This window comes from Microcebus murinus, chromosome 3, assembly GCF_040939455.1.
Source record: "Microcebus murinus isolate Inina chromosome 3, M.murinus_Inina_mat1.0, whole genome shotgun sequence".
Lineage (NCBI taxonomy): Eukaryota > Metazoa > Chordata > Mammalia > Primates > Cheirogaleidae > Microcebus > Microcebus murinus.
Genome location: NC_134106.1, coordinates 115,703,303 through 115,829,440, shown reverse-complemented (window position 1 = coordinate 115,829,440; position 126,138 = coordinate 115,703,303). Strand labels below are relative to the sequence as shown.

The 126,138-nt window shown below is 62.5% G+C and overlaps 1 non-coding gene and 14 pseudogenes across 1 annotated transcript; all 15 read left to right on the top strand.

Moving 5' to 3' along the window:
- The first annotated feature begins 2,152 nt into the window (after nt 1-2,152).
- Nucleotides 2,153-2,271, top strand: LOC142870132 (uncharacterized; annotated as a pseudogene).
- A 3,824-nt stretch (nt 2,272-6,095) lies between these two features.
- Nucleotides 6,096-6,214, top strand: LOC142870131 (uncharacterized; annotated as a pseudogene).
- Nucleotides 6,215-10,047: 3,833 nt separating this feature from the next.
- Nucleotides 10,048-10,166, top strand: LOC142870157 (uncharacterized; annotated as a pseudogene).
- A 3,820-nt stretch (nt 10,167-13,986) lies between these two features.
- LOC142870182 (uncharacterized) lies at nt 13,987-14,106 on the top strand (annotated as a pseudogene).
- A 3,845-nt stretch (nt 14,107-17,951) lies between these two features.
- On the top strand, nt 17,952-18,071 carry LOC142870180 (uncharacterized; annotated as a pseudogene).
- A 3,842-nt stretch (nt 18,072-21,913) lies between these two features.
- On the top strand, nt 21,914-22,033 carry LOC142870179 (uncharacterized; annotated as a pseudogene).
- A 3,863-nt stretch (nt 22,034-25,896) lies between these two features.
- LOC142870178 (uncharacterized) lies at nt 25,897-26,016 on the top strand (annotated as a pseudogene).
- Nucleotides 26,017-29,860: 3,844 nt separating this feature from the next.
- On the top strand, nt 29,861-29,980 carry LOC142870177 (uncharacterized; annotated as a pseudogene).
- A 3,851-nt stretch (nt 29,981-33,831) lies between these two features.
- LOC142870176 (uncharacterized) lies at nt 33,832-33,951 on the top strand (annotated as a pseudogene).
- Nucleotides 33,952-37,811: 3,860 nt separating this feature from the next.
- Nucleotides 37,812-37,931, top strand: LOC142870175 (uncharacterized; annotated as a pseudogene).
- Nucleotides 37,932-41,795: 3,864 nt separating this feature from the next.
- LOC142870174 (uncharacterized) lies at nt 41,796-41,915 on the top strand (annotated as a pseudogene).
- A 3,850-nt stretch (nt 41,916-45,765) lies between these two features.
- On the top strand, nt 45,766-45,885 carry LOC142870173 (uncharacterized; annotated as a pseudogene).
- Nucleotides 45,886-49,718: 3,833 nt separating this feature from the next.
- On the top strand, nt 49,719-49,838 carry LOC142870172 (uncharacterized; annotated as a pseudogene).
- A 3,880-nt stretch (nt 49,839-53,718) lies between these two features.
- On the top strand, nt 53,719-53,837 carry LOC142870209 (5S ribosomal RNA). The gene has a single exon (XR_012918663.1). It is a non-coding gene; the product is annotated as a 5S ribosomal RNA (ribosomal RNA).
- Nucleotides 53,838-57,289: 3,452 nt separating this feature from the next.
- On the top strand, nt 57,290-57,407 carry LOC142870207 (uncharacterized; annotated as a pseudogene).
- Nucleotides 57,408-126,138: the final 68,731 nt, after the last annotated feature.

The window sequence follows — 126,138 nt, the reverse complement described above, 5'->3', positions numbered from 1 at the left end:
TCGCTAAGTGGCCTGCGGGGGACGTGCTCCCGCTGTGCCGTGGGGGCCCAGCCTGGTGTCTTCTCTGAGGCCCCGCGGCTGCCGCTCCCCGCAAGGGGATAGCCGCGGAGGTGGGGACCGCCTCCTCATGGGGACGTATACCCAGCTCTCCACGTCGGATTCCGGGGCTCTCTGTCCTGCCAGAAGGCCCAGCTGGCCTGCGGGTCCTTAGAGTGGCAAAAACATCCGAAAACTGAGATTGAGGGTCCGGTGGGTGTCTGCACTTTTGTGCTGGGCACCCCAGGGAGGCCCGGGGGCTGGCTGGACAACGTGGTCTGCTGGGCTGGGGGGGGGTTTGGAGGAGCAACTGATGCCCTTTGCACTTTGGGTAGCAAGTGTCTGAGGTGTCTCTGGGCCCTGTGCCATGTGGGGGCGGGGGCGGGGTGGGAGGAGGAGGAGGAGGAGGAGGAGGAGGAGGAGGAGGAGGTGGGAAGGGCCGTGGCCTGCAGTGGTGTTCCCCGGGGTGGCACAGCATGTGGCTTCTTCCACGGGATGCTTGGCCTGGGCTCCCTGCACCTGGGCCTTTGGAGGACTGGCCCTGTGCTTGCCAACACTTCCTGCAGGGACCCAGAGCTGGGAGGTTGCATCTCTCAGCCCTGGGTCGGGCAGAGCCCCAGCGGGCCATGCCCACAACCTCTCTCAGCAGGGGTCCCCCAGAAGGCTCCTTTGGGACCAGGATTCTCTTGCGGGTGACTCTTTAAGGTCTGGCCCCTGGATGGAGGGGCACCAGGAGTAGAGGTGCAGGAAGGGGAAGGGGGTGGCCATGCGAGGGGACACTTTCAGGCCAAGTCCCAGCTTCAGTCTGATCCTCCTGGGAACCCCGGGGTGGACATCACACCTCCTGGTTGCCCCGCTCTGAGACAAGGAGCCGGGCTTCGCATTCCCACAGCAGCCAGTCGTGGGCTGAGGACACCTGGGGCGTTGGGAACTCCCTGGCTTCTCCTTGGTTTAACATCTGGAGCTGCTTGTGAATTGTGCCGCCACACACACCCGAGTGCAGGTGTCTTCTGCACAGACTGCGGGCCTCGCTCTTCTGAGTGCCGCTAGCTCGCGACCCACCCACGGGTGAACCTGGTCAGGGTACTTTCTCTCAGGGGCAGACTCTGATCCGGGCGGGCTACCGGTGTCTCTGTTTGCTCCTTTCTTTCTTCCACTTCGGGAAAGGCTTCCTTACTGGGTGTGGAAATCTCCTATGCCTTTCCTCGCCTATTCTGTCAGCTCTAAAATTCTCTTTCGGTTGCCACCCTCACAGATGGATTAGGAAACTCTTTGCGGTGCACTCATTAGTGAAATGACCTCAATGACGCTGGAATCCAATAACTAATGGCCGATTTTTAGCGAGTCCACACGCCAGGGTGGTTGGGGTCCAGTGCAGCCCCGGCCAGGCCCAGGCCCCTTGGACTGGGCCACAGGAGGACACAGAGGAGGGTCCCGGCCCCCACGGTAGCGGTGCGGGCAGTTCTCCAAGGGCTTGGGTGTTTTCCAGAGGGAGGAGATGGAGGGGACTGATTTCTTCAGCGCCCCACAAACCACGCCACCCCACCCCACCCCACCCATGGGACACATCCCGAGAGAGAGAGAGAGACGCCCCATACACTGGCTCCCCTCCCCCGTGCGCTGTGCCCCAGCCCTGGCCCGGGGGAATAGGCGGCCGCCGGGCCACAGGGTGGGGGGCGCAGCTGAAAGGGGTTGTGGGGGAGGGCCGCCCCTGGCTGGGGTCAAAGGGCGAGCGCCCCGCCCCTCCCGCCCGTGCGCAGTCTGCGGCCCCGGCGCGCTGGGGGTGGGGGGCGGGGAGGTGAAGGAGGCCAGGCGAGGAGAGGAGGGGGGCTTGAAGGTCTCCACCTTGGCGGGTCCAGCCGTGGAGGCGCATCTTGTGTGAGTGTGAGTGAGTGAGTGAGTGTGAGTGTGAGTGTGTGTGTGTACAGAGACAGCCCCCAACCCCGGCCCGCCGCTCCCTGCCCGCCCCGCCTGTCACCCCCCGTCCCTCGGAGCCCGCGGGACCCGGCCGGCGAACTCAACAGGCCCGACCCGGCGCGGGGCCTGGGGCGGGAGGAGGCGGCGGGGAAGCGCAGAGAGGCTCGGCTTCTTGAGCGGGGCAGGGGCGCCCTCCGCCGTCCACGGCCACACCACCCCGAACGCGCCCGATCCCGTCTGGTCTCGGAAGCTAAGCAGGGTCGGGCCTGGTTAGAACTTGGATGGGAGACCGCCCGGGAATACCGGGTGCCGTAGGCTTCTTCTTTTTTTTTTTTGCCTCTGGTTCTGTCGCGTTTCTGGGAGTGCGGGGGCGGCCCGGGGTGGGGGTGACCCCCACCCTCAGCGCCCGCCGCGGTGCCTGGCGCCCCAGCCCGCGCCGTTGGGCCTCCTCTTGTCCCGAGCCGTGACACCGCCGCCACGCGGCAGCATGCGTGGCTTCTGGACAGTCAGGTCTCAGACCAAAGGTCTGCTCTGTGGGAGCCGACACGCTGGAGGAAACCTTGAGAGTCTGAGAGGGGAGGGAGTTCCAGAAGAAGGCCAGGATGTCATTTTGAGGGAGTATGTGACCAGAACTCCTCCCGTTGCTTTTGGGGTTCTATGGGCTACACGTAGGAATCTTTGGTGGTGGCACCTGATGTTCGGGGATCCGGAGTCACACCCAGACCTGCTCCACAGGCCTCCTTTTACTTTTCTCTTCGGATTCATTTTTTTTTTTTTTTTTTTTGAGACAGAGTCTCGGTTTGTTGCCCAGGCTAGAGTGAGTGCCGTGGCGTCAGCCTAGCTCACAGCAACTTCAAACTCCTGGGCTCGAGTGATCCTTCTGCCTCAGCCTCCAGGGTAGCTGGGACTGCAGGCATGCGCCACCATGCCCCGCTAATTTTTTATATATATATCAGTTGGCCAATTAATTTCTTTCTATTTATAGTAGAGACGGGGTCTCGCTCTTGCTCAGGCTGGTTTTGAACTCCTGACCTTGAGCAATCCGCCCGCCTCGGCCTCCCAAGAGCTAGGATTACAGGCGTGAGCCACAGCGCCCGGCCGGATTCATTATTTTTAAAAAGTGTCTCTTATCTCTATTATTGCATTTTCTTTTCTCTCTCTTTTCAAGCAGATGATGGGAGTCCAAGTATTAAGGTGACATGTGTTGCCCGTGCCCCCCTCCCCCCCCCCGTGTTCTTATTCATTTACCTCTCATGTTGTTCCAGCATATTGTGGGGGCACCAATGTTAAGGTCGGGTGCGTTGCCCTCTCCCAGCCTCCCCCCTCGGGTCAGAGCTTCAAGTGCGCCCATCCCCCAGTCGGTGCGTACCCACCCCATTCCTAATGGATGTGTATGCCCATCCCCTCCCCCCACCCGCCCGACACCCACCCGAAGAAGGTGATTCCTCTGTGTCCACTTAGGTGTCCATCGGTTCGTACCCATTTGCTGGTGAGCGCGAGCACGTGGTGCTCGTGTGTCCATTCTTGGGATACTTGGCTTACTGGAACGGGTTCCAGCTCTGGCCAGGAGAACCACGAGAGGTGCCCCCTCACCGCTGCTCCTCATAGCCGAATAGCACTCCGTGGTGTCCACGCGCCACATTTTATTTACCCACTCGTGGGTCGATGGGCACTCGGGTGGCTTCCAGGTCTTTGCGATTGTGACTTGTGCCCTGACACTAACCCTAACCCTTACCCAGCCCGTCTCCTCCACGGCCCCTGCCTGACTGACTCCTTCCCGCCCGGCCTATCACCTGTCACCGTCCTCTGCCCCTGCCTGACACGCTCGTCCCCGCCCGGGCCGTCACCGTCCTCGGCCCCTGCCTGACGGGGCTCCTCCGTCGCCTGGGCCTTCCAAGGGCTTGGTGTGGACGCTGGTTCCAGGACGCCCTCCCAGGAACCCGGTAGCAGGGCGGCCGCAGCGTCTCGTGCAACCCAACCGTCCGCCGGCTGGCCGCCGTCGCTAAGTGGCCTGCGGGGGACGTGCTCCCGCTGTGCCGTGGGGGCCCAGCCTGGTGTCTTCTCTGAGGCCCCGCGGCTGCCGCTCCCCGCAAGGGGATAGCCGCGGAGGTGGGGACCGCCTCCTCATGGGGACGTATACCCAGCTCTCCACGTCGGATTCCGGGGCTCTCTGTCCTGCCAGAAGGCCCAGCTGGCCTGCGGGTCCTTAGAGTGGCAAAAACATCCGAAAACTGAGATTGAGGGTCCGGTGGGTGTCTGCACTTTTGTGCTGGGCACCCCAGGGAGGCCCGGGGGCTGGCTGGACAACGTGGTCTGCTGGGCTGGGGGGGGGTTTGGAGGAGCAACTGATGCCCTTTGCACTTTGGGTAGCAAGTGTCTGAGGTGTCTCTGGGCCCTGTGCCATGTGGGGGCGGGGGCGGGGTGGGAGGAGGAGGAGGAGGAGGAGGAGGAGGAGGAGGAGGAGGTGGGAAGGGCCGTGGCCTGCAGTGGTGTTCCCCGGGGTGGCACAGCATGTGGCTTCTTCCACGGGATGCTTGGCCTGGGCTCCCTGCACCTGGGCCTTTGGAGGACTGGCCCTGTGCTTGCCAACACTTCCTGCAGGGACCCAGAGCTGGGAGGTTGCATCTCTCAGCCCTGGGTCGGGCAGAGCCCCAGCAGGCCATGCCCACAACCTCTCTCAGCAGGGGTCCCCCAGAAGGCTCCTTTGGGACCAGGATTCTCTTGCGGGTGACTCTTTAAGGTCTGGCCCCTGGATGGAGGGGCACCAGGAGTAGAGGTGCAGGAAGGGGAAGGGGGTGGCCATGCGAGGGGACACTTTCAGGCCAAGTCCCAGCTTCAGTCTGATCCTCCTGGGAACCCCGGGGTGGACATCACACCTCCTGGTTGCCCCGCTCTGAGACAAGGAGCCGGGCTTCGCATTCCCACAGCAGCCAGTCGTGGGCTGAGGACACCTGGGGCGTTGGGAACTCCCTGGCTTCTCCTTGGTTTAACATCTGGAGCTGCTTGTGAATTGTGCCGCCACACACACCCGAGTGCAGGTGTCTTCTGCACAGACTGCGGGCCTCGCTCTTCTGAATGCCGCTAGCTCGCGACCCACCCACGGGTGAACCTGGTCAGGGTACTTTCTCTCAGGGGCAGACTCTGATCCGGGCGGGCTACCGGTGTCTCTGTTTGCTCCTTTCTTTCTTCCACTTCGGGAAAGGCTTCCTTACTGGGTGTGGAAATCTCCTATGCCTTTCCTCGCCTATTCTGTCAGCTCTAAAATTCTCTTTCGGTTGCCACCCTCACAGATGGATTAGGAAACTCTTTGCGGTGCACTCATTAGTGAAATGACCTCAATGACGCTGGAATCCAATATCTAATGGCCGATTTTTAGCGAGTCCACACGCCAGGGTGGTTGGGGTCCAGTGCAGCCCCGGCCAGGCCCAGGCCCCTTGGACTGGGCCACAGGAGGACACAGAGGAGGGTCCCGGCCCCCACGGTAGCGGTGCGGGCAGTTCTCCAAGGGCTTGGGTGTTTTCCAGAGGGAGGAGATGGAGGGGACTGATTTCTTCAGCGCCCCACAAACCACGCCACCCCACCCCACCCATGGGACACATCCCGAGAGAGAGAGACGCCCCATACACTGGCTCCCCTCCCCCGTGCGCTGTGCCCCAGCCCTGGCCCGGGGGAATAGGCGGCCGCCGGGCCACAGGGTGGGGGGCGCAGCTGAAAGGGGTTGTGGGGGAGGGCCGCCCCTGGCTGGGGTCAAAGGGCGAGCGCCCCGCCCCTCCCGCCCGTGCGCAGTCTGCGGCCCCGGCGCGCTGGGGGTGGGGGGCGGGGAGGTGAAGGAGGCCAGGCGAGGAGAGGAGGGGGGCTTGAAGGTCTCCACCTTGGCGGGTCCAGCCGTGGAGGCGCATCTTGTGTGAGTGTGAGTGAGTGAGTGAGTGTGAGTGTGAGTGTGTGTGTGTACAGAGACAGCCCCCAACCCCGGCCCGCCGCTCCCTGCCCGCCCCGCCTGTCACCCCCCGTCCCTCGGAGCCCGCGGGACCCGGCCGGCGAACTCAACAGGCCCGACCCGGCGCGGGGCCTGGGGCGGGAGGAGGCGGCGGGGAAGCGCAGAGAGGCTCGGCTTCTTGAGCGGGGCAGGGGCGCCCTCCGCCGTCCACGGCCACACCACCCCGAACGCGCCCGATCCCGTCTGGTCTCGGAAGCTAAGCAGGGTCGGGCCTGGTTAGAACTTGGATGGGAGACCGCCCGGGAATACCGGGTGCCGTAGGCTTCTTCTTTTTTTTTTTTGCCTCTGGTTCTGTCGCGTTTCTGGGAGTGCGGGGGCGGCCCGGGGTGGGGGTGACCCCCACCCTCAGCGCCCGCCGCGGTGCCTGGCGCCCCAGCCCGCGCCGTTGGGCCTCCTCTTGTCCCGAGCCGTGACACCGCCGCCACGCGGCAGCATGCGTGGCTTCTGGACAGTCAGGTCTCAGACCAAAGGTCTGCTCTGTGGGAGCCGACACGCTGGAGGAAACCTTGAGAGTCTGAGAGGGGAGGGAGTTCCAGAAGAAGGCCAGGATGTCATTTTGAGGGAGTATGTGACCAGAACTCCTCCCGTTGCTTTTGGGGTTCTATGGGCTACACGTAGGAATCTTTGGTGGTGGCACCTGATGTTCGGGGATCCGGAGTCACACCCAGACCTGCTCCACAGGCCTCCTTTTACTTTTCTCTTCGGATTCATTTTTTTTTTTTTTTTTTTGAGACAGAGTCTCGGTTTGTTGCCCAGGCTAGAGTGAGTGCCGTGGCGTCAGCCTAGCTCACAGCAACTTCAAACTCCTGGGCTCCAGTGATCCTTCTGCCTCAGCCTCCAGGGTAGCTGGGACTGCAGGCATGCGCCACCATGCCCCGCTAATTTTTTATATATATATCAGTTGGCCAATTAATTTCTTTCTATTTATAGTAGAGACGGGGTCTCGCTCTTGCTCAGGCTGGTTTTGAACTCCTGACCTTGAGCAATCCGCCCGCCTCGGCCTCCCAAGAGCTAGGATTACAGGCGTGAGCCACAGCGCCCGGCCGGATTCATTATTTTTAAAAAGTGTCTCTTATCTCTATTATTGCATTTTCTTTTCTCTCTCTTTTCAAGCAGATGATGGGAGTCCAAGTATTAAGGTGACATGTGTTGCCCGTGCCCCCCTCCCCCCCCCCGTGTTCTTATTCATTTACCTCTCATGTTGTTCCAGCATATTGTGGGGGCACCAATGTTAAGGTCGGGTGCGTTGCCCTCTCCCAGCCTCCCCCCTCGGGTCAGAGCTTCAAGTGCGCCCATCCCCCAGTCGGTGCGTACCCACCCCATTCCTAATGGATGTGTATGCCCATCCCCTCCCCCCACCCGCCCGACACCCACCCGAAGAAGGTGATTCCTCTGTGTCCACTTAGGTGTCCATCGGTTCGTACCCATTTGCTGGTGAGCGCGAGCACGTGGTGCTCGTGTGTCCATTCTTGGGATACTTGGCTTACTGGAACGGGTTCCAGCTCTGGCCAGGAGAACCACGAGAGGTGCCCCCTCACCGCTGCTCCTCATAGCCGAATAGCACTCCGTGGTGTCCACGCGCCACATTTTATTTACCCACTCGTGGGTCGATGGGCACTCGGGTGGCTTCCAGGTCTTTGCGATTGTGACTTGTGCCCTGACACTAACCCTAACCCTTACCCAGCCCGTCTCCTCCACGGCCCCTGCCTGACTGACTCCTTCCCGCCCGGCCTATCACCTGTCACCGTCCTCTGCCCCTGCCTGACACGCTCGTCCCCGCCCGGGCCGTCACCGTCCTCGGCCCCTGCCTGACGGGGCTCCTCCGTCGCCTGGGCCTTCCAAGGGCTTGGTGTGGACGCTGGTTCCAGGACGCCCTCCCAGGAACCCGGTAGCAGGGCGGCCGCAGCGTCTCGTGCAACCCAACCGTCCGCCGGCTGGCCGCCGTCGCTAAGTGGCCTGCGGGGGACGTGCTCCCGCTGTGCCGTGGGGGCCCAGCCTGGTGTCTTCTCTGAGGCCCCGCGGCTGCCGCTCCCCGCAAGGGGATAGCCGCGGAGGTGGGGACCGCCTCCTCATGGGGACGTATACCCAGCTCTCCACGTCGGATTCCGGGGCTCTCTGTCCTGCCAGAAGGCCCAGCTGGCCTGCGGGTCCTTAGAGTGGCAAAAACATCCGAAAACTGAGATTGAGGGTCCGGTGGGTGTCTGCACTTTTGTGCTGGGCACCCCAGGGAGGCCCGGGGGCTGGCTGGACAACGTGGTCTGCTGGGCTGGGGGGGGGTTTGGAGGAGCAACTGATGCCCTTTGCACTTTGGGTAGCAAGTGTCTGAGGTGTCTCTGGGCCCTGTGCCATGTGGGGGCGGGGGCGGGGTGGGAGGAGGAGGAGGAGGAGGAGGAGGAGGAGGAGGAGGAGGTGGGAAGGGCCGTGGCCTGCAGTGGTGTTCCCCGGGGTGGCACAGCATGTGGCTTCTTCCACGGGATGCTTGGCCTGGGCTCCCTGCACCTGGGCCTTTGGAGGACTGGCCCTGTGCTTGCCAACACTTCCTGCAGGGACCCAGAGCTGGGAGGTTGCATCTCTCAGCCCTGGGTCGGGCAGAGCCCCAGCGGGCCATGCCCACAACCTCTCTCAGCAGGGGTCCCCCAGAAGGCTCCTTTGGGACCAGGATTCTCTTGCGGGTGACTCTTTAAGGTCTGGCCCCTGGATGGAGGGGCACCAGGAGTAGAGGTGCAGGAAGGGGAAGGGGGTGGCCATGCGAGGGGACACTTTCAGGCCAAGTCCCAGCTTCAGTCTGATCCTCCTGGGAACCCCGGGGTGGACATCACACCTCCTGGTTGCCCCGCTCTGAGACAAGGAGCCGGGCTTCGCATTCCCACAGCAGCCAGTCGTGGGCTGAGGACACCTGGGGCGTTGGGAACTCCCTGGCTTCTCCTTGGTTTAACATCTGGAGCTGCTTGTGAATTGTGCCGCCACACACACCCGAGTGCAGGTGTCTTCTGCACAGACTGCGGGCCTCGCTCTTCTGAATGCCGCTAGCTCGCGACCCACCCACGGGTGAACCTGGTCAGGGTACTTTCTCTCAGGGGCAGACTCTGATCCGGGCGGGCTACCGGTGTCTCTGTTTGCTCCTTTCTTTCTTCCACTTCGGGAAAGGCTTCCTTACTGGGTGTGGAAATCTCCTATGCCTTTCCTCGCCTATTCTGTCAGCTCTAAAATTCTCTTTCGGTTGCCACCCTCACAGATGGATTAGGAAACTCTTTGCGGTGCACTCATTAGTGAAATGACCTCAATGACGCTGGAATCCAATATCTAATGGCCGATTTTTAGCGAGTCCACACGCCAGGGTGGTTGGGGTCCAGTGCAGCCCCGGCCAGGCCCAGGCCCCTTGGACTGGGCCACAGGAGGACACAGAGGAGGGTCCCGGCCCCCACGGTAGCGGTGCGGGCAGTTCTCCAAGGGCTTGGGTGTTTTCCAGAGGGAGGAGATGGAGGGGACTGATTTCTTCAGCGCCCCACAAACCACGCCACCCCACCCCACCCCACCCATGGGACACATCCCGAGAGAGAGAGAGAGACGCCCCATACACTGGCTCCCCTCCCCCGTGCGCTGTGCCCCAGCCCTGGCCCGGGGGAATAGGCGGCCGCCGGGCCACAGGGTGGGGGGCGCAGCTGAAAGGGGTTGTGGGGGAGGGCCGCCCCTGGCTGGGGTCAAAGGGCGAGCGCCCCGCCCCTCCCGCCCCGTGCGCAGTCTGCGGCCCCGGCGCGCTGGGGGTGGGGGGCGGGGAGGTGAAGGAGGCCAGGCGAGGAGAGGAGGGGGGCTTGAAGGTCTCCACCTGGGCGGGTCCAGCCGTGGAGGCGCATCTTGTGTGAGTGTGAGTGAGTGAGTGAGTGTGAGTGTGAGTGTGTGTGTGTACAGAGACAGCCCCCAACCCCGGCCCGCCGCTCCCTGCCCGCCCCGCCTGTCACCCCCCGTCCCTCGGAGCCCGCGGGACCCGGCCGGCGAACTCAACAGGCCCGACCCGGCGCGGGGCCTGGGGCGGGAGGAGGCGGCGGGGAAGCGCAGAGAGGCTCGGCTTCTTGAGCGGGGCAGGGGCGCCCTCCGCCGTCCACGGCCACACCACCCCGAACGCGCCCGATCCCGTCTGGTCTCGGAAGCTAAGCAGGGTCGGGCCTGGTTAGAACTTGTATGGGAGACCGCCCGGGAATACCGGGTGCCGTAGGCTTCTTCTTTTTTTTTTTGCCTCTGGTTCTGTCGCGTTTCTGGGAGTGCGGGGGCGGCCCGGGGTGGGGGTGACCCCCACCCTCAGCGCCCGCCGCGGTGCCTGGCGCCCCAGCCCGCGCCGTTGGGCCTCCTCTTGTCCCGAGCCGTGACACCGCCGCCACGCGGCAGCATGCGTGGCTTCTGGACAGTCAGGTCTCAGACCAAAGGTCTGCTCTGTGGGAGCCGACACGCTGGAGGAAACCTTGAGAGTCTGAGAGGGGAGGGAGTTCCAGAAGAAGGCCAGGATGTCATTTTGAGGGAGTATGTGACCAGAACTCCTCCCGTTGCTTTTGGGGTTCTATGGGCTACACGTAGGAATCTTTGGTGGTGGCACCTGATGTTCGGGGATCCGGAGTCACACCCAGACCTGCTCCACAGGCCTCCTTTTACTTTTCTCTTCGGATTCATTTTTTTTTTTTTTTTTTTTGAGACAGAGTCTCGGTTTGTTGCCCAGGCTAGAGTGAGTGCCGTGGCGTCAGCCTAGCTCACAGCAACTTCAAACTCCTGGGCTCGAGTGATCCTTCTGCCTCAGCCTCCAGGGTAGCTGGGACTGCAGGCATGCGCCACCATGCCCCGCTAATTTTTTATATATATATCAGTTGGCCAATTAATTTCTTTCTATTTATAGTAGAGACGGGGTCTCGCTCTTGCTCAGGCTGGTTTTGAACTCCTGACCTTGAGCAATCCGCCCGCCTCGGCCTCCCAAGAGCTAGGATTACAGGCGTGAGCCACAGCGCCCGGCCGGATTCATTATTTTTAAAAAGTGTCTCTTATCTCTATTATTGCATTTTCTTTTCTCTCTCTTTTCAAGCAGATGATGGGAGTCCAAGTATTAAGGTGACATGTGTTGCCCGTGCCCCCCTCCCCCCCCCCCCCGTGTTCTTATTCATTTACCTCTCATGTTGTTCCAGCATATTGTGGGGGCACCAATGTTAAGGTCGGGTGCGTTGCCCTCTCCCAGCCTCCCCCCTCGGGTCAGAGCTTCAAGTGCGCCCATCCCCCAGTCGGTGCGTACCCACCCCATTCCTAATGGATGTGTATGCCCATCCCCTCCCCCCACCCGCCCGACACCCACCCGAAGAAGGTGATTCCTCTGTGTCCACTTAGGTGTCCATCGGTTCGTACCCATTTGCTGGTGAGCGCGAGCACGTGGTGCTCGTGTGTCCATTCTTGGGATACTTGGCTTACTGGAACGGGTTCCAGCTCTGGCCAGGAGAACCACGAGAGGTGCCCCCTCACCGCTGCTCCTCATAGCCGAATAGCACTCCGTGGTGTCCACGCGCCACATTTTATTTACCCACTCGTGGGTCGATGGGCACTCGGGTGGCTTCCAGGTCTTTGCGATTGTGACTTGTGCCCTGACACTAACCCTAACCCTTACCCAGCCCGTCTCCTCCACGGCCCCTGCCTGACTGACTCCTTCCCGCCCGGCCTATCACCTGTCACCGTCCTCTGCCCCTGCCTGACACGCTCGTCCCCGCCCGGGCCGTCACCGTCCTCGGCCCCTGCCTGACGGGGCTCCTCCGTCGCCTGGGCCTTCCAAGGGCTTGGTGTGGACGCTGGTTCCAGGACGCCCTCCCAGGAACCCGGTAGCAGGGCGGCCGCAGCGTCTCGTGCAACCCAACCGTCCGCCGGCTGGCCGCCGTCGCTAAGTGGCCTGCGGGGGACGTGCTCCCGCTGTGCCGTGGGGGCCCAGCCTGGTGTCTTCTCTGAGGCCCCGCGGCTGCCGCTCCCCGCAAGGGGATAGCCGCGGAGGTGGGGACCGCCTCCTCATGGGGACGTATACCCAGCTCTCCACGTCGGATTCCGGGGCTCTCTGTCCTGCCAGAAGGCCCAGCTGGCCTGCGGGTCCTTAGAGTGGCAAAAACATCCGAAAACTGAGATTGAGGGTCCGGTGGGTGTCTGCACTTTTGTGCTGGGCACCCCAGGGAGGCCCGGGGGCTGGCTGGACAACGTGGTCTGCTGGGCTGGGGGGGGGGGTTTGGAGGAGCAACTGATGCCCTTTGCACTTTGGGTAGCAAGTGTCTGAGGTGTCTCTGGGCCCTGTGCCATGTGGGGGCGGGGGCGGGGGCGGGGTGGGAGGAGGAGGAGGAGGAGGAGGAGGAGGAGGTGGGAAGGGCCGTGGCCTGCAGTGGTGTTCCCCGGGGTGGCACAGCATGTGGCTTCTTCCACAGGCTGCTTGGCCTGGGCTCCCTGCACCTGGGCCTTTGGAGGACTGGCCCTGTGCTTGCCAACACTTCCTGCAGGGACCCAGAGCTGGGAGGTTGCATCTCTCAGCCCTGGGTCGGGCAGAGCCCCAGCGGGCCATGCCCACAACCTCTCTCAGCAGGGGTCCCCCAGAAGGCTCCTTTGGGACCAGGATTCTCTTGCGGGTGACTCTTTAAGGTCTGGCCCCTGGATGGAGGGGCACCAGGAGTAGAGGAGCAGGAAGGGGAAGGGGGTGGCCATGCGAGGGGACACTTTCAGGCCAAGTCCCAGCTTCAGTCTGATCCTCCTGGGAACCCCGGGGTGGACATCACACCTCCTGGTTGCCCCGCTCTGAGACAAGGAGCCGGGCTTCGCATTCCCACAGCAGCCAGTCGTGGGCTGAGGACACCTGGGGCGTTGGGAACTCCCTGGCTTCTCCTTGGCTTAACATCTGGAGCTGCTTGTGAATTGTGCCGCCACACACACCCGAGTGCAGGTGTCTTCTGCACAGACTGCGGGCCTCGCTCTTCTGAGTGCCGCTAGCTCGCGACCCACCCACGGGTGAACCTGGTCAGGGTACTTTCTCTCAGGGGCAGACTCTGATCCGGGCGGGCTACCGGTGTCTCTGTTTGCTCCTTTCTTTCTTCCACTTCGGGAAAGGCTTCCTTACTGGGTGTGGAAATCTCCTATGCCTTTCCTCGCCTATTCTGTCAGCTCTAAAATTCTCTTTCGGTTGCCACCCTCACAGATGGATTAGGAAACTCTTTGCGGTGCACTCATTAGTGAAATGACCTCAATGACGCTGGAATCCAATATCTAATGGCCGATTTTTAGCGAGTCCACACGCCAGGGTGGTTGGGGTCCAGTGCAGCCCCGGCCAGGCCCAGGCCCCTTGGACTGGGCCACAGGAGGACACAGAGGAGGGTCCCGGCCCCCACGGTAGCGGTGCGGGCAGTTCTCCAAGGGCTTGGGTGTTTTCCAGAGGGAGGAGATGGAGGGGACTGATTTCTTCAGCGCCCCACAAACCACACCACCCCACCCATGGGACACATCCCGAGAGAGAGAGACGCCCCATACACTGGCTCCCCTCCCCCGTGCGCTGTGCCCCAGCCCTGGCCCGGGGGAATAGGCGGCCGCCGGGCCACAGGGTGGGGGGCGCAGCTGAAAGGGGTTGTGGGGGAGGGCCGCCCCTGGCTGGGGTCAAAGGGCGAGCGCCCCGCCCCTCCCGCCCGTGCGCAGTCTGCGGCCCCGGCGCGCTGGGGGTGGGGGGCGGGGAGGTGAAGGAGGCCAGGCGAGGAGAGGAGGGGGGCTTGAAGGTCTCCACCTTGGCGGGTCCAGCCGTGGAGGCGCATCTTGTGTGAGTGTGAGTGAGTGAGTGAGTGTGAGTGTGAGTGTGTGTGTGTACAGAGACAGCCCCCAACCCCGGCCCGCCGCTCCCTGCCCGCCCCGCCTGTCACCCCCCGTCCCTCGGAGCCCGCGGGACCCGGCCGGCGAACTCAACAGGCCCGACCCGGCGCGGGGCCTGGGGCGGGAGGAGGCGGCGGGGAAGCGCAGAGAGGCTCGGCTTCTTGAGCGGGGCAGGGGCGCCCTCCGCCGTCCACGGCCACACCACCCCGAACGCGCCCGATCCCGTCTGGTCTCGGAAGCTAAGCAGGGTCGGGCCTGGTTAGAACTTGGATGGGAGACCGCCCGGTGTATACCGGGTGCCGTAGGCTTCTTCTTTTCTTTTTTTGCCTCTGGTTCTGTCGCGTTTCTGGGAGTGCGGGGGCGGCCCGGGGTGGGGGTGACCCCCACCCTCAGCGCCCGCCGCGGTGCCTGGCGCCCCAGCCCGCACCGTTGGGCCTCCTCTTGTCCCGAGCCGTGACACCGCCGCCACGCGGCAGCATGCGTGGCTTCTGGACAGTCAGGTCTCAGACCAAAGGTCTGCTCTGTGGGAGCCGACACGCTGGAGGAAACCTTGAGAGTCTGAGAGGGGAGGGAGTTCCAGAAGAAGGCCAGGATGTCATTTTGAGGGAGTATGTGACCAGAACTCCTCCCGTTGCTTTTGGGGTTCTATGGGCTACACGTAGGAATCTTTGGTGGTGGCACCTGATGTTCGGGGATCCGGAGTCACACCCAGACCTGCTCCACAGGCCTCCTTTTACTTTTCTCTTCGGATTCATTTTTTTTTTTTTTTTTTGAGACAGAGTCTCGGTTTGTTGCCCAGGCTAGAGTGAGTGCCGTGGCGTCAGCCTAGCTCACAGCAACTTCAAACTCCTGGGCTCGAGTGATCCTTCTGCCTCAGCCTCCAGGGTAGCTGGGACTGCAGGCATGCGCCACCATGCCCCGCTAATTTTTTATATATATATCAGTTGGCCAATTAATTTCTTTCTATTTATAGTAGAGACGGGGTCTCGCTCTTGCTCAGGCTGGTTTTGAACTCCTGACCTTGAGCAATCCGCCCGCCTCGGCCTCCCAAGAGCTAGGATTACAGGCGTGAGCCACAGCGCCCGGCCGGATTCATTATTTTTAAAAAGTGTCTCTTATCTCTATTATTGCATTTTCTTTTCTCTCTCTTTTCAAGCAGATGATGGGAGTCCAAGTATTAAGGTGACATGTGTTGCCCGTGCCCCCCTCCCCCCCCCCCCGTGTTCTTATTCATTTACCTCTCATGTTGTTCCAGCATATTGTGGGGGCACCAATGTTAAGGTCGGGTGCGTTGCCCTCTCCCAGCCTCCCCCCTCGGGTCAGAGCTTCAAGTGCGCCCATCCCCCAGTCGGTGCGTACCCACCCCATTCCTAATGGATGTGTATGCCCATCCCCTCCCCCCACCCGCCCGACACCCACCCGAAGAAGGTGATTCCTCTGTGTCCACTTAGGTGTCCATCGGTTCGTACCCATTTGCTGGTGAGCGCGAGCACGTGGTGCTCGTGTGTCCATTCTTGGGATACTTGGCTTACTGGAACGGGTTCCAGCTCTGGCCAGGAGAACCACGAGAGGTGCCCCCTCACCGCTGCTCCTCATAGCCGAATAGCACTCCGTGGTGTCCACGCGCCACATTTTATTTACCCACTCGTGGGTCGATGGGCACTCGGGTGGCTTCCAGGTCTTTGCGATTGTGACTTGTGCCCTGACACTAACCCTAACCCTTACCCAGCCCGTCTCCTCCACGGCCCCTGCCTGACTGACTCCTTCCCGCCCGGCCTATCACCTGTCACCGTCCTCTGCCCCTGCCTGACACGCTCGTCCCCGCCCGGGCCGTCACCGTCCTCGGCCCCTGCCTGACGGGGCTCCTCCGTCGCCTGGGCCTTCCAAGGGCTTGGTGTGGACGCTGGTTCCAGGACGCCCTCCCAGGAACCCGGTAGCAGGGCGGCCGCAGCGTCTCGTGCAACCCAACCGTCCGCCGGCTGGCCGCCGTCGCTAAGTGGCCTGCGGGGGACGTGCTCCCGCTGTGCCGTGGGGGCCCAGCCTGGTGTCTTCTCTGAGGCCCCGCGGCTGCCGCTCCCCGCAAGGGGATAGCCGCGGAGGTGGGGACCGCCTCCTCATGGGGACGTATACCCAGCTCTCCACGTCGGATTCCGGGGCTCTCTGTCCTGCCAGAAGGCCCAGCTGGCCTGCGGGTCCTTAGAGTGGCAAAAACATCCGAAAACTGAGATTGAGGGTCCGGTGGGTGTCTGCACTTTTGTGCTGGGCACCCCAGGGAGGCCCGGGGGCTGGCTGGACAACGTGGTCTGCTGGGCTGGGGGGGGGGGTTTGGAGGAGCAACTGATGCCCTTTGCACTTTGGGTAGCAAGTGTCTGAGGTGTCTCTGGGCCCTGTGCCATGTGGGGGCGGGGGCGGGGGCGGGGTGGGAGGAGGAGGAGGAGGAGGAGGAGGAGGAGGAGGAGGAGGAGGAGGAGGTGGGAAGGGCCGTGGCCTGCAGTGGTGTTCCCCGGGGTGGCACAGCATGTGGCTTCTTCCACAGGCTGCTTGGCCTGGGCTCCCTGCACCTGGGCCTTTGGAGGACTGGCCCTGTGCTTGCCAACACTTCCTGCAGGGACCCAGAGCTGGGAGGTTGCATCTCTCAGCCCTGGGTCGGGCAGAGCCCCAGCGGGCCATGCCCACAACCTCTCTCAGCAGGGGTCCCCCAGAAGGCTCCTTTGGGACCAGGATTCTCTTGCGGGTGACTCTTTAAGGTCTGGCCCCTGGATGGAGGGGCACCAGGAGTAGAGGAGCAGGAAGGGGAAGGGGGTGGCCATGCGAGGGGACACTTTCAGGCCAAGTCCCAGCTTCAGTCTGATCCTCCTGGGAACCCCGGGGTGGACATCACACCTCCTGGTTGCCCCGCTCTGAGACAAGGAGCCGGGCTTCGCATTCCCACAGCAGCCAGTCGTGGGCTGAGGACACCTGGGGCGTTGGGAACTCCCTGGCTTCTCCTTGGTTTAACATCTGGAGCTGCTTGTGAATTGTGCCGCCACACACACCCGAGTGCAGGTGTCTTCTGCACAGACTGCGGGCCTCGCTCTTCTGAGTGCCGCTAGCTCGCGACCCACCCACGGGTGAACCTGGTCAGGGTACTTTCTCTCAGGGGCAGACTCTGATCCGGGCGGGCTACCGGTGTCTCTGTTTGCTCCTTTCTTTCTTCCACTTCGGGAAAGGCTTCCTTACTGGGTGTGGAAATCTCTTATGCCTTTCCTCGCCTATTCTGTCAGCTCTAAAATTCTCTTTCGGTTGCCACCCTCACAGATGGATTAGGAAACTCTTTGCGGTGCACTCATTAGTGAAATGACCTCAATGACGCTGGAATCCAATATCTAATGGCCGATTTTTAGCGAGTCCACACGCCAGGGTGGTTGGGGTCCAGTGCAGCCCCGGCCAGGCCCAGGCCCCTTGGACTGGGCCACAGGAGGACACAGAGGAGGGTCCCGGCCCCCACGGTAGCGGTGCGGGCAGTTCTCCAAGGGCTTGGGTGTTTTCCAGAGGGAGGAGATGGAGGGGACTGATTTCTTCAGCGCCCCACAAACCACGCCACCCCACCCCACCCCACCCATGGGACACATCCCGAGAGAGAGAGACGCCCCATACACTGGCTCCCCTCCCCCGTGCGCTGTGCCCCAGCCCTGGCCCGGGGGAATAGGCGGCCGCCGGGCCACAGGGTGGGGGGCGCAGCTGAAAGGGGTTGTGGGGGAGGGCCGCCCCTGGCTGGGGTCAAAGGGCGAGCGCCCCGCCCCTCCCGCCCGTGCGCAGTCTGCGGCCCGGCGCGCTGGGGGTGGGGGGCGGGGAGGTGAAGGAGGCCAGGCGAGGAGAGGAGGGGGGCTTGAAGGTCTCCACCTTGGCGGGTCCAGCCGTGGAGGCGCATCTTGTGTGAGTGTGAGTGAGTGAGTGAGTGTGAGTGTGAGTGTGTGTGTGTACAGAGACAGCCCCCAACCCCGGCCCGCCGCTCCCTACCCGCCCCGCCTGTCACCCCCCATCCCTCGGAGCCCGCGGGACCCGGCCGGCGAACTCAACAGGCCCGACCCGGCGCGGGGCCTGGGGCGGGAGGAGGCGGCGGGGAAGCGCAGAGAGGCTCGGCTTCTTGAGCGGGGCAGGGGCGCCCTCCGCCGTCCACGGCCACACCACCCCGAACGCGCCCGATCCCGTCTGGTCTCGGAAGCTAAGCAGGGTCGGGCCTGGTTAGAACTTGGATGGGAGACCGCCCGGTGTATACCGGGTGCCGTAGGCTTCTTCTTTTTTTTTTTTGCCTCTGGTTCTGTCGCGTTTCTGGGAGTGCGGGGGCGGCCCGGGGTGGGGGTGACCCCCACCCTCAGCGCCCGCCGCGGTGCCTGGCGCCCCAGCCCGCACCGTTGGGCCTCCTCTTGTCCCGAGCCGTGACACCGCCGCCACGCGGCAGCATGCGTGGCTTCTGGACAGTCAGGTCTCAGACCAAAGGTCTGCTCTGTGGGAGCCGACACGCTGGAGGAAACCTTGAGAGTCTGAGAGGGGAGGGAGTTCCAGAAGAAGGCCAGGATGTCATTTTGAGGGAGTATGTGACCAGAACTCCTCCCGTTGCTTTTGGGGTTCTATGGGCTACACGTAGGAATCTTTGGTGGTGGCACCTGATGTTCGGGGATCCGGAGTCACACCCAGACCTGCTCCACAGGCCTCCTTTTACTTTTCTCTTCGGATTCATTTTTTTTTTTTTTTTTTGAGACAGAGTCTCGGTTTGTTGCCCAGGCTAGAGTGAGTGCCGTGGCGTCAGCCTAGCTCACAGCAACTTCAAACTCCTGGGCTCGAGTGATCCTTCTGCCTCAGCCTCCAGGGTAGCTGGGACTGCAGGCATGCGCCACCATGCCCCGCTAATTTTTTATATATATATCAGTTGGCCAATTAATTTCTTTCTATTTATAGTAGAGACGGGGTCTCGCTCTTGCTCAGGCTGGTTTTGAACTCCTGACCTTGAGCAATCCGCCCGCCTCGGCCTCCCAAGAGCTAGGATTACAGGCGTGAGCCACAGCGCCTGGCCGGATTCATTATTTTTAAAAAGTGTCTCTTATCTCTATTATTGCATTTTCTTTTCTCTCTCTTTTCAAGCAGATGATGGGAGTCCAAGTATTAAGGTGACATGTGTTGCCCGTGCCCCCCTCCCCCCCCCCGTGTTCTTATTCATTTACCTCTCATGTTGTTCCAGCATATTGTGGGGGCACCAATGTTAAGGTCGGGTGCGTTGCCCTCTCCCAGCCTCCCCCCTCGGGTCAGAGCTTCAAGTGCGCCCATCCCCCAGTCGGTGCGTACCCACCCCATTCCTAATGGATGTGTATGCCCATCCCCTCCCCCCACCCGCCCGACACCCACCCGAAGAAGGTGATTCCTCTGTGTCCACTTAGGTGTCCATCGGTTCGTACCCATTTGCTGGTGAGCGCGAGCACGTGGTGCTCGTGTGTCCATTCTTGGGATACTTGGCTTACTGGAACGGGTTCCAGCTCTGGCCAGGAGAACCACGAGAGGTGCCCCCTCACCGCTGCTCCTCATAGCCGAATAGCACTCCGTGGTGTCCACGCGCCACATTTTATTTACCCACTCGTGGGTCGATGGGCACTCGGGTGGCTTCCAGGTCTTTGCGATTGTGACTTGTGCCCTGACACTAACCCTAACCCTTACCCAGCCCGTCTCCTCCACGGCCCCTGCCTGACTGACTCCTTCCCGCCCGGCCTATCACCTGTCACCGTCCTCTGCCCCTGCCTGACACGCTCGTCCCCGCCCGGGCCGTCACCGTCCTCGGCCCCTGCCTGACGGGGCTCCTCCGTCGCCTGGGCCTTCCAAGGGCTTGGTGTGGACGCTGGTTCCAGGACGCCCTCCCAGGAACCCGGTAGCAGGGCGGCCGCAGCGTCTCGTGCAACCCAACCGTCCGCCGGCTGGCCGCCGTCGCTAAGTGGCCTGCGGGGGACGTGCTCCCGCTGTGCCGTGGGGGCCCAGCCTGGTGTCTTCTCTGAGGCCCCGCGGCTGCCGCTCCCCGCAAGGGGATAGCCGCGGAGGTGGGGACCGCCTCCTCATGGGGACGTATACCCAGCTCTCCACGTCGGATTCCGGGGCTCTCTGTCCTGCCAGAAGGCCCAGCTGGCCTGCGGGTCCTTAGAGTGGCAAAAACATCCGAAAACTGAGATTGAGGGTCCGGTGGGTGTCTGCACTTTTGTGCTGGGCACCCCAGGGAGGCCCGGGGGCTGGCTGGACAACGTGGTCTGCTGGGCTGGGGGGGGGGTTTGGAGGAGCAACTGATGCCCTTTGCACTTTGGGTAGCAAGTGTCTGAGGTGTCTCTGGGCCCTGTGCCATGTGGGGGCGGGGGCGGGGGCGGGGTGGGAGGAGGAGGAGGAGGAGGAGGAGGAGGAGGAGGAGGAGGAGGAGGTGGGAAGGGCCGTGGCCTGCAGTGGTGTTCCCCGGGGTGGCACAGCATGTGGCTTCTTCCACAGGCTGCTTGGCCTGGGCTCCCTGCACCTGGGCCTTTGGAGGACTGGCCCTGTGCTTGCCAACACTTCCTGCAGGGACCCAGAGCTGGGAGGTTGCATCTCTCAGCCCTGGGTCGGGCAGAGCCCCAGCGGGCCATGCCCACAACCTCTCTCAGCAGGGGTCCCCCAGAAGGCTCCTTTGGGACCAGGATTCTCTTGCGGGTGACTCTTTAAGGTCTGGCCCCTGGATGGAGGGGCACCAGGAGTAGAGGAGCAGGAAGGGGAAGGGGGTGGCCATGCGAGGGGACACTTTCAGGCCAAGTCCCAGCTTCAGTCTGATCCTCCTGGGAACCCCGGGGTGGACATCACACCTCCTGGTTGCCCCGCTCTGAGACAAGGAGCCGGGCTTCGCATTCCCACAGCAGCCAGTCGTGGGCTGAGGACACCTGGGGCGTTGGGAACTCCCTGGCTTCTCCTTGGTTTAACATCTGGAGCTGCTTGTGAATTGTGCCGCCACACACACCCGAGTGCAGGTGTCTTCTGCACAGACTGCGGGCCTCGCTCTTCTGAGTGCCGCTAGCTCGCGACCCACCCACGGGTGAACCTGGTCAGGGTACTTTCTCTCAGGGGCAGACTCTGATCCGGGCGGGCTACCGGTGTCTCTGTTTGCTCCTTTCTTTCTTCCACTTCGGGAAAGGCTTCCTTACTGGGTGTGGAAATCTCTTATGCCTTTCCTCGCCTATTCTGTCAGCTCTAAAATTCTCTTTCGGTTGCCACCCTCACAGATGGATTAGGAAACTCTTTGCGGTGCACTCATTAGTGAAATGACCTCAATGACGCTGGAATCCAATATCTAATGGCCGATTTTTAGCGAGTCCACACGCCAGGGTGGTTGGGGTCCAGTGCAGCCCCGGCCAGGCCCAGGCCCCTTGGACTGGGCCACAGGAGGACACAGAGGAGGGTCCCGGCCCCCACGGTAGCGGTGCGGGCAGTTCTCCAAGGGCTTGGGTGTTTTCCAGAGGGAGGAGATGGAGGGGACTGATTTCTTCAGCGCCCCACAAACCACGCCACCCCACCCCACCCCACCCATGGGACACATCCCGAGAGAGAGAGAGACGCCCCATACACTGGCTCCCCTCCCCCGTGCGCTGTGCCCCAGCCCTGGCCCGGGGGAATAGGCGGCCGCCGGGCCACAGGGTGGGGGGCGCAGCTGAAAGGGGTTGTGGGGGAGGGCCGCCCCTGGCTGGGGTCAAAGGGCGAGCGCCCCGCCCCTCCCGCCCGTGCGCAGTCTGCGGCCCCGGCGCGCTGGGGGTGGGGGGCGGGGAGGTGAAGGAGGCCAGGCGAGGAGAGGAGGGGGGCTTGAAGGTCTCCACCTTGGCGGGTCCAGCCGTGGAGGCGCATCTTGTGTGAGTGTGAGTGAGTGAGTGAGTGTGAGTGTGAGTGTGTGTGTGTACAGAGACAGCCCCCAACCCCGGCCCGCCGCTCCCTGCCCGCCCCGCCTGTCACCCCCCGTCCCTCGGAGCCCGCGGGACCCGGCCGGCGAACTCAACAGGCCCGACCCGGCGCGGGGCCTGGGGCGGGAGGAGGCGGCGGGGAAGCGCAGAGAGGCTCGGCTTCTTGAGCGGGGCAGGGGCGCCCTCCGCCGTCCACGGCCACACCACCCCGAACGCGCCCGATCCCGTCTGGTCTCGGAAGCTAAGCAGGGTCGGGCCTGGTTAGAACTTGGATGGGAGACCGCCCGGTGTATACCGGGTGCCGTAGGCTTCTTCTTTTTTTTTTTTTGCCTCTGGTTCTGTCGCCTTTCTGGGAGTGCGGGGGCGGCCCGGGGTGGGGGTGACCCCCACCCTCAGCGCCCGCCGCGGTGCCTGGCGCCCCAGCCCGCACCGTTGGGCCTCCTCTTGTCCCGAGCCGTGACACCGCCGCCACGCGGCAGCATGCGTGGCTTCTGGACAGTCAGGTCTCAGACCAAAGGTCTGCTCTGTGGGAGCCGACACGCTGGAGGAAACCTTGAGAGTCTGAGAGGGGAGGGAGTTCCAGAAGAAGGCCAGGATGTCATTTTGAGGGAGTATGTGACCAGAACTCCTCCCGTTGCTTTTGGGGTTCTATGGGCTACACGTAGGAATCTTTGGTGGTGGCACCTGATGTTCGGGGATCCGGAGTCACACCCAGACCTGCTCCACAGGCCTCCTTTTACTTTTCTCTTCGGATTCATTTTTTTTTTTTTTTTTTTGAGACAGAGTCTCGGTTTGTTGCCCAGGCTAGAGTGAGTGCCGTGGCGTCAGCCTAGCTCACAGCAACTTCAAACTCCTGGGCTCGAGTGATCCTTCTGCCTCAGCCTCCAGGGTAGCTGGGACTGCAGGCATGCGCCACCATGCCCCGCTAATTTTTTATATATATATCAGTTGGCCAATTAATTTCTTTCTATTTATAGTAGAGACGGGGTCTCGCTCTTGCTCAGGCTGGTTTTGAACTCCTGACCTTGAGCAATCCGCCCGCCTCGGCCTCCCAAGAGCTAGGATTACAGGCGTGAGCCACAGCGCCCGGCCGGATTCATTATTTTTAAAAAGTGTCTCTTATCTCTATTATTGCATTTTCTTTTCTCTCTCTTTTCAAGCAGATGATGGGAGTCCAAGTATTAAGGTGACATGTGTTGCCCGTGCCCCCCTCCCCCCCCCCGTGTTCTTATTCATTTACCTCTCATGTTGTTCCAGCATATTGTGGGGGCACCAATGTTAAGGTCGGGTGCGTTGCCCTCTCCCAGCCTCCCCCCTCGGGTCAGAGCTTCAAGTGCGCCCATCCCCCAGTCGGTGCGTACCCACCCCATTCCTAATGGATGTGTATGCCCATCCCCTCCCCCCACCCGCCCGACACCCACCCGAAGAAGGTGATTCCTCTGTGTCCACTTAGGTGTCCATCGGTTCGTACCCATTTGCTGGTGAGCGCGAGCACGTGGTGCTCGTGTGTCCATTCTTGGGATACTTGGCTTACTGGAACGGGTTCCAGCTCTGGCCAGGAGAACCACGAGAGGTGCCCCCTCACCGCTGCTCCTCATAGCCGAATAGCACTCCGTGGTGTCCACGCGCCACATTTTATTTACCCACTCGTGGGTCGATGGGCACTCGGGTGGCTTCCAGGTCTTTGCGATTGTGACTTGTGCCCTGACACTAACCCTAACCCTTACCCAGCCCGTCTCCTCCACGGCCCCTGCCTGACTGACTCCTTCCCGCCCGGCCTATCACCTGTCACCGTCCTCTGCCCCTGCCTGACACGCTCGTCCCCGCCCGGGCCGTCACCGTCCTCGGCCCCTGCCTGACGGGGCTCCTCCGTCGCCTGGGCCTTCCAAGGGCTTGGTGTGGACGCTGGTTCCAGGACGCCCTCCCAGGAACCCGGTAGCAGGGCGGCCGCAGCGTCTCGTGCAACCCAACCGTCCGCCGGCTGGCCGCCGTCGCTAAGTGGCCTGCGGGGGACGTGCTCCCGCTGTGCCGTGGGGGCCCAGCCTGGTGTCTTCTCTGAGGCCCCGCGGCTGCCGCTCCCCGCAAGGGGATAGCCGCGGAGGTGGGGACCGCCTCCTCATGGGGACGTATACCCAGCTCTCCACGTCGGATTCCGGGGCTCTCTGTCCTGCCAGAAGGCCCAGCTGGCCTGCGGGTCCTTAGAGTGGCAAAAACATCCGAAAACTGAGATTGAGGGTCCGGTGGGTGTCTGCACTTTTGTGCTGGGCACCCCAGGGAGGCCCGGGGGCTGGCTGGACAACGTGGTCTGCTGGGCTGGGGGGGGGGTTTGGAGGAGCAACTGATGCCCTTTGCACTTTGGGTAGCAAGTGTCTGAGGTGTCTCTGGGCCCTGTGCCATGTGGGGGCGGGGGCGGGGGCGGGGTGGGAGGAGGAGGAGGAGGAGGAGGAGGAGGAGGAGGAGGAGGAGGAGGAGGAGGAGGAGGAGGTGGGAAGGGCCGTGGCCTGCAGTGGTGTTCCCCGGGGTGGCACAGCATGTGGCTTCTTCCACAGGCTGCTTGGCCTGGGCTCCCTGCACCTGGGCCTTTGGAGGACTGGCCCTGTGCTTGCCAACACTTCCTGCAGGGACCCAGAGCTGGGAGGTTGCATCTCTCAGCCCTGGGTCGGGCAGAGCCCCAGCGGGCCATGCCCACAACCTCTCTCAGCAGGGGTCCCCCAGAAGGCTCCTTTGGGACCAGGATTCTCTTGCGGGTGACTCTTTAAGGTCTGGCCCCTGGATGGAGGGGCACCAGGAGTAGAGGAGCAGGAAGGGGAAGGGGGTGGCCATGCGAGGGGACACTTTCAGGCCAAGTCCCAGCTTCAGTCTGATCCTCCTGGGAACCCCGGGGTGGACATCACACCTCCTGGTTGCCCCGCTCTGAGACAAGGAGCCGGGCTTCGCATTCCCACAGCAGCCAGTCGTGGGCTGAGGACACCTGGGGCGTTGGGAACTCCCTGGCTTCTCCTTGGTTTAACATCTGGAGCTGCTTGTGAATTGTGCCGCCACACACACCCGAGTGCAGGTGTCTTCTGCACAGACTGCGGGCCTCGCTCTTCTGAGTGCCGCTAGCTCGCGACCCACCCACGGGTGAACCTGGTCAGGGTACTTTCTCTCAGGGGCAGACTCTGATCCGGGCGGGCTACCGGTGTCTCTGTTTGCTCCTTTCTTTCTTCCACTTCGGGAAAGGCTTCCTTACTGGGTGTGGAAATCTCTTATGCCTTTCCTCGCCTATTCTGTCAGCTCTAAAATTCTCTTTCGGTTGCCACCCTCACAGATGGATTAGGAAACTCTTTGCGGTGCACTCATTAGTGAAATGACCTCAATGACGCTGGAATCCAATATCTAATGGCCGATTTTTAGCGAGTCCACACGCCAGGGTGGTTGGGGTCCAGTGCAGCCCCGGCCAGGCCCAGGCCCCTTGGACTGGGCCACAGGAGGACACAGAGGAGGGTCCCGGCCCCCACGGTAGCGGTGCGGGCAGTTCTCCAAGGGCTTGGGTGTTTTCCAGAGGGAGGAGATGGAGGGGACTGATTTCTTCAGCGCCCCACAAACCACGCCACCCCACCCCACCCCACCCATGGGACACATCCCGAGAGAGAGAGAGACGCCCCATACACTGGCTCCCCTCCCCCGTGCGCTGTGCCCCAGCCCTGGCCCGGGGGAATAGGCGGCCGCCGGGCCACAGGGTGGGGGGCGCAGCTGAAAGGGGTTGTGGGGGAGGGCCGCCCCTGGCTGGGGTCAAAGGGCGAGCGCCCCGCCCCTCCCGCCCGTGCGCAGTCTGCGGCCCCGGCGCGCTGGGGGTGGGGGGCGGGGAGGTGAAGGAGGCCAGGCGAGGAGAGGAGGGGGGCTTGAAGGTCTCCACCTTGGCGGGTCCAGCCGTGGAGGCGCATCTTGTGTGAGTGTGAGTGAGTGAGTGAGTGAGTGTGAGTGTGAGTGTGTGTGTGTACAGAGACAGCCCCCAACCCCGGCCCGCCGCTCCCTGCCCGCCCCGCCTGTCACCCCCCGTCCCTCGGAGCCCGCGGGACCCGGCCGGCGAACTCAACAGGCCCGACCCGGCGCGGGGCCTGGGGCGGGAGGAGGCGGCGGGGAAGCGCAGAGAGGCTCGGCTTCTTGAGCGGGGCAGGGGCGCCCTCCGCCGTCCACGGCCACACCACCCCGAACGCGCCCGATCCCGTCTGGTCTCGGAAGCTAAGCAGGGTCGGGCCTGGTTAGAACTTGGATGGGAGACCGCCCGGTGTATACCGGGTGCCGTAGGCTTCTTCTTTTTTTTTTTTTGCCTCTGGTTCTGTCGCGTTTCTGGGAGTGCGGGGGCGGCCCGGGGTGGGGGTGACCCCCACCCTCAGCGCCCGCCGCGGTGCCTGGCGCCCCAGCCCGCACCGTTGGGCCTCCTCTTGTCCCGAGCCGTGACACCGCCGCCACGCGGCAGCATGCGTGGCTTCTGGACAGTCAGGTCTCAGACCAAAGGTCTGCTCTGTGGGAGCCGACACGCTGGAGGAAACCTTGAGAGTCTGAGAGGGGAGGGAGTTCCAGAAGAAGGCCAGGATGTCATTTTGAGGGAGTATGTGACCAGAACTCCTCCCGTTGCTTTTGGGGTTCTATGGGCTACACGTAGGAATCTTTGGTGGTGGCACCTGATGTTCGGGGATCCGGAGTCACACCCAGACCTGCTCCACAGGCCTCCTTTTACTTTTCTCTTCGGATTCATTTTTTTTTTTTTTTTTTTGAGACAGAGTCTCGGTTTGTTGCCCAGGCTAGAGTGAGTGCCGTGGCGTCAGCCTAGCTCACAGCAACTTCAAACTCCTGGGCTCGAGTGATCCTTCTGCCTCAGCCTCCAGGGTAGCTGGGACTGCAGGCATGCGCCACCATGCCCCGCTAATTTTTTATATATATATCAGTTGGCCAATTAATTTCTTTCTATTTATAGTAGAGACGGGGTCTCGCTCTTGCTCAGGCTGGTTTTGAACTCCTGACCTTGAGCAATCCGCCCGCCTCGGCCTCCCAAGAGCTAGGATTACAGGCGTGAGCCACAGCGCCCGGCCGGATTCATTATTTTTAAAAAGTGTCTCTTATCTCTATTATTGCATTTTCTTTTCTCTCTCTTTTCAAGCAGATGATGGGAGTCCAAGTATTAAGGTGACATGTGTTGCCCGTGCCCCCCTCCCCCCCCCCGTGTTCTTATTCATTTACCTCTCATGTTGTTCCAGCATATTGTGGGGGCACCAATGTTAAGGTCGGGTGCGTTGCCCTCTCCCAGCCTCCCCCCTCGGGTCAGAGCTTCAAGTGCGCCCATCCCCCAGTCGGTGCGTACCCACCCCATTCCTAATGGATGTGTATGCCCATCCCCTCCCCCCACCCGCCCGACACCCACCCGAAGAAGGTGATTCCTCTGTGTCCACTTAGGTGTCCATCGGTTCGTACCCATTTGCTGGTGAGCGCGAGCACGTGGTGCTCGTGTGTCCATTCTTGGGATACTTGGCTTACTGGAACGGGTTCCAGCTCTGGCCAGGAGAACCACGAGAGGTGCCCCCTCACCGCTGCTCCTCATAGCCGAATAGCACTCCGTGGTGTCCACGCGCCACATTTTATTTACCCACTCGTGGGTCGATGGGCACTCGGGTGGCTTCCAGGTCTTTGCGATTGTGACTTGTGCCCTGACACTAACCCTAACCCTTACCCAGCCCGTCTCCTCCACGGCCCCTGCCTGACTGACTCCTTCCCGCCCGGCCTATCACCTGTCACCGTCCTCTGCCCCTGCCTGACACGCTCGTCCCCGCCCGGGCCGTCACCGTCCTCGGCCCCTGCCTGACGGGGCTCCTCCGTCGCCTGGGCCTTCCAAGGGCTTGGTGTGGACGCTGGTTCCAGGACGCCCTCCCAGGAACCCGGTAGCAGGGCGGCCGCAGCGTCTCGTGCAACCCAACCGTCCGCCGGCTGGCCGCCGTCGCTAAGTGGCCTGCGGGGGACGTGCTCCCGCTGTGCCGTGGGGGCCCAGCCTGGTGTCTTCTCTGAGGCCCCGCGGCTGCCGCTCCCCGCAAGGGGATAGCCGCGGAGGTGGGGACCGCCTCCTCATGGGGACGTATACCCAGCTCTCCACGTCGGATTCCGGGGCTCTCTGTCCTGCCAGAAGGCCCAGCTGGCCTGCGGGTCCTTAGAGTGGCAAAAACATCCGAAAACTGAGATTGAGGGTCCGGTGGGTGTCTGCACTTTTGTGCTGGGCACCCCAGGGAGGCCCGGGGGCTGGCTGGACAACGTGGTCTGCTGGGCTGGGGGGGGGGTTTGGAGGAGCAACTGATGCCCTTTGCACTTTGGGTAGCAAGTGTCTGAGGTGTCTCTGGGCCCTGTGCCATGTGGGGGCGGGGGCGGGGGCGGGGTGGGAGGAGGAGGAGGAGGAGGAGGAGGAGGAGGAGGAGGAGGAGGAGGTGGGAAGGGCCGTGGCCTGCAGTGGTGTTCCCCGGGGTGGCACAGCATGTGGCTTCTTCCACAGGCTGCTTGGCCTGGGCTCCCTGCACCTGGGCCTTTGGAGGACTGGCCCTGTGCTTGCCAACACTTCCTGCAGGGACCCAGAGCTGGGAGGTTGCATCTCTCAGCCCTGGGTCGGGCAGAGCCCCAGCGGGCCATGCCCACAACCTCTCTCAGCAGGGGTCCCCCAGAAGGCTCCTTTGGGACCAGGATTCTCTTGCGGGTGACTCTTTAAGGTCTGGCCCCTGGATGGAGGGGCACCAGGAGTAGAGGAGCAGGAAGGGGAAGGGGGTGGCCATGCGAGGGGACACTTTCAGGCCAAGTCCCAGCTTCAGTCTGATCCTCCTGGGAACCCCGGGGTGGACATCACACCTCCTGGTTGCCCCGCTCTGAGACAAGGAGCCGGGCTTCGCATTCCCACAGCAGCCAGTCGTGGGCTGAGGACACCTGGGGCGTTGGGAACTCCCTGGCTTCTCCTTGGTTTAACATCTGGAGCTGCTTGTGAATTGTGCCGCCACACACACCCGAGTGCAGGTGTCTTCTGCACAGACTGCGGGCCTCGCTCTTCTGAGTGCCGCTAGCTCGCGACCCACCCACGGGTGAACCTGGTCAGGGTACTTTCTCTCAGGGGCAGACTCTGATCCGGGCGGGCTACCGGTGTCTCTGTTTGCTCCTTTCTTTCTTCCACTTCGGGAAAGGCTTCCTTACTGGGTGTGGAAATCTCCTATGCCTTTCCTCGCCTATTCTGTCAGCTCTAAAATTCTCTTTCGGTTGCCACCCTCACAGATGGATTAGGAAACTCTTTGCGGTGCACTCATTAGTGAAATGACCTCAATGACGCTGGAATCCAATATCTAATGGCCGATTTTTAGCGAGTCCACACGCCAGGGTGGTTGGGGTCCAGTGCAGCCCCGGCCAGGCCCAGGCCCCTTGGACTGGGCCACAGGAGGACACAGAGGAGGGTCCCGGCCCCCACGGTAGCGGTGCGGGCAGTTCTCCAAGGGCTTGGGTGTTTTCCAGAGGGAGGAGATGGAGGGGACTGATTTCTTCAGCGCCCCACAAACCACGCCACCCCACCCCACCCCACCCATGGGACACATCCCGAGAGAGAGAGAGACGCCCCATACACTGGCTCCCCTCCCCCGTGCGCTGTGCCCCAGCCCTGGCCCGGGGGAATAGGCGGCCGCCGGGCCACAGGGTGGGGGGCGCAGCTGAAAGGGGTTGTGGGGGAGGGCCGCCCCTGGCTGGGGTCAAAGGGCGAGCGCCCCGCCCCTCCCGCCCGTGCGCAGTCTGCGGCCCCGGCGCGCTGGGGGTGGGGGGCGGGGAGGTGAAGGAGGCCAGGCGAGGAGAGGAGGGGGGCTTGAAGGTCTCCACCTTGGCGGGTCCAGCCGTGGAGGCGCATCTTGTGTGAGTGTGAGTGAGTGAGTGAGTGTGAGTGTGAGTGTGTGTGTGTACAGAGACAGCCCCCAACCCCGGCCCGCCGCTCCCTGCCCGCCCCGCCTGTCACCCCCCGTCCCTCGGAGCCCGCGGGACCCGGCCGGCGAACTCAACAGGCCCGACCCGGCGCGGGGCCTGGGGCGGGAGGAGGCGGCGGGGAAGCGCAGAGAGGCTCGGCTTCTTGAGCGGGGCAGGGGCGCCCTCCGCCGTCCACGGCCACACCACCCCGAACGCGCCCGATCCCGTCTGGTCTCGGAAGCTAAGCAGGGTCGGGCCTGGTTAGAACTTGGATGGGAGACCGCCCGGTGTATACCGGGTGCCGTAGGCTTCTTCTTTTTTTTTTTTTGCCTCTGGTTCTGTCGCCTTTCTGGGAGTGCGGGGGCGGCCCGGGGTGGGGGTGACCCCCACCCTCAGCGCCCGCCGCGGTGCCTGGCGCCCCAGCCCGCACCGTTGGGCCTCCTCTTGTCCCGAGCCGTGACACCGCCGCCACGCGGCAGCATGCGTGGCTTCTGGACAGTCAGGTCTCAGACCAAAGGTCTGCTCTGTGGGAGCCGACACGCTGGAGGAAACCTTGAGAGTCTGAGAGGGGAGGGAGTTCCAGAAGAAGGCCAGGATGTCATTTTGAGGGAGTATGTGACCAGAACTCCTCCCGTTGCTTTTGGGGTTCTATGGGCTACACGTAGGAATCTTTGGTGGTGGCACCTGATGTTCGGGGATCCGGAGTCACACCCAGACCTGCTCCACAGGCCTCCTTTTACTTTTCTCTTCGGATTCATTTTTTTTTTTTTTTTTTTGAGACAGAGTCTCGGTTTGTTGCCCAGGCTAGAGTGAGTGCCGTGGCGTCAGCCTAGCTCACAGCAACTTCAAACTCCTGGGCTCGAGTGATCCTTCTGCCTCAGCCTCCAGGGTAGCTGGGACTGCAGGCATGCGCCACCATGCCCCGCTAATTTTTTATATATATATCAGTTGGCCAATTAATTTCTTTCTATTTATAGTAGAGACGGGGTCTCGCTCTTGCTCAGGCTGGTTTTGAACTCCTGACCTTGAGCAATCCGCCCGCCTCGGCCTCCCAAGAGCTAGGATTACAGGCGTGAGCCACAGCGCCCGGCCGGATTCATTATTTTTAAAAAGTGTCTCTTATCTCTATTATTGCATTTTCTTTTCTCTCTCTTTTCAAGCAGATGATGGGAGTCCAAGTATTAAGGTGACATGTGTTGCCCGTGCCCCCCTCCCCCCCCCCGTGTTCTTATTCATTTACCTCTCATGTTGTTCCAGCATATTGTGGGGGCACCAATGTTAAGGTCGGGTGCGTTGCCCTCTCCCAGCCTCCCCCCTCGGGTCAGAGCTTCAAGTGCGCCCATCCCCCAGTCGGTGCGTACCCACCCCATTCCTAATGGATGTGTATGCCCATCCCCTCCCCCCACCCGCCCGACACCCACCAGAAGAAGGTGATTCCTCTGTGTCCACTTAGGTGTCCATCGGTTCGTACCCATTTGCTGGTGAGCGCGAGCACGTGGTGCTCGTGTGTCCATTCTTGGGATACTTGGCTTACTGGAACGGGTTCCAGCTCTGGCCAGGAGAACCACGAGAGGTGCCCCCTCACCGCTGCTCCTCATAGCCGAATAGCACTCCGTGGTGTCCACGCGCCACATTTTATTTACCCACTCGTGGGTCGATGGGCACTCGGGTGGCTTCCAGGTCTTTGCGATTGTGACTTGTGCCCTGACACTAACCCTAACCCTTACCCAGCCCGTCTCCTCCACGGCCCCTGCCTGACTGACTCCTTCCCGCCCGGCCTATCACCTGTCACCGTCCTCTGCCCCTGCCTGACACGCTCGTCCCCGCCCGGGCCGTCACCGTCCTCGGCCCCTGCCTGACGGGGCTCCTCCGTCGCCTGGGCCTTCCAAGGGCTTGGTGTGGACGCTGGTTCCAGGACGCCCTCCCAGGAACCCGGTAGCAGGGCGGCCGCAGCGTCTCGTGCAACCCAACCGTCCGCCGGCTGGCCGCCGTCGCTAAGTGGCCTGCGGGGGACGTGCTCCCGCTGTGCCGTGGGGGCCCAGCCTGGTGTCTTCTCTGAGGCCCCGCGGCTGCCGCTCCCCGCAAGGGGATAGCCGCGGAGGTGGGGACCGCCTCCTCATGGGGACGTATACCCAGCTCTCCACGTCGGATTCCGGGGCTCTCTGTCCTGCCAGAAGGCCCAGCTGGCCTGCGGGTCCTTAGAGTGGCAAAAACATCCGAAAACTGAGATTGAGGGTCCGGTGGGTGTCTGCACTTTTGTGCTGGGCACCCCAGGGAGGCCCGGGGGCTGGCTGGACAACGTGGTCTGCTGGGCTGGGGGGGGGGGTTTGGAGGAGCAACTGATGCCCTTTGCACTTTGGGTAGCAAGTGTCTGAGGTGTCTCTGGGCCCTGTGCCATGTGGGGGCGGGGGCGGGGGCGGGGTGGGAGGAGGAGGAGGAGGAGGAGGAGGAGGAGGAGGAGGAGGAGGAGGAGGAGGTGGGAAGGGCCGTGGCCTGCAGTGGTGTTCCCCGGGGTGGCACAGCATGTGGCTTCTTCCACAGGCTGCTTGGCCTGGGCTCCCTGCACCTGGGCCTTTGGAGGACTGGCCCTGTGCTTGCCAACACTTCCTGCAGGGACCCAGAGCTGGGAGGTTGCATCTCTCAGCCCTGGGTCGGGCAGAGCCCCAGCGGGCCATGCCCACAACCTCTCTCAGCAGGGGTCCCCCAGAAGGCTCCTTTGGGACCAGGATTCTCTTGCGGGTGACTCTTTAAGGTCTGGCCCCTGGATGGAGGGGCACCAGGAGTAGAGGAGCAGGAAGGGGAAGGGGGTGGCCATGCGAGGGGACACTTTCAGGCCAAGTCCCAGCTTCAGTCTGATCCTCCTGGGAACCCCGGGGTGGACATCACACCTCCTGGTTGCCCCGCTCTGAGACAAGGAGCCGGGCTTCGCATTCCCACAGCAGCCAGTCGTGGGCTGAGGACACCTGGGGCGTTGGGAACTCCCTGGCTTCTCCTTGGTTTAACATCTGGAGCTGCTTGTGAATTGTGCCGCCACACACACCCGAGTGCAGGTGTCTTCTGCACAGACTGCGGGCCTCGCTCTTCTGAGTGCCGCTAGCTCGCGACCCACCCACGGGTGAACCTGGTCAGGGTACTTTCTCTCAGGGGCAGACTCTGATCCGGGCGGGCTACCGGTGTCTCTGTTTGCTCCTTTCTTTCTTCCACTTCGGGAAAGGCTTCCTTACTGGGTGTGGAAATCTCTTATGCCTTTCCTCGCCTATTCTGTCAGCTCTAAAATTCTCTTTCGGTTGCCACCCTCACAGATGGATTAGGAAACTCTTTGCGGTGCACTCATTAGTGAAATGACCTCAATGACGCTGGAATCCAATATCTAATGGCCGATTTTTAGCGAGTCCACACGCCAGGGTGGTTGGGGTCCAGTGCAGCCCCGGCCAGGCCCAGGCCCCTTGGACTGGGCCACAGGAGGACACAGAGGAGGGTCCCGGCCCCCACGGTAGCGGTGCGGGCAGTTCTCCAAGGGCTTGGGTGTTTTCCAGAGGGAGGAGATGGAGGGGACTGATTTCTTCAGCGCCCCACAAACCACGCCACCCCACCCCACCCCACCCATGGGACACATCCCGAGAGAGAGAGAGACGCCCCATACACTGGCTCCCCTCCCCCGTGCGCTGTGCCCCAGCCCTGGCCCGGGGGAATAGGCGGCCGCCGGGCCACAGGGTGGGGGGCGCAGCTGAAAGGGGTTGTGGGGGAGGGCCGCCCCTGGCTGGGGTCAAAGGGCGAGCGCCCCGCCCCTCCCGCCCGTGCGCAGTCTGCGGCCCCGGCGCGCTGGGGGTGGGGGGCGGGGAGGTGAAGGAGGCCAGGCGAGGAGAGGAGGGGGGCTTGAAGGTCTCCACCTTGGCGGGTCCAGCCGTGGAGGCGCATCTTGTGTGAGTGTGAGTGAGTGAGTGAGTGTGAGTGTGAGTGTGTGTGTGTACAGAGACAGCCCCCAACCCCGGCCCGCCGCTCCCTGCCCGCCCCGCCTGTCACCCCCCGTCCCTCGGAGCCCGCGGGACCCGGCCGGCGAACTCAACAGGCCCGACCCGGCGCGGGGCCTGGGGCGGGAGGAGGCGGCGGGGAAGCGCAGAGAGGCTCGGCTTCTTGAGCGGGGCAGGGGCGCCCTCCGCCGTCCACGGCCACACCACCCCGAACGCGCCCGATCCCGTCTGGTCTCGGAAGCTAAGCAGGGTCGGGCCTGGTTAGAACTTGGATGGGAGACCGCCCGGTGTATACCGGGTGCCGTAGGCTTCTTCTTTTTTTTTTTTTGCCTCTGGTTCTGTCGCCTTTCTGGGAGTGCGGGGGCGGCCCGGGGTGGGGGTGACCCCCACCCTCAGCGCCCGCCGCGGTGCCTGGCGCCCCAGCCCGCACCGTTGGGCCTCCTCTTGTCCCGAGCCGTGACACCGCCGCCACGCGGCAGCATGCGTGGCTTCTGGACAGTCAGGTCTCAGACCAAAGGTCTGCTCTGTGGGAGCCGACACGCTGGAGGAAACCTTGAGAGTCTGAGAGGGGAGGGAGTTCCAGAAGAAGGCCAGGATGTCATTTTGAGGGAGTATGTGACCAGAACTCCTCCCGTTGCTTTTGGGGTTCTATGGGCTACACGTAGGAATCTTTGGTGGTGGCACCTGATGTTCGGGGATCCGGAGTCACACCCAGACCTGCTCCACAGGCCTCCTTTTACTTTTCTCTTCGGATTCATTTTTTTTTTTTTTTTTTTGAGACAGAGTCTCGGTTTGTTGCCCAGGCTAGAGTGAGTGCCGTGGCGTCAGCCTAGCTCACAGCAACTTCAAACTCCTGGGCTCGAGTGATCCTTCTGCCTCAGCCTCCAGGGTAGCTGGGACTGCAGGCATGCGCCACCATGCCCCGCTAATTTTTTATATATATATCAGTTGGCCAATTAATTTCTTTCTATTTATAGTAGAGACGGGGTCTCGCTCTTGCTCAGGCTGGTTTTGAACTCCTGACCTTGAGCAATCCGCCCGCCTCGGCCTCCCAAGAGCTAGGATTACAGGCGTGAGCCACAGCGCCCGGCCGGATTCATTATTTTTAAAAAGTGTCTCTTATCTCTATTATTGCATTTTCTTTTCTCTCTCTTTTCAAGCAGATGATGGGAGTCCAAGTATTAAGGTGACATGTGTTGCCCGTGCCCCCCTCCCCCCCCCCCGTGTTCTTATTCATTTACCTCTCATGTTGTTCCAGCATATTGTGGGGGCACCAATGTTAAGGTCGGGTGCGTTGCCCTCTCCCAGCCTCCCCCCTCGGGTCAGAGCTTCAAGTGCGCCCATCCCCCAGTCGGTGCGTACCCACCCCATTCCTAATGGATGTGTATGCCCATCCCCTCCCCCCACCCGCCCGACACCCACCCGAAGAAGGTGATTCCTCTGTGTCCACTTAGGTGTCCATCGGTTCGTACCCATTTGCTGGTGAGCGCGAGCACGTGGTGCTCGTGTGTCCATTCTTGGGATACTTGGCTTACTGGAACGGGTTCCAGCTCTGGCCAGGAGAACCACGAGAGGTGCCCCCTCACCGCTGCTCCTCATAGCCGAATAGCACTCCGTGGTGTCCACGCGCCACATTTTATTTACCCACTCGTGGGTCGATGGGCACTCGGGTGGCTTCCAGGTCTTTGCGATTGTGACTTGTGCCCTGACACTAACCCTAACCCTTACCCAGCCCGTCTCCTCCACGGCCCCTGCCTGACTGACTCCTTCCCGCCCGGCCTATCACCTGTCACCGTCCTCTGCCCCTGCCTGACACGCTCGTCCCCGCCCGGGCCGTCACCGTCCTCGGCCCCTGCCTGACGGGGCTCCTCCGTCGCCTGGGCCTTCCAAGGGCTTGGTGTGGACGCTGGTTCCAGGACGCCCTCCCAGGAACCCGGTAGCAGGGCGGCCGCAGCGTCTCGTGCAACCCAACCGTCCGCCGGCTGGCCGCCGTCGCTAAGTGGCCTGCGGGGGACGTGCTCCCGCTGTGCCGTGGGGGCCCAGCCTGGTGTCTTCTCTGAGGCCCCGCGGCTGCCGCTCCCCGCAAGGGGATAGCCGCGGAGGTGGGGACCGCCTCCTCATGGGGACGTATACCCAGCTCTCCACGTCGGATTCCGGGGCTCTCTGTCCTGCCAGAAGGCCCAGCTGGCCTGCGGGTCCTTAGAGTGGCAAAAACATCCGAAAACTGAGATTGAGGGTCCGGTGGGTGTCTGCACTTTTGTGCTGGGCACCCCAGGGAGGCCCGGGGGCTGGCTGGACAACGTGGTCTGCTGGGCTGGGGGGGGGGTTTGGAGGAGCAACTGATGCCCTTTGCACTTTGGGTAGCAAGTGTCTGAGGTGTCTCTGGGCCCTGTGCCATGTGGGGGCGGGGGCGGGGGCGGGGTGGGAGGAGGAGGAGGAGGAGGAGGAGGAGGAGGAGGAGGAGGAGGAGGAGGAGGAGGAGGAGGTGGGAAGGGCCGTGGCCTGCAGTGGTGTTCCCCGGGGTGGCACAGCATGTGGCTTCTTCCACAGGCTGCTTGGCCTGGGCTCCCTGCACCTGGGCCTTTGGAGGACTGGCCCTGTGCTTGCCAACACTTCCTGCAGGGACCCAGAGCTGGGAGGTTGCATCTCTCAGCCCTGGGTCGGGCAGAGCCCCAGCGGGCCATGCCCACAACCTCTCTCAGCAGGGGTCCCCCAGAAGGCTCCTTTGGGACCAGGATTCTCTTGCGGGTGACTCTTTAAGGTCTGGCCCCTGGATGGAGGGGCACCAGGAGTAGAGGAGCAGGAAGGGGAAGGGGGTGGCCATGCGAGGGGACACTTTCAGGCCAAGTCCCAGCTTCAGTCTGATCCTCCTGGGAACCCCGGGGTGGACATCACACCTCCTGGTTGCCCCGCTCTGAGACAAGGAGCCGGGCTTCGCATTCCCACAGCAGCCAGTCGTGGGCTGAGGACACCTGGGGCGTTGGGAACTCCCTGGCTTCTCCTTGGTTTAACATCTGGAGCTGCTTGTGAATTGTGCCGCCACACACACCCGAGTGCAGGTGTCTTCTGCACAGACTGCGGGCCTCGCTCTTCTGAGTGCCGCTAGCTCGCGACCCACCCACGGGTGAACCTGGTCAGGGTACTTTCTCTCAGGGGCAGACTCTGATCCGGGCGGGCTACCGGTGTCTCTGTTTGCTCCTTTCTTTCTTCCACTTCGGGAAAGGCTTCCTTACTGGGTGTGGAAATCTCTTATGCCTTTCCTCGCCTATTCTGTCAGCTCTAAAATTCTCTTTCGGTTGCCACCCTCACAGATGGATTAGGAAACTCTTTGCGGTGCACTCATTAGTGAAATGACCTCAATGACGCTGGAATCCAATATCTAATGGCCGATTTTTAGCGAGTCCACACGCCAGGGTGGTTGGGGTCCAGTGCAGCCCCGGCCAGGCCCAGGCCCCTTGGACTGGGCCACAGGAGGACACAGAGGAGGGTCCCGGCCCCCACGGTAGCGGTGCGGGCAGTTCTCCAAGGGCTTGGGTGTTTTCCAGAGGGAGGAGATGGAGGGGACTGATTTCTTCAGCGCCCCACAAACCACGCCACCCCACCCCACCCCACCCATGGGACACATCCCGAGAGAGAGAGAGACGCCCCATACACTGGCTCCCCTCCCCCGTGCGCTGTGCCCCAGCCCTGGCCCGGGGGAATAGGCGGCCGCCGGGCCACAGGGTGGGGGGCGCAGCTGAAAGGGGTTGTGGGGGAGGGCCGCCCCTGGCTGGGGTCAAAGGGCGAGCGCCCCGCCCCTCCCGCCCGTGCGCAGTCTGCGGCCCCGGCGCGCTGGGGGTGGGGGGCGGGGAGGTGAAGGAGGCCAGGCGAGGAGAGGAGGGGGGCTTGAAGGTCTCCACCTTGGCGGGTCCAGCCGTGGAGGCGCATCTTGTGTGAGTGTGAGTGAGTGAGTGAGTGTGAGTGTGAGTGTGTGTGTGTACAGAGACAGCCCCCAACCCCGGCCCGCCGCTCCCTGCCCGCCCCGCCTGTCACCCCCCGTCCCTCGGAGCCCGCGGGACCCGGCCGGCGAACTCAACAGGCCCGACCCGGCGCGGGGCCTGGGGCGGGAGGAGGCGGCGGGGAAGCGCAGAGAGGCTCGGCTTCTTGAGCGGGGCAGGGGCGCCCTCCGCCGTCCACGGCCACACCACCCCGAACGCGCCCGATCCCGTCTGGTCTCGGAAGCTAAGCAGGGTCGGGCCTGGTTAGAACTTGGATGGGAGACCGCCCGGTGTATACCGGGTGCCGTAGGCTTCTTCTTTTTTTTTTTTTGCCTCTGGTTCTGTCGCCTTTCTGGGAGTGCGGGGGCGGCCCGGGGTGGGGGTGACCCCCACCCTCAGCGCCCGCCGCGGTGCCTGGCGCCCCAGCCCGCACCGTTGGGCCTCCTCTTGTCCCGAGCCGTGACACCGCCGCCACGCGGCAGCATGCGTGGCTTCTGGACAGTCAGGTCTCAGACCAAAGGTCTGCTCTGTGGGAGCCGACACGCTGGAGGAAACCTTGAGAGTCTGAGAGGGGAGGGAGTTCCAGAAGAAGGCCAGGATGTCATTTTGAGGGAGTATGTGACCAGAACTCCTCCCGTTGCTTTTGGGGTTCTATGGGCTACACGTAGGAATCTTTGGTGGTGGCACCTGATGTTCGGGGATCCGGAGTCACACCCAGACCTGCTCCACAGGCCTCCTTTTACTTTTCTCTTCGGATTCATTTTTTTTTTTTTTTTTTTGAGACAGAGTCTCGGTTTGTTGCCCAGGCTAGAGTGAGTGCCGTGGCGTCAGCCTAGCTCACAGCAACTTCAAACTCCTGGGCTCGAGTGATCCTTCTGCCTCAGCCTCCAGGGTAGCTGGGACTGCAGGCATGCGCCACCATGCCCCGCTAATTTTTTATATATATATCAGTTGGCCAATTAATTTCTTTCTATTTATAGTAGAGACGGGGTCTCGCTCTTGCTCAGGCTGGTTTTGAACTCCTGACCTTGAGCAATCCGCCCGCCTCGGCCTCCCAAGAGCTAGGATTACAGGCGTGAGCCACAGCGCCCGGCCGGATTCATTATTTTTAAAAAGTGTCTCTTATCTCTATTATTGCATTTTCTTTTCTCTCTCTTTTCAAGCAGATGATGGGAGTCCAAGTATTAAGGTGACATGTGTTGCCCGTGCCCCCCTCCCCCCCCCCCGTGTTCTTATTCATTTACCTCTCATGTTGTTCCAGCATATTGTGGGGGCACCAATGTTAAGGTCGGGTGCGTTGCCCTCTCCCAGCCTCCCCCCTCGGGTCAGAGCTTCAAGTGCGCCCATCCCCCAGTCGGTGCGTACCCACCCCATTCCTAATGGATGTGTATGCCCATCCCCTCCCCCCACCCGCCCGACACCCACCCGAAGAAGGTGATTCCTCTGTGTCCACTTAGGTGTCCATCGGTTCGTACCCATTTGCTGGTGAGCGCGAGCACGTGGTGCTCGTGTGTCCATTCTTGGGATACTTGGCTTACTGGAACGGGTTCCAGCTCTGGCCAGGAGAACCACGAGAGGTGCCCCCTCACCGCTGCTCCTCATAGCCGAATAGCACTCCGTGGTGTCCACGCGCCACATTTTATTTACCCACTCGTGGGTCGATGGGCACTCGGGTGGCTTCCAGGTCTTTGCGATTGTGACTTGTGCCCTGACACTAACCCTAACCCTTACCCAGCCCGTCTCCTCCACGGCCCCTGCCTGACTGACTCCTTCCCGCCCGGCCTATCACCTGTCACCGTCCTCTGCCCCTGCCTGACACGCTCGTCCCCGCCCGGGCCGTCACCGTCCTCGGCCCCTGCCTGACGGGGCTCCTCCGTCGCCTGGGCCTTCCAAGGGCTTGGTGTGGACGCTGGTTCCAGGACGCCCTCCCAGGAACCCGGTAGCAGGGCGGCCGCAGCGTCTCGTGCAACCCAACCGTCCGCCGGCTGGCCGCCGTCGCTAAGTGGCCTGCGGGGGACGTGCTCCCGCTGTGCCGTGGGGGCCCAGCCTGGTGTCTTCTCTGAGGCCCCGCGGCTGCCGCTCCCCGCAAGGGGATAGCCGCGGAGGTGGGGACCGCCTCCTCATGGGGACGTATACCCAGCTCTCCACGTCGGATTCCGGGGCTCTCTGTCCTGCCAGAAGGCCCAGCTGGCCTGCGGGTCCTTAGAGTGGCAAAAACATCCGAAAACTGAGATTGAGGGTCCGGTGGGTGTCTGCACTTTTGTGCTGGGCACCCCAGGGAGGCCCGGGGGCTGGCTGGACAACGTGGTCTGCTGGGCTGGGGGGGGGGTTTGGAGGAGCAACTGATGCCCTTTGCACTTTGGGTAGCAAGTGTCTGAGGTGTCTCTGGGCCCTGTGCCATGTGGGGGCGGGGGCGGGGGCGGGGTGGGAGGAGGAGGAGGAGGAGGAGGAGGAGGAGGAGGAGGAGGAGGAGGAGGAGGAGGAGGAGGTGGGAAGGGCCGTGGCCTGCAGTGGTGTTCCCCGGGGTGGCACAGCATGTGGCTTCTTCCACAGGCTGCTTGGCCTGGGCTCCCTGCACCTGGGCCTTTGGAGGACTGGCCCTGTGCTTGCCAACACTTCCTGCAGGGACCCAGAGCTGGGAGGTTGCATCTCTCAGCCCTGGGTCGGGCAGAGCCCCAGCGGGCCATGCCCACAACCTCTCTCAGCAGGGGTCCCCCAGAAGGCTCCTTTGGGACCAGGATTCTCTTGCGGGTGACTCTTTAAGGTCTGGCCCCTGGATGGAGGGGCACCAGGAGTAGAGGAGCAGGAAGGGGAAGGGGGTGGCCATGCGAGGGGACACTTTCAGGCCAAGTCCCAGCTTCAGTCTGATCCTCCTGGGAACCCCGGGGTGGACATCACACCTCCTGGTTGCCCCGCTCTGAGACAAGGAGCCGGGCTTCGCATTCCCACAGCAGCCAGTCGTGGGCTGAGGACACCTGGGGCGTTGGGAACTCCCTGGCTTCTCCTTGGTTTAACATCTGGAGCTGCTTGTGAATTGTGCCGCCACACACACCCGAGTGCAGGTGTCTTCTGCACAGACTGCGGGCCTCGCTCTTCTGAGTGCCGCTAGCTCGCGACCCACCCACGGGTGAACCTGGTCAGGGTACTTTCTCTCAGGGGCAGACTCTGATCCGGGCGGGCTACCGGTGTCTCTGTTTGCTCCTTTCTTTCTTCCACTTCGGGAAAGGCTTCCTTACTGGGTGTGGAAATCTCTTATGCCTTTCCTCGCCTATTCTGTCAGCTCTAAAATTCTCTTTCGGTTGCCACCCTCACAGATGGATTAGGAAACTCTTTGCGGTGCACTCATTAGTGAAATGACCTCAATGACGCTGGAATCCAATATCTAATGGCCGATTTTTAGCGAGTCCACACGCCAGGGTGGTTGGGGTCCAGTGCAGCCCCGGCCAGGCCCAGGCCCCTTGGACTGGGCCACAGGAGGACACAGAGGAGGGTCCCGGCCCCCACGGTAGCGGTGCGGGCAGTTCTCCAAGGGCTTGGGTGTTTTCCAGAGGGAGGAGATGGAGGGGACTGATTTCTTCAGCGCCCCACAAACCACGCCACCCCACCCCACCCCACCCATGGGACACATCCCGAGAGAGAGAGAGACGCCCCATACACTGGCTCCCCTCCCCCGTGCGCTGTGCCCCAGCCCTGGCCCGGGGGAATAGGCGGCCGCCGGGCCACAGGGTGGGGGGCGCAGCTGAAAGGGGTTGTGGGGGAGGGCCGCCCCTGGCTGGGGTCAAAGGGCGAGCGCCCCGCCCCTCCCGCCCGTGCGCAGTCTGCGGCCCCGGCGCGCTGGGGGTGGGGGGCGGGGAGGTGAAGGAGGCCAGGCGAGGAGAGGAGGGGGGCTTGAAGGTCTCCACCTTGGCGGGTCCAGCCGTGGAGGCGCATCTTGTGTGAGTGTGAGTGAGTGAGTGAGTGAGTGTGAGTGTGAGTGTGTGTGTGTACAGAGACAGCCCCCAACCCCGGCCCGCCGCTCCCTGCCCGCCCCGCCTGTCACCCCCCGTCCCTCGGAGCCCGCGGGACCCGGCCGGCGAACTCAACAGGCCCGACCCGGCGCGGGGCCTGGGGCGGGAGGAGGCGGCGGGGAAGCGCAGAGAGGCTCGGCTTCTTGAGCGGGGCAGGGGCGCCCTCCGCCGTCCACGGCCACACCACCCCGAACGCGCCCGATCCCGTCTGGTCTCGGAAGCTAAGCAGGGTCGGGCCTGGTTAGAACTTGGATGGGAGACCGCCCGGTGTATACCGGGTGCCGTAGGCTTCTTCTTTTTTTTTTTTTGCCTCTGGTTCTGTCGCCTTTCTGGGAGTGCGGGGGCGGCCCGGGGTGGGGGTGACCCCCACCCTCAGCGCCCGCCGCGGTGCCTGGCGCCCCAGCCCGCACCGTTGGGCCTCCTCTTGTCCCGAGCCGTGACACCGCCGCCACGCGGCAGCATGCGTGGCTTCTGGACAGTCAGGTCTCAGACCAAAGGTCTGCTCTGTGGGAGCCGACACGCTGGAGGAAACCTTGAGAGTCTGAGAGGGGAGGGAGTTCCAGAAGAAGGCCAGGATGTCATTTTGAGGGAGTATGTGACCAGAACTCCTCCCGTTGCTTTTGGGGTTCTATGGGCTACACGTAGGAATCTTTGGTGGTGGCACCTGATGTTCGGGGATCCGGAGTCACACCCAGACCTGCTCCACAGGCCTCCTTTTACTTTTCTCTTCGGATTCATTTTTTTTTTTTTTTTTTGAGACAGAGTCTCGGTTTGTTGCCCAGGCTAGAGTGAGTGCCGTGGCGTCAGCCTAGCTCACAGCAACTTCAAACTCCTGGGCTCGAGTGATCCTTCTGCCTCAGCCTCCAGGGTAGCTGGGACTGCAGGCATGCGCCACCATGCCCCGCTAATTTTTTATATATATATCAGTTGGCCAATTAATTTCTTTCTATTTATAGTAGAGACGGGGTCTCGCTCTTGCTCAGGCTGGTTTTGAACTCCTGACCTTGAGCAATCCGCCCGCCTCGGCCTCCCAAGAGCTAGGATTACAGGCGTGAGCCACAGCGCCCGGCCGGATTCATTATTTTTAAAAAGTGTCTCTTATCTCTATTATTGCATTTTCTTTTCTCTCTCTTTTCAAGCAGATGATGGGAGTCCAAGTATTAAGGTGACATGTGTTGCCCGTGCCCCCCTCCCCCCCCCCGTGTTCTTATTCATTTACCTCTCATGTTGTTCCAGCATATTGTGGGGGCACCAATGTTAAGGTCGGGTGCGTTGCCCTCTCCCAGCCTCCCCCCTCGGGTCAGAGCTTCAAGTGCGCCCATCCCCCAGTCGGTGCGTACCCACCCCATTCCTAATGGATGTGTATGCCCATCCCCTCCCCCCACCCGCCCGACACCCACCCGAAGAAGGTGATTCCTCTGTGTCCACTTAGGTGTCCATCGGTTCGTACCCATTTGCTGGTGAGCGCGAGCACGTGGTGCTCGTGTGACCATTCTTGGGATACTTGGCTTACTGGAACGGGTTCCAGCTCTGGCCAGGAGAACCACGAGAGGTGCCCCCTCACCGCTGCTCCTCATAGCCGAATAGCACTCCGTGGTGTCCACGCGCCACATTTTATTTACCCACTCGTGGGTCGATGGGCACTCGGGTGGCTTCCAGGTCTTTGCGATTGTGACTTGTGCCCTGACACTAACCCTAACCCTTACCCAGCCCGTCTCCTCCACGGCCCCTGCCTGACTGACTCCTTCCCGCCCGGCCTATCACCTGTCACCGTCCTCTGCCCCTGCCTGACACGCTCGTCCCCGCCCGGGCCGTCACCGTCCTCGGCCCCTGCCTGACGGGGCTCCTCCGTCGCCTGGGCCTTCCAAGGGCTTGGTGTGGACGCTGGTTCCAGGACGCCCTCCCAGGAACCCGGTAGCAGGGCGGCCGCAGCGTCTCGTGCAACCCAACCGTCCGCCGGCTGGCCGCCGTCGCTAAGTGGCCTGCGGGGGACGTGCTCCCGCTGTGCCGTGGGGGCCCAGCCTGGTGTCTTCTCTGAGGCCCCGCGGCTGCCGCTCCCCGCAAGGGGATAGCCGCGGAGGTGGGGACCGCCTCCTCATGGGGACGTATACCCAGCTCTCCACGTCGGATTCCGGGGCTCTCTGTCCTGCCAGAAGGCCCAGCTGGCCTGCGGGTCCTTAGAGTGGCAAAAACATCCGAAAACTGAGATTGAGGGTCCGGTGGGTGTCTGCACTTTTGTGCTGGGCACCCCAGGGAGGCCCGGGGGCTGGCTGGACAACGTGGTCTGCTGGGCTGGGGGGGGGGGTTTGGAGGAGCAACTGATGCCCTTTGCACTTTGGGTAGCAAGTGTCTGAGGTGTCTCTGGGCCCTGTGCCATGTGGGGGCGGGGGCGGGGGCGGGGTGGGAGGAGGAGGAGGAGGAGGAGGAGGAGGAGGAGGAGGAGGAGGAGGAGGAGGTGGGAAGGGCCGTGGCCTGCAGTGGTGTTCCCCGGGGTGGCACAGCATGTGGCTTCTTCCACAGGCTGCTTGGCCTGGGCTCCCTGCACCTGGGCCTTTGGAGGACTGGCCCTGTGCTTGCCAACACTTCCTGCAGGGACCCAGAGCTGGGAGGTTGCATCTCTCAGCCCTGGGTCGGGCAGAGCCCCAGCGGGCCATGCCCACAACCTCTCTCAGCAGGGGTCCCCCAGAAGGCTCCTTTGGGACCAGGATTCTCTTGCGGGTGACTCTTTAAGGTCTGGCCCCTGGATGGAGGGGCACCAGGAGTAGAGGAGCAGGAAGGGGAAGGGGGTGGCCATGCGAGGGGACACTTTCAGGCCAAGTCCCAGCTTCAGTCTGATCCTCCTGGGAACCCCGGGGTGGACATCACACCTCCTGGTTGCCCCGCTCTGAGACAAGGAGCCGGGCTTCGCATTCCCACAGCAGCCAGTCGTGGGCTGAGGACACCTGGGGCGTTGGGAACTCCCTGGCTTCTCCTTGGTTTAACATCTGGAGCTGCTTGTGAATTGTGCCGCCACACACACCCGAGTGCAGGTGTCTTCTGCACAGACTGCGGGCCTCGCTCTTCTGAGTGCCGCTAGCTCGCGACCCACCCACGGGTGAACCTGGTCAGGGTACTTTCTCTCAGGGGCAGACTCTGATCCGGGCGGGCTACCGGTGTCTCTGTTTGCTCCTTTCTTTCTTCCACTTCGGGAAAGGCTTCCTTACTGGGTGTGGAAATCTCTTATGCCTTTCCTCGCCTATTCTGTCAGCTCTAAAATTCTCTTTCGGTTGCCACCCTCACAGATGGATTAGGAAACTCTTTGCGGTGCACTCATTAGTGAAATGACCTCAATGACGCTGGAATCCAATATCTAATGGCCGATTTTTAGCGAGTCCACACGCCAGGGTGGTTGGGGTCCAGTGCAGCCCCGGCCAGGCCCAGGCCCCTTGGACTGGGCCACAGGAGGACACAGAGGAGGGTCCCGGCCCCCACGGTAGCGGTGCGGGCAGTTCTCCAAGGGCTTGGGTGTTTTCCAGAGGGAGGAGATGGAGGGGACTGATTTCTTCAGCGCCCCACAAACCACGCCACCCCACCCCACCCCACCCATGGGACACATCCCGAGAGAGAGAGAGACGCCCCATACACTGGCTCCCCTCCCCCGTGCGCTGTGCCCCAGCCCTGGCCCGGGGGAATAGGCGGCCGCCGGGCCACAGGGTGGGGGGCGCAGCTGAAAGGGGTTGTGGGGGAGGGCCGCCCCTGGCTGGGGTCAAAGGGCGAGCGCCCCGCCCCTCCCGCCCGTGCGCAGTCTGCGGCCCCGGCGCGCTGGGGGTGGGGGGCGGGGAGGTGAAGGAGGCCAGGCGAGGAGAGGAGGGGGGCTTGAAGGTCTCCACCTTGGCGGGTCCAGCCGTGGAGGCGCATCTTGTGTGAGTGTGAGTGAGTGAGTGAGTGTGAGTGTGAGTGTGTGTGTGTACAGAGACAGCCCCCAACCCCGGCCCGCCGCTCCCTGCCCGCCCCGCCTGTCACCCCCCGTCCCTCGGAGCCCGCGGGACCCGGCCGGCGAACTCAACAGGCCCGACCCGGCGCGGGGCCTGGGGCGGGAGGAGGCGGCGGGGAAGCGCAGAGAGGCTCGGCTTCTTGAGCGGGGCAGGGGCGCCCTCCGCCGTCCACGGCCACACCACCCCGAACGCGCCCGATCCCGTCTGGTCTCGGAAGCTAAGCAGGGTCGGGCCTGGTTAGAACTTGGATGGGAGACCGCCCGGTGTATACCGGGTGCCGTAGGCTTCTTCTTTTTTTTTTTTTGCCTCTGGTTCTGTCGCGTTTCTGGGAGTGCGGGGGCGGCCCGGGGTGGGGGTGACCCCCACCCTCAGCGCCCGCCGCGGTGCCTGGCGCCCCAGCCCGCACCGTTGGGCCTCCTCTTGTCCCGAGCCGTGACACCGCCGCCACGCGGCAGCATGCGTGGCTTCTGGACAGTCAGGTCTCAGACCAAAGGTCTGCTCTGTGGGAGCCGACACGCTGGAGGAAACCTTGAGAGTCTGAGAGGGGAGGGAGTTCCAGAAGAAGGCCAGGATGTCATTTTGAGGGAGTATGTGACCAGAACTCCTCCCGTTGCTTTTGGGGTTCTATGGGCTACACGTAGGAATCTTTGGTGGTGGCACCTGATGTTCGGGGATCCGGAGTCACACCCAGACCTGCTCCACAGGCCTCCTTTTACTTTTCTCTTCGGATTCATTTTTTTTTTTTTTTTTTGAGACAGAGTCTCGGTTTGTTGCCCAGGCTAGAGTGAGTGCCGTGGCGTCAGCCTAGCTCACAGCAACTTCAAACTCCTGGGCTCGAGTGATCCTTCTGCCTCAGCCTCCAGGGTAGCTGGGACTGCAGGCATGCGCCACCATGCCCCGCTAATTTTTTATATATATATCAGTTGGCCAATTAATTTCTTTCTATTTATAGTAGAGACGGGGTCTCGCTCTTGCTCAGGCTGGTTTTGAACTCCTGACCTTGAGCAATCCGCCCGCCTCGGCCTCCCAAGAGCTAGGATTACAGGCGTGAGCCACAGCGCCCGGCCGGATTCATTATTTTTAAAAAGTGTCTCTTATCTCTATTATTGCATTTTCTTTTCTCTCTCTTTTCAAGCAGATGATGGGAGTCCAAGTATTAAGGTGACATGTGTTGCCCGTGCCCCCCTCCCCCCCCCCCGTGTTCTTATTCATTTACCTCTCATGTTGTTCCAGCATATTGTGGGGGCACCAATGTTAAGGTCGGGTGCGTTGCCCTCTCCCAGCCTCCCCCCTCGGGTCAGAGCTTCAAGTGCGCCCATCCCCCAGTCGGTGCGTACCCACCCCATTCCTAATGGATGTGTATGCCCATCCCCTCCCCCCACCCGCCCGACACCCACCAGAAGAAGGTGATTCCTCTGTGTCCACTTAGGTGTCCATCGGTTCGTACCCATTTGCTGGTGAGCGCGAGCACGTGGTGCTCGTGTGTCCATTCTTGGGATACTTGGCTTACTGGAACGGGTTCCAGCTCTGGCCAGGAGAACCACGAGAGGTGCCCCCTCACCGCTGCTCCTCATAGCCGAATAGCACTCCGTGGTGTCCACGCGCCACATTTTATTTACCCACTCGTGGGTCGATGGGCACTCGGGTGGCTTCCAGGTCTTTGCGATTGTGACTTGTGCCCTGACACTAACCCTAACCCTTACCCAGCCCGTCTCCTCCACGGCCCCTGCCTGACTGACTCCTTCCCGCCCGGCCTATCACCTGTCACCGTCCTCTGCCCCTGCCTGACACGCTCGTCCCCGCCCGGGCCGTCACCGTCCTCGGCCCCTGCCTGACGGGGCTCCTCCGTCGCCTGGGCCTTCCAAGGGCTTGGTGTGGACGCTGGTTCCAGGACGCCCTCCCAGGAACCCGGTAGCAGGGCGGCCGCAGCGTCTCGTGCAACCCAACCGTCCGCCGGCTGGCCGCCGTCGCTAAGTGGCCTGCGGGGGACGTGCTCCCGCTGTGCCGTGGGGGCCCAGCCTGGTGTCTTCTCTGAGGCCCCGCGGCTGCCGCTCCCCGCAAGGGGATAGCCGCGGAGGTGGGGACCGCCTCCTCATGGGGACGTATACCCAGCTCTCCACGTCGGATTCCGGGGCTCTCTGTCCTGCCAGAAGGCCCAGCTGGCCTGCGGGTCCTTAGAGTGGCAAAAACATCCGAAAACTGAGATTGAGGGTCCGGTGGGTGTCTGCACTTTTGTGCTGGGCACCCCAGGGAGGCCCGGGGGCTGGCTGGACAACGTGGTCTGCTGGGCTGGGGGGGGGGTTTGGAGGAGCAACTGATGCCCTTTGCACTTTGGGTAGCAAGTGTCTGAGGTGTCTCTGGGCCCTGTGCCATGTGGGGGCGGGGGCGGGGTGGGAGGAGGAGGAGGAGGAGGAGGAGGAGGAGGAGGAGGTGGGAAGGGCCGTGGCCTGCAGTGGTGTTCCCCGGGGTGGCACAGCATGTGGCTTCTTCCACAGGCTGCTTGGCCTGGGCTCCCTGCACCTGGGCCTTTGGAGGACTGGCCCTGTGCTTGCCAACACTTCCTGCAGGGACCCAGAGCTGGGAGGTTGCATCTCTCAGCCCTGGGTCGGGCAGAGCCCCAGCGGGCCATGCCCACAACCTCTCTCAGCAGGGGTCCCCCAGAAGGCTCCTTTGGGACCAGGATTCTCTTGCGGGTGACTCTTTAAGGTCTGGCCCCTGGATGGAGGGGCACCAGGAGTAGAGGAGCAGGAAGGGGAAGGGGGTGGCCATGCGAGGGGACACTTTCAGGCCAAGTCCCAGCTTCAGTCTGATCCTCCTGGGAACCCCGGGGTGGACATCACACCTCCTGGTTGCCCCGCTCTGAGACAAGGAGCCGGGCTTCGCATTCCCACAGCAGCCAGTCGTGGGCTGAGGACACCTGGGGCGTTGGGAACTCCCTGGCTTCTCCTTGGTTTAACATCTGGAGCTGCTTGTGAATTGTGCCGCCACACACACCCGAGTGCAGGTGTCTTCTGCACAGACTGCGGGCCTCGCTCTTCTGAGTGCCGCTAGCTCGCGACCCACCCACGGGTGAACCTGGTCAGGGTACTTTCTCTCAGGGGCAGACTCTGATCCGGGCGGGCTACCGGTGTCTCTGTTTGCTCCTTTCTTTCTTCCACTTCGGGAAAGGCTTCCTTACTGGGTGTGGAAATCTCTTATGCCTTTCCTCGCCTATTCTGTCAGCTCTAAAATTCTCTTTCGGTTGCCACCCTCACAGATGGATTAGGAAACTCTTTGCGGTGCACTCATTAGTGAAATGACCTCAATGACGCTGGAATCCAATATCTAATGGCCGATTTTTAGCGAGTCCACACGCCAGGGTGGTTGGGGTCCAGTGCAGCCCCGGCCAGGCCCAGGCCCCTTGGACTGGGCCACAGGAGGACACAGAGGAGGGTCCCGGCCCCCACGGTAGCGGTGCGGGCAGTTCTCCAAGGGCTTGGGTGTTTTCCAGAGGGAGGAGATGGAGGGGACTGATTTCTTCAGCGCCCCACAAACCACGCCACCCCACCCCACCCCACCCATGGGACACATCCCGAGAGAGAGAGAGACGCCCCATACACTGGCTCCCCTCCCCCGTGCGCTGTGCCCCAGCCCTGGCCCGGGGGAATAGGCGGCCGCCGGGCCACAGGGTGGGGGGCGCAGCTGAAAGGGGTTGTGGGGGAGGGCCGCCCCTGGCTGGGGTCAAAGGGCGAGCGCCCCGCCCCTCCCGCCCGTGCGCAGTCTGCGGCCCCGGCGCGCTGGGGGTGGGGGGCGGGGAGGTGAAGGAGGCCAGGCGAGGAGAGGAGGGGGGCTTGAAGGTCTCCACCTTGGCGGGTCCAGCCGTGGAGGCGCATCTTGTGTGAGTGTGAGTGAGTGAGTGAGTGAGTGTGAGTGTGAGTGTGTGTGTGTACAGAGACAGCCCCCAACCCCGGCCCGCCGCTCCCTGCCCGCCCCGCCTGTCACCCCCCGTCCCTCGGAGCCCGCGGGACCCGGCCGGCGAACTCAACAGGCCCGACCCGGCGCGGGGCCTGGGGCGGGAGGAGGCGGCGGGGAAGCGCAGAGAGGCTCGGCTTCTTGAGCGGGGCAGGGGCGCCCTCCGCCGTCCACGGCCACACCACCCCGAACGCGCCCGATCCCGTCTGGTCTCGGAAGCTAAGCAGGGTCGGGCCTGGTTAGAACTTGGATGGGAGACCGCCCGGTGTATACCGGGTGCCGTAGGCTTCTTCTTTTTTTTTTTTTGCCTCTGGTTCTGTCGCCTTTCTGGGAGTGCGGGGGCGGCCCGGGGTGGGGGTGACCCCCACCCTCAGCGCCCGCCGCGGTGCCTGGCGCCCCAGCCCGCACCGTTGGGCCTCCTCTTGTCCCGAGCCGTGACACCGCCGCCACGCGGCAGCATGCGTGGCTTCTGGACAGTCAGGTCTCAGACCAAAGGTCTGCTCTGTGGGAGCCGACACGCTGGAGGAAACCTTGAGAGTCTGAGAGGGGAGGGAGTTCCAGAAGAAGGCCAGGATGTCATTTTGAGGGAGTATGTGACCAGAACTCCTCCCGTTGCTTTTGGGGTTCTATGGGCTACACGTAGGAATCTTTGGTGGTGGCACCTGATGTTCGGGGATCCGGAGTCACACCCAGACCTGCTCCACAGGCCTCCTTTTACTTTTCTCTTCGGATTCATTTTTTTTTTTTTTTTTTTGAGACAGAGTCTCGGTTTGTTGCCCAGGCTAGAGTGAGTGCCGTGGCGTCAGCCTAGCTCACAGCAACTTCAAACTCCTGGGCTCGAGTGATCCTTCTGCCTCAGCCTCCAGGGTAGCTGGGACTGCAGGCATGCGCCACCATGCCCCGCTAATTTTTTATATATATATCAGTTGGCCAATTAATTTCTTTCTATTTATAGTAGAGACGGGGTCTCGCTCTTGCTCAGGCTGGTTTTGAACTCCTGACCTTGAGCAATCCGCCCGCCTCGGCCTCCCAAGAGCTAGGATTACAGGCGTGAGCCACAGCGCCCGGCCGGATTCATTATTTTTAAAAAGTGTCTCTTATCTCTATTATTGCATTTTCTTTTCTCTCTCTTTTCAAGCAGATGATGGGAGTCCAAGTATTAAGGTGACATGTGTTGCCCGTGCCCCCCTCCCCCCCCCCGTGTTCTTATTCATTTACCTCTCATGTTGTTCCAGCATATTGTGGGGGCACCAATGTTAAGGTCGGGTGCGTTGCCCTCTCCCAGCCTCCCCCCTCGGGTCAGAGCTTCAAGTGCGCCCATCCCCCAGTCGGTGCGTACCCACCCCATTCCTAATGGATGTGTATGCCCATCCCCTCCCCCCACCCGCCCGACACCCACCCGAAGAAGGTGATTCCTCTGTGTCCACTTAGGTGTCCATCGGTTCGTACCCATTTGCTGGTGAGCGCGAGCACGTGGTGCTCGTGTGACCATTCTTGGGATACTTGGCTTACTGGAACGGGTTCCAGCTCTGGCCAGGAGAACCACGAGAGGTGCCCCCTCACCGCTGCTCCTCATAGCCGAATAGCACTCCGTGGTGTCCACGCGCCACATTTTATTTACCCACTCGTGGGTCGATGGGCACTCGGGTGGCTTCCAGGTCTTTGCGATTGTGACTTGTGCCCTGACACTAACCCTAACCCTTACCCAGCCCGTCTCCTCCACGGCCCCTGCCTGACTGACTCCTTCCCGCCCGGCCTATCACCTGTCACCGTCCTCTGCCCCTGCCTGACACGCTCGTCCCCGCCCGGGCCGTCACCGTCCTCGGCCCCTGCCTGACGGGGCTCCTCCGTCGCCTGGGCCTTCCAAGGGCTTGGTGTGGACGCTGGTTCCAGGACGCCCTCCCAGGAACCCGGTAGCAGGGCGGCCGCAGCGTCTAGTGCAACCCAACCGTCCGCCGGCTGGCCGCCGTCGCTAAGTGGCCTGCGGGGGACGTGCTCCCGCTGTGCCGTGGGGGCCCAGCCTGGTGTCTTCTCTGAGGCCCCGCGGCTGCCGCTCCCCGCAAGGGGATAGCCGCGGAGGTGGGGACCGCCTCCTCATGGGGACGTATACCCAGCTCTCCACGTCGGATTCCGGGGCTCTCTGTCCTGCCAGAAGGCCCAGCTGGCCTGCGGGTCCTTAGAGTGGCAAAAACATCCGAAAACTGAGATTGAGGGTCCGGTGGGTGTCTGCACTTTTGTGCTGGGCACCCCAGGGAGGCCCGGGGGCTGGCTGGACAACGTGGTCTGCTGGGCTGGGGGGGGGTTTGGAGGAGCAACTGATGCCCTTTGCACTTTGGGTAGCAAGTGTCTGAGGTGTCTCTGAGCCCTGCGCCATGTCGGGGGTGCGGGGTGGGAGGTCGGGGGGGTGGAGGAGCAGGAGGAGGAGGAGGAGGAGGTGGGAAGGGCCGTGGCCTGCAGTCGTCTTCCCGGGGTGGCTTCTTCCACAGGCTGCTTGGCCTGGGCTCCCTGCACCTGGGCCTTTGGAGGACTGGCCCTGTGCTTGCCAACGCTTCCCCTGCAGGGCCCCAGAGCTGGGAGGTTGCATCTCTCAGCCCTGGGTCGGGCAGAGCCCCAGCGGGCCATGCCCACAACCTCTCTCAGCACGGGTCCCCCAGAAGGCTCCTTTGGGACCAGAATTCTCTTGCGGGTGACTCTTTAAGGTCTGGCCCCTGGATGGAGGGGCACCAGGAGTAGAGGAGCAGGAAGGGGAAGGGGGTGGCCATGCGAGGGGACACTTTCAGGCCAAGTCCCAGCTTCAGCCTGATCCTCCTGGGAACCCCGGGGTGTACGTCACACCTCCTGGTTGTCCGGCTCTGAGACAAGGGCTCTGAGACAAGGAGCCGGGCTGCGCATTCCCCCAGCAGCCAGTCGTGGGCTGAGGACACCTGGGGCGTTGGGAACTCCCTGGCTTCTCCTTGGCTTAACATCTGGAGCTGCTTGTGAATCGTGCCGCCACACACACCCGAGTGCAGGTGTCTTCTGCACAGACTGCGGGCCTCGCTCTTCTGAATGCCGCTAGCTCGCCACCCACCCACGGGTGAACCTGGTCAGGGTACTTTCTCTCGGGGGCAGACTCTGATCCTGGCGGGCTACCGGTGTTTCTGTTTGCTCGTTTCTTTCTTCCATTTCGGGAAAGGCTTCCTTACTGGGTGTGGAAATCTCCTATGCCTTTCCTCGCCTATTCTGTCAGCTTTAAAATTCTCTTTCAGTTGCCACCCTCACAGATGGATTAGGAAACTCTTTCCGGTGCACTCATTAGTGAAATGACCTCAATGAAGCTGGAATCCAATATCTAATCGCCGATTTTTAGCGAGTCCACACGCCAGGGTGGTCGGGGTCCAATGCAGCCCCGGCCAGGCCCAGGCCCCTTGGACTGGGCCACAGGAGGACACAGAGGAGGGTCCCGGCCCCCCCCCCCCCCCCCCCCCCCCCCCCCCCGGTCGCGTTGCCGGCAGTTCTCCAAGGGCTTGGGCGTTTTCCAGAGGTAGGAGATGGAGGGGACTGATTTCTTCAGCGCCCCACAAACCACGCCACCCCACCCATGGGACACATCCCTAGAGAGAGAGAGAGACGCCGCATACACTCGCTCCCCTCCCCCATGCGCTGTGCCCCAGCCCGGGCCCGGGGGAATAGGCAGCAGCCCACCCACATGGTGAGGGGCCCAGCTGAAAGGGGTTGTCGGGGAGGGCGGCCCCTGCCTGGGGTCAAAGGGCGGGCGATCCGCGCGTGCGTAATGGGCGGCGGCGGCGGCGGGGGCGGCCAGGAGCTGGGGGTGGGGGGCGGGTAGGTGAAGGAGGCCAGGCGAGGAGAGGAAGGGGGCTGGAAGGTCTCCACCTTGGCGAGTCCAGCCGTGGAGGCGCATCTTGTGTGAGTGTGAGTGTGTCAGTGTGTGTGTGTGTGTGTATAGAGAGAGACAGCCCCCCACCCCGGCCCGCCGCTCCCTGCCCGCCCCGCCCCGCCCCGCCCCGCCTGTCACCCCCGTCCCTCGGAGCCCGCCGGACCCGGCCGGTGAACTCAACAGGCCCGGCCCGGTGCGGGTCAGCGCCGGCGCGGGGCCTGGGGCGGGAGGAGGCGGCGGGGAAGCGCAGAGAGGCTGGGCTTCTTGAGCGGGGCAGGGGCGCCCTCCGCCGTCTAGGGCCACACCACCCTGAACGCGCCCGATCTCGTCTGGTCTCGGAAGCTAAGCAGGGTCGGGCCCGGTTAGTACTTGGATGGGAGACCGCCTGGGAATACCGGGTGCCGTAGGCTTCTTCTTTTTTTTTTTTTTTTTTTCGTTTTGCCTCTTGTTCTGTCCCCTCTCTGGGAGCGAGGCGGCGGCCCGGGGTGGGGGTCACCCCCACCCTCAGCGCCCGCCGCGGTGCCTGGCGCCCCAGCCCGCACCGTGGGGCCTCCTCTTGTCCCAAGCCGCGACACCGCCGTCACGCGGCAGCATGCGTGGCTTCTGGACTGTCAGGTCTCAGACCAAAGGTCTGCTCTGTGGGAACCGACACGCTGGAGGAAACCTTGAGAGTCTGAGAGGGGAGGGAGTTCCAGAAGAAGGCCAGGATGTCATTTTGAGGGAGTATGTGACCAGAACTCGTCCCGTTGCTTTTGGGGTTCTATGGGCTACACGTAGGAATCTTTGGTGGTGGCACCTGATGTTGGGGGATCCGGAGTCACACCCAGACCTGCTCCACAGGCCTCCTTTTACTTTTCTCTTCGGATTCATTATTTTTAAAAAGTGTCTCTTATCTCTATGATTGCATTTTCTTTTCTCTCTCTTTTCAAGCAGATGATGGGAGTCCAAGTATTAAGGTGACATGTGTTGCCCGTGCCCCCCTCCCCCCTGTGTTCTTATTCATTTACCTCTGATGTCGTTCCAGCGTATTGTGGGGGTACCAATGTTAAGGTCGGGTACGTTGCCCTCTCCCAGCCTCCCCCCTCGGGTCAGAGCCTCAAGTGCGCCCATGCCCCAGTCGGTGCGCACCCACCCCATTCCTAATGGAGGTGTATGCCCATCCCCTCCCCCCACCCGCCCGACACCCACCCGATGAAGGTGATTCCTCTGTGTCCACTTAGGTGTCCATCGGTTCGTACCCATTTGCTGGTGAGCGCGAGCACGTGGTGCTCGTGTGTCCATTCTTGGGCTACCTGGCTTACTGGAACGGGTTCCAGCTCTGGCCAGGAGAACCACGAGAGGTGCCCTCTCACCGCTGCTCCTCCTAGCTGAATAGCACTCCGTGGTGTCCACGCGCCACATTTCATTTACGCACTCGTGGGTCGATGGGCACTCGGGTCGCTTCCAGGTCTTTGCGATTGTGACTTGTGCCCTGACTCTAACCCTAACCCTTACCCAGCCCGTCTCCTCCTCGGCCCCTGCCTGACTGACTCCTTCCCGCCCGGCCTGTCACCTGTCACCGTCCTCTGCCCCTGCCTGACACGCCCCTCCCCGCCCGGGCCGTCACCGTCCTCGGCCCCTGCCTGACGGGGCTCCTCCGTTGCCTGGGCCTTCCAAGGGCTTGGTGTGGACGCTGGTTCCAGGACGCCCTCCCAGGAACCCGGTAGCAGGGCGGCCGCAGCGTCTCGCGCCACCCAACTGTCCGCCGGCCGGCGGCCGGCGCTAAGTGGCCTGCGGGGGACGTGCCCCCACTGTGGGGCGGGCGCCCAGCCTGGTGTCTTCTCTGAGGCCCCGTGGCTGCTTTTCCCCCCCGCAAGGGGAGAGCCGCGGAGGTGGGGACCGCCTCCTCCTGGGGACGTACACCCAGCTCTCCACGTCGGATTCCGGGGCTCTCTGTCCTGCCAGAAGGCCCAGCTGGCCTGCGGGTCCTTAGAGTGGCAAAAACATCCGAAAACTGAGATTGAGGGTCCGGTGGTTGTCTGCACTTTTGTGCTGGGCACCCCAGAGAGGCCCGGGGGCTGGCTGGACAACGCGGTCTGCTGGGCAGGGGGGGGGGTTTGGAGGAGCAACTGATGCCCTTTGCACTTTGGGTAGCAAGTGTCTGAGGTGTCTCTGAGCCCTGCGCCATGTCGGGGGGGGGGTGGGGGGGTGGGAGGTCGGGGGGGGGGGTGGAGGAGCAGGAGGAGGAGGAGGAGGAGGTGGGAAGGGCCTTGGCCGGCAGTCGTGTTCCCGGGGTGGCTTCTTCCACAGGCTGCTTGGCCTGGGCTCCCTGCACCTGGGCCTTTGGAGGACTGGCCCTGTGCTTGCCAACGCTTCCCCTGCAGGGACCCAGAGCTGGGAGGTTGCATCTCTCAGCCCTGGGTCGGGCAGAGCCCCAGCGGGCCATGCCCACAACCTCTCTCAGCACGGGTCCCCCAGAAGGCTCCTTTGGGACCAGGATTCTCTTGCGGGTGACTCTTTAAGGTCTGGCCCCTGGATGGAGGGGCACCAGGAGTAGAGGAGCAGGAAGGGGAAGGGGGTGGCCATGCGAGGGGACACTTTCAGGCCAAGTCCCAGCTTCAGCCTGATCCTCCTGGGAACCCCGGGGTGTACGTCACACCTCCTGGTTGTCCCGCTCTGAGACAAGGGCTCTGAGACAAGGAGCCGGGCTGCGCATTCCCCCAGCAGCCAGTCGTGGGCTGAGGACACCTGGGGCGTTGGGAACTCCCTGGCTTCTCCTTGGCTTAACATCTGGAGCTGCTTGTGAATCGTGCCGCCACACACACCCGAGTGCAGGTGTCTTCTGCACAGACTGCGGGCCTCGCTCTTCTGAATGCCGCTAGCTCGCCACCCACCCACGGGTGAACCTGGTCAGGGTACTTTCTCTCGGGGGCAGACTCTGATCCTGGCGGGCTACCGGTGTTTCTGTTTGCTCGTTTCTTTCTTCCATTTCGGGAAAGGCTTCCTTACTGGGTGTGGAAATCTCCTATGCCTTTCCTCGCCTATTCTGTCAGCTTTAAAATTCTCTTTCAGTTGCCACCCTCACAGATGGATTAGGAAACTCTTTCCGGTGCACTCATTAGTGAAATGACCTCAATGAAGCTGGAATCCAATATCTAATCGCCGATTTTTAGCGAGTCCACACGCCAGGGTGGTCGGGGTCCAATGCAGCCCCGGCCAGGCCCAGGCCCCTTGGACCGGGCCACAGGAGGACACAGAGGAGGGTCCCGGCCCCCACGGTCGCGTTGCCGGCAGTTCTCCAAGGGCTTGGGCGTTTTCCAGAGGTAGGAGATGGAGGGGACTGATTTCTTCAGCGCCCCACAAACCACGCCACCCCACCCCACCCATGGGACACATCCCCAGAGAGAGACGCCCCATACACTGGCTCCCCTCCCCCTTGCGCTGTGCCCCAGCCCTGGCCCGGGGGAATAGGCGGCAGCCCACCCACAGGGCGAGGGGGGGCGCAGCTGAAAGGGGTTGTCGGGGAGGGCGGCCCCTGGCTGGGGTCAAAGGGCGAGCGTCCCGCGCGTGCGCAGTCAGCGGTGGCGACGCGCTGGGGGTGGGCAGCGGGTAGGTGAAGGAGGCCGGGGGAGGAGACGAGGGGGGCTGGAAGGGCTCCACCTTGGCGAGTCCAGCCATGGAGGCGCATCTCGTGTGAGTGTGAGTGAGTGTGAGTGTGTGTGTGTGTGTATAGAGAGACAGCCCCCCACCCCGCCCCGCCCCGCCCCTCCCCGCCCGTCACCCCCTTCCGTCCCTGGGAGCCCATGGGGCCTGGGGCGGGAGGAGGCGGCGGGGAAGCGCAGAGAGGCTCGGCTTCTTGAGGGGGGCAGGGGGGCCCTCCGCTGTCTAGGGCCACACCACCTGAACGCGCCTGATCTCGTCTGATCTCGGAAGCTAAGCAGGTTGGGGCCTGGTTAGTACATGGATGGGAGACCGCCTGGGTATACCGGGTGCCACAGGCTTCTTCTTCTTCTTTTTTTTTTTTTGCCTCTTGTTCTGTCCCCTTTCTGTGAGCGCGGCGGCGGCCCGGGGTGGGGGTGACCCCCACCCTCGGCGCCCGCCGTGGTGCCTGGCGCGCCAGCCCTCACCGTGGGGCCTCCTCTTGTCCCAAGCCGCGACACCGCCACCACCCGGCAGCATGCGTGGCATCTGGACTCTCAGGTCTCAGACCAAAGGTCTGGCACCCTGTCTGACCGTCCCCCATGGGTGTGTGGACACACCCTGATCGACACAGCGCACGGCCTGCCCATCTCCCATGGGTGTGTGTTAACAGGTAGATCCACACAGAGCCCTGCCTTCCTGTCACCCACGGGTGAGTGGACACAGCCTGATCCACACTGCGCCCTGCCTGCCTGTGTCCCTTTGGTGTGTGGACACAGCCAGTTCCACACTGCGCCCTGACTGCCCGTCTCCCTTGGGTGAGTTTACAGTCACATCCACACTGTGCCCTGTCCGCCTGTCTCTGCTGGGTGTGTGGACACAACAAGTTCCACACAGCGCCCTGCCAACCGTCTCCCGTTGGTGAGGGGACACAATAAATCCACACGGCGCCCAGCCTACATGTCTCCCGTGGGTGAGTGGACACAGCCACGTCCACACAGCGTCCTGCCTACCCGTCTCTGTTTGATGTGTGGACACAGCAAGTTCCACACTGCTCCCTGTCTGCCCGTGTCCTGTGGGTGTGTGGACAATGACAGTTCCACACATAGCCCAGCCTGCATGTCACCCATGGGTGAGTGGATACAGCAAGTTCCACACTGCGCCCTGTCTGCCCGTTTGCCGTATGTCTGTGGACACAGAAAGTTCCACACAGAGCCCTGCCTGCCCGCCTCCCGTTGGTTTGTGGACACAGCCAGTTCCACACTGCACCCTGACTGCCTGTCTCTGGTGGGTGAGTGGACACAGCCACATCCACACAGCGCCCTTCCTGCCCCTCTCCCATGGGTGAGTGGACACAGCCACATGCAAACTACGACCTGCCAGCCCGTCTCCCGTGGGAGAGTGGACACTGCCAGTTCCACACTGCGCCCTACCTGACCGTCTCCCGTGGGTGTGTGGACACAGCCACATCCACACAGCACCCTGGCTGACCGCCTCCCATGGGTGTGTGGACACAGCCAGTTCCACACTGCGCCCTGCCTGCCCATCTCCCGTGGGTGAGTGGACACAGACAGATTCCCACATCGCCCAGCCTGCCCGTCTCCCATCGGTGAGTGGACACAGCCAAATCGTCACGGTGCCCAGCCTGCCAATCTACGGTGGGTGAGTAGAGACAGCCACATCCACACAGCACCCTGCCTGACAGTCTTCCATGGGTGTGTGAACACAGCCAGTTCCACACTACGCCCTGCCTGCCCGTCTCGGGTGGGTGTGTGGACACAGCAAGTTCGACACAGCCCCCTTCCTGCCCATCTCCCGTGGGTGTGTGGACACAGCGAGATCCACACAGTGCCCTGCCTGAAAGTATCCCATGGGTGTGTGGAAACAGGCAGATCCACACAGCGCCCTGCCTGCCCGTCACCCGTGGGTGAGTAGACACAGCTAGTTCCACACTGCGCCCTGCCTGCCCACCTTCCGTGGGTGAGTGGAGACAGGCACATCCACACAGCGCCCTGCCTGCCCGTCTCCGGTAGGAGTGTGGACACAGCCATTTCCACACTGGGCCCTGCCTGCAAGTCTCCCGTGGGTGTGTGGACACAGCCAGATCCACACGGCGCCCAGCCTGCCCTTGTCCCGTTGGTGTGTGGACACAGCCAGATCCACACGGCGCCCAGCCTGCCCTTGTCCCATTAGTGTGTGGACACGGCAAGATCCACACTGCGCCATGCTTGCCCATCTCGCGTATGTGAGTGGACACAGCCACATCCACAGTGCGCCCTGCCTGCCCGTCTCCCATGGGTGTGTGGACACAACCAGTTCCATACTGCTCCCTGTCTGCCTGTCACCCATGGGTGAGTGGACACAGCCAGTTCCACACTGCGCCCTGCCTGCCCGTCTCCCATGGGTGTGTGGACAAGGGAAGATCCACACTGCGCCTTACCTGCCGGTCATCCATGGATGAGTGGACACTGAAAGTTCCACACTGTGCCCTACCTTCCCGTCTCTTGTGGGTGAGTAGACACAGCCACATCCACACTGCGCCCTGCCTGCCTGTCTCACGTAGGTGTTTGGACACGGCAAGATCCACACTGCGCTCTCCTGCCCGTCTCCCGTGGGTGAGTGGACATAGCCACATCCACACTGCGCCCTATGTGCCCGTCTCCCGTGGGTGAGTGGACACAACCACATCCATACTGCCCCCTGCCTGCCCATCTCCCGTGGGTGTGTGGACACAGACTGATCCACACCGCGCCCAGCCTGCCCTTCTCCCGTGGGTGAGTGGACACAGCCAAATTTACTCTGCGCACTGCTTGCCCATCTCCCGTGGGTGTGTGGACACAGCCAGTTCCACACTGCACCCTGCCTGTCCATCACCCCTGTGTGAGTTGACACAGCCAGAATCACACTGCGCCATGCCTGCCCGTCTCCCATGGGAGTGTGGACACAGCAAGATCCACACTGCACCCTGCCTGCCCGTCTCCCGTGGGTGTGTGGACACAGCCAGTTCCACACTGTGCCCTGCCTGCCCATCACCCATGGGTGAGTGGACACAGCCAGTTCCACAATGCGCCCTGCCTTCCCGTCTCCCATGGGTGTGTGGACACAGCCAGATCCACACGGCGCCCAGCCTGCCCGTCTCCCATGGGTGTGTGGACACAGCCAGTTCCATAATGCGCCCTGCCTTCCCGTCTCCTGTGGGTGTGTGGACACAGCCAGTTCCACACTGCGCCCTGCAAGTCCATCACCCGTGGGTGAGTGGACACAGCCAGATTCACACTGCGCCGTGCCTGCCCGTCTCCCATGGGAGTGTGGACACAGCCAGATCCACACGGCTCCCAGCCTGCCCGTCTCCCGTGGGTGTGTTGACACAGCCACATCCACACAGCACCCTGCCTTCCCATCTCCGGTGGGTGTGTGGACACAGCCAGATCCACACAGCGCCCTGCCTGCCCGTCTCCGGTGGGTGAGTGGACACAGCCACATCCACACAGCACCCTTTCTGACCATCTCCCATGGATGTGTGGACACAGCATGTTCCTCACAGCGCCCTGCCTGCCCATCTGCCGTGGGTGAGTGGACAGAGCCAGATCCACATAGCGCCCTCCCTGCCCGTCTCCCGTGAGTGTGTGTACACGGCAACATCCACACGGCACCCAGCCTGCCCGTCTCCCGTGCGTGAGTGGACACAGCCACATCCACACAGCGCCCTGCCTGCCCGTCTACCGTGGGTCAGTGGAAACAGCCAGATCTACACTGCGCCCTGCCTGCCCGTCTCCCGTGGGTGAGTAGACACAGCCACATCCACACTGCAACCTGCCATCCCGTCTCCCGTGGGTGTGTGGACACGGCAAGATCCACACTGCGCAGTGCCTCCCCGTCTCCCGTGGCTGTGTGGACACGGCAAGATCGACACTGCGCCCTGCCTCCCTGTCTCCTGTGGGTGAGTGGACACAGCCAGTTCCACACAGCGCCCTGCCTGACCGTATCCCATGGGTAAGTGAACACACCCAGATCCAAACAGCGCCCTGCCTTCCCGTCTCCGGTGGGTGTGTGGACAAAGCCAGATCCACACAGAGCTCTGCCTGCCCATCACCCATGGGTGAGTGGACACAGTCAGATCCACACTGCACCCTGCCTGCCCGTCTCCCGTGGTTGAGTGGAAACAGCAGGATCCACACTGCGCGCTGCCTGCCCATCTCCCGTGGGTGAGTGGACAGAGCCAGATACACACGGCGCCCAGCCTGCCCGTCTCCCATTGGTGAGTGGACACAGCCACATCCACAAAGCACCTTGCCTGACCATCTCCCATGGGTGTGTGGACACAGCAAGTTCCACACTGCGCTCTGCCTTCCCGTCTCCCGTGGGTGAGTGGACACAGCCACATCCACACTGCGCCCTGCCTCCCGTTTACCGTGGGTGTGTGGACACACCAGTTCCACACTGCACCCTGTCTGCCCGACACCCCTGGGTGAGTGGAACCAGCCAGTTCAACACTGGGCCCTGCCTGCCCGTCTCCCATGAGTGTGTGGACACGGCAAGATCCACACTGTGCCCTACCTGCCCGTCTCCTGTGGTTGAGTGGACACAGCCAGTTCCACACTGCGCCCTGCCTGCCCTTCTCCCGTGGGTGAGTAGACACAGGCAGATCCACACAGCACCCTGCCTGCCCGTCTCCCGTGGGTGAGTAGACACAGCCAGATCCACACAGTGCCGCGACCTGCCTGCCCGTCTCCCGTGGGTTAGTGGACATAGCCAGATCCACACAGTGCCCTGCCTGTCCGTCTCTCATGAGTGTGTCGAAACAACCAGATCCACACGGCGCCCAGCCTGCACGTCTTCCATGGGTGTGTGGACACAGCCAGATACACACAGCGCCCTGCCTGCCCGTCTCCCGTGGGTGAGTGGACACAGCCAGATCCACACTGCACCCTGCCTGCCCGTCTCCCGTGGGTGAGTGGACACAGCCAGATCGTCACGGTGCCCAGCCTGCCCATCTCGTGTGGGTGAGTAGACAGAGCCACATCCACACAGCACCCTTCCTGCCAGTCTCCCGTGGGTGAGTGGACACAGCCAGATCCACACAGCGCCCTGCCTGAACGTATCCCATGGGTGTGTGGAAACAGCCAGATCCACACAGCGCCCTGCCTGCCCGTCTCCCGTGGGTAAGTAGACACAGCTAGTTCCACACTGCGCCCTGCCTGCCCATCTTTCGTGGGTGAGTGGGGACATCCACATCCACACAGCGCCCTGCCTGCCCGTCTCCGGTGGGGGTGTGTACACAGCCAGTTCCACACTGGGCCCTGCCTGCCTGTCACGCATGGGTGAGTGGACACAGCCAGATGTACACTGCGCCCTGCCTGCAAGTCTCCCGTGTGTGTGAGGACACAGCCAGATCCACACGGCGCCCAGCCTGCCCTTCTCCCGTTGGTGTGTGGACACGGCAAGATCCACACTGCGCCCTGCCTGCCCATCTCCCATGGGTGATTGGACACAGCCACATCCACACTACGCCCTGCCTGCCCGTCTCCCATGGGTGAGTGGACACAGCCAGATCCACACTGCGACCTGCCTGCCCGTCTCCCATGGGTGAGTGGACACAGCCAGATCCACACTGCGCCCTGCCTGCCCGTCTCCCATGGGTGAGTGGACACAGCCACATCCACACTGCGCCCTGCCTGCCCGTCTCCCGTGGGTGTGTGGACACGGCAGGATCCAAACTGCGCCCTGCCTGCCCGTCTCCCATGGGTGTGTGGACACAGCCAGTTCCACACAGAGTCCTACCTGCACGTCTCCGGTGCGTGTGTTGACACAGCCAGTTCCACACTGTGCCCCGCCTGTTCATCACCCATGGGTGAGTGGACACAGCCAGATCCACACTGCGCCCTGCCTGCCCGTCTCCCGTGGGTGAGTGGACACAGCCAGATCCACACGGCGAACAGCCTGCCCGTCTCCCATGGTTGAGTGGACACAGCCACATCCACACTGCGCCCTGCCTGACCGTCTCCCTTGGGTTTTTGGACACAGCCACATCCACACGACGGCCTGCCTGCCCGTCTCCCGTGAGTAAGTGGACACAGCCAGTTCCACACAGAGCCCTGCCTGCCCATCTCCCTTTGGTGAGTGGACACCTCCACATCCGTACTGCGCCCTGCATGCCCGTCTCCCATGGGTGAGTGGACACAGCTAGTTCCACACTGCGCCTAGCCTGCCCGTCACCCATGGGTGAGTGGACACAGCTAGATCCACACTGCGCCCGGCCTGCTCGTCTCCAGTGCTTGTGTGGACACAGTCAGTTCCACACAGAGCACGGCCTGATCGTCTCCCGTAGGTGTGTGGACATAGCCAGTTCCACACTGCGCTCTGCCTTCTCGTCACCCATGCGTGAGTGGACACAGCCAGATGCACACTGCGCCCTGCATGCCCGTCTCCCGTTTGTGTGTGGACACAGCCAGATCCACACGGCTCCCAGCCTGCCCATCTCCCGTGGGTGTGTTGACACAGCCACATCCACACAGCACCCTGCCTGACCGTCTCCCGTGGGTGAGTAGACACAGCCAGTTCCACACTGCGCCCTGCCTGCCCGTCTCCCGTGGGTGAGTGGAGACAGCCACATCCACTCATGCCCTGCTTGCCCGTCTCTAGTGGGTGTGTGGACACAGCCATTTCCACACTGCGTCCTGCTTGCCCGTCACCCATGGGTGAGTGATCACAGCCAGATCCACACTGCACCCTGCCTGCCCGTCTTCCGTGGGTGAGTGGACACAGCCAGTTCCACACTGCGCCCTGCCTGCCCGTCACCCATTGGAGATTGGACAAGCCAGATCCACACTGCACCCTGCCTGCCAGTCTCGTGTGGGTGAGTGGAGATAATCACATCCACACAGCGCCCTGCCTGCCCGTCTCTTGTGGCTGTGTGTACACAGCCATTTCCACACTGTGCCCTGCTTGCCCGTCAACCATGTGTAAGTGGACACAGCCAGATCCACACAGCACCCTGCCTGCCCGTCTCCGGTGGGTGTGTGGACACAGCCAGATCCAGACAGCGCCCTGCCTGCCCGTCTCCGGTGGGTGTGTGGACACAGCCAGATCCACACAGCGCCCTGCCTGCCCGTCTCCGGTGGGTGAGTGGACACAGCCACATCCACACAGCACCCTTTCTGACCATCTCCCATGGATGTGTGGACACAGCATGTTCCACACAGCACCCTGCCTGCCCATCTGCCGTGGGTGAGTGGACAGAGCCAGATCCACATAGCGCCCTCTCTGCCCGTCTCCCGTGGCTGTGTGGACACGGCAAGATCGACACTGCGCCCTGCCTCCCTGTCTCCTGTGGGTGAGTGGACACAGCCAGTTCCACACAGCGCCCTGCCTGACCGTATCCCAAGGGTAAGTGGACACACCCAGATCCAAACAGCGCCCTGCCTTCCCGTCTCCAGTGGGTGTGTGGACAAAGCCAGATCCACACAGAGCTCTGCCTGCCCATCACCCATGGGTGAGTGGACACAGTCAGATCCACAATGTGCCCTGCCTGCCCGTCTCCCGTGGGTGAGTGGAAACAGCAGGATCCACACTGCGCGCTGCCTGCCCATCTCCCGTGGGTGAGTGGACAGAGCCAGATACACATGGCGCCCAGCCTGCCCGTCTCCCATTGGTGAGTGGACACAGCCACATCCACAAAGCACCTTGCCTGACCATCTCCCATGGGTGTGTGGACACAGCAAGTTCCACACTGCGCTCTGCCTGCCCATCTCCCGTGGGTGAGTGGACACAGCCACATCCACACTGCGCCCTGCCTCCCGTTTACCGTGGGTGTGTGGACACACCAGTTCCACACTGCACCCTGTCTGCCCGACACCCCTGGGTGAGTGGAACCAGCCAGTTCAACACTGGGCCCTGCCTGCCCGTCTCCCATGAGTGTGTGGACACGGCAAGATCCACACTGTGCCCTACCTGCCCGTCTCCTGTGGTTGAGTGGACACAGCCAGTTCCACACTGCGCCCTGCCTGCCCGTCTCCCGTGGGTGAGTAGACACAGCCAGATCCACACAGTGCCCTGCCTGTCCATCTCTCATGAGTGTGTCGACACAACCAGATCCACACGGCGCCCAGCCTGCCCGTCTCCCATGGGTGAGTGGACACAGCCAGATCCACACTGCACCCTGCCTGCCCGTCTCCCATGGGTGAGTGGACACAGCCAGATACACACAGCGCCCTGCCTGCACGTCTCCCATGGGTGTGTGGACACGGCCAGAACCACACTGCACTCTGCATGCCCGTCTCCCGTGGGTGTGTGGACACAGCGAGTTCCACACAGAACCCTGCTTGGCAGTCTCCCATGGGTGTGTGCACACAGCCGGATCCACACGACGCCCAGCCTGCCCGTCTCCCATGGGTGTGTGGACACAGTCAGATGCACACGGCACCCAACCTGCCCGTCTCCGGTGAGTGTGTGGACACAGCACATTCCATACTGCGCCCTGTCTGCCCATCACCCATGGGTGAGTGGACATAGCCAGTTCCACACTGCGCCCTGCCTGTCTGTCTCATGGGTGAGTGGACATAGCCAGTTCCACACAGCGCCCTACCTGACGTCTCAGGTGGTTGTGTGGACACAGCAAGTTCCACACTGCACCCTGCCTGCCCTTCTCCCGTGGGTGAGTGGACACAGCCACATTCACACTGCGCTGTGCCTGCCCGTCTCCCATGCGTGTGTGGACACAGCAAGATCCACTCTGCGCCCTGCCTATGCGTCTCCCGTCGGTGAGTGGACACAGCCAGTTCCACACAGAGCCCTTCCTGCCCGTCTCCCGTGGGTGAGTGGACACAGCCAGTTCCACACAGAGCCCTTCCTGCCCATTTCCCGTGGGTGAGTGGACACAGCCACATCCACTCTGCGACCTTCCTGTACGTCTCCCGTGGGTGAGTGGACACAGACAGTTCCACACTGCACCCTGCCTGCCCTCTCCCGTGGGTGTGTGGACAAAGCCACATCCACAAAGCGGCCTGCCTGCCCATCTCCCGGGGGTGTTTGGATATGGCCAGTTCCAGACTGCGCCCTACCTGCCCGTCACCCGTTGGTGAGTGGACACAGCCATATCCACTGTGCGCCCTGCCTGCCCATCTCCCGAAGGTGTGTGGACACAGCCAGATCCACACGGCGCCCAGCGTGCCTGTCTCCCGTGGGTGTGTGGACACAGCCACATCCACAGAGCACCCTGCCGGACCGTCTCCCATGTGTGTGTGGAAACAGACAGATACACACAGCGCCCTGCCTGCCCCTCTCCTGTGGGTGAGTAGACACAGCCAGTTCCACACTGCACCCTGCCTACCCATTTTCTGTGGGTGTGTGGAGACAGCCACTTCCACACAGAGCCCTGCCTGCCCATCTCCGGTGGGTGTGTGGACACAGCAAGTTCCAAAGTGCGCCCTGCCTGCCCATCACCCATGGGTGTGTGAACACAGCCAGATCCACACGGGGCCCAGCCTGCCCGTCTCCCGTGGGTGAGTGGACACAGCCAGATCCACACTGCGCCCTGCCTGACTGTCTCCCGGGGGTGTGTGGACACAACCAGATCCACACGGCGCCCAGCCTGCCCGTCTCCGGTGGGTGTGTGGACACAGCCATTTCCACACTGCGCCCTGCCTGCCCGTCACCCATGGGTGAGTGCACACGGCCACATCCACACTGCACCCTGCCTGCCCATCTCCCGTGGGTGTGTGGACAGAGCAAATCCACACAGCGCCCTGCCTGCCCGGCTCTCATGGGTGTGTGGACATGGCAAGATCCACACTGAGCCCTGCCTGCTCGTCTCTGGTGGGTGTGTGGACACAGCAAGTTTCACCCAGCGCCCTACCTGCCCGTCTCTCGTGGGTGTGTGGACACAGCTAGATCCACACAGCGCCCTGCCTGACCGTCTCCCATGGGCTGTGGACACAGCCAGTTCCACACAGAGCCCTGTTGCCCGTCTCCCATGGGTGAGTGGACACAGCCAGTTCCACACTGCGCCCTGCCTGCCCCTCTCCTGTGGGTGAGTGGACAAGCCAGATCCACAGAGCGCCCTGCCTGCCCGTCTACCGTGAGTGAGTGGCCACAGCCTAATCCCCACAGCGCCCTGCCTGACCATATCCCTTGGGTGTTTGGAGACAGCCAGATCCACACTGTGCCCTGCGTGCCGTCTCCCGTGTGTGAGTGGACACTGCCAGTTCCACACGGCGCCCTACATTCCCGTCACCCGTGGGTCAGTGAACAGAGCCAGTTCCACACAGCGCCCCACCTGTCCGTCAACAGTGGGTGAGTGGACACTGGCACTTACAGACAGCGCCATACCTGCCTGTCACCCGTGGGTCAGTGGACACAGCCAGTTCCACACAGCACCCTACCTGCCCGTCAGCCGTGGGTGAGTGGACTCTGCCAGTTCCACACCACGCCCTACCTGCCCGTGTTCCGTTGGTGAGTGGACACTGCCAGTACAAAACAGTGCCCTGCCTTCTCGTCCCCCGTGGGTGAGTGGACACAGCAAGTTCCACACAGTGCCTTACCTACCCGTCACCCGTGGGTCAGTGGACACAGCCCATCCCACAGAGCGCCCTACCTGCCTCTCTACCATGGGTGAGTGGACAGAGCCAGTTCCACACCGTGCCCTGCCTGCCCGTCTCCCGTGGGTGAGTAGACACTGCCAGTTCCACACAGCGCCCTACCTGCCCGTCAACCGTCGGTGAGTGGACACTGCCATTTCCACACCACGCCCTGCCTTCCCGTGTCCCGTGGGTGAGTGGACACAGCCAGGTCAACACAGTGACCTGCCTGCCCAGATCCCGTGGTTGAGTGGACACTGCCAGTTCCACACAGAGCCCTATCTGCCCGTCTCCCGTGGGTCAGTGGACACAGCCAGGTCAACACAGTGACCTGCCTGCCCATCTCCCTTGGGTGAGTGGACACTGCCAGTTCAAAACAGCGCCCTGCCTGCCCATCTCCCATGTGTGAGTGGACTCAGCCAGTTCAACACAGTGACCTGCCTGCCCATCTCCCTTGGGTGACTGGACACAGCCAGTTCCAAACAGCGCCCTACCTGCCCGTCACCCGTGGGACAGTGGACACAGACAGTTCCACACAGCACCCTACCTGCCCGACAACTGTCGGTGAGTGGACACTGCCAGTTCCACACAGCGCCCTACCTGCCCATCTCCCGTGGGTCAGTGGACACAGCCATTTCCACACAGCACCCTGCCTGCCCGTCTCCCGTGTGTGAGTGGACTCAGCCAGTTCAAAACAGCGCCCTGCCTGCCCGTCTCCCATGTGTGAGTGGACACAGCCAGTTCCAAACAGCGCCCTACCTGCCCGTCACCAGTGGGACAGTGGACACAGCAAGTTCCACACAGCGCCCTACCTGCCCGACAACCGTGAATGAGTGGACACTGCCAGTTCCACACAGCGCCCTACCTGCCTGTCACCCGTGGGTCAGTGGACACAGGAGTTCCACACAGCGCCCTACCTGCCAGTCACACGTGGGTCAGTGGACACAGCCAGTACCACACAGTTCCCTACCTGCCCATCAGCCGTCGGTGAGTGGACACTGCGAGTTCAACACCGCGCCCTGCCTGCCCATCTCCCGTGGGTGAGAGGACACTGCCAGTTCCACACAGTGCCCTACATGCCCGTCACCTGTGGGTCAGTGTACACAGACAGTTCCACACAGCGCCCTACCTGCCTGTCAACCATGGGTGAGTGGACACTGCTAGTTCCACACAGCGCCCTACCTGCCTGTCACCCGTGGGTCAGTGGACACAGGATTTCCACACAGTGCCCTACCTGCCCGTCAGCCGTGGGTGAGTGGACACTGCCAGTTCCACACCACGCCCTGCCTGCCCGTGTCCCGTGGGTGAGTGGACGCAGCCAGTTCCACACAGCGCCCTACCTGCCATCTACCGTAGGTGAGTGGACACTGCCAGTTCCACACCGCGCCCTGCTTGCCCGTGTCCCGTGGGTGAGTGGAGACTGCCAGTCCAACATAGCGCCCTGCGTGCCCCTCTTTCTTGGGTGAGTGGACACAGTCAGGTCCACACAGCGCCCTACCTGCCCATCACACGTGGGTCAGTGGACACAGCACGACCCACCGAGCGCCCTACCTGCCTCTGTCCCATGGGTGTGTGGACAGCGCCTGTTCCACATTGTGCCCTGCCTGCCCGTCTCCCGTCGGTGAGTGGACACAGCCAGTTCCAGACAGCACCCTACTTGCCCGTCACCCATGGGTCAGTGGACACAGCCAGTTCCACACAGCACCCTACCTGCCCGTCAGCAGTGGGTGAGTTGACACTGCCAGTTCCACACAGCGCCCTACCTGCCCGTCACCCGTGGGTCAGTGGACACAGCCAGGTCAACACTGTGACCTGCCTACCCATCTTCCGTGGGTGAGTGGACATTGCCAGTTCAACATAGCGCCCTGCCTGCCCGTCTCCAGTGTGTGAGTGGACACAGCCCATCCCACAGAGCGCCCTACGTGCCTCTCTACCATGGGTGAGTGAACAGCGCCAGTTCCACACCGCGCCCTGCCTGCCCGTCTCCCGTGGGTGAGTGGACACTGCCAGTTCCACACAGCGCCCTACCTGCCCCTCATCCATGGGAAAGTGGACACAGCCAGTTCCACACAGCGCACTACCTGCCTGTCAACTGTGGGTGAGTGGACACTGCCAGTTCCACACCGCGCCCTGCCTGCCCGTGTCCCGTGGGTGAGTGGACACAACCAGGTCAACACAGTGACCTGCATGCCCGTCTCCTGTGTGTGAGTGGACACAGCCCGTTCAACACAGCGCCCTGTCTGCCCGTCCCGCGTGGGTGAGTGGACAAAGCCAGTTCCAAACAGTGCCTTACCTACTCGTCACCCGTGGGTCAGTGGACACAGCCCTTCCCACAGAGCGCCCTACCTGCCTCTCTACCATGGGTGAGTGGACAGCGAAGTTCCACACCATGCCCTGCCTGCCCATCTCCCGTAGGTGAGTGGACACTGCCAGTTCCACACAGCGCCCTACCTGCCTGTCACCCGTGGGTCAGTGGACACAGCCAGTTCCACAGAGCGCCCGACCTCCCCGTCAACCGTGGGTGAGTGGACACTGCCAGTTCCACAATGCGACCTGCCTGCCCTTCTCCCATGGGTGAGTGGACACTGCCAGTTCCACACAGCGCCCTACCTGCCTGTCACCCGTGGGTCAGTAGACACAGCCAGTTCCACACAGCGCCCTACCTGCCTGTCATTCGTTCTTCAGTGGACACAGCCCGTCCCACAGAGCGCCCTACCTGCCTCTCTACCATGGGTGAGTGGACAGCGCCTGTTCCACATAGTGCCCTGCCTGTCCGTTTCTCGTCGGTGAGTGGACACTGCCAGTTCAACACAGCGACCTGCCTGCCTGTCTCCCATGGGTGAGTGGACACTGCCAGTTCCACACAGCGCCCTACCTGCCCTTCACCCATGGGTCAGTGGACACAGCCAGTTCCACACAGCGCCCTACCTGCCGGTCAACCGTGGGTGAGTGGACACTGCCAGTTCCACACTGCACCCTGCCTGCCCGTGTCCGGTGGGTGAGTGGACACAGCCAGGTCAACACAGTGACCTGCCTGCCATCTCCCGTGGGTGAGTGGACACTGCCAGTTCAACACAGCGCCCTGCCTGCCCGTCTCCCGTGTGTGAGTGGACACAGCCAGTTCAACACAGCGACCTGCCTGCCCGTCTCCCGTGGGTGAGTGGACACTGACAGTTCCACAAAGCGCCCTACCTGCCTGTCTACCGTGGTTGAGTGGACACTGCCAGTTCCACACCGCGCCATGCCTGCCCGTGTCCAATGGGTGAGTGGACACTGCCAGTCCAACACAGTGCCCTGCCTGCCCGTCTTTCCTAGGTGAGTGGACACAGCCAGTTCCACAACGCGCCCTGCCTGCCCATTACCCGTGGGTCAGTGGACACAGCTCGTTCCATACACCGCCCTTCATGCCCATCTACCGTGTGTGAGTGGACACAACCAGTTCCACATCGCGCCCTGCCTGCCCGTCTCCTGTAGGTGAGTGGACACTGCCAGTTCCACACAGCGCCCTACCTGACCGTCACCCGTGGGTTAGTGGACACAGCCAGTTCCAAACAGCGCCCTACCTGCCCATCTCCAGTGGCTGAGTGGACTCAGCCCGTTCCACACAGCCCACTGCCTGCCCGTCTCCCATGGGTGGGTGGACATAGCCAGTTCCACACAGCGCCATACCTGCCCGTCTACCAGGGCTGAGTGGACAGCGCCAGTTCCACACCGTGACTTGCCTTCCCTTCTCCCGTGGGTGAGTGGACACTGCCAGTTCCAAACGGCGCCCTACCTGCCTGTCACCCGTGGGTCAGTGGACACAGCCAGTTCCACACAGCGTCCTACCTGCCTGTGACCCGTGGGTCAGTGGACATAGCCAGTTCCACACAGCGCCCTACCTGCCTGTCACTCGTTCTTCAGTGGACACAGCCCGTCCCACAGAGCGCTCTACCTGCCTCTCTACCATGGGTGAGTGGACAGCGCCAGTTCCACAACGCGCCCTGCCTGCCGTGTCCCGTGGGTGAGTGGACACTGCCAGTTCCACACAGCACCCTACCTGCCTGTCACCCATGGGTCAGCGGACAAAGTCAGTTCCACACAGCGCCCTACCTGCCCATCACCCGTGGGTCAGTGGACACAGCCCGTCACACAGAGTGCCCTACCTGCCTCTCTACCATGGGTGAGTGGACAGTGCCTGTTCCACATTGCGCCCTGACTGCCCGTCTCCCGTCGGTGTGTGGACACAGCCCGTTCCACACAGCGCCCTATCTGCCAGTATCCCGTGGGTCAGTGGACACAGCCAGGTCAACACAGTGACCTGCCTGCCCATTTTCCGTGGGTGAGTGGACACTGCCAGTTCCACACAGGGCCCTACCTGCCCGTCTCCCGAGGGTCAGTGGACACAGCCAATTCCACAAAGCGCCCTACCTGCCCGTCAACCTTGGGTGAGTAGACAGTGCCAGTTCCACACAGCGCCCTACCTGCCTGTCACCCGTGGGTAAGTGGACATAGCCAGTTCCACACTGCGCCTTACCTGCCCGTCAACCTTGTGTCAGTGGACACTGCCAGTTCCACACCAAGCCCTGCCTGCCCGTGTCCCGTGGCTGAGTGGACACTGCCAGTACAAAACAGCGCCATGCCTGTCCGTCCCTTGTGGTTGAGTGGACAAAGCCAGTTCCACACAGTGCATTACCTACCCGTCACCCGTGGGTCAGTAGACACAGCCCGTCCCACAGAGCGCCCTACCTTCCTCTCTACCATGGGTGAGTGGACAGCGCCAGTTCCACACCGTGCCCTGCCTGCCCATCTCCCATGGCTGAGTGGACACTGCCAGTACCACCCAGCGCCCTACCTGCCCGTCACCCATGGGTCAGTGGACACAGCCAGTTCCACACAGCGCCCTATCTGCCCGTTAACCGTTGGTGAGTGGACACTGCCAGTTCCACACTGTGCCCTGCCTGCCCGTGTCCTGTGCGTGAGTGGACACAGCCAGGTCTACACAGTGACCTGCCTGCCCGTCTCCCGTAGGTGATTGGACACTGCCAGTTCCAGACAGCACCCTGACTGCCCATCACCCGTGGGTCAGTGGACACAGCCAGTTCCACACAGCCCCCTACCTGCCAGTCACCCGTGGGTCAGTGGACAGAGCCAGTTCCACACAGTGCCCCACCTGCCCGTCAGCCGTCGGTGACTGGACACTGCCAGTTCCACACCGCGCCCTGACTGCTCGTGTCCCATGGGTGAGTGGACACAGCCAGGTCAAAACAGTAACCTCCCTGCCCATCTCCCGTGGGTGAGTGGACACAGCAAGTTCAACAGGGCGACCTGCCTGCCCGTCTCCCATGGGTGAGTGGACACTGCCAGTTCCACACAGCGCCCTACCTGCCCGTCACCCATGAATCTGTGGACACAGCCAGTTCCACACAGCGCCCTACCTGCCCGTCACCCGTGGGTCAGTGGACACAGTAGGTCCCACAGAGCACCCTACTTGCCTCTCTACCATGAGTGAGTGGACAGCGACTGTTCCACACCGTGCCCTGCCTGCCCGTCTCCCGTGGGTGAGTGGACACTGCCAGTTCCACACAGTGCCCTATCTGCCTGTCACCCGTGGGTCAGTGGACACAGCCAGTTCCACACAGTGCCCTACCTGCCCATCACCCATGGGTCAGTGGACACAGCCCGTCCCACAGAGCGCCCTACCTGCCTCTCTACCATAGGTGAGTGGACAGCGCCTGTTTCACATAGTGCCCTGCCTGTCCGTTTCCCGTCGGTCAGTGGACACTGCCAGTTCAACACAGCGACCTGCCTGCCCGTCTCCCATGGGTGAGTGGACACTGCCATTTCAACACAGCACCATACCTGCCCGTCACCCGTGGGTCAGTGGACACAGCCAGTTCCACACAGCGCCCTACCTGCCCGTCAACCATGGGTCAGTGGACACTGCCAGTTCCACACCAAGCCCTGCCTGCCCGTTTCCCGTGGGTGAGTGGACTCTGCCAGTTCCAAACCACGTCCTGTCTGCCCGTGTCCCGTGGGTGAGTGGACACTGCCAGTACAAAACAGCGCCCTGCCTGCCCGTCCCCCGTGGGTGAGTGGACAAAGCCAGTTCCACACAGTGCCTTACCTACCCGTCACCCGTGGGTCAGTGGACACAGCCCGTCCCACAGAGCGCCCTACCTGCCTCTCTACGATGGGTGAGTGGACAGCGCCAGTTCCACACCGCGCCCTGCCAGCCCGTCTCCCGTGGGTGAGTGGACACTGCCAGTTCCAGACAGCGCCCTATGTGCCTGTCACCCGTGGGTCAGTGGACACAGCCAGTTCCACACAGTGCCTTACCTGCCCGTCAACCGTGGTTGAGTGGACACTGCCAGTTCCACACAGAGCCCTACCTGCCAGTCACACGTGGGTGAGTGGACACAGCCAGTTCCACACAGTTCCCTACCTGCCCGTCAGCCGTCGGTGAGTGGACACTGCCAGTTCAACACCGCGCCCTGCCTGCCCGTCTCCCGTGGGTGAGAGGACACTGCCAGTTCCACACAGCGCCCTACATGCCCGTCACCTGTGGGTCAGTGTACACAGACAGTTCCACAGAGCGCCCTACCTGCCCGTCACCCGTGGGTCAGTGGACACAGCCAGTTCCCCACAGCGCCTTACCTGCCCGTCAGCCATGGGTGAGTGGACACTGCCAGTTCCACACCACGTCCTGTCTGCCCGTGTCCCGTGGGTCAGTGTACACAGCCAGTTCCATACAGTGTCCTACCTGCTCGCCAACCGTCGGTTAGTGGACACTGCCAGTTCCACACCACGCCATGCCTGCCAGTGTCCCGTGGGTAAGTGGACACTGCCAGTACAAAACAGCGCCCTGCCTGCCCATCTCCCGTTGGTGAGTGGACACTGCCAGTTCCACACAGCGCCCTACCTGCCTGTCACCCGTGAGTCAGTGGACACAGCCAGTTCCACACAGCACCCTACCTGCCCGTCAGCCGTGGGTGAGTGGACACTGCCAGTTCCACACCACGCCCTGCCTGCCCGTGTCCCGTGGGTTAGTGGACACAGCCAGTTCCACACAGCGCCCTATCTGCCCGTCTCCCATGAGTCACTGGACACAGCAATGTCAACACAGTGACCTGCCTGCCAGTCTCCCGTGGGTGAGTGGACACTGCCAGTTCAACACAGTGCCCTTCCTGCCCGTGTCCCATGTGTGAGTGGACACAGCCAGTTCAATACAGCGACCTGCCTGCCCATCTCCCGTGGGTGAGTGGACACTGCCAGTTCCACACAGCGCCCTACCTGCCTGTCACCTGTGGGTCAGTGGACTTAGTCAGTTCCACACAGTGCCCTACTTGCCCATCAGCCATGGGTGAGTGGACACTGCAAGTTCCAAACTGCGCCCTGCCTGCTCGTGTCCCGTGGGTGAGTGGACACTGCCAGTTCAACACAGCGCCCTTCATGCCCGTCTCCCATGTGTGAGTGGACACACCCAATTCAATACAGCGACCTGCCTGCCCATCTCCCGTGGGTGAGTGGACACTGCCAGTTCCACACAGCACCCTACCTGCCTGTCACCTGTGGGTCAGTGGACACAGACAGTTCCACACAACGCCGTACCTGCCCGTCAACCGTGGGTGAGTGGACACTGCCACTTCCACACACCGCCCTACTTGCCTGTCACCCGAGGGTCAGTGGACACAGCCAGTTCCACACAGCGCCCTACATGCCCGTCAGCCGTGGGTGAGTGGACACTGCCTGTTCCAAACCACGTCCTGTCTGCCCGTGTCCCGTGGGTGAGTGGACACAGCCAGTACAAAACAGCGCCCTGCCTGCCCGTCCCCCGTGGGTGAGTGGACAAAGCCAGTTCCACACAGTGCCTTACCTACCCGTCACCCGTGGGTCAGTGGACACAGCCCGTCCCACAGAGCGCCCTACCTGCCTCTGTTCCATGGGTGAGTGGACAGCGCCTATTCCACATTGTGCCCTGCCTGCCCCTCTCCCGTTGGTGAGTGGACACAGGCAGTTCCACACAGCGCCCTATCTGCCCGTATCCCATGGGTCAGTGGACACAGCCAGGTCAACACAGTGACCTTCCTGCCCGTCTCTCGTGGGTGAGTTGACATTGCCAGTTCAACACAGTGCCCTGCATGCCCGTCTCCCGTGTGTGAGTGGACACAGCCAGTTCAACACAGCGACCTGCCTGCCCGTCCCCCGTGGGTGAGTGGACAAAGCCAGTTCCACACAGTGCCTTACCTACCCGTCACCCGTCCGTCAGTGGACACAGCCTGTCCCACAGAGCGCCCTACCTGCCTCTCTACCATAGGTGAGTGGACAGCGCCAGTTCCACACCGCGTCCTGCCTGCCTGTCTCCCGTGGGTGAGTGGACACAGCCAGTTCCACACTGCGCCCTACCTGCCCATCACCCGTGGGTCAGTGGACACAGCCAATTCCACACAGCGCCCTACCTGCCCGTCAGCCGTGGGTGAGTTGACACTGCCAGTTCCACACAGCGCCCTACCTGCCCGTCACCCGTGGGTCAGTGGACACAGCCCGTCCCACAGAGCGCCCTACCTACCTCTCTACCATGGGTGAGTTGACAGCGCATGTTCCACATTGCGCCCTGCCTGCCCGTCTCCCGTCGGTCAGTGGACACAGCCAGGTCAACACTGTGACCTGCCTGCCCGTCTTCCGTGGGTGAGTGGACATTGCCAGTTCAACACAGCACCCTGCCTGCCCGTCTCCAGTGTGTGAGTGGACACAGCCAGTTCAACACAGCGGCCTGCCTGCCCATGTCCCGTGGGTGAGTGGAGACTGCCATTCCAACACAGCGCCCTGCGTGCCCGTCTTTCCTGGGTGAGTGGACACAGTCAGGTCCACTCAGCGCCCTGCCTGCCCATCCCACGTGGGTGAGTGGACAAAGCCAGTTCCACACAGTGCCTTACCTACCCGTCACCCATGGGTCAGTGGACACAGCCAGTCCCAAAGAGCGCCCTACCTGCCTCTCTACCATGTGTGAGTGGACAGCGCCAGTTCCACATCGTGCCCTGCCTGCCCGTCTCCCGTGGGTGAGTGGACACTGCCAGTTCCACATAGCGCCCTACCTGCCCGTCACCCTGGGTCTGTGGACACAGCCAGTTCCACACAGCGCCCTACCTACCCGTCACCCGTGGGTCAGTGGACACAGCCCATCCCACAGAGCGCCCTACCTGCCTCTCTACCATGGGTGAGTGGACAGCGACAGTTCTACACCGCGCACTGCCTGCCCATCTCCTGTGGGTGAGTGCACACTGCCTGTTCCACACAGCGCCCTACCTTCCCGTCACCTGTGGGTTAGTGGCACAGGCAGTTCCAGACAGCGCCCTACCTGCCCTTCAACCGTGGGTGAGTGGACACTGCCAGTTACACACAGTGCCCCATCTGCCCATCCGCCCTGGGTGAGTGGACACTGCCAGTTCCACACCACGCCCTGCCTGCCTGTGTCCCGTGGGTGAGTGGACACTGGCAGTACAAAACAGCGCTCTGCCTGCCTGTTCCCCGTGGGTGAGTGGACAAAGTCAGTTCCACACAGTGCCTTACCTACCCATCACCCGTGGGTCAGTGGACTTAGCCCGTCCCACAGAGCGCCCTACCTGCCTCTCTACCATGGGTGAGTGGACAGCGCCAGTTCCACACCGTGCCCTGCCTGCCCGTCTCCCGTGTGTGAGTGGACACAGCCAGTTCAACACAGCGACCTGCCTGCCCGTCTCCTGTGGGTGAGTGGACACTGACAGTTCCACACAGCGCCCTACCTGCCTGCCACTTGTGGGTCAGTGGACACAGCCAGTTACACACAGCGCCCTACCTGACCATCACCCGTGGGTCAGTGGACACAGCCAGTTCCACACAGCGCCCTACCTGCCCATCTACCATGGTTGAGTGGACACTGCCAGTTCCACACAGTGCCCCACCTGCCCGTCAGCCGTGGGAGAGTGGACTCTGCCAGTTCCACACCACGCCCTGCCTGCCCGTGTCTCGTGGGTGAGTGGACACTGCCAGTACAAAACTGCGCCCTGCCTGCCCGTCCCCCGTGGGGTAGTGGACAAAGACAGGTCCACACAGTGCCTTACCTACCCGTCACCCGTGGGTCAGTGGACACAACCCGTCCCACAGTGCGCCCTACCTGCCTCTCTACCATGGGTGAGTGGACAGAGCCAGTTCCACACCGTGCCCTACCTGCCCGTCTACCGTCGGTGAGTGGACACTGCCAGTTCCACATCGCGCCCTGACTGCCCGTGTCTCGTGCGTGAGTGGACACAGTGACGTCAACACAGATACCTGCCTGCCCGTCTCCCGTGGGAGAGTGGACTCTGCCAGGTCAACACAGCGCCCTCCCTGCCCGTCTCCCGTGTGTGAGTGGACACAGCCACTTCAACACAGCGACCTGCCTGCCCGTCTCCTGTGGGTGAGTGGACAAAGCCTGTTCCACACAGTGCCTTACCTACCCGTCACCCGTGGGTCAGTGGACACAGCCCGTCCCACAGAGCACACTACCTGCCTCTCTACCATGGTTGAGAGGACTGCGCCAATTCCACACCGCGCCTTGCCTGCCTGTCTCCCGTGGGTGAGTGGACACTGCCAGTTCCACACAGCACCCTACCTGCCCGTCACCCATGGGTCAGTGGACACAGGCAGTTCCACACAGCGCCCTACATGCCCGACAACCGTGGGTGAGTGGACACTGCCAGTTCCACACAGCGCCCCGCCAGCCCATCCCCCGTGGGTGAGTGGACACTGCCAGTTCCACACAGCGCCCTACCTGTCTGTCACCCGTGGGTCAGTGGACACAGCCAGTTCCACACAGCGCCCTACCTGCCCGTCAACGGTGGGTGAGTGGACACTGCCAGTTCCACACAGCGCCCTACCTGCCTGTCACCCATTGGTCAGGGGACACCTCCAGTTCCACACAGCGCCCAACCTGCCTCTCTACCATGGGTGAGTGGACAGCGCCAGTTCCACACCACACCCTGCCTGCCCATCTCCCGTGGGTGAGTGGACACTGCCAGTTACACAGCGCCCTACCTGCCTGTCACCCGTGGGTCAGTGGACACAGCCAGTTCCACACAGCGCAATAATTGCCCATCAACCGTGGGTGAGTGGACACTGCCAGTTCCACACAGCGCCCTACCTGCCAGTCACCCGTGGGTCAGTGGACACAGCCAGTTCCACACAGTGCCCTACCTGCCCGTCAGCCGTGGGTGAGTGTACACTGCCAGTTCCACACCACACCCTGCCTGCCTGTGTCCCGTGGGTGAGTGGACACTGACAGTACAAAACAGCGGCCTGCCTGCCCGTCTCCCGTGGGTGAGTGGACACAGCAAGTTCCACACAGTGCCTTACCTACCTATCACCCTTGGGTCAGTGGACACAGCCCGTCCCACAGAGCGCCCTACCTGCCTCTCTATCATGGGTGAGTGGACAACGCCTGTTCCACAAAGTGCCCTGCCTGTCCGTTTCTCATCGTTGAGTGGACACTGCCTGTTCATCACAGCGACCTGCTTGCACGTCGCTCATGGTGAGTGGACACTGCCAGTTCCACACAGCGCCCTACCTGCCCGTCACCCGTGGTTCAGTGGACACAGCCACTTCCACACAGTGCCCTACCTGCCCGTCAACTGTGGGTGAGTGTACACTGCCAGTTACACACTGCGCTCTGCCTGCCCGTTTCCCGTGGGTGAGTGGACACAGCCAGGTCTACACAGCGCCCTGCCTGCCCGTCTCCGGTGTGTGAGTGGACACAGCCAGTTCAGCACAGCGACCTGTGTGCCTGTCTCCCGTGGGTGAGTGGACACAGCCAGATCCGCAATGCGCCCTGCCTGCCCGTCTGCCGTGGGTCAGTGGACATAGCCAGATCCACACAGCACACTCTCTGCCCATCTTCCGTGGGTGAGTGGACACAGCCAGATCCACATTGCGCCTTGCCTGCCCATCTCCCGTGGGTGAGTGGACACAGCCAGATCCGTACTGCGCCCTGCCTGCCCATCTCCCGTGGGTGAGTGGACACAGCCAGATCCGCACTGCGCCCTGCCTGCCCGTCTGCCGTGGGTCAGTGGACATTGCCAGATCCACACAGCACCCTCTCTGCCCGTCTCCCGGGGGTGAGTGGACACAGCCAGATCCGCACTGCGCATTGCATGCCCGTCTCCCGTTGGTGAGTGGACACAGCCAGATCCGACATGCGCCCTGCCTGCCCGTCTGCCATGGGTGAGCGGACACAGCCAGATCCACACTGAGCTCTCACTGCCCGTCTCCCGTGGGTGAGTGGACACAGACAGATCCGCACTGCGCCCTGCCTGCCCGTATGCCATGGGTGAGTGGACACAGCTAGATCCGCACTGTGCCCTGCCTGCCCGTCTGCCGTGGGTGAGTGGACACAGCCAGATATGCAATGCGCCCTGCTTACCCGTCTGCTGTGGGTGAGTGGACACAGCCAGATCCTCACTGCGCCCTGCCTGCCCGTCTCCCGTGAGTCAGTGGACATAGCCAGATCCATACAGCACCCTCTCTGCCCGTCTCCCTTGGGTGAGTGGACACAGCCAGATCCACACTGCGCCTTGCCTGCCCGTCTCCCGTGGGTGAGTGGACACAGCCAGATCCGCACTGCGCCTTGCCTGCCCGTCTGCCGTGGGTGAGTGGACACAGCCAGATCCGAACTGCGCCCTGCCTGCCCATCTGCCGTGGGTCAGTAGACATAGCCAGATCAACACAGAACACTCTCTGCCCATCTCCCGTGGGTGAGTGGACACAGCCAGATCCACACTGCTCCTTGCCTGCCCGTCTCCCGTAGGTGAGTGGACACAGCCAGATCCACACTGCGCCCTGCCTGCCCGTCTGCCGTGGGTCAGTGGACACAGCCAGATCCACACTGCGCATTGCCTGCCCGTCTCCCGTGGGTGAGTGGACACAGGCAGATCCGCACTGCGCCCTGCCTGTGTGCCAGGGCGCCTGTGTGCCTGTGTGGACACAGCCAGATCCGCACTGCGCCCTGCCTGCCCATCTGCCGTGGGTCAGTGGATATAGCCAGATCCACACAGCACCCTCTCTGCACGTCTCCCGTGGGTGACTGGACACAGCCAGATCCACACTGCACCTTGCCTGCCCGTCTCCCGTGGGTGAGTGGACACAGCCAGATCCGCAAGGCGCCCTGCCTGTCTGTCTGCCATGGGTGAGTGGACATAGCCAGATCCACACAGAACCCTCTCTGCCCGTGTCCCGTGGCTGAGTGGCCACAGTCAGATCCACACTGCGCCTTGCCTGCCCGTCTCCCGTGGGTGAGTGGACACAGCCAGATACACACTGCGCCTTCCCTGCCTGTCTGCCGTGGGTCAGTGGACATAGCCAGATCCACACAGCACCCTCTCTGGCCGTCTCCCGTGGGTGAGTGGACACAGCCAGATCCACACTGCGCCCTCACTGCCCGTTTCCCGTGGGTCAGTAGACACAACCAAATCAACACTGCGCCCTGCCTGCCCGTCTTCCATGGGTGAGTGGACACAGCCAGATCCGCACTGCGCCCTGTCTGCCCGTCTGCCATGGGTGAGTGGACACAGCCAGATCCGCACTGCGCCCTGCCTGCCCGTCTGCCGTGGGTCAGTGGACATAGCCAGATACACACAGCACCCTCTCTGCCCGTCTCCCGTGGGTGAGTGGACACAGCCAGATACACACAGCGCCTTGCCTGCCCGTCTCCCGTTGGTGAGTGGACACAGCCAGATCCGCAATGCGCCCTGCCTGCCCGACTGCCGTGGGTGAGTAGACACAGGCAGATCCGCACTGCGCCCTGCCTGCCCGTCTGCCGTGGGTCAGTGGACACAGCCAGATCCACACTGCGCCTTGCCTGCCCGTCTCCCATGGGGGCGTGGACACAGCCAGATCCGCACTGCGCCCTGCCTGCTTGTCTGCCGTGGGTGAGTGGACACTGCCAGATCCGCACTGCGCCCTGCCTGCCCGTGTGCCGTGTGTCAGTGGACATAGCCAGATCCACACAGCACCCTCTCTGCCCGTCACCGGTGGGTGAGTGGACACAGCCAGATCCACACTGCGCCTTGCCTGCCCGTCTCCCGTGGGTGAGTGGACACAGCCAGATCCGCACAGCGCCCTGCCTGCCCGTCTTTTGTGGGTGAGTGGACACAGCCAAATCCACACTGCACCCTCACTGCCCGTCTCCTGTAGGAGTGTGGACACAGCCAGATCCACACTGTGCCCTGCCTGCCCATCTCCCGTGGGTGAGTGGACATAGCCAGATCCACACAGCACCCTCTCTGGCCGTCTCCTGTGGGTGAGTGGACACAGCCAGATCCACACTGCGCCTTGCCTGCCCGTCTTCCGTGGGAGAGTGGACACAACCAAATCCGCACTGCTCCCTGCCTGCCCGTCTGCCGTGGGTGAGTGGACACTGCCAGATCCGCACTGCGCCCTGCCTGCCCGTCTGCCATGGGTCAGTGGACATAGCCAGATCCACACAGCACCCTCTCTGCCCGTCTCCCATGGGTGAGTGGACACAGCCAGATCCACACTGTGCCTTGCCTGCCCGTCTCCCGTGGGTGAGTGGACACAGCCAGATCCGCACTGCGTCCTGCCTGCCCGTCTGCCGTGGGTCTGAGGACATAGCCAGATCCACACAGCACCCTCTCTGCCCGTCTCCCGTGGGTGAGTGGACACAGCCAGATCCACACTGCGCCTTGCCTGCCCGTCTTCCGTGGGAGAGTGGACACAACCAAATCCGCACTGCCCCCTGCCTGCCCGTCTGCCGTGGGTGAGTGGACACTGCCAGATCCGCACTGCGCCCTGCCTGCCCGTCTGCCATGGGTCAGTGGACATAGCCAGATCCACACAGCACCCTCTCTGCCCGTCTCCCATGGGTGAGTGGACACAGCCAGATCCACACTGTGCCTTGCCTGCCCGTCTCCCGTGGGTGAGTGGACACAGCCAGATCCGCACTGCGTCCTGCCTGCCTGTCTGCCGTGGGTCTGAGGACATAGCCAGATCCACACAGCACCCTCTCTGCCCGTCTCCCGTGGGTGAGTGGACACAGCCAGATCCACACTGCGCCTTGCCTGCCCGACTCCCGTGGGTGAGTGGACACAGCCAGATCCACACTGCGCCTTGCCTGCACTTCTCCCATGGGTGAGTGGACACAGCCAGATCCGCACTACGCCCTGCCTCCCCGTCTGCCGTGGATGAGTGGACACTGCCAGATCCGCACTGCGCCCTGCCTGCCCGTCTGCCATGGGTCAGTGGACATAGCCAGATCCACACAGCACCCTCTCTGCCCGTCTCTCGTTGGTGAGTGGACACAGCCAGATCCACACTGCGCCCTCACTGCCCGTTTCCCGTGGGTCAGTAGACACAACCAAATCCACACTGCGCCCTGCCTGCCCGTCTTCCATGGGTGAGTGGACACGGCCAGATCCGCACTGCGCCCTGCCTGCCCGTCTGCCATGGGTGAGTGGAAACAGCCAGATCCGCACTGCGCCCTGCCTGCCCGTCTGCCGTGGGTCAGTGGACATAGCCAGATACACACAGCACCATCTCTGCCCGTCTCCCGCGGGTGAGTGGACACAGCCAGATACACACAGCGCCTTGCCTGCCCGTCTCCCTTTGGTGAGTGGACACAGCCAGATCCGCAATGCGCCCTGCCTGCCCGTCTGCCGTGGGTGAGTAGACACAGGCAGATCCGCACAGCGCCCTGCCTGCCCGTCTGCCGTGGGTCTGTGGACATAGCCAGATCCACACAGCACCCTCTCTGCCCGTCTCTCCTTGGTGAGTGGACACAGCCAGATCCACACTGCGCCCTCACTGCCCATTTCCCGTGGGTCAGTAGACACAACCAAATCCACACGGCGCCCTGCCTGCCCGTCTGCCATGGGTAAGTGGACACAGCCAGATCCGCACTGCGCCCTGCCTGCCCGTCTGCCGTGGGTCAGTGGACATAGCCAGATACACACAGCACCCTCTCTGCCCGTCTCCCGCGGGTGAGTGGACACAGCCAGATACACACAGCGCCTTGCCTGCCCGTCTCCCTTTGGTGAGAGGACACGGCCAGATCCGCAATGCGCCCTGCCTGCCCGTCTTCCGTGGGTGAGTAGACACAGGCAGATCCGCACAGCGCCCTGCCTGCCCGTCTGCCGTGGGTCAGTGGACATAGCCAGATCCACACAGCACCCTCTCTGCCCGTCTCCCGTAAGTGAGTGGACACAGCCAGATCCACACTGCGCCTTGCCTGCCCGTCTCCCGTTGGTGAGTAGACACAGCCAGTTCCGCACAGCGCCCTGCCTGCCCGTCTGCCGTGGGTCAGTGGACATAGACAGATCCACACAGCACCCTCTCTGCCCGTCTCCTGTAAGTGAGTGGACACAGCCAGATCCACACTGCGCCTTGCTTACCCCCTCTCCCGTGGGTGAGTGGACACAGCCAGATCCGACTGCGCCCTGCCTGCCCGTCTGCCTTGGGTCAGTGGACATAGCCAGATCAACACAGCACCCTCTCTGCCCTTCTCCCGTGGGTGAGTGGACACAGCCAGATCCACACTGCGCCTAGCCTGCCCGTCTCCCGTGGGTGAGTGGACACAGCCAGATCCACACTGCGCCCTGCCTCCCCGTCTGCCGTGGGTGAGTGGACACAGCCAGATCCGCACTGTGCCCTGCCTGAACGTCTCCCGTGGGTCAGTGGTCATAGCCAGATCCACACAGCACCCTCTCTGCCCGTCTCCCGTTGGTTAGTGGACACAGCCAGATCCACACTGCGCCTTGCCTACCCGTCTCCCGTGGGTGAGTGGACACAACCAGATCCGCACTGCACCCTGCCTACCCGTCTACCGTGGTTGAGTGGACACAGCCACATCCGCACTGCGCCCTGCCTGCCCGTCTGCCGTGGGTCACTGGACATAGCCAGATCCGCAGTGTGCCATGCCTGCCCATGTGCCGTGGGTCAGTGGACATAGCCAGATCCACACAGCACCCTCTCTGCCCGTCTCCCGTGGGTGAGTGAACCCAGCCAGATCCACACTGCGCCTTGCCTGCCCGTCTCCCGTGGCTGAGTGGACACAGTCAGATCCGCACTGTGCCCTGTCTGCCTGTCTGCCGTGGGTCAGTGGACATACCAGATCCACACAGCACCCTCTCTGCCCGTCTCCCGTGGGTGAGTGAACCCAGCCAGATCCACACTGCGCCTTGCCTGCCCGTATCCTGTGGCTGAGTGGACACAGTCAGATCCGCACTGTGCCCTGTCTGCCTGTCTGCCGTGGGTCAGTGGACATACCAGATCCACACAGCACACACTCTGCCTGTCTCCCGTGGTTGAGTGGACACAGCCAGATCCACACTGTGCCTTGCCTGCCCGTCTCCCGTGGGTGAGTGGACACAGCCAGATCCGCACTGCGTCCTGCCTGCCCGTCTGCCGTGGGTCTGAGGACATAGCCAGATCCACACAGCACCCTCTCTGCCCGTCTCCCGTGGGTGAGTGGACACAGCCAGATCCACACTGCGCCTTGCCTGCCCAACTCCCGTGGGTGAGTGGACACAGCCAGATCCACACTGCGCCTTGCCTGCACTTCTCCCATGGGTGAGTGGACACAGCCAGATCCGCACTACGCCCTGCCTCCCCGTCTGCCGTGGATGAGTGGACACTGCCAGATCCGCACTGCGCCCTGCCTGCCCGTCTGCCATGGGTCAGTGGACATAGCCAGATCCACACAGCACCCTCTCTGCCCGTCTCTCGTTGGTGAGTGGACACAGCCAGATCCACACTGCGCCTTGCCTACCCGTCTCCCGTGGGTGAGTGGACACAACCAGATCCGCACTGCACCCTGCCTACCCATCTACCGTGGTTGAGTGGACACAGCCACATCCGCACTGCGCCCTGCCTGCCCGTCTGCCGTGGGTCACTGGACATAGCCAGATCCGCAGTGTGCCATGCCTGCCCATGTGCCGTGGGTCAGTGGACATAGCCAGATCCACACAGCACCCTCTCTGCCCGTCTCCCATGGGTGAGTGGACACAGCCAGATCCGCACTGTGCCTTGCCTGCCCGTCTCCCGTGGGTGAGTGGACACAGCCAGATCCGCACTGCGTCCTGCATGCCCGTCTGCCGTGGGTCTGAGGACATAGCCAGATCCACACAGCACCCTCTCTGCCCATCTCCCGTGGGTGAGTGGACACAGCCAGATCCACACTGCGCCTTGCCTGCACGTCTCCCGTGGGTGAGTGGACACAGCCAGATCCGCACTGCGCCCTGCCTCCTCATCTGCCGTGGGTGAGTGGACACAGCCAGATCCGCACTGTGCCCTGCCTGAACGTCTGCCGTGGGTCAGTGGACATAGCCAGATCCACACAGCACACTCTCTGCCCATCTCCCGAGGGTGAGTGGACACAGCCAGATCCACACTGCGCCTTGCCTGACCGCCTCCCGTGGGTGAGTGGACACAGCCAGATCCACACTGCGCCTTGCCTACCCATCTCCCGTGGGTGAGTGGACACAGCCAGATCCACACTGCGCCCTGCCTGCCCGACTACCATGGTTGAGTGAACACAGCCAGATCCGCACTGCGCCCTGCCTGCCCGACTACCATGGTTGAGTGGACACAGGCAGATACGCACTGTGCCCTGCCTGCCCGTCTGCCGTGGGTCAGTGGACATAGCCAGATCCTCACAGCACCCTCTCTGCCCGTCTCCCGTGGGTGAGAGGACACAGCCAGATCCGCACTGCGCCCTGCCTGCCCGTCTGCCGTGGGTCAGTGGACACAGCCAGATCCACACTGCGCCTTGCCTGCCCGTCTCCCGTGGGTGAGTGGACACAGCCAGATCCGCACAGCGCCCTGCCTGCCCGTCTGTTGTGGGTGAGTGGACACAGCCAGATCCACACTGCGCCCTCACTGCCCGTCTCCCGTGGGAGTGTGGGCACAGCCAGATCCACACTGCGCCTTGCCTGCCCGTCTCCCGTGGGTGAGTGGACACAGCCTGATCCGCACAGGCCCTGCCTGCCCGTCTGCCGTGGGTTAGTGGACACAGCCAGATCCGCACTGCGCCCTGCCTGCCCTTCTGCCGTGGGTCAGTGGACATAGGTAGATCCACACAGCACCCTCTCTGCCCGTCTCCCGTGGGTGAGTGGACACAGCCAGATCCACACTGCGGCCTGCCTGCTCGTCTGCCGTGGGTCAGTGGACACAGCCAGATCCACACAACACCCTCTCTGCTCGTCTCCCGTGGGTGACTGGACACAGCCAGATCCGCATTGCGCCTTGCCTGCCCGTCTCCCGTGGGTGACTGGACACAGCCAGATCCGCACAGGCCCTGCCTGCCCGTCTGCCGTGGGTTAGTGGACACAGCCAGATCCGCACTGCGCCCTGCCTGCCCTTCTGCCGTGGGTCAGTGGACATAGCTAGATCCACACACCACCCTCTCTGCCTGTCTCCCGTGGGTGAGTGGACACAGCCAGATTCGCACTGCGCCCTGCCTGCCCATCTGCCGTGGGTGAGTGGACACAGCCAGATCCGCACTGCGGCCTGCCTGCCCGTCTGCCGTGGGTCAGTGGACACAGCCAGATCCACACTGCGCCCTGCCTGCCCGTCTGCCGTGGGTCAGTGGACACAGCCAGATCCACACTGCGCCTTGCCTGCCCGTCTCCCGTGTGTGAGTTGACACAGCCAGATCCGCACTGCGCCCTGCCTGCCCGTCTCCCGTGGGTGAGTGGACTAGCCACATCCACACTGCGCCCTGCCTGCCCATCTCCCGTGGGTGTGTGGACACGGCCAGATTCACACAGCGCCCTGCCTGCCCGTCTCCCGTGGGTGAGTGGACTCAGCCACATTCACACATTGCCGTGCCTGCCCATCTCCCATGGGTGTGTGGACACAGCAAGATCCACTCTGCGCCCTGCCTGTCCGTCTCCCGTGGGTGAGTGGACACAGCCAGTTCCACACAGAGCCCTTCCTGCCTGTCTCCCACGGGTGAGTGGACACAGCCAGTTCAACACTGTGCCCTTCCAGCCCGTCTCCCGTGGGTGAGTGGACAGAGCCATATCCACACTGCGCAATGCCTGCCCGTCTCCCGTGGGTGAGTGGACAGAGCCACATCCACACTGCGACCTTCCTGTACGTCTCCCGTGGGTGAGTGGACACAGACAGTTCCACACTGCGCCCTGCCTGCCCGTCTCCCATGGGTGAGTGGACAGAGCCACATCCACACTGCGACCTTCCTGTACGTCTCCCGTGGGTGAGTGGACACAGACAGTTCCACACTGCGCCCTGCCTGCCCGTCTCCCGTGGGTGAGTGGACACCGCCAGATCCCCACAGCGCCCTGCCTGTCCATCTCCCGTGGGTGAGTGGACACAGCCAGTTCCACACAGAGCCCTTCCTGCCTGTCTCCCACGGGTGAGTGGACACAGCCACTTCAACACTGGGCCCTTCCTGCCCGTCTCCCGTGGGTGAGTGGACACAGCCATATCCACACTGCGCCCTGCCTACCCATCTCCCGTGGGTGAGTGGACAGAGCCACATCCACACTGCGACCTTCCTGTACGTCTCCCGTGGGTGAGTGGACACAGACAGTTCCACACTGCGCCCTGCCTGCCCGTCTCCCTTGTGTGAGTGGACACAGCCAGATCCCCACAGCGCCCTGCCTGTCCGTATCCCATTTGTGAATGTACACAGCCAGATCAACACGGTGCCCAGCCTGCCCATCTCTGGTGGGTAAGTGGACACAGCCACATCCACACAGCACGCTGCCTAATAGTCTCCCATGGGCGTGTGGATACAGCCAGTTCCACACTACGCCCTGTCTGCCCATTTCCGGTGGGTTTGTGGACACAGCAAGTTCCACACAGCGCCCTTCCTGCCCATCCCCTTGGGTGTGTGGTCACAGCCAGATCCAAACAGCGCCCTGCCTGACCGTATCCCATGGGTGTGTGGAAACAGCCAGTTCCACACTGCGCCCTGCCTGCCCATGTTCTGTGGGTGAGTGGAGACAGCCACATCCACACAGAGCCTTTCCTGCCCGTCTCTGGTGGGTGTGTGGACACAGCCAATTCCACACAGCCCCCTGCCTGCCCATCTCCCGTGGGTGACTGGACACAGCCAGATCCACACAGCGCCCTGCCTGCCCGTCACCCATGGGTGACTGGACACAGCCAGATCCACACTGCGCCCTGCCTGCCCAACACCCGTGGGTGAGTGGACACAGCCAGATCCACACTGCGCCCTGCCTGCCCATCTCCGGTGGGTGTGTGGACACAGCAGCTTCCATACTGCGCCCTGTCTGCCCGTCACCCATGGGTGAGTGGACATAGGAAGTTCCACACTGCGCCCTGCCTGCCCGTCTCTCGTCGGTGTGTGGGCACGGCAAGATCCACATTGAGCCCTACCTGCCCGTCGCCCGTGGGTGAGTAGACACAGCCAGTTCCACACTGCGCCATGCCTGCCCGTCTCCCGTGGGTGTGTGGCACGGCAAGATCCACACTGCGCCCTGCCTGACCCTCTCCCATGGGTGTGTGGACACAGCCAGTTCCACACTGCACCCTGCCTGCCCGTCTCCCGTGTATGAGTGGACACAGCCAGATCCCCACAGCACCCTGCTTGCCCATCTTCCATGGGTGAGTGGAAACAGCCAGATCGACATGGTGCCCAGCCTGCCAATCTCCGGTGGGTTAGTGGACACAGCCACATCCACACAGCAACCTGCCTGACACTCTCCCATGGGTGTGTTGACACAGCCAGTTCCAAACTACGCCCTGCCTGCCCATCACCAGTGGGTGTGTGGACACAGCAAGTTCCACACAGCGCCCTTCCTGCCCGTCTCCCGTGGGTGTGTGGACACAGCCAGATCCACACAGCGCCCTGCCTGACCGTATCCCGTGGGTGTGTGGAAACAGGCAGATCCACACAGCGCCCTGCCTGCACGTCTCCCGTGGGTGAGCAGACACTGCCAGTTCCACACCGCGCCCTGCCTGCCCATCTTCCGTTGGTGAGTGGAGACAGCCACATCCACACAGAGCCCTGCCTGCCCGTCTCTGGTGGGTGTGTGGACACAGCCAGTTCCAAACTGTGCCCTGCCTGCCCGTCACCCATGTGTGAGTGGACACAGCCAGATCCACACTGCTCCCTGCCTGCCCGTCTCCCGGGGGTATGTGGACACAGCCAGATCCACATGGCGCCCAGCCTGCCCGTCTCCTATGAGTGAGTGGAATAGCCAGATCCACACCGCGCCCAGCCTGCTCATCACCCGTGTGTGTGGACACGGCAAGATCCACACTGCGCCCTGCCTGACCGTCCCCCATGGGCTGTGGACACAGCCAGTTCCACACTGCGCCCTGCCTGCCCATCTCCTGTGGGTGAGTGGACACAGCCAGATCCACAGAGCGCCCTGCCTGCCCGTCTACCGTGAGTGGCCACAGCCAGTTCCACACAGCGCCCTGCCAGACCGTATCCCTTGGGTGTTTGGAGACAGCCAGATCCACACAGCGCCCTGCCTGCCCGTCTCCGGTGGCTGTGTGGACACAGGCAGATCCACACAGAGCTCTGCCTGCCCGTAACCCATGGGTGAGTGGAAACAGTCAGATCCAAACTGCGCCCTGCCTGCCCATCTCCTGTGGGTTAGTAGACATAGCCAGATCCACACTGCGCCCTGCCTGCTTGTCTCTGGTGAGTGTGTGGACACAGCCAGATCCACACACCGCCCTGCCTGACCGTCTCCCATGGGGTGTGTAGACAGCCAGTTCCACACAGAGCCCTGCTTGCCCGTCTCCCGTGGGTGAGTGGACACAGCCCGTCCCACAGAGCGCCCTACCTTCCTCTCTACCATGGGTGAGTGGACAGCGCCAGATCCAGACCGTGCCTGCCTGCCCGTCTCCCGTGGGTGAGTGGACACTGCCAGTTCCACACAGCGCCCTACCTACCCGTCACTAGTGGGTCAGTGGACACAGCCAGTTCCACACAGCGCCATCCCTGCCCATCAACCGTGGGTGAGTGGACACTGCCACTTACACACAGAACCCTACCTGCGTGTCATCCGTGGGTGAGTGGACACTGCCAGTTCCACACCACGCAATGCCTGCCCGTGTCCCGTGGGTGAGTGGACACTGCCAGTATAAAACAGTGCCCTGCCTGCCCGTCCGCCGTGGGTGAGTGGACAAGGCCAGTTCCACACAGTGCCTTACCTACCCATCACCCATGGGTCAGTGGACACAGCCCATCCCACAGAGCGCCCTACCTGCCTCTCTTCCATGGGTGGGTGGACAGCGCCAGTTCCACACCGCGCCCTGCCTGCCCATCAACCGTCAGTGAGTGGACACTGCCAGTTCCACACAGCGCCCTACCTGCCCGTCAACCGTCAGTGAGTGGACACTGCCAGTTCCACACAGCGCCCTGCCTGCCCGTCTCCCGTGGGTGAGTGGACACTGCCAGTTCAACACAGCGCCCTACCTGCCCGTCCCCCGTGGGTGAGTGGACAAAGCCAGTTCCACACAGTGCCTTACCTACCCGTCACCCGTGGGACATTGGACACAGCCCGTCCCACAGAGCGCCCTACCTGCCTCTCTACCATGGGTGATTGGACAGTGCCAGTTCTACACCGCGCCCTTCCTACCCGTGTCCCGTGTGTGAGTGGACACAGCCAGTTCAACACAGCGACCTGCCTGCCCGTCTCCCATGGGTGAGTGAACACTGCCAGTTCCACACAGTGCCTTACCTACCTGTCACCCGAGGGTCAGTGGACACAGCCGGTCCCACAGAGCGCCCTACCTGCCTCTCTACCATGGGTGAGTGTACAGCGCCTGTTCCATATTGCGCCCTCCCTTTCCGTTTCCCGTCGGGGAGTGGACACTGCCAGTTCAACACAGCGCCCTGCCTGCCCGTCTTCCATGGGTGAGTGGACACAGCCAGTTCCACACAGCGCCCGACCTGCCCGACTCCCGTAGGTGAGTGGACACAGCCAGGTCAACACAGTAACCTGCATGCCCATCTCCCGTGGGTGACTGGACATTGCCAGTTCAACACAGCGCCCTGCCTGCGCATCTCCCGTGTGTGAGTGGACATAGCGAGTTCAACACAGCGAACTGCTTTCCCGTCTCCCGTGGGTGAGTGGACACTGCCAGTTCCACACAGCGCCCTACTTGCCTGTAACCCATGGGTCAGTGGACAGAGCCAGTTCCACACAGCGCCCTACCTGCCCGTCAGCAGTGGGTGAGTGGACACTGCCAGTTCCACACCGCACCCTGCCTGCCCGTGTCCCGTGGGTGAGTAGACACTGCCAGTACAAAACAGCGCCCTGGCTGCCCGTCTCCCGTGTGTGTGTGGACACAGACAGTTCCACACAGCGCCCTACCTGCCCGTCACCCGTGGGTTAGTGGACACAGCCAGTTCCACACAGCACCCTACCTGCCCATCTCCAGTGGCTGAGTGGACTCAGCCCGTTTCACACAGCCCACTGCTTGCCCGTCTCCCATGGGTGGGTCGACATAGCCAGTTCCACACAGCACCATACCTGCCCGTCTACCACGGCTGAGTGGACAGCACCATTTCCACACCGTGCCTTGCCTTCCCGTCTCCAGTGGGAGATAGGACACTGCCAGTTCCACACCACCTGCTGCCTGCCCGTGTCCCGTGGGTGAGTGGACACTGCCAGTACAAAAGAGCGCCCTGCCTGCCCGTCCCCCGTGGGTGAGTGGACAAAGCCAGTTCCACACAGTGCCTTACCTACCCGTCACCCGTGGGTCAGTGGACACAGCCCGTCCCAGAGAGTGCCCTACCTGCCTCTCTACCATGGGTGAGTGGACAGCGCCAGTTCCACACCGCACTCTGCCTGCCCGTCTCCCGTGGGTGAGTGGACACTGCCAGTTCCAGACAGTGCCCTACCTTCCCGTCATCTGTGGTCAGTGGACACAGCAAGTTCCACACAGCGCCCTACCTGCGCATCAACCGTGGGTGAGTGGACACTGCCAGTTCCACACAGCGCCCTACCTGCCTGTCAAACGTGGGTGAGTGGACACTGCCAGTTCCAAACAGGGCCCTACCTGCCCGTCAACCGTGGGTGAGTGGACACTGCCAGTTCCACACAGGGCCCTACCTGCCCGTCAACCGTTGGTGAGTGGACACTGCCAGTTCCACACAGCGCCCTACCTGCCTGTCACCCGTGGGTCAGTGGACACAGCCAGTTCCACACAGCGCCCTACCTGCCCGTCACCCGTTCGTCAGTGGACACAGCCCGTACCACAGAGCGCCCTACTGCCTCTCTACCATGGGTGAGTGGACAGCGCCTGTTCCACATTGTGCCCTGCATGTCCGTTTCTCGTTGGTGAGTGGACACTGCCAGTTAAACACAGCGACCTGCCTGCCCGGCACCTGTGGGTCAGTGGACACAGCAAGTTCCACACAGCGCCCGACCTCCCCATCAATCGTAGGTGAGTGGACACTGTTAGTTCCACAACGCGCCCTGCCTGCCCGTGTCGCGTGAGTGAGTGGACACAGCCAGGTCAACACAGTGACCTGCCTGCCCGTCTCCCGTGTGTGAGTGGACACAGCCAGTTCAACACAGCGACCTGCCTGCTCGTCTCTCATTGGTGGGTGGACACTGCCAGTTCCAAACAGCGCCCTACCTGCCTGTCACCCGTGGGTCAGTGGACACAGCCAGTTTCACACAACGCCCTACCTGCCCATCACCCGTTCGTCAGTGGATACAGACCGTCCCACAGAGTGCCCTACCTGCCTCTCTACCATGGGTGAGTGGACAGCGCTTGTTCCACATTGTGCCCTGCATGTCCGTTTCTCGTTGGTGAGTGGACACTGCCAGTTAAACACAGTGACCTGCCTGCCCGTCTCCCGTTGGAGTGTGGACACTGCCAGTTCCACACAGCGTCCTACCTGCCCTTCACCCGTGGGTCAGTGGACACAGCCATTCCACACAGCGCCCTACCTGCCCGTCAACTGTGGGTGAGTGGACACTGCCAGTTCCACATCGAGCCCTTCCTGCCCGTGTCCCGTGCGTGAGTGGACACAGCCAGGTCAACACAGTGACCTGCCTGCCCGTATCCCGTGGGTGAGTGGACACTGCCAGTTCAACACAGCGCCCTGCCTGCCCGTCTCCCGTGTGTGAGTGGACACAGCCAGTTCAACACAGCGCCCTACCTCCCTGTCACCCGTGGGTCAGTGGACACAGCCAGTTCCACACAGCGCTTTACCTGCCCGTCACCCATGTGTCAGTGGACACAGCCCGTCCCACAGAGTGCCCTACCTGCCTCTCTACCATGGGTGAGTGGACAGCCCCTGTTCCACATTGCGCCCTGCCTGCCCATCTCCCGTCGGTGAGTGGACACAACCTGTTACACACAGCGCCCTATCTGCCCATCTCCCATGGGTCAGTGGACACAGCCAGGTCAAGACAGCGCCCTGCCTGCCCGTCTCCCGTGTCTGAGTGGACACAGCCAGTTCAACACAGCCACCTGCCTGCCCGTCTCCCGTCGGTGAGTGGACACTGCCAGTTCCACACAGCGCCCTACCTGCCCGTCACCCGTGGGTCAGTGGACACAGCCAATTCCACAAAGCGCCCTACCTGTTGGTTAACCTTGGGTGAGTGGACATTGCCAGTTCCACACAGCGCCCTACCTGCCTGTCACCCGTGGGTCAGTGGACATAGCCAGTTCCACACTGCGCCTTACCTGCCCGTCAACCTTGTGTCAGTGGACACTGCCAGTTCCACACCACGCCCTGCCTGCCCGTGTCCCGTGGGTGAGTGGACACTGCCAGTACAAAACAGCGCCCTGCCTGCCAGTCCCCCGTGGGTGAGTGGACAAAGCCAGATCCACACAGTGCCTTACCTACCCATCACCCGTGGGTCAGTGGACACAGCCCGTCCCACAGAGCGCCATACCTTCCTCTCTACCATGGGTGAGTGGAAACAGGCAGTTCCACACAGCGCCCTATCTGCCCGTATCCCATGGGTCAGTTGAAACAGCCAGGTCAACACAGTGACCTTCCTGCCCGTCTCCCGTGGGAGAGTTGACATTGCCAGTTCAACACAGCACCCTGCATGCCCGTCTCCCATGTGTGAGTGGACACAGCCAGTTCAACACAGCGACCTGCCTGCCCGTTCCCCTTGGTTGAGTGGACAAAGCCAGTTCCACACAGTGCCTTACCTACCCGTCACCCGTGGGTCAGTGGACACAGCCCGTCCCACAGAGCGCCCTACCTGCCTCTCTACCATGGGTGTGTGGACAGCGCCAGTTCCACACCGCGCCCTGCCTGCCCGTCACCCTGGGTGAGTGGACACTGCCAGTTCCACACAGCGCCCTACCTGCCCGTCACCCATGGGAAAGTGGACACAGCCAGTCCAAACAGCGCCTTACCTCCCCGTCAACCGTGGGTGAGTGGACACTGCCAGTTCCACACAGCGCCCTACCTGCCTTTCACCCATGGGTCAGGGGACATAGCCAGTTCCACACAGCGCCCTACCTGCCCGTCAACTGTGGGTGAGTGGACACTGCCAGTTCCACACCGTGCCCTGCCTGCCCATGTCCCGTGGGTGAGTGGACACAGCCGGGTCAACACAGTGACCTGCCTGCCCGTCTCCCGTGGGTGAGTGGACACTGCCAGTTCAACACAGCGCCCTGCATGCCCGCCTCCCGTGTGTGAGTGGACACAGCCAGTTCAACACAGCGCCCTGTCTGCCCGTCCCGCGTGGGTGAGTGGACACAGCCAGTTCCACACAGCGCCCTACCTGCCCATCTCCAGTGGCTGAGTGGGCTCAGCCCGTTCCACACAGTCCACTGCCTGCCCGTCTCCTATGGGTGGGTTGACATAGCCAGTTCCACACAGCGCCATACCTGCCCGTCTACCAGGGCTGAGTGGACAGCGCCAGTTCCACACCTTGCCTTGCCTTCCCATTTCCCATGGGAGAGTGGACACTGCCAGTTCCACACCAAGCCCAGCCTGCCCTGGTCCCGTGGGTGAGTGGACACTGCCAGTACAAAACAGCGCTCTGCCTGCCTGTCCCCCGTGGGTGAGTGGTCAAAGCCAGTTCCACACAGTGCCTTACCTACCCGTCACCCGTGGGTCAGTGGACACAGTCCGTCCCACAGAGCACCCTACCTGCCTCTCTACCATGGGTGAGTGGACAGCACCAGTTCCACACCGTGCCCTGCCTGCCCGTCTCCCGTGGGAGATGGACACTGCCAGTTCCTCACAGCGACCTGTCTGTCCGTCTCCCATTGGTGAGTGGACACTGCCAGTTCCACACAGCGCCCTACCTGCCCGTCACCCGTGGGACAGTTGACACAGCCAGTTCCACACAGCGCCCTACCTGCCCGTCAACTGTGGGTGAGTGGACACTGCAAGTTCCACACCACGCTCTGCCTGCCCGTGTCCCGTGGGTGAGTGGACACAGCCAGGTCAACACAGTGACCTGCCTGCCCGTATCCCGTGGGTGAATGGGCACTGCCAGTTCAACAAAGCGCCCTGCCTGCCCGTCTCCCGTGTGTGAGTGGACTCAGCCAGTTCAACACAGCGACCTGCCTGCCTGTCTCCCATGGGTGACTGGACACTGGGAGTTCCACACAGAGCCCTATCTGCCTGTCACCCGTGGGTCAGTGGACACAGCCAGTTCCACACAGCGCCCTACCTGCTTGTCACCCCTGGGTCAGTGGACACAGCCCGTCCCACAGAGCGCCCTACCTGCCTCTCTACCATGGGTGAGTGGACAGCGCCAGATCCACACCGTGCCCTGCCTGCCCATCTCCCGTGACTGAGAGGACACTGCCAGTTCCACACAGCGCCCTACCTACCCGTCAACAGTGGGTGAGTGGACACAGCCAGTACCACACAGTTCCCTACCTGCCCATCAGCCGTTGGTGAGTGGACACTGCCAGGTCAATACCGTGCCCTGCCTACCCGTCTCCCGTGGGTGAGAGGACACTGCCAGTTCCACACAGCGCCCTACATGCCCGACACCTGTGGGTCAGAGTACACAGACAGTTCCACACAGCGCCCTACCTGCCCGTCAGCCGTGGGTGAGTGGACACTGCCAGTTCCACACCACGCCCTGCCTGCCCGTGTCCCGTGGGTGAGTGGACACTGCCAGTGCAAAACAGCGCCCTGCCTGCCCATCCCACGTGGGTGAGTGGACAAAGCCAGTTCCACACAGTGCCTTACCTACCCGTCACCCGTGGGTCAGTGGACACAGCCCGTCCCACAGAGCGCCCTACCTGCCTCTCTACCATGGGTGAGTGGACAGCGCCTGATCCACACCGCACCCTGCCTGCCCGTCTCCCGTGGGTGAATGGACACTGCTAGTTCCACACAGCGCCCTACATTCCCGTCACCCGTGGGTCAGTGGACACAGCCAGTTCCATACAGCGTCCTACCTGCACGTCAACCGTCGGTTAGTGGACACTGCCAGTTCCACACCACGCCCTGCATGACCTTGTCCCGTGGGTGAGTGGACACTGTCAGTACAAAACAGCGCCCTGCCTGCCCGTCTCCCCTGGGTGTGTAGACACTGCCAGTTCCAAACAGCACCCTACCTGCCCATCACCCGTGGGTCAGTGGACTCAGCCAGTTCCACACAGCGTCCTACCGGCCCGTCAACCGTGGGTGAGAGGACACTGCCAGTTCCACACAGCGCCCCACCTGCCCGTCAACCGTGGGTGAGTGGACACTGCCAGTTCCACACCACGCCCTGCCTGCCCGTGTCCCGTGGGTGAGTGGACACTGCCAGTAAAAAACAGCGCCCTGCCTGCCCGTCCCCCGTGGGTGAGTGGACAAAGCCAGTTCCACAGAGTGCCTTACCTACCTGTGACCCGTGGGTCAGTGGACACAGCCCGTCCCACAGTGCGCCCTACTTGCCTCTCTACCATCGGTGAGTGGACAGCGCCAGTTCCACACCACGCCCTGCCGTCCCGTATCCAGTGGGTGAGTGGACACTGTCAGTTCCACACCATGCCCTGCCGGCCCGTATCCCGTGGGTGAGTGGACACAGCCAGTTCCACACAGCGCCCTACCTACCCGTCAACCGTGGGTGAGTGGACACTGCCAGTACCACACAGCGCACCACCTGCCCGTCAGCCGTGGGTGAGTGGACACTGCCAGTTCCACACCACGCCTTGCCTGCCAGTGTCCCGTGGGTGAGTGGACACTGCCAGTACAAAACAGTGCCCTGCCTGCCCGTCTCCCATGGGTGAGTGGACACTGCCAGTCCACACAGCACCCTAACTGCCCGTCACCCATGGGTCAGTGTACACAGCCAGTTCCACACACTGCCCTACCTGCCCGTCAACTGTGGGTGAGTGGACACTGCCACTTCCACACAGCTCCCTACCTGCCTATCACCCGTGGGTCAGTGGACACTGGCAGTTCCACACAGCGGCCTACCAGCCCGTCAGCCATGGTTGAGTGGACACTGCCAGTTCCACACCACGTCCTGTCTGCCCGTGTCCCGTGTGTGAGTGGACACTGCCAGTACAAAATAGCGCCCTGCCTGCCCGTCCCCCATGGGTGAATGGACAAAGCCAGTTCCACACAGTGCCTTACCTACCCGTCACCCGTGGGTCAGTGGACACAGCCCGTCCCACAGAGCGCACTACCTGCCTCTCTATGATGGGTGAGTGGACATCTCCAGTTCCACACCGTGCCCTGCCTGCCCGTCTCCCGTGGTTGAGTGGACACAGCCAGTTCCAGACAGTGCCCTACCTGCCCGTCACCCGTGGGTCAGTGGACACAGCCAGTTCCACACAGCGCCTTACATGCCCGTCAGCCCTGGGTGAGTGGACACTGCCAGTTGCACACCACGTCCTGACTCCCCATCTCCCGTGGGTGAGTGGACACTGCCAGTTCCACACAGTGCCCTACATGCCCGTCACCTGTGGGTCAGTGTACACAGACAGTTCCACACAGCGCCCTACCAGCCTGTCAACCGTGGGAGAGTGGACACTGCCAGTTCCACACAGCGCCCTACCTGCCCGTCAGCCATGGGTGAGTGGACACTGCCAGTTCCACACCACGCCCTGCCAGCCCGTGTCCTGTGGGTGAGTGGACACTGCCAGTATAAAACAGTGCCCTGCCTGCCCGTCCGCCGTGGGTGAGTGGACAAATCCAGTTCCACACAGTGCCCTACCTACCCATCACCCGTGGGTCAGTGGAAACAGCCTGTCCCACAGAGCGCACTACCTGCCTCTCTACCATGGGTGAGTGGACAGCGCCAGTTGCACACCGCGCCCTGCCTGCCCGTCAACCATCAGTGAGTGGACACAGCTAGTTCCACACAGCGCCCTACCTGCCCGACATCCGTCAGTGAGTGGACACTGCCAGTTCCACACAGCGCCCTGCCTGCCCGTCTCCCGTGGGTGAGTGGACACTGCCAGTTCCACACAGCGCCCTACCTGCCTGTCACCCGTGGGTCATTGGACACAGCCAGTTCCACACAGCGCCCTACCTGCCCGTCAGCCGTGGGTCAGTAGACACAGTCCGTCCCACAGAGCGCCATACCTGCCTCTCTACCATGGGTGAGTGGACAGCGCCTGTTCCACATTGCGCCCTGCCTGCCCGTCTCCAGTCCGTGAGTGGACACAGGCAGTTCCACACGGCTCCATATCTGCCTGTCTCCCGTGGGTCAGTGGACACAGCCAGGTCAACAGAGTGACCGTCCTGCCCGTCTCCCATGGGTGAGTGGACATAGCCAGTTCAACACAGCACCCTGCCTGCCCGTCTCCCGTGAGTGAGTGGACAATGCCAGTTCCACACAGCGCCCTACCTGCCCGTCACCCGTGGGTCAGAGGACACAGCCAGTTCCACACAGCGCCCTACCTGCCCGTCAACCGTTGGTGAGTGGAAACTGCCAGTTAAACACAGCGACCTGCCTGCCCGTCTCCCGTGGGTGAGTGGACACTGCCAGTTCCACACAGCGTCCTACCTGCCCTTCACCCGTGGGTCAGTGGACACAGCCAGTTCCACACAGCGCCCTACCTGCCCATCAACCGTGGGTGAGTGGACACTGCCAGTTCAACACAGCGCCCTGCCTGCCCGTCTCCCGTGTGTGAGTGGACACAGCCAGTTCAACACAGTGACGTGCCAGCCTGTCTCCCGTGGGTGAATGGACAAAGCCAGTTCCACACAGTGCCTTACCTACCCGTCACCCGAGGGTCAGTGGACACAGCCCGTCCCACAGAGCGCACTACCTGCCTCTCTACCATGAGTGAGTGGACAGCACCAGTTCCACATCGCGCCCTGCCTGCCCATCTCCCGTGGGTGAGTGGACACTGCCAGTTCCACACAGCGCCCTGCCTGCCCATCAAGCGTGGGTGAGTGGACACTGCCACTTCCACACAGCGCCCTACTTGTCTGTCACCTGTGGGTCAGTTGACACAGCCAGTTCCACGCTGCGACCTACCTGCCCGTCAGCCGTGGGTGAGTGGACACTGCAAGTTCCACACCATGCACTTACTGCCCGTGTCCCGTGGGTGAGTGGACACTGCCAGGACAAAACAGCGCCCTGCCTGCCCGTCCCCCATTGGTGAGTGGACAAAGCCAGTTCCACACAGTGCCTTACCTACCCGTCACCCGTGGGTCAGTGGACACAGCCCGTCCCACAGAGCACCCTACCTGCCCCTCTACCATGGGTGAGTGGACAGTGCCAGTTCCACAACGCGCCCTGCCTGCCCGTCTCCCGTGGGTGAGTGGACACTGCCAGTTCCAAACCACGCCCTGCCTTCCTGTGTCCCGTGGGTGAGTGGACACTGCCAGTACAAAACAGCGCCCTGCCTGCCTGTCCCCCGTGGGTGAGTGGACAAAGCCAGTTCCACACAGTGCCTTACCTACCAGTCACCCGTGTGTCACTGGACACAGCCCGTCCCACAGAGCGCCCTACCTGCCTCTCTACCATGGGTGAGTGGACAGCACCAGTTCCACACCGTGCCCTGCCTGCCCTTCTCCTGTGGGTGAGTGGACACTGCCAGTTCCACACAGTGCCCTACCTGCCCGTCACCCGTGGGTCTGTGGAAACAGGAACGTCAACACCGTGACCTGCCTGCCCGTCTCCCGTGGGTGAGTGGACACTGCCAGTTCCACACAGCGCACTACCTGCCCGTCACCCGTGGGTCAGTGGACACAAACAGTTACACACAGTGCCCTACCTGCCCGTCACCCGTGAGTCAGTGGACACAGCACGTCCCACAGAGCGCCCAACCTGCCTCTCAACCATGGGTGAGTTGACAGCGACAGTTCCACACCGCGCCCTGCCTGCCCGTCTCCCATGGGTGAGTGGACACTGCCAGTTCCAAACAGCGCCTACCTGCCCGTCACCCGTGGGTCAGTGGACACAGCCATTTCCACACAGCGCCCTACCTGCCCATCAACCGTGGGTGAGTGGACACTGCCAGTTCCACACAGCGCCCTGCCTGCCCGTGTCCCGTGGGTGAGTGGACACTGCCAGTACAAAAGAGCGCCCTGCCTGCCCGTCCCCCATGGGTGATTGGAGAAAGCCACTTCCACACAGTGCCTTACCTACCTGTCACCCATGGGTCAGTGGACACAGCCCGTCCCACAGAGTGCCCTACATGCCTCTCTACCATGGGTGAGTGGACAGCGCCATTTCCACACCGCGCCCTGCCTGCTCGTCTCTCGTGGGTTAGTGGACACTGCCAGTTCCACACAGCACCCTACCTGCCCATCACCCATGGGTCAGTGGACACTGCCAGTTCCATACCACGCCCTGCCTGCCCGTGTCCCGTGGGTGAGAGGACACTGCCAGTACAAAACAGCGCCCTGCGTGCCCGTCCCCCGTGGGTGAGTGGAGAAAGCCACTTCCACACAGTGCCTTACCTACCCCTCACCCATGGGTCAGTGGACACACCCCGTCCCACAGAGCGCCCTACCTGCCTCTCTACCATGGGTGAGTGGACAGAGCCTGTTCCACATTGCGCCCTGCCTGCCCGTCTCCCGTCGGTGAGTGGACACAGCCAGTTCCACACAGCGCCCTATCTGCCCGTCTCCCGTGGGTCAGTGGACACAGCCAGGTAAACACAGTGACCTGCCTGCCCGTCTCCCGTGGGTGAGAGGACATTGCCAATTCAACACAGCACCCTGCCTGCCCGTCTCCCGTGTGTGAGTGGACAAAGCCAGTTCAACACAGCGACCTGCCTGCCTGTCTCCCCGGGGTGAGTGCAGAAAGCCAGTTCTACACAGTGCCTTACCTACCCGTCACCTGTGGGTCAGTGGACACAGCCCGTCCCACAGAGCGCACTACCTGCCTCTCTACCATGGGTGAGTGGACAGTGCCAGTTCCACAATGCGCCCTACCTGCCCGTCTCCCGTGGGTGAGTGGAGACTGCCAGTTTCACACAGCGCCCCACCTGCCCGTCAGCCGTGGGTGAGTGGACACTGCCAGTTCCAAACCACGCCCTGCCTTCCTGTGTCCCGTGGGTGAGTGGACACTGCCAGTACAAAACAGCGCCCTGCCTGCCTGTCCCCCGTGGGTGAGTGGACAAAGCCAGTTCCACACAGTGCCTTACCTACCCGTCACCCGTGGGTCAGTGGACACAGCCCGTCCCACAGAGCGCACTACCTGCCTCTCTATGATGGGTGAGTGGACAGTGCCAGTTCCACACCGCGCCCTGCCTGCCCATCTCCCATGGTTGAGTGGACACTGCCAGATGCACACAGCGCCCTACCTGCCCGTCACACGTCGGTCAGTGGACACATGCAGTTCAACACAGCGGCCTACCTGCCCGACAACCGTGGGTGAGTGGACACTGCCAGTTCCACACAGCGCTCCACCTGCCCGTCACCCGTGGTTCAGTGGACACAGCCAGTTCCACACAGCGCTCTACCTGCCTGTCAACCATGGGTGAGTGGACAGAACCAATTCCACACAGCGCCCTACCAGCCATCAGCCGTTGGTGAGTGGACACTGCCAGTTCAACACAGGGCCCTGCCTTCCCGTCCCGCGTGGGTGAGTGGACAAAGCCAGTTCCACACAGTGCCTTACCTACACCTCACCCGTGGGTCAGTGGACACAGCTCGTCCCACCGAGCGCCCTACCTGCCTTTCTACCATGGGTGAGTGGACAGCGCCAGTTCCACACCGCACCCTGCCTGCCCGTCTCCCGTGGGTCAGTGGACACAGCGAGTTCCACACAGTGCCCTACCTGCCTGTCAACCATGGGTGAGTGGACACTGCCAGTTCCACACAGCGCCCTACCTGCCTGTCACCCATGGGTCAGTGGACAGAACCAATTCCACATAGCGCCCTACCAGCCATCAGCCGTGGGTGAGTGGACACTGCCAGTTCCACACCGCGCCCTGCCGGCCCGTATCCAGTGGGTGAGTGGACACTGTCAGTTCCACACCGTGCCCTGCCGGCCCGTATCCCGTGTGTGAGTGGACACAGCCAGTTCCACACAGCGCCCTACCTACCCGTCAACCGAGGGTGAGTGGACACTGCCAGTATCACACAGTGCCCCACCTGCCCGTCAGCCGTTGGTGAGTGGACCCTGCCAGTTCCACACCACGCCTTGCCTGCCAGTGTCCCGTGGGTGAGTGGACACTGCCAGTACAAAACAGTGCCCTGCCTGCCCGTCTACCGTGGGTGAGTGGACACTGCCACTTCCACACAGCGCCCTACCTGCCTATCACCCGTGGGTCAGTGGACACTGGCAGTTCCACACAGCGGCCTACCAGCCCGTCAGCCATGGTTGAGTGGACACTGCCAGTTCCACACCACGTCCTGTCTGCCCGTGTCCCGTGTGTGAGTGGACACTGCCAGTACAAAACAGCGCCCTGCCTGCCCGTCACCTGTGGGTCAGTGTACACAGACAGTTCCACACAGCGCCCTACCGGCCTGTCAACCGTGGGAGAGTGGACACTGCCAGTTCCACACAGCGCCCTTCCTGCCTGTCAGCCGTGGGTGAGTGGACACTGCCAGTTCCACACCATGCCCTGCCTGCCCGTGTCCCATGGGTGAGTGGACACTGCCAGTATAAAACAGTGCCCTGCCTGCCCGTCCGCCGTGGGTGAGTGGACAAAGCCAGTTCCACACAGTGCCCTACCTACCCATCACCCGTGGGTCAGTGGAAACAGCCCGTCCCACAGAGCGCACTACCTGCCTCTCTACCATGGGTGAGTGGACAGCGCCAGTTGCACACCGCGCCCTGCCTGCCCGTCAACCATCAGTGAGTGGACACAGCCAGTTCCACACAGCGCCCTACCTGCCCGACATCCATCAGTGAGTGGACACTGCCAGTTCCACACAGCGCCCTGCCTGCCCGTCTCCCGTGGGTGAGTGGACACTGCCAGTTCCACACAGCGCCCTACCTGCCTGTCACCCGTGGGTCAGTGGACACAGCCAGTTCCACACAGCGCCCTACCTGCCCGTCAGCCGTGGGTCAGTAGACACAGTCCGTCCCACAGAGCGCCGTACCTGCCTCTCTACCATGGGTGAGTGGACAGCGCCTGTTCCACATTGCGCCCTGCCTGCCCGTCTCCAGTCCGTGAGTGGCCACAGGCAGTTCCACACAGCTCCATATCTGCCTGTCTCCCGTGGGTCAGTGGACACAGCCAGGTCAACAGAGTGACCGTCCTGCCCGTCTCCCGTGGGTGAGTGGACATAGCCAGTTCAACACAGCACCCTGCCTGCCCGTCTCCCGTGAGTGAGTGGACAATGCCAGTTCTACACAGCGCCCTACCTGCCCGTCACCCGTGGGTCAGAGGACACAGCCAGTTCCACACAGCGCCCTACCTGCCCGTCAACCGTGGGTGAGTGGACACTGCCTTTTCCACACAGCGCCCACCTGCCTGTCACCAGTGGGTCAGTGGACACAGCCAGTTCCACACAGCGCCCTACCTGCCCGTCAGCCGTGGGTGAGTGGACACTGCCAGTTCCACACCACTCCCTGCCTGCCCGTGTTCCGTGGGTCGGTGGACACTGCCAGTACAAAACAGCGCCCTGCCTGCCCATCCCCCGTGGGTGAGTGGACAAAGCCAGTTCCACACAGTGCCTTACCTGCCCGTCACAGTGGGTCAGTGGACACAGCCCGTCCCACAGAGCGCCCTACCTGCCTCTCTACCATGGGTGAGTGGACAGCGCCAGTTCCACACCGTGCGCTCCCTGCCTGTCTCCCGTGGGTGAGTGGACACTGGCAGTTCCACACAGTGCCCTACCTGCTCGTCACCCGTGGGTCGGTGGACAAAGCCAGTTCCAGACAGCGCCCTACCTGCCCGTCAATCGTCGGTTAGGGGATACCGCCATTTCCACACCGCGCCCTGCCTGCCCGTGTCCCGTGGGTGAGTGGACAAAGCCAGGTCAACCCAGTGACCTGCCTGCCCGTCTCCCGTGGGTGCGTGGACACTGCCATTTCAACACAGCGCCTTGCCTGCCCATCTCCCCTGTGTGAGTGGACACAGCCAGTTCAACACAGCGCCCTGCCTGCCCGTCCTTCGTGGGTGAGTGGACAAAGCCAGTTCCACACAGTGCCTTACCTACCCTTCACCCGTGGGACATTGGACACAGCCCGTCCCACAGAGCCCCCTACCTGCCTCTCTACCATGGGTGAGTGGACAGCACCAGTTCCATACCGCGCCCTTCCTACCGATATCCCGTGTGTGAGTGGACACAGCCAGTTCAACACAGCGAATTGCCTGCCCGTCTCCCATGGGTGAGTGGACACTGCCACTTCCACACAGTGCCTTACCTACCTGTCACCCGTGGGTCAGTGGACACAGCCCCTCCCACAGAGCGCCCTACTTGCCTCTCTACCATGGGTGAGTGTACAGCGCATGTTCCATATTGCGCCCTCCCTGTCCGTTTCCCATCGGGCAGTGGACACTGCCAGTTCAACACAGCGCCCGACCTGCCCGACTCCCGTGGGTGAGTGGACACAGCCAGGTCAACACAGTGACCTGCATGCCCGTCTCCCGTGGGTGACTGGACATTGCCAGTTCAACACAGCGACCCACCTGCCCGTCTCCCGTGGGTGAGTAGACACTGCCAGTTCCACACCACGCCCTGCCTGCCCGTGTACGGTGGGTGAGTGGACACTGCCAGTACAAAACAGCGCCCTGCCTGCCCGTCTCCCATGGGTGAGTGGACACAGCCTGTTCCACACAGTGCCTTACCTACCTGTCACCAGTGCGTCAGTGGACACAGCCCGGTCCGAAGAGAGCCCTACGTGCCTTCTACCATGGGTGAATGGACAGCACCTGTTCCACATATTGCCCTGCCTGTCCGTTTCCCGTCGTTGAGTGGACATTGCCAGTTCATCACAGCGACCTGCCTGCCCGTCTCCAGTTGGTGAGTGGACACTGCCAGTTCCACACAGCGCCCTACCTGCCCGTCACCCGTGGGTCAGTGGACACAGGGAGTTCCACACAACGCCCTACCTGCCTGTCAACCGTGGGTGAGTGGACACTGCCAGTTCCACACAGCACCCTACCTGCCTGTCAGCCATGTGTCAGTGGACAGAACCAATTCCACACAGCGCCCTACAAGCCATCAGCCGTGGGTGAGTGGACACTGCCAGTTCAACACAGCGCCATGCCTTCCCGTCCCGCGTGGGGGAGTGGACAAGGCCAGTTCTACACAGTGCCTTACCTACACGTCACCCGTGGGTAAGTGGACACAGCCCGTCCCACAGAGCGCCGTACCTTCCTCTCTATCATGGGTGAGTGGACAGCGAAGTTCCACACCATGCCCTGCTTGCCCATCTCCCGAGGGTGAGTGGACACTGCCAGTTCCACACAGCGTCCTACCTGACCGTCACCCGTGTGTCAGTGGACACAGCCAGTTCCACAGAGCGCCCTACCTGCCCGTCAACCGTTGGTGAGTAGATACTGCCACTTCCACACAGTGCCCTACGTGCCTGTCACCCATGGGTCAGTGGACACAGCCAGTTCCACACAGCGCCCTACCTGCCCGTCAGCCGTGGGTGAGTGGACACTGCCAGTTCCACACCACGCCCTGCCTGCCCGTGTCCCGTGGGTGAGTGGACACTGCCAGTACAAAACAGCACCCTGCCTGCCCGTCCCCCGTGGGTGAGTGGACAAAGCCACTTCCACACAGTGCCTTACCTACCCGTCACCCGTGGGTAACTGGACACAGCCCGTCCCACAGAGTGCCCTACCTGCCTCTCTACCATGGGTGAGTGGACAGCGCCAGTTCCACACCGTGCACTGCTTGCCCGTCTCCTGTGGGTGAGTGGACACTGCCAGTTCCACACAGCGCCCTCCATGCCCGTGTCTGTTGCGTGAGTGGACACAGCCCGGTCAACAAAGTGACCTGCCTGCCCGTCTCCCGTGGGTGAGTGGACAGCGCCAGATCCACACTGCGCCCTGCCTGCCCGTCTCCCGTGGGTGAGTGGACACTGCCAGTTCCACACAGCGCCCTACCTGCCCGTCACCCGTGGGTCAGTGGACACAGCCAGTACCACACAGCTCCCTACCTGCCCGTCAATCGTGGGTGAGTGGACACTGCCATTTCCACACAGCGCCCTACCTCCTGTCACCCGTGGGTTAGTGGACACAGCCAGTTCCACACAGAGACCTACCTGCCCATCAGCCGTGGGTGAGTGGACACTGCCAGTTCCACACCACACCCTGCCTGCCCGTGTCCCGTGTGTGAGTGGACACTGCCAGTTCAACACAGCGCCCTACCTGCCCGTCCCCCGTGGGTGAGTGGACAAAGCCAGTTCCACACAGTGCCTTACCTACCCGTCACCCGTGGGACATTGGACACAGCCCGTCCCACAGAGCGCCCTACCTGCCTCTCTACCATGGGTGAGTGGACAGCGCCAGTTCTACACCGCGCCCTTCCTACCCGTGTCCCGTGTGTGAGTGGACACAGCCAGTTCAACACAGCGACCTGCCTGCCCGTCTCCCATGGGTGAGTGGACACTGCCAGTTCCACACAGTGCCTTACCTACCTGTTACCCGTGGGTCAGTGGACACAGCCGGTCCCAAAGAGCGCCCTACCTGCCTCTCTACCATGGGTGAGTGTACAGTGCCTGTTCCATATTGCGCCATCCCTGTCCGTTTCCCGTCGGAAAGCGGACACTGCCAGTTCAACACAGAGCCCTGCCTGCCCATCTTCCATGGGTGAGTGGACACAGCCAGTTCCACACAGCTCCCGACCTGCCCAACTCCCGTAGGTGAGTGGACACAGCCAGGTCAACACAGTGACCTGCATGCCCGTCAGCCGTGGGTGAGTGGACACTGCCAGTTCCACACCACGCCCTGCCTGCCCGTGTCCCGTGGGTGAGTGGACACTGCCAGTACAAAACAGCGCCCTGCCTGCCCGTCACCCGTGGGTTAGTGGACACAGCCAGTTCCACACAGCACCCTACCTGCCCATCTCCAGTGGCTGAGTGGACTCAGCCCGTCCACACAGCGCACTGCTTGCCCGTCTCCCATAGGTGGGTCGATATAGCCAGTTCCACACAGCGCCATACCTGCCCATCTACCACGGCTGAGTGGACAGCATAAATTTCCACACCATGCCTTGCCTTCCCGTCTCCCGTGGGAGAGTGGACACTGCCAGTTCCACACCATGTGCTGCCTGCCCGTGTCCCGTGGGTGAGTGGACACTGCCAGTACAAAAGAGCGCCCTGCCTGCCCGTTCCCCGTGGGTGAGTGGACAAAGCCAGTTCTACACAGTGCCTTACCTACCCGTCACCCGTGGGTCAGTGGACACAGCCCGTCCCACAGAGCACCCTACCTGCCTCTCTACCATGGGTGAGTGGACAGCACCAGTTCCACACCGTGCCCTGCCTGACCGTCTCCCGTGGGAGAGTGGACACTGCAAGTTCCAGACAGCGCCCTACCTGCCCGGCATCCGTGGTCGGTGGACACAGCAAGTTCCACACAGCGCCCTACCTGCGCATCAACCATGGGTGAGTGGACACTGCCAGTTCCACACAGCGCCCTACCTGCCTGTCAAACTTGGGTGAGTGGACACTGCCAGTTCCACACAGCGCCCTACCTTCCCGTCAACCGTGGGTGAGTGGACACTGCCAGTTCCACACAGCGCCCTACCTGCTTGTCACCCGTGGTTCAGTGGACACCGCCAGTTCCACACAGCGCCCTACCTGCCCGTCACCCGTTCGTCAGTGGACACAGCCCGTCCCACAGAGCGCCCTACCTGCCTCTCTACCATGGGTGAGTGGACAGCGCCTGTTCCACATTGTGCCCTGCATGTCCGTTTCTCGTTGGTGAGTGGACACTGCCAGTTAAACACAGCGACCTGCCTGCCCGTCTCCCGTGGGTGAGTGGACACTGCCAGTTCCACACAGCGCCCTACCTGCCTGTCACCCGTGGGTCAGTGGACACAGCCAGTTCCACACAGCGCCCTACCTGCCCGTCAGCCGTGGGTCAGTAGACACAGTCCGTCCCACAGAGCGCCGTACCTGCCTCTCTACCATGGGTGAGTGGACAGCGCCTGTTCCACATTGCGCCCTGCCTGCCCGTCTCCAGTCCGTGAGTGGCCACAGGCAGTTCCACACAGCTCCATATCTGCCTGTCTCCCGTGGGTCAGTGGACACAGCCAGGTCAACAGAGTGACCGTCCTGCCCGTCTCCCGTGGGTGAGTGGACATAGCCAGTTCAACACAGCACCCTGCCTGCCCGTCTCCCGTGAGTGAGTGGACAATGCCAGTTCTACACAGCGCCCTACCTGCCCGTCACCCGTGGGTCAGAGGACACAGCCAGTTCCACACAGCGCCCTACCTGCCCGTCAACCGTGGGTGAGTGGACACTGCCTTTTCCACACAGCGCCCACCTGCCTGTCACCAGTGGGTCAGTGGACACAGCCAGTTCCACACAGCGCCCTACCTGCCCGTCAGCCGTGGGTGAGTGGACACTGCCAGTTCCACACCACTCCCTGCCTGCCCGTGTTCCGTGGGTCGGTGGACACTGCCAGTACAAAACAGCGCCCTGCCTGCCCATCCCCCGTGGGTGAGTGGACAAAGCCAGTTCCACACAGTGCCTTACCTGCCCGTCACAGTGGGTCAGTGGACACAGCCCGTCCCACAGAGCGCCCTACCTGCCTCTCTACCATGGGTGAGTGGACAGCGCCAGTTCCACACCGTGCGCTCCCTGCCTGTCTCCCGTGGGTGAGTGGACACTGGCAGTTCCACACAGTGCCCTACCTGCTCGTCACCCGTGGGTCGGTGGACAAAGCCAGTTCCAGACAGCGCCCTACCTGCCCGTCAATCGTCGGTTAGGGGATACCGCCATTTCCACACCGCGCCCTGCCTGCCCGTGTCCCGTGGGTGAGTGGACAAAGCCAGGTCAACCCAGTGACCTGCCTGCCCGTCTCCCGTGGGTGCGTGGACACTGCCATTTCAACACAGCGCCTTGCCTGCCCATCTCCCCTGTGTGAGTGGACACAGCCAGTTCAACACAGCGCCCTGCCTGCCCGTCCTTCGTGGGTGAGTGGACAAAGCCAGTTCCACACAGTGCCTTACCTACCCTTCACCCGTGGGACATTGGACACAGCCCGTCCCACAGAGCCCCCTACCTGCCTCTCTACCATGGGTGAGTGGACAGCACCAGTTCCATACCGCGCCCTTCCTACCGATATCCCGTGTGTGAGTGGACACAGCCAGTTCAACACAGCGAATTGCCTGCCCGTCTCCCATGGGTGAGTGGACACTGCCACTTCCACACAGTGCCTTACCTACCTGTCACCCGTGGGTCAGTGGACACAGCCCCTCCCACAGAGCGCCCTACTTGCCTCTCTACCATGGGTGAGTGTACAGCGCATGTTCCATATTGCGCCCTCCCTGTCCGTTTCCCATCGGGCAGTGGACACTGCCAGTTCAACACAGCGCCCGACCTGCCCGACTCCCGTGGGTGAGTGGACACAGCCAGGTCAACACAGTGACCTGCATGCCCGTCTCCCGTGGGTGACTGGACATTGCCAGTTCAACACAGCGACCCACCTGCCCGTCTCCCGTGGGTGAGTAGACACTGCCAGTTCCACACCACGCCCTGCCTGCCCGTGTACGGTGGGTGAGTGGACACTGCCAGTACAAAACAGCGCCCTGCCTGCCCGTCTCCCATGGGTGAGTGGACACAGCCTGTTCCACACAGTGCCTTACCTACCTGTCACCAGTGCGTCAGTGGACACAGCCCGGTCCGAAGAGAGCCCTACGTGCCTTCTACCATGGGTGAATGGACAGCACCTGTTCCACATATTGCCCTGCCTGTCCGTTTCCCGTCGTTGAGTGGACATTGCCAGTTCATCACAGCGACCTGCCTGCCCGTCTCCAGTTGGTGAGTGGACACTGCCAGTTCCACACAGCGCCCTACCTGCCCGTCACCCGTGGGTCAGTGGACACAGGGAGTTCCACACAACGCCCTACCTGCCTGTCAACCGTGGGTGAGTGGACACTGCCAGTTCCACACAGCACCCTACCTGCCTGTCAGCCATGTGTCAGTGGACAGAACCAATTCCACACAGCGCCCTACAAGCCATCAGCCGTGGGTGAGTGGACACTGCCAGTTCAACACAGCGCCATGCCTTCCCGTCCCGCGTGGGGGAGTGGACAAGGCCAGTTCTACACAGTGCCTTACCTACACGTCACCCGTGGGTAAGTGGACACAGCCCGTCCCACAGAGCGCCGTACCTTCCTCTCTATCATGGGTGAGTGGACAGCGAAGTTCCACACCATGCCCTGCTTGCCCATCTCCCGAGGGTGAGTGGACACTGCCAGTTCCACACAGCGTCCTACCTGACCGTCACCCGTGTGTCAGTGGACACAGCCAGTTCCACAGAGCGCCCTACCTGCCCGTCAACCGTTGGTGAGTAGATACTGCCACTTCCACACAGTGCCCTACGTGCCTGTCACCCATGGGTCAGTGGACACAGCCAGTTCCACACAGCGCCCTACCTGCCCGTCAGCCGTGGGTGAGTGGACACTGCCAGTTCCACACCACGCCCTGCCTGCCCGTGTCCCGTGGGTGAGTGGACACTGCCAGTACAAAACAGCACCCTGCCTGCCCGTCCCCCGTGGGTGAGTGGACAAAGCCACTTCCACACAGTGCCTTACCTACCCGTCACCCGTGGGTAACTGGACACAGCCCGTCCCACAGAGTGCCCTACCTGCCTCTCTACCATGGGTGAGTGGACAGCGCCAGTTCCACACCGTGCACTGCTTGCCCGTCTCCTGTGGGTGAGTGGACACTGCCAGTTCCACACAGCGCCCTCCATGCCCGTGTCTGTTGCGTGAGTGGACACAGCCCGGTCAACAAAGTGACCTGCCTGCCCGTCTCCCGTGGGTGAGTGGACAGCGCCAGATCCACACTGCGCCCTGCCTGCCCGTCTCCCGTGGGTGAGTGGACACTGCCAGTTCCACACAGCGCCCTACCTGCCCGTCACCCGTGGGTCAGTGGACACAGCCAGTACCACACAGCTCCCTACCTGCCCGTCAATCGTGGGTGAGTGGACACTGCCATTTCCACACAGCGCCCTACCTCCTGTCACCCGTGGGTTAGTGGACACAGCCAGTTCCACACAGAGACCTACCTGCCCATCAGCCGTGGGTGAGTGGACACTGCCAGTTCCACACCACACCCTGCCTGCCCGTGTCCCGTGTGTGAGTGGACACTGCCAGTTCAACACAGCGCCCTACCTGCCCGTCCCCCGTGGGTGAGTGGACAAAGCCAGTTCCACACAGTGCCTTACCTACCCGTCACCCGTGGGACATTGGACACAGCCCGTCCCACAGAGCGCCCTACCTGCCTCTCTACCATGGGTGAGTGGACAGCGCCAGTTCTACACCGCGCCCTTCCTACCCGTGTCCCGTGTGTGAGTGGACACAGCCAGTTCAACACAGCGACCTGCCTGCCCGTCTCCCATGGGTGAGTGGACACTGCCAGTTCCACACAGTGCCTTACCTACCTGTTACCCGTGGGTCAGTGGACACAGCCGGTCCCAAAGAGCGCCCTACCTGCCTCTCTACCATGGGTGAGTGTACAGTGCCTGTTCCATATTGCGCCATCCCTGTCCGTTTCCCGTCGGAAAGCGGACACTGCCAGTTCAACACAGAGCCCTGCCTGCCCATCTTCCATGGGTGAGTGGACACAGCCAGTTCCACACAGCTCCCGACCTGCCCAACTCCCGTAGGTGAGTGGACACAGCCAGGTCAACACAGTGACCTGCATGCCCGTCAGCCGTGGGTGAGTGGACACTGCCAGTTCCACACCACGCCCTGCCTGCCCGTGTCCCGTGGGTGAGTGGACACTGCCAGTACAAAACAGCGCCCTGCCTGCCCGTCACCCGTGGGTTAGTGGACACAGCCAGTTCCACACAGCACCCTACCTGCCCATCTCCAGTGGCTGAGTGGACTCAGCCCGTCCACACAGCGCACTGCTTGCCCGTCTCCCATAGGTGGGTCGATATAGCCAGTTCCACACAGCGCCATACCTGCCCATCTACCACGGCTGAGTGGACAGCATAAATTTCCACACCATGCCTTGCCTTCCCGTCTCCCGTGGGAGAGTGGACACTGCCAGTTCCACACCATGTGCTGCCTGCCCGTGTCCCGTGGGTGAGTGGACACTGCCAGTACAAAAGAGCGCCCTGCCTGCCCGTTCCCCGTGGGTGAGTGGACAAAGCCAGTTCTACACAGTGCCTTACCTACCCGTCACCCGTGGGTCAGTGGACACAGCCCGTCCCACAGAGCACCCTACCTGCCTCTCTACCATGGGTGAGTGGACAGCACCAGTTCCACACCGTGCCCTGCCTGACCGTCTCCCGTGGGAGAGTGGACACTGCAAGTTCCAGACAGCGCCCTACCTGCCCGGCATCCGTGGTCGGTGGACACAGCAAGTTCCACACAGCGCCCTACCTGCGCATCAACCATGGGTGAGTGGACACTGCCAGTTCCACACAGCGCCCTACCTGCCTGTCAAACTTGGGTGAGTGGACACTGCCAGTTCCACACAGCGCCCTACCTTCCCGTCAACCGTGGGTGAGTGGACACTGCCAGTTCCACACAGCGCCCTACCTGCTTGTCACCCGTGGTTCAGTGGACACCGCCAGTTCCACACAGCGCCCTACCTGCCCGTCACCCGTTCGTCAGTGGACACAGCCCGTCCCACAGAGCGCCCTACCTGCCTCTCTACCATGGGTGAGTGGACAGCGCCTGTTCCACATTGTGCCCTGCATGTCCGTTTCTCGTTGGTGAGTGGACACTGCCAGTTAAACACAGCGACCTGCCTGCCCGTCTCCCGTGGGTGAGTGGACACTGCCAGTTCCACACAGCGCCCTACCTGCCCGTCAACTGTGGGTGAGTGGACACTGCCAGTTCCACACCGCGCCCTTCCTGCCCGTCTCCCGTGGGTGAGAGGACACTGCCAGTTCAACACAGCGCCCTGCCTGCCCATCTCCCGTGTGTGAGTGGACACAGCCAGTTCAACACAGTGACGTGCCAGCCTGTCTCCCGTGGGTGAGTGGACAAAGCCAGTTCCACACAGTGCCTTACCTACCCGTCACCCGAGGGTCAGTGGACACAGCCCGTCCCACAGAGCGCACTACCTGCCTCTCTACCATGGGTGAGTGGACAGCGCCAGTTCCACATCGCGCCCTGCCTGCCCATCTCCCGTGGGTCAGAGGACACAGCCAGTTCCACACAGCGCCCTACCTGCCCGTCAACCGTGGGTGAGTGGACACTGCCTGTTCCACACAGCGCCCACCTGCCTGTCACCAGTGGGTCAGTGGATACAGCCAGTTCCACAGAGCGCCCTACCTGCCCATCAGCCGTGGGTGAGTGGATGCTGCCAGTTCCACACCACTCCCTGCCTGCCCGTGTTCCGTGGGTCAGTGGACACTGCCAGTACAAAACAGCGCCTTGACTGCCCGTCCCCCGTGGGTGAGTGGACAAAGCCAGTTCCACACAGTGCCTTACCTGCCCGTCACCAGTGGGTCAGTGGACACAGCCCGTCCCACAGAGCGCCCTACCTGCCTCTCTACCATGGGTGAGTGGACAGCGCCAGTTCCACACCGTGCGCTCCCTGCCTGTCTCCCGTGGGTGAGTGGACACTGGCAGTTCCACACAGCGCCCTACCTGCCCATTACCCGTGGGTCGGTGGACAAAGCCAGTTCAAGACAGCGCCCTACCTGCCCGTCAATCGTCGGTTAGGGGACACCACCATTTCCACACCGCGCCCTGCCTGCCCGTGTCCCGTGGGTGAGTGGACAAAGCCAGGTCAACCCAGTGACCTGCCTGCCCGTCTCCCGTGGGTGCGTGGACCCTGCCATTTCAACACAGCGCATTGCCTGCCCATCTCCCCTGTGTGAGTGGACACAGCCAGTTCAACACAGCGCCCTGCCTGCCCGTCCTTCGTGGGTGAGTGGACAAAGCCAGTTCCACACAGTGCCTTACCTACCCGTCACCCGTGGGACATTGGACACAGCCCGTCCCACATAGCGCCCTACCTGCCTCTCTACCATGGGTGAGTGGACAGCACCAGTTCCATACCACGCCCTTCCTACCCGTATCCCGTGTGTGAGTGGACACAGCCAGTTCAACACAGCGAATTGCCTGCCCGTCTCCCATGGGTGAGTGGACACTGCCACTTCCACACAGTGCCTTACCTACCTGTCACCCGTGGGGCAGTGGACACAGCCCGTCCCACAGAGCGCCCTACCTGCCTCTCTACCATGGGTGAGTGTACAGCGCATGTTCCATATTGCGCCCTCCCTGTCCGTTTCCCGTCGAGGAGTGGACACTGCCAGTTCAACACAGCGCCAGACCTGCCCGACTCCCGTGGGTGAGTGGACACAGCCAGGTCAACACAGTGACCTGCATGCCCGTCTCCCGTGGGTGACTGGCCATTGCCAGTTCAACACAGTGACCCACCTGCCCGTCTCCCGTGGGTAAGTGGACACTGCCAGTTCCACACAGCGCCCTACTTGCCTGTAACCCGGGGGTCAGTGGACACAGCCAGTTCCACGCAGCACCCTACCTGCCCGTCAGCCGTGGGTGAGTGGACACTGCCAGTTCCACACCGCGCCCTGCCTGCCCGTGTCCCGTGGGTGAGTGGACACTGCCAGTACAAAACAGCGCCCTGCCTGCCCGTCTCCCATGGGTGAGTGGACACAGCCTGTTCCACACAGTGCCTTACCTACCTGTCACCAGTGGGTCAGTGGACACAGCCCGGCCCGCAGAGAGCCCTACGTGCCTTCTACCATGGGTGAATGGACAGCGCCTGTTCCACATATTGCCCTGCCTGTCTGTTTCCCGTCGTTGAGTGGACACTGCCAGTTCATCACAGCGACCTGCCTGCCCGTCTCCAGTTGGTGAGTGGACACTGCCAGTTCAACACAGCGCCCTACCTGCCCGTCACCCGTGGGTCAGTGGACACAGGGAGTTCCACACAGCGCCCTACCTGCCTGTCAACCGTGGGTGAGTGGACACTGCCAGTTCCACACAGCACCCTACCTGCCCGTCAAGCGTGGGTGAGTGGACACTGCCACTTCCACACAGCGCTCTACTTGTCTGTCACTTGTGGGTCAGTGGACACAGCCAGTTCCACACAGTGCCCCACCTGCCCATCAGCCGTGGGTGAGTGGACACTGCCAGTTCCAAACCACGCCCTGCCTTCCTGTGTCCCGTGGGTGAGTGGACACTGCCAGTACAAAACAGTGCCCTGCCTGCCTGTCCCCCGTGGGTGAGAGGACAAAGCCAGTTCCACACAGTGCCTTACCTACCAGTCACCCGTGTGTCACTGGACACAGCCCGTCCCACAGAGCGCCCTACCTGCCTCTCTACCATGGGTGAGTGGACAGCACCAGTTCCACACCTCACCCTGCCTGCCCTTCTACTGTGGGTGAGTGGACACTGCCAGTTCCACACAGCGCCCTACCTGCCCGTCACCTGTGGATCAGTGGACACAAACAGTTCCACACAGCGCCCTACCTGCCCGTCACCCGTGGGTCTGTGGAAACAGGAAGGTCAACACAGTGACATGCCTGCCCGTCTCCACTGGGTGAGTGGACACTGCCAGTTCCACACAGCGCCCTACCTGCCCGTCATCCGTGGATCAGTGGACACAAACAGTTCCACACAGCGCCCTACCTGCCCGTCACCCGTGAGTCAGTGGACACAGCACGTCCCACAGAGCGCCCAACCTGCCTCTCAACCATGGGTGAGTTGACAGCGACAGTTCCACACCGCGCCCTGCCTGCCCGTCTCCCGTGGGTGAGTGGACACTGCCAGTTCCACACAGCACACTACCTGCCCGTCATCCGTGGGTCAGTGGACACAGCCAGTTCCACACAGCGCCCTACCTGCCTCTCTCCCGTGGGTGAGTGGACACAGCCAGTTCCACACCGCGCCCTGCCTGCCTGTCTCCCGTGGTTGAGTGGACACTGCCAGTTCCACACAGCACACTACCTGCCCATCACCCATGGGTCAGTGGACACTGCCAGTTCCACACCACGCCCTGCCTGCCCCTGTCCCGTGGGTGAGTGGACACAGCCAGTTCAACACAGCGCCCTGCCTGCCCGTATCCCGTGGGTGAGTGTACAAAGCCAGTTCCACACAGTGCCTTACCTACCCATCACCCGTGGGTCAGGGGACCTAGCCCTTCCCACAGAGCGCCCTACCTGCCTCTCTACCATGGGTGAGTGGACAGCGCCAGTTCCACACCGCGCCCTGCCTGCCCATCTCCCGTGAGTTAGTGGACAATGCCAGTTCCACACAGCGCCCTACCTGCCCGTCATCCGTGGGTCAGTGGACACAGCCAGTTCCACACAGCGCCCTACCTGCCTCTCTCCCGTGGGTGAGTGGACACTGCCAGTTCTACACAGCGCCCACCTGCCTGTCCCCCGTGGGTCAGTGGACACAGCCAGTTCCACACAGCGCCCTACCTGCCCGTCAGCCGTGGGTGAGTGGACGCTGCCAGTTCCACACCACTCCCTGCCGGCCTTGTTCCGTGGGTCAGTGGACACTGCCAGTACAAAACAGCGCCCTGACTGCCCATCCCCCGTGGGTGAGTGGACAAAGCCAGTTCCACACAGTGCCTTACCTGCCCGTCACCCGTGGGTCAGTGGACACAGCCCGTCCCACAGAGCGCCCTACCTGCCTCTCTACCATGGGTGAGTGGACAGCGCCAGTTCCACACCGTGCGCTGCCTGCCTGTCTCCCGTGGGTGAGTGGACACTGGCAGTTCCACACAGCGCCCTACCTGCCCATCATCCGTGTGTCGGTGGACAAAGCCAGTTCCAGACAGCGCCCTACCAGCCCGTCAATAGTCGGTTAGGGGACACCGCCAGTTCCACACCGCGCCCTGCCTGCCCGTGTTCCTTGGGTGAGTGGACAAAGCCAGGTCAACCCAGTGACCTGCCTGCCCGTCTCCCGTCGGTGAGTGGACACTGCCATTTCAACACAGCGCCTTGCCTGCCCATCTCCCCTGTGTGAGTGGACACAGCCAGTTCAACACAGTGCCCTGCCTGCCCGTCTGCCGTGGGTGAGTGGACACAGCCAGTTCCACACTGCGCCTTCCTGCCCGTCTCCCGTGGGTGAGTGGACACAGCCACAACCACACAGCGCACTGCCTGCCCCTCTCTGTGGGTGAGTGTACACGGCCAGATCCACACTGCGCCCTGCCTGCCCCTCTCCCATGGGTGTGTGGACACGGCCAGATCCACACAGCGCCCTGCCTGCCCGTCTCTCGTGGGTGAGTGGACACAGCCAGATCCACACAGCGCAATGCCTGACCGTACCCATTTGTGAATATACACAGCCAGATCGACACGGTGCCCAGCCTGCCCATCTATCGTGGGTGAGTGGATACAGCCACATCCACACAGCACCCTGTGTAACAGTCTCCCATGGGTGTGTGGACACAGCCAGTTCCACACTACGCCCCGCCTGCCCCTCTCTGGGGGGTATGTGGACACAGCAAGTTCCACACAGCGCCCTTCCTGCCCATCTCCGTTGTGTATGTGGACACCGCCAGATCCAAACAGCGCCCTGCCTGACCGTATCCATGGGTGTGTGGAAACAGCCAGATCCACACTGCGCCCTGCCTGCCCATGTTCCGTGGGTGACTGAGGACAGCCACATCCACACAGAGCCCTACCTGCCCGTCTCCCTTGGGTTTGTGGACTCAGCCCGATCCACTAGGCACCCAGACTGCCCGTCTCCCGTGGGTGTGTGGACAAGCCATATCCACCCAGCATTCTGCCTGACCGTCTCCCATGGGTGTGTGGACACAGCCAGTTCCACACTACGCCCGCCTGCCCATCTCCGGTGGGTGTGTGGACACAGCAAGTTCCACACAGCGCCCTACCTGCCCGTCAACCGTCGGTAAGTGGACACTGCCAGTTCCACACCGTGCCCTGACTGCCCGTGTCCCGTGGGTGAGTGGACACAGCCAGGTCAACACATTGACCTGCCTGCCCGTCTCTCGTGAGTGAGTGGACACTGCCAGTTCAACACAGCGCCCTGCCTGACTGTCTCCCGTGTGTGAGTGGACAGCGACAGTTCCACACCGCGCCCTGCCTGCCCGTGTCCCGTGGGTGAGTGGACACTGCCTGTTTCAAACAGCGCCTCACCTGCCCGTCACCCATGGGTCAGTGGACACAGCCAGTTCCACACAGCGCCCTACCTGCCCGTCAACCGTCGGTAAGTGGACACTGCCAGTTCCACACCGTGCCCTGACTGCCCGTGTCCCGTGGGTGAGTGGACACAGCCAGGTCAACACATTGACCTGCCTGCCCGTCTCTCGTGAGTGAGTGGACACTGCCAGTTCAACACAGCGCCCTGCCTGACTGTCTCCCGTGTGTGAGTGGACAGCGACAGTTCCACACCGCGCCCTGCCTGCCCGTGTCCCGTGGGTGAGTGGACACTGCCTGTTTCAAACAGCGCCTCACCTGCCCGTCACCCATGGGTCAGTGGACACAGCCAGTTCCACACAGCGCCCTACCTGCCCGTCAACCGTCGGTAAGTGGACACTGCCAGTTCCACACCGTGCCCTGACTGCCCGTGTCCCGTGGGTGAGTGGACACAGCCAGGTCAACACATTGACCTGCCTGCCCGTCTCTCGTGAGTGAGTGGACACTGCCAGTTCAACACAGCGCCCTGCCTGACTGTCTCCCGTGTGTGAGTGGACAGCGACAGTTCCACACCGCGCCCTGCCTGCCCGTGTCCCGTGGGTGAGTGGACACTGCCTGTTTCAAACAGCGCCTCACCTGCCCGTCACCCATGGGTCAGTGGACACAGCCAGTTCCACACAGCGCCCTACCTGCCCGTCAACCGTCGGTAAGTGGACACTGCCAGTTCCACACCGCGCCCTGACTGCCCGTGTCCCGTGGGTGAGTGGACACAGCCAGGTCAACACATTGACCTGCCTGCCCGTCTCTCGTGAGTGAGTGGACACTGCCAGTTCAACACAGCGCCCTGCCTGACTGTCCCCCGTGTGTGAGTGGACAGCGACAGTTCCACACCGCGCCCTGCCTGCCCGTGTCCCGTGGGTGAGTGGACACTGCCTGTTTCAAACAGCGCCTCACCTGCCCGTCACCCATGGGTCAGTGGACACAGCCAGTTCCACACAGCGCCCTACCTGCCCGTCAACCGTGGGTGAGTGGACACTGCCAGTTCCACACCACGCCCTGCCTGCCCGTGTCCCGTGGGTGAGTGGACACTGCCAGCTCAACACAGCGCCATGCCTTCCCGTCCCGCGTGGTGGAGTGGACAAAGCCAGTTCTACACAGTGCCTTACCTACACGTCACCCGTGGGTCAGTGGACATAGCCCGTCCCACAGAGCGCCCTACCTGCCTCTCTACCATGGGTGAGTGGACAGCGCCAGTTCCACACCGCACTCTGCCTGCCCATCTCCCGTGGGTGAGTGGACACTGCCAGTTCCACACAGCGCCCTACCTGCCCGTCACCCCTGGTCCTTGGACACAGCAAGTTCCACACAGCTCCCTACCTGCCTGTCAACCGTGGGTGAGTGGACACTGCCAGTTCCACACAGTGCACTACCTGCCCGTCAACCGTGGGTGAGTGGACACTGCCAGTTCAACACAGCGCCCTGCCTGACTGTCACCCGTGTGTCAGTGGACACAGCCAGTTCCACAGAGCACCCTACCTGCCCGTCAGCCATGGGTGAGTGGACACTGCCAGTTCCACACCACGCCCTGCCTGCCCGTGTCCCGTGGGTGAGTGGACACTACCAGTACAAAACAGCGCCCTGCCTGTCCGTCCCCCGTGGGTGAGTGGACAAAGCCAGTTCCACACAGTGCCTTACCTACCCGTCACCTGTGGGTCAGTGGACACAGCCCGTCCCACAGAGCGCCCTACCTGCCTCTCTACCATGGGTGAGTGGACAGGGCCTGTTCCACATTGCGCCCTGCCTACCCGTCTCCCGTCGGTGAGTGGACACTGCCAGTTCCACACAGCACTCTACCTGACCGTCAGCCGTCGGTGAGTGGACAAAGCCAGTTCCAAACAGTGCCTTATTTACCCGTACCCGTGGGTCAGTGGACACAGCCAGTTCCACACAACGCCCTACCTGCCCGTCAGCCCTGGGTGAGTGGACACTGCCAGTTCCACACCACGCCCTGCCTGCCCGTGTCCTGTGGGCGAGTGGACACTGCCAGTACAAAACAGCGCCCTGCCTGCCCGTCCCCCGTGGGTGAGTTGACAAAGGCAGTTCCACACAGTGCCTTACCTACCCGTCACCCGTGGGTCAGTGGACACAGCCCATCCCACAGAGCGCCCTACCTGCCTCTCTACCATGGGTGAGTGGACAGCGCCAGTTCCAGAACGCGCCCTGCCTGCCGTCACCCGTGGGTGAGTGGACACTGCCAGTTCCACACAGCGCCCTACCTGCCTGTCACCCCTGGGTCAACGGACATAGTCAGTTCCACACAGAGCCCTACCCACCCGTCACCCGTGGGTCAGTGGACACAGCCCGTCTCACAGAGCACCCTACCTGCCTCTCTACCATGGGTGAGTGGACAGGGCCAGATCCACACCGCGCCCTGCCTGCCCATGTCCCGTACGTGAGTAAACACAGCCAGTTCAACACAGTGATCTGCCTGCCCGTCTCCCGTGGGTGAGTGGACACTGCCAGTACAAAACAGCACCCTGCCTGCCCGTCTCCTGTGGATGAGTGGACACTGCCAGTTCCTCACAGTGCCCTACCTGCCGGTCACCCGTGGGTCAGTGGACACAGCCTGTCCCACAGAGCGCCCTACCTGCCTCTCTACCATGGGTGAGTGGACAGCACCTGTTCCACATTGCGCCCTGCCTGCCCGTTCCCCGTCGGTGAGTGGACACATCCAGTTCCACACAGCGCCCTATCTGCCCATCTCCCACGGGTCAGTGGACACAGCAAGGTCAACACAGTGACCTGCCAGCCCGTCTCCCGTGGGTGAGTGGACACTGCCAGGTCAACACAGTGACCTCCCTGCCCGTCTCCCATGTGTGAGTGGACACAGCCAGTTCAACACAGCGATCTGCCTGCCCGTCTCCAATGGGTGAGTGGACACTGCGAGTTCCACACAGCACTCTACCTGCCGGTCACCCGTGGGTCAGTGGATACAGCCCGTCCCACAGAGCGCCTTACCTGCCTCTCTACCATGGGTGAGTGGACAGCGCCAGTTCCACACCGTGCCCTGCCTGCCTGTCTCCCGTGGGTGAGTGGACACTGCCAGTTCCACACAGCGCCCTACCTGCCCGTCACCCGTGGGTCAGTGGACACAACCCGTCCCACAGAGTGCCCTACCTGCCTCTCTACCATGGGTGAGTGGACAGTGCCTGTTCCACATAGTGCCCTGCCTGTCCGTTTCTCGTCAGTGAGTGTACACTGCCAGTTCAACACAGCGACCTGCCTGCCTGTCTCCCGTGGGTGAGTGGACACTGCCAGTTCCACACAGCGCCCTACCTGCCCTTCACCCGTGGGTCAGTGGACACAGCCAGTTCCATACAGCGCCCTACCTGCCGGTCAACCGTGGGTGAGTGGACACTGCCAGTTCCCCACTGCGCCCTGCCAGCCCGTGTCCCATGGGTGAGTGGACACTGCCAGTTCCCCACTGCGCCCTGCCTGCCCGTGTCCCATGGGTGAGTGGACACTACCAGTCCAACACAGTGCCCTGCCTGCCCGCCTTTCCTAGGTGAGTGGAAACAGCCAGTTCCACACTGCGCCCTGCCTGCCCGTGTCCTGTGGGTGAGTGGACACAGCCAGGTCAACACAGTGACCTGCCTGCCATCTCCCGTGGGTGAGTGGACACTGCCAGTTCAACACAGCGCCCTGCCTGCCCGTCTCCCGTGTGTGAGTGGACACAGCCAGTTCTACAGAGCGACCTGCATGCCCGTCTCCCGTGGGTGAGTGGACACTGACAGTTCCACACAGCGCCCTACCTGCCTGCCACTTGTGGGTCAGTGGATACAGCCAGTTCCACACAGCGCCCTACCTGACCGTCACCCGTGGGTCAGTGGACACAGCCATTTCCACACAGCGCCCTACCTGCCCGTCTACCGTGGTTGAGTGGACACTGCCAGTTCCACACCGCGCCCTGCCTGCCCGTGTCCCATGGGTGAGTGGACACTGCCAGTCCAACACAGTGCCCAGCCTGCCCGCCTTTCCTAGGTGAGTGGAAACAGCCAGTTCCACACAGGGCCCTAACTGCCCGTCTACCGTGGCTCAGTGGACACAGCCATATCCACAACGTGCCCTGCCTGCCCAACCCGTCTAGATGAGTGGAAACTGCCAGTTCCACACCGGGCCCTGCCTGCTCATTACCCGTGGGACAGTGGACACAGCTCGTTCCACACACCGCCCTTCAAGCCCATCTACCGTGTATGAGTGGACACAACCAGTTCCACATCGCGCCCTGCCTGCCCATCTCCCATAGGTGAGTGGACACTGCGAGTTCCACACCGGGCCCTGACTGCCCGTCTCCTGTGTGTGTGTGGACACATCCAGTTCCACACAGCGCCCTACCTGACCGTCACCCGTGGGTTAGTGGACACAGCCAGTTCCACACAGCGCCCTACCTGCCCATCTCCACACAGCCCACTGCCTGCCCGTCTACCAGGGCTGAGTGGACAGCGCCAGTTCCACACCGTGCCTTGCCTTCCCGTCTCCCTTGGGAGAGTGGACACTGCCAGTTCCACACCAAGCCCTGCCTGCCCGTGTCCCGTGGGTGAGTGGATACCGCCAGTGCCAAACAGCGCCCTGCCTACCCGTCCCCCGTGGGTGAGTGGACAAAGCCAGTTCCAGACAGGGCCTTACCTACCCGTCACCCGTGGGTCAGTGGACACAGCCCGTCCCACAGAGCACCCTACCTGCGTCTCAACAATGGGTGAGTGGACAGCACCAGTTCCACACCGTGCCCTGCCTGCCCGTCTCCTGTGGGAGAGTGGACACTGCCAGTTCCTCACAGCGACCTGTCTGTCCGTCTCCCGTTGGTGAGTGGACACTGCCAGTTCCACACCATGCTCTGCCTGCCCGTGTCCCGTGGGTGAGTGGACACAGCCAGGTCAACACAGTGACCTGCCTGCCCGTATCCCGTGGGTGAGTGGACACTGCCAGTTCAACACAGCGCCCTGCCTGCCCATCTCCCGTGTGTGAGTAGACTCAGCCAGTTCAACACAGCTACCTGCCGGCCTGTCTCCCGTGGGTTAGTGGACACTGCCAGTTCCACACAGCGCCCTACCTGCCTGTCACCCGTGGGTCAGTGGACAAAGCCAATTCCACACAGCGCCCTACCTGCCAACAACCGTGGGTGAGTGCACACTGCCAGTTCCACACCTCGCGCTGCCTGCCCGTGTCGTGTGGGTGAGTGGACACTGCCAGTACAAAACAGCGCCCTGCCTGTCCATCTCCCGTGGGTGAGAGACACTGCCAGGTCCACACAGCGCCCTATCTGCCTGTCACCCGTGGGTCAGTGGAAACAGCCAGTTCCACACAGCACCCTACCTGCCCGTCACCCATGTGTCAGTGGACACAGCCCGTCCCACAGTGCGCCCTACCTGCCTCTCTACCATGGGTGAGTGGACAGCGCCTGTTTCACATAGTGCCCTGCCTGTCCGTTTCCCGTCGGTGAGTGGACACTGCCAGTTCAACAGAGCGACCTGCCTGCCCGTCTCCTGTGGTTGAGTGGACACTGCCACTTCCACACAGCACCATACCTGCCCGTCACCCGTGGGTCAGTGGACACAGCCAGTTCCACACAGCGCCCTATCTGCCAGTCAACCGTGGGTGAGTGGACACTGCCAGCTCCACACCACGCCCTGCCTGCCCGTGACCCGTGTGTGAGTGGACGCAGCCAGTTCCACACAGCGCCCTACCTGCCGTCTACCGTAGGTGAGTGGACACTGCCAGTTCCACACCGCGCCCTGCCTGCCCATGTCCCGTGAGTGAGTGGAGACTGCCAGTCCAACACAGCGTGCTGCGTGCCCGTCTTTCCTGGGTGAGTGGACACAGTCAGGTCCACTCAGCGCCCTACCTGCCCGTCACCCGTGGGTCAGTGGACACAGCACGTCCCACAGAGCGCCCTACCTGCCTCTGTTCCATGGGTGAGTGGACAGCACATGTTCCACAATGTGCCCTGCCTGCCCGTCTCTTCGGTGAGTGGACACAGGCAGTTCCACACAGCGCCCTATCTGCCCATATCCCATGGGTCAGTGGACACAGCCAGGTCAACCCAGTGACCTTCCTGCCCGTCTCCCGTGGGTGAGTTGACATTGCCAGTTCAACACAGCACCCTGCATGCCCGTCTCCCGTGTGTGAGTGGACACAGCCAGTTCAACACAGCGACCTGCCTGCCCGTCCCCCGTGGGTGAGTGGACAAAGCCAGTTCCACAGAGCGCCATACCTTCCTCTCTACCATTGGTCTGTGGACAGCGCCAGTTCCCAACCGCGTCCTGCCTGCACGTCTCCCGTGGGTGAGTGGACACAGCCAGTTCCACACAGCGCCCTACCTGCCCGTCAACTGTGGGTGAGTGGACACTGCCAGTTCCACACCATGCCCTGCCTGCCCGTGTCCCGTGAGTGAGTGGACACAGCCAGGTCAACACAGTGACCTGCCTGTCCGTCTCCCGTGGGTGAGTGGACACTGCCAGTTCAACACAGTGCCCTGCATGCCCGTCTCCCGTGTGTGAGTGGACACAGCCAGTTCAACACAGCGCCGTGTCTGCCCGTCTACCGTGGGTGAGTGGACACTGCCAGTTCCACACAGTGCCCTACCTGCCCGTCACCCGTGGGTCAGTGGACACAGCCAGTTCCACACAGCGCCCTACCTGCCCGTCAACCGTGGGTGAGTGGGCACTGCCACTTCCACACGGCACCCTACCTGCCTGTCACCCGTGGGTCAGTGGACACAGCCAGTTCCACACAGCGCCCTACCTGCGCGTCAGTCGTGAGTGAGTAGACACTGCTAGTTCTACACCACCACCTGCCTGCCCGTGCCCCGTGGCTGAGTGTACAAAGCCAGTTCCACACAGTGACTTACCTACCTGTCACCCGTGGGTCAATGGACACAGCCCGTCCCACAGAGCGCCCTACCTGACTCTCTACCATGGGTGAGTGGACA